Below are 121,051 nucleotides of genomic sequence, written 5' to 3' on the forward strand. Positions count from 1 at the left end.
TCCGTAATCGGCATTTCATCGCTACTCGTCATACGTCACGTTTTTGTGCTGGTGTGCTATGACGTCAATATTTTCGTTCCTCCTCTGTGACGTAGTAGCTGCCGCGGTAGCGATGGGTCTCGACTACGAGAAGGAGTTTTTAATGACTTTTTGGAGCTGAATTAAAATTATTTTGAAATGTTTGCAGCGTCCGAATCCTCGTTCTGGGTGTCCTTGCATACGGAAGCAGCCTACAACATGCTTTTTATAGCCTCAAAATTTGGTGTCCCAACCCCCTTAAGAGGAAAAAATGAAATGAGGAAAGAAACAAAGCTCATTACTTTTCAAAGCGAGATCGGGATGCCTTAGAAATCGTACGCAGCGATAAAGCGAGATATAAGAAGGAAGAAGCATGTGCTTGCTGAGGTAAAGTTAGGGAAACTATGCAGCATGTTTTATTAGAATATGAAGACGTCTGCCTAGCAGTCGATTTAGGCACCACTGGCCTTCTTGTAGCCCTTGGGTTCAGCGAGAGCAGTGGAAAAGTAAACATGTCCGCAATAAGGATTAGTAGGAGGAGATAGGAGGATTGGTGGAAGTAGGGAAACGACAAAAACGGAGACGTACAAATGAACAGTTGAACAAATGAGCAATAGGGGATGAGAAAATTTGATTGTGGGTGTTCATAGTGTTTTCTTTTTTTTATTGTTTAACCAAGTAGGACATTAGGCAGTATAATAGCAAGAGCTTGGTGGTGCAACCCACCGGCCCGTTCCCAAGGGGATGCTAACAAACAAACAAACAAACAAACAAACAAACAAACAAACAAACAAGCCCAGCCCAGCCCAGCCCAAGTCCATCCATCCATCCATCGCTGCCTGACCATTGCAGGGAGCCCATTAGACGGCAATACATGTTGTATATATCATAATTTTGTTTACATTTTTTGTTAGTAGATACAAGCGTGTCTTTACAAACGTTCAATTTTACCAGCAATCTTAAATTTTGCAATTTATATCTTTTTTATGACATATATCTCATTAATAAAGCTTTTATGCATGAAAAGAGAATTCATTCTGCTTTTTGTTTTTGTATTGCATAAAATATTGAGTGCAGTAGTTTGTCTAAAAAAAAAGTTGGCATAACCTACAGAAAAAAACTTTTTCCCATGGCAGGGAAAGAGTTAAGTCGACGCTGTATTTTGCAGATTTCATTGAAATCACACTCGCGAAAGTGCAAACTGCGAAATAGTGAGCAGTTAGCGCGGGAATTAATCCATTTCTCTCTAGGCATTTCTCTAGGAATAGCCTCAGCCATCTTTCACACAAACTTATGTCTACTGGTTTTCCATGAAACGATAAGCCGTGACATCGGCACTGAGTGCTTCACTTACATTGCGGCACGCAGCGATAAAGCATGATGACTGCAGTCTTTGTTGGACACCAAAAGTAGGATTCACATTTAGGAGGTCTTTAATTGACGCACAAATGACAGATAAAGGGCACAGGAACTGCAAGCGCAAAGAGCCGGCATTCAACTAAAGAAATCCTGCGACTAAGAACGTCTGTCAGCTAGAAATCCTTCATAAACTGATACAAAGCAACTGTTTGTCGCAATAATGGCAAAGCACATTAAAGAACTGTGTAAACAACTTTCCAAAATGTTAACACATGTTTCGCAACATTTCTTACCACAAATCCAGGTTTAGTTTCTTTATTCCGACATTCAAACAAAAAATGTCGCATAGCCTGTCGTCTGCCCGGCTCCGCGTAGCGCGCTTCCCGCAGCCGACGTCGTCTGCTCCGCAACTGCTCCGCTGCACGCCGCTCCTGCCGCTTCCGAGACTACTCCGAGAAGAAATTTTTGGCCATGGCAATCTCACAGGCCGCAGCACGTGGTCTAGGTTGCAGGCGCGAGCCCAGAAGCGGCGCTCGTTGCCTTTTCGCGATAAGGTCCCTTGATAAAACTAGCTTTAGACTTGCTTTATCAACGCGACCTTATTTCGCGGAGACGAGAAAAGGGAGAGGGCGTGGAACCGGGTGTATCGGACCACACGGCAGGCATCTATATACCGTAATGGAGGCATTGCTTCGACATGCAGCAGCAGTGCTTGCGCGCCGCCTACTGCTTCGCTTGCGATGGCAACAACTAAGAAAACTTATGCGCTAAGTGGGGTAGAAAGGCCACGACGTCGACGAAAGAATCTCGCTGGGGTCCGGCGAGACACGCCAGCGTGAATCCGAACGCGTTCGCAGTGCACGCTGTGAATTCTGCCACTCACATTCCTGAAGCTGAGAGCGTCGCAACTGATCTCGCTGCCCATGACACTATAGAGCTGAACCAATCATCCTAAATTATTATACACATAAGGCGGCAAAGGGGGGGGGGGGGGCAACGTTAAAAAAATGTTGTCGTACATCAGTCATGTGAGTTGTCACAGAAATTAAGCATTATTAATAAAGCTACGAGCCAGTAAATCACTCAATTAACAATAAATAAAATAAATCATAATACATACAATAAGCTCAGACACGTTGGATAGACATAATGGGTGGACAACATTCGATAAATGTTGACGTATATCAAACATGTTGAGTTGTTACAAGACCAACACTTTAATATAAAAGCTATGACACGGTAAATCATACAATTAGTAACAATTAAATGAATGTTAAGAAGGATACAGTGGCTAGTGCACGTGTTTCATTAAGACCTCTCAAATTGTGGGGGGGGATTTTGTTCGTTGACAATGAGATCAAGCAAACAACTCCATGATTCAATTACAGAGGGTAGGAATTATTGATTGAAAGCCTTAGAGGATTCATGCAAGCGTTGAATACTGAGATTGTTAAAAAGGAGGCGAGAAGACCGAGCAGGGAGCAATAGTAGTGTTCCTCGTAGACGAGGGAAACTATAATAGAGCTCGTGGAAAAGACATAGCTTGCTGATTTTTTGACACAAGAGCAGAATGGTAGGACTAAGGGCTGAGTTGACATGCGAGATACTGGTGCGACGATCATAATTAGAGGAAATGAAGCGAGCTGTATGATTTTGTATGGATTCCAGAGCATTAATTAGATAAGTTTGGTGGAGAGACCAGATGCTAGACGCATACTCGAGTTTTGTGCGCACGAAGATCTCCTAAGCAAGTTTGCAGACATACGGTGGACATAGTACAAAGGACCTCCACAAAAAGCCAAGTGTTTTTGCTGAGTATGCGGCTATTTTTAACACATGGTCACTCCAGTTAAGTGAGCTTATTATTTTGATGCCGAGATACTGACATGAAAACACTTGTTCAGTTGCTGATGAATTAAGATAATACTTATAGCTGAGGTTGGAGCGCTTCCGATACCTGCATGAACTTGCATTTTGACGAATTTAGTTCCATCTGCCAGCGAGACCACCATGTAGTCATTGCATTAAGGTCATTTTACAGTAAAGATCGGTCATATGTGCTAGCAATGCGCCGATAGACAATGCAGTCATCTGCAAGAAGCCAGGTACAAGAGGAAAGGCCGACTGGAAGATCACTAATGAAGATGATCAAAAAGAGGGGGCCAAAAACTGGCCCTTGCGGGACACCGGATATACCATAATGTTGGTTGTACTAGATACACGAGTGCCCAGTGCTGTGAATTGCCTGTGATCGAAAAGAAAGCTCTGAATCCAAGATAAAACTAAGGGGTTGAGAGAGAGACATGCAAGTTTATTCATTGAGCGATGATGAGGAACCCGATTAAATGCTTTGCAGAAGTTGAGATATATGCTCTTACCTTCGCTGAAGCAACTTGGCAGCAGGACGCTGCTTGGCAACAGGATGTCACATGCTAAGTAAACCTGCAACACTTTGCAAAGGTGCACGATTTGCAACACTGGTCGCCAGCCCGCAAATCGTGCACCTTTGGCAGCAGCGGACCGCGAGTTCACGAAGCAATCACACAACAGCTTTCGTGAAGGCATGTTTCATATTTGTGTTCTAGACTCCTATGACAGAGGGATCAACGACATTTATTTAATTGTGTCAGCTTCTGCTCAATTTCACCATGTTTCTTCCAGATTAGACAAGATTTTGGCAGACTAAGATTCAACAGGAAATAGTTATAGGTATGAGGTTTTGATAATAATTTGCTGCTATGGCAATCTATATAAGCCCCGTTACATATATAGGTTCTCTACCAAGTTGACATTTCCATATTGCCAGAGTTTTCCAGGTTTTCCCTGAGTGCCTTAGCGAAATTCCCTGAGTGACCCAGAACTTTGTTTTACGTCAAGATGGGCTGACACCATGTCACCTGGTGCTGTCACTCTAGCAAGCACGTTAAAAAATAGAAAAAAAACTACTTAATCCAGTTTGAATAGTAAGGAGTAGCGTTTATTTTACTCCAAAAGTAGACAGAAGGGAGGGGTTAGTAAAATGCACAGCGAATAAAATATCTTCGAAAAAGGTAAAAAATGGTAAAATCCATTGCGAATGGAGTCAAACATCATCAAATACGAATAAAAGGAGATGCATACAGAAACAAATATCTTCAACTATGAGCTATTTCTATCAACTGATAGCAAGCTCACGGTATAAGGCCTGAACTTTGTCGAAAGTGAGATTTTCTCTCAGAAGCTGGACAGTCAACTTCAATTGTCCTGACATACTCTCAGCCTACACACAATGCGTCAGTGTTGCAGTGCACTGCTTTTAAGGGTTTATTTTGGTTTGAATAAGGAACGCCTACATCTCGGCGACAGCCAACACTTTGTTTTTTGAGCTCAAGCCCCTTCCAAGAAGCGACGGCATGCTTCCGTTCCCGTATTCCTTGGTGCGTATGTCCTTTGTGTTCTCATCCTCCTTCCACCGCACGTTCGCCCCATGGACCGTTTGAAGCATCCTCTCGGTCAATTGTACAGTCAACGTTCGATTTTTCAGACTCCCTAGTAAGGGCCGCGAAATCATTAAAAAAATCGGGCATTTCGAAAAAAAATTAATGCATGTTTTTTATTGCCCTTGAGGGCTCAAATCGCCACAAGCACATCTGAAAGGCCTGCCAGTGCACTTATTGAAGGGACACTAAAGCGAAACAAGAAATCAGTTTAGACTAATAAAGTATTGTTTGAGAATGCTGCAGGCAATCATTTCAACATAATAGTTTGATTATTAGATGAGCAAATGAAGGTCGAAGTACCAGTACGTGAATTTCGTGCCGAAACCCTGACGCCGGTGCGTCAGTGTGATGTCAGGGATTCCAAAGCATGTTTTCGCATTTGGGCCAGGCTGGCTGAGTAATGGTGCCCGAAACTTGTCATGTTTAATATTTGGTTCCTTTAGAATTAACACAATGTAGTCATTCTGTACCACTATATAGTTAGGTAGGCCCTAGAAGATGCTATCAAAATCCATGACGTCACAGCGACCAGGAGCGGGAACTTCAAGGAGGCGTCGCCACCCGTCATTCATTCTTGTGCTTTTTTTAGTTTACCAAGTGTCTTATCGTGGTAAGAGTGGTGTTTTTGGTGTCATAGAAAGGTAATTTACTGAAGCAGAAGAAATTATTTTTCTCTTTAGTGTCGCTTTAAGCATATCGGTGTTTGTACTGCGACAGGAGATGACGGATGCACGCGTGTATAATTAAGGAATCCATACTGTGTCCTGTGACAATTGACCCTTCCATGCTTATTACGCTTCACCGCAATACTTTCGCATATGCTTCACAGCGTAACAATGCTGTATCGAGGCGAAGCTGACTTTCGGGAACCTGCATTGTGCAACGCACCGTGCTTTCCGAGCTTCGAAGCTAATCGCGAGGACCACAAAGGCGGAGTCGGTGCCATTGCTGACAGCGGCGAATTTTTCAACGAACAACACGGCACCCAACGGCAAGAAGCTTAATAGCGAACGTCAAAGCAACTAGGCCTACTGTTGCCGCAGTGGTGGCTACGGCTGCCAGCGGATCTGCGTGCGAAAGCGCCGGTTCGAGGCGGCGAGGTAATCAAAACGGCAGCGGTGTTGGCTTTGATTAATGCCATTTCGGACCTGCGATTACGGCAAAAATCCGGAAAATCGGGCGGCGAGAAGTTCTCGTGTCCGAAATTTCAGACATTCTTTCACATTGACCCGATGGGGGTACACGGTCGTGCCATGAAGTCATCAGAATTACCTGGCATCCGGAAAGTCGGCCGTTGACTGTACACCGACAACACCTCCAACCGACGAAACGGCGTCAAAGACAATTCGTTGTGATTCCTCTTTGTTACTCAATTGAGCCAGCATTACCGCGACCTTCGTTCCCTAAAATTATAGCTAATTTTCCCTGATAGAAGCACCAATTCCCCGAGTTTTCCTGAGTATTTCCAGGCTACTCAAGATCCCTGAGAATTCCCAGTTGGTAGACACCCTGATCGAGGGCAAGGTTTCTTACTTTAAATGTGGCCCTTACTACAAAAGTGCACATCAGCTGTGTCAGGCCTCAAGCTCAGAAATTCCTCTTCTTCACACCAACAATTATATCCTCTGCAGTCAACAGGCCAAAGCTCTTGATCATCTTCAGTGGCACCTGCGCGGAAAGAAAGCAGATAAGCAAATATTGATGATGGAAGTCCTAAAGAGCACTCCTTTTGCACAAATGATTATAACTACAAGGTATGGTGAAACGCCAAACAGGCAGCATAAATGAGGGTTTTCTTGTAGTTTTTCATCTACAAATACTAAATACAATATGCCAATGTAAAAAAAATGCAGATAATAAAGTATATTGAATAAATTTTCTGTAAGATTGTACTGAAAGTAAGTTCCGAGATGTCTCCATGTAAATAAGCGTTTTCTGTTAAAACCACAGCTCAGCTATCTTTGTTTCTTTATTCACTTGAAATAGTATTGTAACTGCATTTTTTTTCCATATACATACAGTGTCACTGCTGTCTGGTATTTTAGTTTTCGTACACCAAAAAGTTATGGCTTCAAATGCAGCTAATCATTGTCACGAGGTATGGACTATTCTTTTTGGTAACATGAAAACTCATTCAATGTCTTTTCTTTCTTGCATATCACAGCAATGTAACTACCTCCCTGCTGACGTTGTCTGAATAAAGGATAACCATGCCTTTAACCAAGCATCAGCTAACACTGCATAAATAGCCATTATCTGTACTATTAACCACTGCATATAACTTTGTTCATTGCTTTGTCATTTGCTTTCATCTTATATTTTTCATTACTGTAGCGATTAGCTAACATTGTAGTACTATTAACAGCCAAGCTTTTTGTATATACTTTAACCAGCTGTCGATTTTATTGTTTCGTGCTCATAACCACTCCCCTCTGTAATGCCTTTGGCCCTGAGGGTATAATAAATAAACATAAATCATAGGAAGACTACCCTAGATCACTGGTCAGTTTGTTGCAAAGAACTAGTTCAGCTATACAAGCTGACTTCATCACCTGCTTGTTTTCCTTGTCAGCCTAATCATGTCCACTGCAGGACAAGGGCCTCTCCCAGTGATGTCCATTCACCCGTCTTGCATTAGCTGATCCCATCTTATGACTGCAAATTTTCTGATTTCATCGCATCACTTAATCTTTTGCCGTCCTTGGCTAACCATTCTGTAACTCTAATAGGCCACCGGCTATCTGCTCTACACATTACATGACTTGCCCAGTTCCTTTTAAAAGTGTAGCTTTCTCTGGCACTTCACCGGGGTTTCATGTTTGTTGTTCTTTCCTTGCCTAGTAGGGCATTGCATCACTTTAGAAAGCCTCATTAGCATGGCTTGCAATGTGTCATGTTTTGAAATGGCAACAACAGTGTTCCCTTTCAGTGCCAAGATTTAAAATAAACGTCGATACAATGCCTCATCAATGAGAAACAAATTACTTAGACAACTTGTACACTCGTCCGTGTGTACCAACGTCAACAAGTGAATGCAGGTAAACTTATGCTCAAACGTTGCACAAAGCTTCGTTCCCATTGATTTCAACATGTGTGTTGGATCTGTATGATATTTTTTCCCCTCCTCATGCCAACTAATACGGGCTACTCCTGCCTGCTTTCTAAAACACGCCGGTGTCTTCCTGTTTCTTAACTTGCACCTAACATTTTTCGATCCCTGCTCATTGCACTGTCCTTAACTTCTTCTCAGGCTCTTTTGTTAACCTCCAAATTTCAATTTCTTTATGGACAGTGAAGAGCAGCATTACTAACTTGTGTGCTCTGCGTCTGCACCAGCTCCACACTGTGCACAACATGGAAGAGGCATGTCTTCACAACATGCAAGGCAAATCTCATCCCAATGCAGTTCCTCGGTCCAGCACCAAATGGCAGGTAGGAGTACGGTTGTATTGACCCAATATTCTCTTCATTGAACCTGCAATTTGACCAGAATCCAAACTCAAGCTGGTCAGTAAATAAGAAATGGCAACTATTTGCACAAACTGCACATAAACAATGTTGCAATAAACTGGCAAAGCAGCCAGGCAAGGACACAGTTCTCGTGATCTTTATTAACAATCCACTTACATGTGAGTTGATATTTTATTCAGAGGAGAGGCAAAAAAAGGTCGAACTGAGCTGGTGCCGTTCGGTCTGATCGGCTACTCTGCACTGGGGACGTTTGAAGAGAAGTACGCTGCACTCTGCGAGCACAGAATGGGTACGCTATTATCAACACCAGCTAAACTCGCCTTACTGGCACTGTTGAACCAGTGCATGGAAAAAAAACAATAACGCATTTGCATGGTTCAGAATTACAGGTGGACACAATGACATGCGTAAAATTAAAAATAAAAGTGTGTAATCATTCTGCAGATACGAAACAAATAAGAATTGAATTCTGCGGTTTTATGAGCCAGAACCACGATCTGATTATGAGGCATGCTGTAGCGGGGCACTCTGGATTATTCTGAACTACCTGGAGATTTTTAACATGCCCCTATCGAAATGCGGCTGCTGTGGCCTGTATTTGATCTCACGACCTCTTGCTTAGCAGTGCAACACCATAGCCACTGAGCAACAACGGCAGGTGAAACAAATAAGATTTGTTCAGTGGAATAAAAACAATGGGTGATGGGGCCCATCAAGCTGTTTTTATGCAGAATTTCTCCCATCATACCCAACCGCAAATGCACATTTATCATGTACCATGTGGTTAAATAAACTCAAATATGCTATCACAGAAAAATGCAACTGAAAGCAAACACCCTTTTCACACTAAAGGTGTCATTGTCAGATAATTTATCTTTTTGCGGATTGGGGTCCTTAGCTGCATAAGACCACAAGGATTGTCGAGCTGTTCCTTTTAATTAGTTTTGGAGACGACCTTTTATTGCAATAGCAATTACACGGACACTCCAGGTGCATTTCCGCCATCACCTTGAGGTTCCGTATGAAGTCCAAGGGCGATAAAATCATCGCCGTGCACCGTGTGCTATGTGTGCGAGTGAAAGTGTGTGAGGGTGAGCCAGCGATCGTGGCTAAATCTCACGCATGCAAGCGAGGAAAGCAAGGAGGAAGTGCCCCGTCTTCCATTGCGCTCAAGGATCTAGGGACTGGGCAGGGTGGGGGGAGTGCGTTCCACTCTGGGCCGCTGCAGCTTGAAAGCCATCTGTGACGGGGACAGAGTCTGCCGTGCATTGTTTTCACGGCTTAGTTCACATCGATGCGAGAAGCGCTCGCTGCTGCAGCCGCACCTGCTCACTCCAGTGAGATGTGTTCTTGTTCGCTTGTGTGGGCGTGACATTATGCTTGCTAATTTACTAAGTATGGCTTTGTTTAAGAGCACATACGGCCAATAAAACTACTATCCTTCCTTAGTATAGCTAGCTGTCCACTAATTTGCTATCGCAATTGACGCTTTGCCTTTCGGGCAAGACTGCGACTTTCTTTTTTTAAGTTCACTATTGACTAGATTTACTTACTTGCTGCCACTATCTATTACTCTCACTCATTCATGATTTTTCATTTAACAGGCTTCCTAAATTCAAAGGTGGTACCACCAAGTGTCTTCCACTAAGGCGTTGTTTTACTGCATGCCGAAGCTATGTGCAGCTATGAAAGTGTAATTGCCAAGCAGCCTCTTTTAACATGTTCCTTTTGTGTTGGTCAACACCTGCGTCATGATAAAGCACCTTACTAGAATGGATGTCGAACAAACTGAAAAAAATTTTCTGCACCCTAACCTACCCCTCATGTAAACCCCTTTATGCAGGTAGTGGAAGCACATAAATATTACCGTTCAGGATCAAACTTCTCAGGATCTGGAAAGTACTCGGGGTCATGATGCATCGCAAAAATCGGTATGGCCACAATGCACTCTTTTGGAAGCTCGAAACCAGAGTCACCCAAGGTGACATCTTCACAAGCCGTCCTCTCTATGCTTTGTGGAAAGTCAGGGGAAGGAAAAAGCACATTTCACATCAATCCCTTGCTCATACAACTATATTGATGTAAGACAATATGCATGACATTCAAGATATATTAAAAAAAAACACGCTTTTGTTCAAAAATAAAGTGCACAGCTAGTTTTGCACAATAACTATGTCAATTCAGAGTTATGTGAATGCTTTGGAAAATATGAATCCCATCAGTTAATAAGCAAAGCTTCCATGTGTGATAAGCACTGAGGAACAATGAAGAACTAAATGTGCCTTTGTCAAAACCACGCACACTCCCACACAGAGCATATGGCTGCATTTCAGTTACCAGCACCTGCTTACATCGAGAAGGCAAAGAAGAGTGATGCCACTTTTCTGATGGATAGCATATATAGGGTCTGTTCAATTGGCCTGCGCCATTGTAAACCAGTTCATGGTGGTTCACAAGAAGTTAAGAAATTGTGCAGCTTGATTTCTGAGGTGCAGGCTGAGCAAGACGCTCGAAACGAAAGCAAAGGGGCAGACGCAGTGCAGGCAGTATGTTATCTCAGACTAATGTGCATGAAGTGTGTAAGATTGAGAGGTCCTGAACTGCAGGTATGATCGGCTTCTGGGGCATAAATACACGCCACACTTGCGCAGACACATCAGATGAGTGTAAGTGGGGTTTTAACAGTGCTCGCTCCCGTGTGCTGCGTCGTCTGCTGCGCCGCCGCTTCGCACCTGTATGCCTGCACCAAGTCGGCACCGACAGTGGAGTGAGTGCCGCAATATCATGAATCAGCCCTGCACCTTTCCTGCACCTTTTGAAACAAACAGCGGGCACCACTGCTACACTACTGAAACGAATGGCAGAGTGCAGTTCAGGTGGTGCAGGCGAATCAAATGTACCCGTAGTATAATCATGTTGGACGCTCTAGAGGAAGTGTGGGTCACGGTACAAAGTGAGTTCAGCTGGCCCGGTGCTTGAAGCCAGGCATGTTCAACATTCCAGTGCGAAACTGTGATAGCCATTTTACTTTATAGAAGCATGTGCCTAAGCAGAGAAGTACACATGCTGAAGCACCTTTTGCTCAGCTCTGGGTTATGTAAACAGTGAGGAACTGCATAGCAGGTATTACCAGGAGTTCACTAGACTTCTCTTCATGCTGCTTACATGGTCAGAAAATGGTGGAATCTGCTTATACATATTACTGGTGCTTTTTTCCTTAATCCAGGCGGTGTTTTCTGGCACAGGTTGCTAGCATGTGGCTATCAAAGCACTGAGAGAAATGAAGCTTGCTGTGTTCTGTCGCTAAGGCAAGTATATTTAAAGTATCGGCAACTCTAAGAAAACTATTGTTTGAAATTTCGCAAATAATTTTATGTAGTTACACTTCATTTTCACTTTCTGGAGATGTAGATATCTAGGTGAACTTAAAAACAAGCTGCAGCAAAATAAAGCAGCTGTCGCAATTTTACAAAGGGAAATGGAGTGTCCATTGCCATTCATCCAACATGTTTGACCATGGAAGTAAAGTTTGGTGGAGCAAGGCAAAGTATGGCAAGCACAGCTTAGCACTTGTCTCACGCTTTGCTGTTCCTGGAGACTACAGCACCTTTACCAGAAAGCACAAGGTGACAGCAATACTGCACTTCCTGTGGCACATCCATTGTGGCTATGATACTTGCAATACTTGCAGCTGGTGACAGCATCCTCATTCTCTATATCCTCATCTCAAAAGAACTAGGCCAGAGATCACTAAGTACCATATGCCACACACACTTAGGTTGTGACACTTTGACAGATGTGTGCGCTTGCATCACAAGCGACCTTGCACACTCTCATTTATCAGTGACATTTAAATACAGCGTATCACTTTTTACGATTTCGTACCCACTGCAATGTGCTCGTGCGCGCTTAACAGACCTTGAGCTTTCTATTAAATACTTCCAAATTGGGCGAAGTCTACCTATAGAGGCTATAAAAAAAATGTGTCAACAATGATCGGATTGAGCCTCTGTCTTCCAGCAGAGCAGCTCAATGCTTTAACCATTAGGCTGCGATCGCATGCATGCTTTTCTCATGCTCTCTGAAATATATCTGGCATGTGCATAGTGTGCCAGTTTCTCACATTATTCCCTCGTGACAGCTAGCACTTTGAGACGCTGTGTTAGATTACGCTGCCTTTGAGATTAACCTGCATTTTTCATCAGGCAGGCACCTACGAAGTGTGTGAGATTTGCTTATGATGCTATCATATTAAAAGCACCATTGACACAAATGCTGCCAAGCTGAAGTTTGTGCTTACTCTGTACGAATGTGACATTGGAGAGCAGCATCAGTTCTCTTAAGTCCTTCAATCCCACCAGCAGTGCAAGACAGCACTTGGCCCATCATCGTTGTGTGTGGATTGTCAGGCTCTTGGTGACATTGAACATTACATACTGATGTCCCAAATTTGAAGCGCAATGTAAGGTGTAAAGAGATGAACTGAAGCGCACGATCGCACTTCATTCAAATGCATGTGATATTTTGTTCCCGCGTGGACATTGGATATTTAGGATAGAGGTGCCTCAGTTCCTCCTAAAGCTCCTCTGTTGGAGTCCAGGTAGGGAAAGTGAATGGTGAGCCGTGCGGGTCATCATGGTTTAAAAAACGCACAACACATTAGGCTCCATGTCAACTTTTCGATGCTTCGTGTTAGCTGGACTGCGACGTGTTTCAGACCGTATTGTGTTTGACAGGTGGTGTTCACACAGAGCGGTTGCCGCCAACTTTTGGAAGGCTAGGTTCGCCTGCACCAAGCAGCATCCTTTCTCCTCCTCACATACACTGCTACACAGCGCCTCCATCATCTGCTCTGGCCACAAGTGTGGCAGCCTGCATAGTTATGACGAAGTGTGTACTTTTGTGTTTGCTACTGTAGTTATAAACTGACTGTGATCCAGACAAAAATGAAGTGAAATTACTCATTTTCTGGTTAAGCCCAGCACAAGAGCACACAGCACAGTGTGAAAGAATACACTGAATGTTTACGCACTCATATAGATATAAAGTGTACAGTCATTACCGCAAAAGCTTTCTTTTGTTGTTGCTGTAATGTCTGTTCATGTAGGTAATATTTATGTACATGAAGATACTGTTATTTCACTAAAAGTAAATAATATGGTTCCACTTCAGACATTTTATACATGCTCTTGGGCACAACAATTCTCAATAAAAAACAAGAGCAAATAAGTTATAACATGGTGTGCTGGCTATAGATATTATGAGAACAATGGGTAATGTGTTTGCAAACAGTAATGTTATCAAAACCAATTAAAACAGAAGCTTAACCATTGTAGCCCATCCTAAAGAATTCTCATGAATTATTGCGTGCTACGGCATCGCCTGAATACCAAGCAAACAATCCTGCACTCACCGAACAGCTGGTGGGTACAGTCTCAAACATTCTGAGATAACACAGTTCAAATACTTAAGTTTAGAAATATCGTCAAATGAAGGCTCGCCACCCTGTAAAAAAAAGTAGGAAAACCAATTAATTTTTTTGGCGTTTACAACCATTGCTGCTCTGCTCTTGTAAAGGCACACAAAGCCACTGCTACACAACAGCAGAAGTCATTAAGAAATTTCTGAATCTGTGAAATGTGACCACGAGTTGTACATTTGTCACGTGAATGTGTGCCAGCATTGAGTCCAGTGCTGCACAGCAGCTTTCAGCCACAGCTTCACAATCTTCTCATTTATACACTGACTTTGGCATAACTGACAATCATGTGCATCAGTAAAACGTGAGGCACATAAGCCACAAGCAGATGAAACTGCCGTTGACAGGATTTGTGAGAAATCTGCTATGTTTACTTTCATAGTGACATATTTCAAGCAGAATGTGGTTCCCAGTCTTTACATGAAGATGTAAACGAAGTAGTAAACACGTATGATCAACCTTACACTCTGGGTACAAGCATCCTTGGTCTGCTTACTGCAGCAGTTGCTCCAGTAGAAAAGGAAAAAGGCCTTACACATCTCTTGAAGCAATCATCCACTTCCCCCTTCAGTCTCTGCTGGACTTCAGGGTGCAGAGCTAGGAGATATGCAGTGTGCGCAATGACTGAAGAGGTTGTGTCTTGTCCCGCAATGAAGAAAGTAACGCACTGTGCTAGGGCTTCATCTTCATTTAAAGCTGTAAGCAACGTTAAGAGATATATATATAGATTGCACAGCCAATGGAACAACATGAGGCTCTCTTTAATAGTCATCAAGTTATGATCATAATGTCACCTGATGGCACAAACAGCAAACACAGCAAAGCGCAACTTTAATAATGCAAGCAACAAACAATAATCTTTATAGCATTATGCCTGTAAACCATTCATTCATATCTATTTATTGTGTCGGCCAGTCTCCTCATCAGGGTATTAATCAGAACTGAACTGAAAACTGAAAACCTCAATGGGGTATCTCAATGTGGGATAGGCATGTTAGTATTACACTCATGAGTGTTTGAAATTGGTGACTCTTAAACAGTGCTCCGCTGGTCAGAGAACTATGTATGATTGTTAAAATAAAGAAGCACTTTCTAGCTAGGCGGTGGCTTTTGATCGCACTGGTATGTAAATTGAATTAGGTGCAATAGAAATGACACAGTGCTTCTGACATGCGCTTCCACAACGTGATCTTTAAATCAAAGCCTGCTATGCTCAGTTTGCTGAAAATGTTTTATTTATAATAACCAGGTAAGACCTGCCCTCTTGGTGATGACAATCTGAAGAGGAATGGAAGATAGGAGGGGAACTAGGAAAGGGGCAAGTTAAAATTGCACAGACAAAGACATCTCAGAGAAAGATTCTACAAGAGTCCAAAACCCCTTGTCTGTGCTACATGTATTGAACTCCTATTGACCTATCAACCCTCTTGACCTCTTGCATTGCTAGCAACTTGTGGGATGGAGGGCTGCGAGCAGCCTACTTATGATCTTGCGTCGGTGCTGGGTAAAGGCAGTGCAATCTTATAATCAAGGTGGAAGACATCGGCTCACTTTCCAATGTTGCACCTTAAACAGCAATCTGTACATATGTCCGGCCTGCTATGCCAAGAAGCCATGCCTTTAGAAAAGAGTGCCGGCCTCATAGGTGCCAGCACTGTGCCTGTCCTTACTCTCCTTCAGGCTTGTCTGCACTCCTAATCCTTCTGAATAGAATCTGAAGGCCGAATTCACAAAGCGTTTCATGAGTAAGTGTGCTCTTTGCCATTGGCTGGCCAGCTTCACTAATAATATGTCCAGCATCAGGATTGGCTGAAGTTTTATCTTACGAACAACTCTAATGCAAGAGCTTTTCGTGAATAAGAGCCCAGGGCCCGTATTCAGGCAGCATGCTTGTCGCCATGCCATTCTCAAGGCTAAATTATTTCCCACCAAGGTTATGCAAAAAGGGACACCAAGACACTGGGCACAAGAAAATTGCCACAAATGTCGAAGTGTAGCCTCTATCCAGATAAAACACTTAAGATGCTGTGTGCCATCCCAAGTAGCCACGCAATTCTCCTGCACAAACTAAGACTATATTTACATTGCATCCAACGAATGGACATTGACCTCTTTGTTAACGTCGATTAACAACAGGCTGTTGAGCAAGAAACATTGCAGGGCCCTCAGCCGGACATGATATCAACAAATCGAGCGATCAAGGCTCTCTTAGAATTTTTATTTAAAATCACCTTAAATTTAACACTGTGAATAGGCCCTTTGGAGAAGAACGTCATATCTATAGTCCTTCCTTACTGTCCACCCTCAGAATAAATCCTCATACCCCTAGCTTTTCTTTCTCTTTTCCTTACCTGTGCAAAGAAGAGTAACATGCCAGAGGACTTTCTTCATTTCCTCAATAAATCCTGCTCTCTCACTAAAACTTCACTTCACATGGATTCTGGAATTGGTGTTGCATCTGCCTAAATTCTTTTGCAACTACTAACAACATAAAGTAACATGCTGGAGGACTTTTTTCATTCCTTCAATAAATTCTCTCCTCTCTCTCTCTCACTAAACTTCACATGGGTTCCGGAATTGGTGTTGGATCTGCTTAAATGCTTTTGCAACTACATGTACTAACAATGTATGGCCTGAAGAACAACAAGCGTGATATTCCCGTGCAGCTTAGCAGCAGTGTCTACTTTTTGTAGGAAATAAATTTATGCTGTTTTTCTGTAATTATTCCTCAGTTATGCAAGTGAACTGGTAGTTTAATGACATGATAGCATAGATAACGATGGTCATTGTATGCATAATGGCAAGGATGGACATATGAAGAATGGGCACGCCGGCAAAAATCTCTGCCTTCTAATAAAGAGCTTTTCTCTCTCTCTGTGCCCAGTTTCAAGCTTTTAACTGCTGTTGCAGTTGGCCTATCACCAACTTTCCTCTCTAATAACAAGTAAAACATTAACTACACTTTGCCCCAGCTCTCCTTTCTTTTTATTACTGTTGTCCTCTTTGTTATTGTTTTACTTATGTGACGAGTATTCCCAGTTTTTCACAGCATAAAAATAATAAAGAAAGAATAAAACTTTTCAAGCTGGACAAGTTCACCTTTACTGAAGGGCAGCTCTGTCAAGCGAGTCAAGCAAGGCAGCTATACTGCCCAGTTAAGGTTAAACATTGCGAAGTATTCCAAGCCATGAAGTCCAATGGCAGTCACTAAACATACTCAAAATTTACAGTTAACACTTGTGATCAAGCAAGATATTTTAAAGAAACCACAATAAGTTATGAAATTTTTCAGTGAAACATGCTGCCGACCTTTTAAGTCGGCAGTCTGTTCAACAGCTCGCTCTGTGCCTAGGTTGTATAATTTGTCTTCAGCGTCCTGCGACACTTCGCTGCTGCCCCAAAGGCCACCACCTTGTGCATCAACCATTAACTGCAAGAAGTCATGGTGTTTCTGCACAGAAGAAGAGCAATATTTTTCCACATCAAAAACAACAGCTGCAAAAGAGGAGCACAAAAGATGAGTGAAAAACATAGTTCCACTGTGTATTCAAAGGAATCTTTTTAACATGCTAGTTTACATGTCTATACATCTCTACATTGTAGATGTATAAATAGGTCATAACATTACTCATACATTGTGAAAGAAAGCATCCACACAGTGCAATGTCACATAGATTTTAGCAGCACTGGCTAGTTTTCCTATTAACAACATTTTCACATTTCTAGACAATGCCAATGTGAAAGTAAACAAAGTCAATAAACACACAAGATACTCCATTTAATGTATAACAGGCAATGCTACGAAGGCTAGAGAGACCTCTCAGTGCTTACATTTGCGACCAAAATATAGCGCACTACATGTAACAGATATAGGTAGGCAGGCACGTACGCAGGATTTTTTTTCGGGGGGGGGGGGGGCCCAACCCAAGGTAATTTTTCTATGCAAATGAGGTGGAGGGTACTTTTACTAGTACAAATGTGAATAATGCCCACCATTTGCCATAAGGACGCGTAAAGCCGCAAAAGAGAATTGAAATAACGTGTATCTCACAGGTAAGCCTGTGAGACACACTTCTTCTTTATTTGGCAAACAAAGAACCACATCAAATGGACTCGCGAATGGAATGTGCGTGGGAAGAACCTTGCCAAGAACAAGTTAACAAGCGAGAGTGCAAAATAAAGATTTCTAGTAACGCTTTTTGAATTAGCCCTGGAAGAACTTCAGATAAATGTATATTTGCGCAACAGTCACAGTTCTTTTGCATCCCTCGTTTACTGCTCTACCAAGTAGCAAAACCGACTCGTGTCGTTATTCGGGAAGTTGTGTAACGATGCATGGTCACCAGTCCCGTACAACCGCGTAGAGCACAGGACGCTGCGATTCTAGACGTACTGCGCCCACCGCGGAAGGTTATAACCCCCCCCCCCTTTAGCACAGCAGGAAAGGGGCTACGTCAGTTGGCTCGATTGATAACTGTAGAAGCGTAATTCAAAACACACGGAATTATTCTCCAGTTCCAGTGGCGTTTTCTCTACTTCCTTTTTAAATAAGAAGATTTTGATCCATAAATATTTTCACAAACAATTTTCGCTTTTCCTCCCTGTTTGGCTGTTGCCTTGGCTTTCTCGCTTAGTAGATCGCTTAATTTCTCATCTCCTTGCGACTCTTGTTTCCAGTTGCCAATTTTGCCCACAACGTGCTGTACAAAAAGGGAAAAACCACACGGGGTAACGGGTGACAGTCATATTGCTTATGGGTTTAAGGGTTATATTGCAGGGTCTGATAATGAACGCTTTTTCGCAATATCTTATTTTCCACCTTATCTAACCCATATCGTGGATATATGGTTCCGAGGATCTGCCAGCGTCGCGGCGAGGTACTCGAGGAAATAATGAAGCAAAAGGAAAGGTTAAACGCAACTGGCGTTTTCTCCAGCCACGACTCGTTCCATGAGTATACAGACCATGCCAACTATGAACCAAATTCCTTTCCTGGCCCCTGGATTAGTATAAACAAAGAACATTGAATTAACGAAGCAACAGGGATGCGCGTGATCGTTGAATCGGTGGTGACATAAAAATTGTGTTGGGAATTATAAATAAATAAAAATATTATAATTAAGACAATAAATGGGTGGTGCAATAGATGCTGACAACTAAATTCATCTTGAGTTCATCATGCAGGCACCGAATCGATGACAAAACTGGCCTCCACACCCCAGGAGATGCCGATAACTACCGCCCTCCAAAAGGAGTGAAAAAATTGACAACTATTCCACTCCGTGAAGATTGAATGGCAGCGAAAGCTGATGACAGTCAAAGCTCTCAAACGAAAAGCAAAGTGTTTCACATCCGCTGCCGGTCGGCCTGAATATAATGTAATATCGGGCCGACCCGCGGCGGAGTGAAGCAGGCGTTAAGCACGCCGCATACGTGGGTCCATCCCGAAGGTAGTACAATGCCGGGCCGACCTGCGGTGGAGGTGAATCAGGCATTAAGAAGTCCCCTTACGTAGGCCGATCACGAAGATATTCAAATACCGGGCCCACCCGCGGCGGGGGTGAAGCAGGCGTTAAGCGCTCTCCTCACGTGGGTCCATCCCGAAGGTAGTTCAATGCGGGGCCGACCCGCGGTGCAGGTAAAGCAGGCATTAAGAACTCCCCATACGTATGCCGGTCCCGAATATATTGCAATACCGGGCCCACCCGCTGCGGGGGTGAAGCAGGCGTTTAAGCGCTCCCCACAGGTGGGTCCATCCCGAAGATAGTGCAATGCCGGGCCGACCCGCGGTGGAGGTGAAGCAGGCATTAAGAACTCCCCATACGTAGGCCGGTCCCGAGAGAGAGAGAGAGAGAGAAACTTTATTTTGGTTCCTTCAAGGATTTAGCGCCTCAAGGTCTCGGTCGTCTTGGGCGCCGGCGACTTGGAGCCTCTTCCAGCAAGGGTGGGCCCCTATTCCAGGGCTCCACTGAGCCTAGCTACCTCACTAGCGTGCTGCACTAAGGCCCTTTGGGCCGTGAGCTCGCAGCTGGTAAGCCGACTCTCCCATTGCTCCGCACTCGGGTTATTGTGTTGGTGGAATGATTTATTGTGTTTACATTCCCATGTGACATGGTATAGTGTGGGTGTGGCCCCGCACCATGGGCAGGTGTCTCTATATTGTGTTGGGTACATTTTGTTTAGGATGTATAAATTTGGGAAGGAGTTTGTCTGCAATCTGCGCCAACTCGTTGCTTCCTCCTGCGTTAGAGCTTTGTGCGGTGGGGGATATTTGGCTCTCGTCCCTCTGTATAAGTTTAAGATTTCTGTGTATCCTCCCTCACAAGCGTGTGGGTGATACTCCGGGGCGCGCGACTGCTCTGCTCGTAACGTGGTCTCTCGAGCTAGGCTGTCTGCCCTTTCGTTACCCTCTATGCCTGCGTGGGCCGGAATCCAAATTAACTTGTGCGTAACGTTCCTCTCGGCGAAGTCGGCTCCGCCAAGAATTCTGAGGGCGGCTTTGCTAATCCTGCCCCGCGTGTAATTTCTGCACGCTTCCTTCGAGTCTGTTAGGATGTTTAGAGGCCTGCCTGTCCTATATCCAAGATATTGCAATACTGGGCCCACCCGGGGCGGGGGTGAAGCAGGCGTTAAGCGCTCCCCACACGTGGGTCCATTCCGAAGTGCGATGCCTGGCCGACCCGCGGTAGAGGTAAAGCAGGCATTAAGAACTCCCCATACGTAGGCCAATCCCGAAGATATTACAATACCGGGCCCACCCGCGGCGGGGGTGAAGAAGGCATTTAAGCGCTCCCCACAGGTGGGTTCATCCCGAAGGTAGTGCAATGCCGGGCCGACCCGCGGTGGAGGTGAAGCAGGCATTAAGAACTCCCCATATGTGGGCCCATCCCGAAGATATCGAAGTCCACAGGGGTATGTGCCATTGATCTTGGACCCTTTTTGCACTATCACCAGGATCTGCCCAGATCATGATTTTTTCTGTTAACAGACGCCGAAAAAAACTACGGAACTTAGTCATACACTGCTTCCGCTGTAAAAGGCAGCAAAGTGTCGACCGCCGAGTAGATTGATTTGTGAAACCTTTAGGAAAGTGTGTGAGGAGTGGTGCCTTGGCCGGATGGGGGGGGGGGGGGTATGCTGCTTAATTTCGGGGGGGAGGGGGGGCCCAGGCCCCCCCGGGCCCCCCCCTTGGGTATGTGCCTGTAGGTAGGCATGTGTCCTGCATAGGTCGACAAAATAAACACGACTTATTCAGACTTGTCATAATTTAACTCAGCCAAGCTCAATCGGACTCAGAATTATGGGTTGGTCCAGGTCTGAGCAGGTCAACTCAAAAGTAAGTCAGCCAACCTATGGTGTCGTGTAATTTGATGTAACATTAAATGTTACACGTTTATGTCACAAATATGACATATTAAATATATGATAGACATCACAGATCTGAGGATATTTGCAATCGAACAAGCTGGAGTGGCACACAGCAACCACAGCGCACCACTAACGCTTGCAACTAAAATGTATTACATCGCACACTAAGCAGCACAAAGAGGCACAAATAATACATAACTTGATGTAACCTCATATTGAGAAGTTGTAATATATGAAGTATTTGTTCTGCAGAAGATGTTGCAAACCAAAAGCAACCACACGGGAAAAGACACTAAGCGAGATTCCTATGACCACTCTGCTCGTGCACCTTTCACAGCATTGCCTGCTAAGTAAGAAACAAAGTATGTAGCACGCATAAGACAAAAATGCACTGCGAGCACGGAACATGAAATTCCTGGCATAATTCTTATCCTTGATGGAGGCAGCGCGAACTAACATAGATGAAGGGAAAGAAAGCACAGCCTATAAACTGAGGATTTCCTTGAGAAACAGACAGATATCTGAAAGGGCATATGGTCCTACAATTCTGGCTATGCTAGAGTCTGACCTATAAATCGTACGGCTGCACTTATTTCTTTGTTTGACAAGGTGCCACCTATAATATGCACAATGCTAAAATCTTCCAGGCCAAAATGCCCTTAATTTTTAAGCAATGCAAGAATGCAGATCACATAGCAATGAAACTGCATCTGAACACAAGTTATTGCATGCAGTGACAACAAGGACTTACCTCTGAAGACAGTTTCCTTTTCTCAATAATATTCAAGCAGACATTTTTGAAGAACATAAATGCATCAGGGCCAAAGAAACGCAGCTTTAGCAGCTTCATAATGATTGGAAACAGTCCACAGATGTAAACTGCATAAGAAAAGAGTCATTTTGATTAAATTGTGCACCCTATGCTTCCACTTAAGTACCTACAGAATAAGATAACTGGCAGTGTAACCTTCACATTGAAGGCTGTCTTTGCTTTGGAAACAAACTCATTGGTTTGATCAGTGTGGGAATTGAGCTTCGTCCCAAAGGCACACCTTGCAATGACATCCAACGTATAATGTCCAAAGAACCTGCAAAAGCCCACCTCAGCATCTCCCTCAAAACTGTTTGCAAAACATTACTGCTCACTCCTTAGCGTTCAGCTCTTTTCCACCTTCAGCAACTTTCAGCAAGTGCTGCATCAAGGTTTCGGCGCAGTCTTGAATGAGTTCATTCATCTAGGGTGAAAGCACACACCATACAAGAATTAGGGCTTGGAAATTGGCCAAGCTGATGTCCCAATTAACTAATAGTCACTTAGTTTGCAATTTATTACAATGACAGTGCACTCAGGTTATGGCAGGCTACTAGATGTGTAGAAGGAGCTTAAGCAAGGAGAGTAATTAAATGTTTAGACTTGTGCGAGCACATACAGTTGAAGAGTAGTATAGTCTAATGAGTGACCTTTACTGAAATATAAATTTACACATCCATGGAATCATTGAGTTTTGTACTGAAATCTGTGACTTGCAGAATTTCCTTTATCTGGTGGTACTTCCAGCATTCACGTTAGGAAGAGCTAGGCATGGCGACACGGACACAAGTAAACACAGAACTTGTGCTCAGAAATGGCAGCGCCACTCGTCATTCAGCCACACTTGCGGGCCTACAAGAAAGATGTACGAAATGACATTTCATCTTACCTCAAGAAGGCCAAATCCCTAACCTTGGAACTTTTTTTTTGGCTAAGACACATAAACAGGGGATCTGTCTTCAAGCGACTGTTTCAGAGAGACTTGGCAGTATGCTGTTGCTAGTTACCTGCAAAGCTGCTTAGCACCACTAAGCTTTTCAGACCCATGCCCCATACCCAACTCCCAGGCAATAGTTTAGTTTTACAGCGAAGCTGTTTATGGCTAGGTTTTGGCGGATCTTGTCTCTATGGACATAGACCAACTATTTTTCATACGTGGGCCAATCCTGAAGATAGTGCAATGCTGGGCTGACCCGCGGCAGAGAAGTGGTTGTTAAGCGCTCCCCATACATGGGCCAATCTCAAAGAGCAAAGCCGGGCTGACCTGTGGCGGAGGTGAAGTGGGCATTAAGCAATCCCCATATGTGGGCCGATCCTGAACATAGTGCAATACCGGGCCGGCCGGCTGCGGAGGTGAAGCAGGTGTTAAGCACTCCCCATACATGAGCCAATCCCGAAGATATTGCAATGCTGGACTGATCAATGGCGGAGGTGAAGCAGGCATCAGGCACTTCCCATACACAGGTCGATACCAAAGATAGTACAATACAAGGCTGACTTGTGATGGAGGTGCAGTTCGACATTAAGGGGCCCACATACACAGCTTCGCTGGTCATTTTTTTTTTCACGGAGTGGAAGGGCACTGAATTTCTTTAAGCGAAGCTTTCTTTGCCTTTTCCTTTGACTTTCCCACTCCTGCTGCTACTACTGTAGTTGCTGCTATCCAGCACACTGCCTCGTGGGATGTTTCAGAATGTGTATATACATGGAAGAAGTGTGGCAGAGAAGAAAAGAGACGTGAGGAACTTCTTTGGACCGCACCTAGTCGAATTTGCACAATGCCCTCTAGAGCTCCCGGGCCGGCGCCACATTACCCTTTTGACAGCTGTAATTATCCGTGACCCCCCACAAGCGCTTACCTTTCTACCAACGTGCAGCTGACATTACGCAGGGTGTGCAGAAGCAGAGCCGCATTAATTAAAACGCACCACAGGGTCTAGGTGACACAACGGAAGCAGTTGCACGTCAAATGAAAACTGCTGTGCCCACCGCGATAGCTTTGCGGCTATGGCATTGCTCGAGGTCGCAGATTTGACCAAGGCAGCCACATTTCGAGGGGTGCAAAATAAAAACCGTTCGAGCACTTTCATTGAGGGACATGTTAAAGAACACTACGGAGCCAAAATTAATCTGGAGTGCACCACTATGGCCTGCCTCATAACTTGATTATGGTTTTCGTGCATACAGCCCCAGAATTCGATTAAAGTGTAATACTTCTGCCACGATGCAATGTGCCATGTGAGGCATTGAATATGCTCAACCCTCTCAGAGTTTATGAAGTATGGCACACAACAATGCTGAAAGCAAACCCCTCCCCCTGTGTGTTCTGTGTACTACGCAGACAAACAGCAGTCGTGCACGCAAGGTAACGTTTAACATCAACTCACCACTCTGGTGTCGGACAAAACATTGAAAAAATTAAATATTCACTGTCAACATCATTCCTAATTATCGTCGATCGAAGCAAACAGCACAGAAAGCTTCGCTTACATCGATTCCCACAGTGTATGGTATCTGCATAATATTTTGAAAGAGGAGAACTCAGCTAGATGTTTAGCTTTCTGTCACAGCTCGGCACCTCTGAAACATCCCTGCTGCATGATGAGTTGTGGCGATGTGTTATTGGAGTGACGATGACAGCATGATGATGTTAAAGTGATGATGGCATGATGTTTTTTTTTAACTTTTATTTCTTTGCTCACACCTCCTTATCTGTGCTGCTTTGTTTTTGGCAGCAGCAATGGTCATGTTAGCTGCGAGCTTAGCGTGTTGCTCCAAGGTCAGATTGCCCACCCAAGAAAACCATCTAAGGTTCCACAAGAAAGCCACTGCTTTAAAAGGAAAGTATGGGTCCGTGTATGTATGCAGGGCAGCACATAGGGGGAGCAGAAAGAGATCAGTGGAGGCAAACTACCAGATGGTGAATGTGATGTTTTGTAGCGCAAGGGCCAAATGTGGAACCAGACAGTGTTGGACAAAACTCCCTTGTAGATGCCACATTGTGTCACCCAACATTTTTGCTCGTCCTCTCTGGTGCAGCCAGAAATCACCATTATCATTATTAGCCTATTGATGCTCAGCGAAGAGCTAGGCCCAGGGAGATCCAATTACTGATGTCTACTGGCTCCATGCTATGCCTGCAAATTTTATCTCGCCACCCCGCCACGCAATCCTCTGGCAGTATCGACTCCCTTCTCTTGGCCCATTCTGCTGCTGCAACAGATCATCCCTGCAGCTGCTATCTTCCAGTTCTTCCTCTCAATGCAGCTTGCACGCATCCACTCCCTTGCCAAATGAGTCCGCACATAACCACCTTGCGGAGCCTCCCTGTGGCAAAGGCAGGGCTAGCAGCAGGTCGAATCTTCCTCCAACGGTCCACGGTGACCATGCTCATCATGTTGTCCAACATTGGGTCATTGAATTTCATATGCTGCAATTGAAAAGTCATCGGTCAGAGAAATGTGCATGAGTGAGAAATCACAACTCTGATGAGCGCAAAATAGAGTCACTCGGGTATTTTCAGGCCACACAGAACAAGTAGGCTCAATGCATTACCAATTGAAGGTAAAATAAATAAATAAATATGTTGCACAATGCTATATTGCTCAGTCGCACTCTGTAAAAATGTAGCTGCTGCAATCTAGTGTCACCTTATTTGCTCACATCTACCTCAGTTTCGTGGAAGAATGATGAGAGGGAATAGTTTACAACAAATAATCACATAAAACACTTGTTTGGTTACATATCTTATTTGCTTTCCAAACTCCCAGAAGATATTTGTGATTTTGTACATAATCAGATTCCTCAGTTTATAGGTGTAGTACCCATGCATTATCTGCTGGCAAGAGTATTGGACTAGTCTTTGCTTGAGATGAAACTTTGAACATCGTGCCAATGCAACATTCGCAACATTACATTGCAGTGCTATTTCCACGGCAAAAATGAGACAAATGAATAGACTAGGCATGACAGAGCGTCTACTATCAACTAATCTTTATTGTTTGATTCTGTAGAATATATATGCTGAAACCATACAAGTAAAGTCACACACTCAAATAAAAATTTATGAGGAAAAAGACAATCAAGTATTTTTAAGCACATAAACTAAAGTAAAATTTGTAAAGAAACAAAATTTGTATTGCTTCTTAAGGCATACAATTCTCTTAAGGGGTGCTACTCGCTTATCTAACAATACTTTTTCATCCACTTTAATTTCCATTAATTTATCATTTCTTTATTTCATTTACTAAGCACAAGTAATTTCCCTTATGTTGTCTTCGGTGTCAGTGTTTGTTGGCTTCTTATGATAACACTCGAAACCAGTGTCTTGCAAGTCTTTCTAGAAGTTTAAGCCAAAATAAGCTGACCAAAAATGCATCAGAAACACATACGATATTCTGCCCTATAAGCAAGTCACTATACCATCCATTTGTGTGACAACTGTCTCCTGATTATTAAAAGTAGGAGATTCACAACAAAATATTTATTATTGCTGACGAAGTTTCATAGCAATCGCAGATATCAAAGTCTGCACAATGATTACTAGTATGAGTGTTAGCTTTAACCTTTTCAGGTGCCAATTAAATCTGTCCATTAAAAATGTAGCTTGAGCACATTTCTTGCATTTTCAGTCATAAAGAGCATGCAGCTACAGAAAAGACAAAGAATATGCAAAGCTGCAGTGAGTTTTGTCAAGCTTAGAGAATATATAGTCCATACTACGACTCTCCATAGAACTGCCATACATGAATGTATCAGTCCTTTTACGTCTAGCTGTATGTGTACTTGGAAAGCACTTAAGCGGCATCTTGAAAAATGTGCCTGATGTAATACACTGTGAAAAGCAATGCAATCAGTGAAAACGCTAAAGGACGACATAAGGACATCAAGAACAGACACCCAGCCACCTACTTTCCAGCTAATTTTTCCAAACTTGGAGCACATGTCCAATCAGGAGTGTTTCAAGATGTATGCAACACATTTTAAATGTAGTTAGCTTCATCAGTGTTCTTTCTTTAGATACACTATTTTGGCACGCACAATTGTGCAGACCTCACTTGAAGGGGTTAAGAAAAAAATACTAATTAACTTTTATATAGTGATATTAAAGGGGCCCCGAACTACTTTTTATCGAAGTGGAGAAATGCATTCGAAGTGAAAATAGGCTATTTCAGGAATACTTTGCCACAAGAAGTAGTTCAATGCTTTCAGCAGAAGCGGAGTTATTGGCAATCAAAGACGGCCTCCTCAGCGCTTTCGCTCCTTTTTCAATGCCTTGCACTGCGAAGGCTATGGCGGAGCAGGGTGTGTCCACAATGGTCCACCTTCTAAATGTCACCATGGCGCACAGTTCAAGTTTGGTTTTGGATGTTAATGCCGACGCCACTTTTTTGGTGCCTATGACACACCAAACGTAACAAACGTGGTTGTACACAGTGAGCTTAGCCAGTGGACTCATCGTGGCAACCCGTAGCAGACTGCAGTCACATGCAACGGTAATGTGCATGCGCAGCATTTGCTTTGTGCACGACAAGGCTTGAGTGCCTGTGCTCATGTGCAGCAGTTTGACCATGCTACGTGGTGCGGACCAGCTTTGTCCTTCACCAGCTTGACCGACAGACAGTAGCCACATCCAACTTGCGCATTTTTGAAGCGCTACCAATTAGTCTGCCAAAGCATCTACCCAGAGCGGCCACAAGTGAGCACGCACTGGCAAGCGTGAGTATCGCCTGACCTTAGGTTTTGTGTGGATCAAGGCTAGTTGAGCATTCAAAACTAGTCAAAATTGGAGAGACCCGACAGCTACGACACCGATAAGCAGGGTGGCCAAAGTTTATTTCCTATGTGGGCTGCTGCAGCCCAGCGTGAGCAGGCGACGGTCCGCTTCTGGAAGTACATAATTATTCTTGAAATCTCGTTTACTTCAACCTGTTTATTTACCTTAATCAATAAATATACACAGTAACAGTAGGAAGAAGCAAACTGATCCAAACACCCTTTTTGATTGACGTCAGCTGTTGACAAAGTGTTGCTTGCTGGGCCAGTTGGTTCACACTGACACTTCAGAAAACCAGCGAAAAAATTGAGATGCAAGCACGACAGAAAGAAGAGACCACAACGCTGGTCTAGCAACTGACATATATCTGAAAACAGGGATCAACACTCAAACGTCAAACCACTGACGCATGTGCAATGCTCTTAGCAGGGTACATTATCTTTAATGATGAACACACCATTTTGCCCCAACAACTTCGTCTTTAAGTTCAGCCTTTTAGAAAAGCTATCTCTTTATCCCTCAGAGAGATAGACGGAAGACTGATGCATTTTCCTTCCTCTTGTATACTGATATAAAACGACTCAAGTATTTCTCCTTCGATTTTTTGAAAATGTGCCAAGAATCGTCACATTTTCAAAAGTTGGTGCACAGTCACGCTGACGACAGTGATGACAATGAAAGGCCAGTGCAAGCATGGTGCGTTGACCAACTCTCAAGGAGCTGGTTGCCTGGCCTTTCATTGTTGTTGTATGTTTGTTGAAACAGACATGTTACATTTATCAAGAATAAAGGCACTGAGCGCACACACACATTTACACTGCAGCAAATAACAATGTGTGACAATAACACACACACACACACACACACACACACACACACGTGCACACACACACACACACACACACACAACACACACACACACACAGGCACGAAAGGGGAAAGCAATATGGGAGGAAAATCGTGAGGTCCAGCTGCCTTAATTGTGTCCAAACCGTTACACATTTTTTTTTCTATTTTGATCAAATGCAATTCCTTGCATAGGCAGCACATTGTACATTTTGCCAAAATATAACATCAGGGCATCCCTAGCTTAATGACGAGCAAACAGTGAACCAAAAAGGTTGTTGAAACATTTTTTTTCTGCCACAGTTATCACTGACAACAGTGCCATCATGGTCAAGGGCAGGAACATATGCATGGTCCCTCTTGTTTATATTGATAGGCTGTGAAATTTTTTTGGCTGATCTTGAGTCACACATGGAAAGACAAAAAAATGCATGATTGGCTTGCTTTGCAATGGCCTTCAATTTTGTAATCATACATCATAAGGTTCAGAGGCTTTCATGAGGTGCTTTTAGTTTTTAGCCTCCACCTCTAGCAGGCTCCGTATAGAGACCGTCTGCTGAAATAAGAACTGAGAACAAGAAGAATATACTATGTTTAAAGCACAGGAAAGCAAAGTCAACAGTAACCATTATGCCACTTCATTGTTCTTTGGTGGAATAAGCTAGTGACAGTCTCCTCAGCATTATGCAGAAGTGCTGAAGAAAGGCATTAATATGTGGGAGTCTCTTAATACCTAGACCTCAAGCCACCTAGAGCCACTACATAGGCACTAGTTGACTATTAAAAGATTACCGGACATACTTACCCTTCTGTCTGGGAGAGACTGGAAACTCTTGACAAGCACAAGCTTCACCAAATTGGGATCCGAGACAATCAATGTTGGCTTAGGCCCCTCAAAGGCGCTGTGGTCAATGAGAAGAAAATAAGGTGATCACATACTGCTGTGCACACTTCTGTTATATACCTACCCAAAAATCTTTCCATATTTCTTCTGCCTATCCATGTCAATTTCGTGAATTGGCTGGAAAAGCCCAAAGAAATGTTTCAGGAATGGTGAAGAGCTGCTGTTTCTCTTCATAGGATTGCTCACACATAAGTGTTTCGAAACCACAGTGGGTCACATCATGTCACACTCTCGTGATCATTTACTTCCAGTTTCTCTCCATATTAAACAAAAGTCAAACAAATGTGCTACTTACAATTTGAACACATTTCACAACACACTGCTGACAAAGCAATTCTAGTCTACACATATGTTTGAGCTTTGAAACATTCTATGCAATGCTCCAGAGAAAGAACACCGACAACCTGTTGATGAGAAGCCTTCGTGGGCTCCATCCTAGAGCTTCGTATGGCGAACCAAGTAGTATGGCGAAACACTGCTGTCCTGTTATTCATAATGAAATAAGTAGCACCATACCTTTGCAAATAATGTTGGCTCATATGTATCTCCAAAGCACACAGACCTCTTAACCTTTTAAGAGGAAGCTTTAGCTCGAGCCCAACTTCGATGCGGCATATTAAAATACATGTAAAATGCAGAAACGTTTTTCTGAAATAATCTCTTGACTGATTTTAATGAAATATTTTGCATTTGTGATTGAAAGGTAAATTCTCGTGACTGTTGGAAGCAGAATTTTGATTTAGGGCCTGAATATTGTTAAAAAGATGTTCAAAAATTCGAAAATTTGAAAAGAAATAGAAGCACGAAGTTTACAAGTTAATAGCTCTGCATCAAGAACAGATATCATGGTTCTGTAAACAGCGTCTATTAGATCGTTCAAAACAGACAAATTGGAGATGTCAATTTATATCTTACGTGAACTAGTTACATTGTCTACAAGGGTTCTACAAAAGCTGCATTTAAGTATGAATAAACTTCTTTAGATTCATGCGTAACATATCAATTCTGTCCGCTTTAGATATACTATTAGATTCAATTAACATAATTGTGATATCATTTTTCATTGCTGAGTAACAGTGTTGCAGACTTGATAGTTTACATTTCCGAAAATTTTCTATTTTTGCCAATTTTTTATGAACAATTGACGACTTAAATAAAAAAAGAACATCCAAAACAACAGTAACTAGATTTCAAGTTCTTTTAAATGCAACATACCTCGCAAAATTTCCTGCAGTGGTTGCCGAGAAAAACGAATTCTTCTTTCACGTGTATTTAGATAGGAGCACCTGAGCTAAAGCTTCCTCTTAATTAACGATGGCACCTATCAGTAGCCCCCAAGATATTGTTACATCAAGGACGAGTCAGTAACATGAGCAACTGTTTACAGGTTATATTTACAACAGCGGTTGCAGCGCTGACCGGTTAGATTCACAGCGCAAGCCCAGTTCGTTCTTCCTCCCTTTTTTTCGAGTGATGGTGCCCGCGTGCCTCGTTCAAACAATCAAATACCACAGGCGTGTAGCATAATCCCCTGGCAGCAGAAGCGACATCCCGGAGCATTTAAATGGCATCACTCGGAGGGTGATACTGCTTCAGTCGTGTAACGTGCACGATATCACTGGACTGGGAAGCAGATGGGGCGTCAGGGGTGATCTCGTAGGTGAAGGGAGTCACGGCACAAAGCACTCAGTATGGGCCTGTGTAACGAGACAGCAGTTTCTCTGACAGGCCAACCTGACGTGATGGAGACCACAGAAGCACCAAAGAACCAGGCGGGAAGTGCACGTCTGGGTGTCACCGATTGTACAAATGCCTTTGACTCTCTTGGGATTTCAGAAGGTGGTCACGGGCAATTTCCCTTGCGTGGGCACAGTGGGCGATGACGTCAAGTGCATATTCACTGGTCGGTGCTGCGTGAACAGGGAGGGTTGTGTCAAGGGGCAGTGCTGGTTCTCGGCCGAACAGAAGGAAAAATGGGGAATAACCGACTGTGTTGTGGCGTGAGGAATTATAAGCAAATGTGACGAATGGTAGAGCAAGGTCCCAGTCAGTATGGTCTGAAGAAACATATTTCGCGAGCACGTCTGTGAGAGTGTGATTGAGACGCTCCGTGAGGCCATTTGTTTGTGGATGGTACGACGTGGATAGCTTGTGCATCGTGGCACAGGACTGCAGGATGTCCACGATAACTTTTGATAGGAATGTCCGGCCATGGTCTGTGAGAAATTGTCGCATAGAAGAAAATTGGCGGCATCTGTGGCGCAGCTTGTAGGAAGTGCTTGGGTGATGCCGTAGTGCATGGCGTAATCTGCGGCCACAGCGATCCACCTGTTCCCAGAGGTAGAAAGAGGAAAAGGGCCAAGTAAGTCCAAACTAACCATAAAGTATGGTTCTGCAGAAATGTTGAATGGTTGAAGGCACCCAGCAGGGAGCGTCGATGGTGCCTTGCGTTGCTGGCATTTCTTACATGCAGCTATGTATCTTCGAACAGAGCGAGCAAGCCCTGGCCAAAAGAAGCGTCGGCGGAACCAGTCGTAGGTACGTGACACACCCAGGTTACCGGCAGTGGGGAGGCCATAAAGTTCATGAAGAACAGCCGAGCGAATGTGTTTAGGGATCACAAGGAGTAATGCAGGGCCGTCGGGGTGAACGTTGTGGCAGTAGAGTACGCCATCTTGAAGTGTGAATAAGCGAAAGGAACTGTCGGCAAGTGACAATTCCAGGCGGTCAATGATGATACGCAAGGACAGGTCATGGTGCTGCTTGTCGGTGACATGCAGCAGTGGAAAAACAGAACACAGGTGTCGGTGTCAGTATCAGACGTAGAGGTTGCGTATTCGAATGGGTAGCAAGAGAAACAATCTGTGTCTTGCTGTTGGTGTCCCGACTTATAAGTCACTGTGTAGGGATATTCTTGTAGCTGGAGGGCCAAATGACCGAGCCAGCCAGTAGGATCCTTGAGCGACGAAAGCCAATAGAGCGCATGATGGTCTGTGATTACTGAGAAGGGCTTGCCGTATAAATATGTGCGGAACTTTGAAACAGCCCAGACGAGTGCAAGACATTCGCGCTCGGTGACCGAATAGTTACACTCTGCAGTTGTCAGGAACCAGCTAGCGTAGGCTACAATGTGGTCGTGTCCATGTTGGCGTTGTGATAAGATGGCGCCAATCCCATAACCACTGGCATCGGTTCGAAGTTCTGTAGGTGTGGACGAGTCAAAGTGGGTCAAGACCGGTGGTTTGGTGAGAATCATGATAAGGTGTTAAAATGCGGCAGCCTGAGGGGAACCCCGCGTAAAAGGCACGTCCGTCTTCAGAAGTTCAGTGAGTGGTCGAGCGATTGCTGCGAAATCTTTCATGAACCGTCAGAAATGAGAACAGAGCCCAAAAAAACTCCGGACGTCTTTGACAGACTGAGGTACAGGAAAAGCCGTTACTGCTCGAACCTTCTCCGGGTCAGACTGTGCTCTAGAAGCATCGACGAGATGGCCTGGTACTGTAATCTGTTGGCGCCCAAAGTGGCACTTCGATGAGTTTAATTGGAGCCCAGCCTTGCGGAAGACGTCAAAGGAAGCTGCGACGCACTCAAAGTGCGTCTCAAATGTAGGAGAAAACACACGGACGTCATCGAGATAACAAAAACGAGTTGACCATTTGAAACCTTGAAGCAGAGAGTAGATCATCCATTCGAAAGTGGCAGGGGCATTGCATAAACCAAACGGCATAAACTTGACATGGTAGAGGCCATCTGGAGTGACAAAAGCGGTCTTTTCTTTTCTTGGTCTTGCTCATAGACGGAAATCTACTAATAACCAGATCGAAGGTCGATAGATGAAAAGTATTTACACCGTGAAGACAATCAAGAGCTTCGTCGATTCGTGGTAAAGGGTTAACCTTCTCTTTAGTAATTCGGTTTAGGTGGTGGTAACCAACGCAGAAATGCCACATGCCATCTTTCTTTCTGACGAGCACGATTGGCGACGCCCAAGGTCTCGACGAGGGCTCAACAATGCCTCTGGCGAGCATCTTGTTTACTTTCTGCCGAATAACTTGCCGCTCTGTCGTGGACATGCGATACAGTCAGCGGTGAATGGGAACAGCATCACCAGTGTTGATCTGATGCTTAACAAGGGACATCTGACCAAATGATCGATTGGCAGTGTCAAAGATGTCGCGGTAGGAAAGCAAAAGGTGATATAGCGTGGCTGCTTGGTCAGGTGCGAGGTCCGGACCGACCATGGAACGTAACGGGCCACCGAGATTCAAGGCATCCTGTGGGTAATCGGGAGGATTACCCGCAGGACGTGGTCGTCTGTCACGGACGGGAGCATGGCCACCGCTATGCCTTCAGACAACACTTGCTTCATCAAGCCAAAATTTATAACGGGGAGACACATCCGATTAGTGGCAAGGGTTACGACGGAGTGCGGCACAGAGATGTCATGCGCCAGGAGGACGTCACGAACAGGTGCGACGACATAGTTGCCATCAGGCACGGTTGCCGTTGAGGTAGGGCTATTGGAGGTACGTTAGGGCTATTGGAGGTAAGTGAACAAATGCTGTTGTGCAGAGGGTGTACAGTTGTTCTGGCGAACGTCTGAAAGAAGAGGAAGCTCGAGGCATAGCGTACCGGTGGAACAGTCGATGAGGGCAGAATGCGTCTTCAGTAAGTCGAGCCCGAAGATTAGGTCATGAGGGCAACTGGTCAGCACAGTGAACAGGACTGGAACTTGGCAGCCAGCAATTCCTATGCGTGCAGTGCACATACCCCTGATGGTAACAGTGGTGCCATTGGCGATGCATACGGCTCGAGTGATGGCAGGCGTAAGAACTTTTTTGAGGCGACGACATAAGTTGGCGCTAATTATGGACACTTGGGCGCCAGTATCAATTAATGCCATCACCGAAACACCATCTACGTCTACTTCAATTAGGTTCACGTTGGTGAGGAGCGTCAATGGAGGATTTGGACAGGACGAATGTGATGCAGCACTACCTCCAAGAGCTGCATCGCCTAGTTTTTTGTCCGTTGGTTGGCGAGAAAAGTGGCGAGGCTGGGGTGATGGGGAGCGACGGCTGTCGGGGGCATCAAAAGTAGGGTACAGAGGGCGAGGTGAATAACATCAAGCATTGGCGTATGGATGAGGAGCAGGGAATGAGCTCTAGTACGGCAGCATCCAGGTGGTTTGGCAGTGGCGGGATACATGAGCAACACAGTGGCAACGAAAGCTGATCGGTTTGTCGTCTGGGGTTTGCCATTCAGCAGGATTGCACGGTCTGGGAGCGAAATACTGGTCATTACAGGTTGTGGACATGGGAAGGGGTGCCGAATCATACGGGAGACAGAGCAGGCGGTAGGAATGCTAAGTTTTGCAATTTCTTGTCGTACAACTGCTTGAATAACGGAAATAGTGGGGGACACTTGGTCAAAGGTACCGTCAGGGGGTCGTGGACGAAGGGGGGCCGGACTGGCCGCTTCAATGTCACAGCAAACGATACGTGTGATGTTCTCTTGAAATGGTTGCGTGGCGGTAAGAGCGGAGCAAGAGGACGTGGCAAGGGTGTTTGGGAGCCGGGAAAACTGTGGGACGACGCGGCGGCTGTTGGCTACCTCGAAGCGGTGGCATTCTTTGACGATGGCATCAACGGTAGAAACATTGTTATACACGAGCAAATTGAAGGCGTTGTCCATGATGCCTTTTAGGATATGGACTACCTTGTCAACCTCGGTCATGTGCTCGTTGACTTTCTGGCAAAGCGCAAGCACTTCCTGTATGTAGGAGACATGATTCAGTCGACGACTGAACACAGGTGGCAAGCTCCTTTCGCGCAGCCTGTTGGCAACCTGACAGCTCGCCGAATAGGTTACGAAGCCTCTTTGAATATGTCCCAGCTGGAGAGCTCGACCTCATAGGTGTGAAACCAGACACGCGGCGTCTTGTCCAGATAAAAGATCACATTGGGAAGCATGATGGTAAGGTCCCAGTGGTGGCTTTGGCTAACATGCTCATACATGCTGAGCCAGTCGCCGACGTCAACGTCATTTTGGGTGCAGAATGTCCCAGGATCATGGAGACTAGGAACCGTAACGTACATTGTGGTTGGCGCTGCAGGTGGCGATGGGGTGGTTCAATTAGAAGCCATGGCTGAGAAGACGACGGTGCCGCTGCTTTGGAGCTCCGTGGCGAAGTTGGGGAACGTTCCACCTCCACCACAATTTTACGTGAAGGATGAGTCAGTAAGACTTGCAACTATTTATAGGTTATATTTACAACAGCGGTCGCAGCGCTGACTGGTTTGATTCACAGTGCGAGCCTAGTTCGTTTTTCCTCCTCTTTTCTCGAGTGATGGCACCCACGCACCTCGTTCAAGCAGTCAAATACCAAACGCGTGTAGCATTATGGTTACTTTCTGTCCAAATGTGCAAAACACATTGCAAATAAACATAATCAAGAAAAAGAAAAAAAGTATTTTGCAGAGGTCTTTTTTTCAGCAATAGGGGGTACACCCCAGGCAGGAAACTAGAAGTGGGTTTCACCCCAAGCCACATATAGCTTTGGAATTCGTCCAAAGAGCTCTTTTCATATTTTACCCATAGGTGTACATTTCAATTGCGTTATATCACATGTGCAACACTACAGCAGCTAGATATCTGGCATCGGTCTGCCTTGTCCGACAGGGTATTCAGAAGATTGCGAGTTGCAAGCCGAACTTCTACCTCTTCCTATCTTCCTGCTTTAAACCAACGAATTATGCTTGCTGTCTGTCACTGAGTGTTGAACGAAGACATTTAGCCCGAAACTTAATACTCAATACCGAAAGTCAGCAAGCAAAAAATATTTTTCTGGTATGCTGCCTGTAGGAAACATCTGTAAATAAAGGGTTAATTGAACAGCACATGATATTCAATAGGTTCCTCGATTTTCTTGTATACCTTATATTTGGGCTACCTCATTCTTGGGGAACTGGGTATGTGCCCATTCTCGGCCAATCCTCTAGAATGGACCCAAGAACGGCAAAGTGAGTACAAACTCGCCTGCTAGTGTCAAGACGGGTATCATCCGGCGCGGTAAAATGCCTCCGCTTAAGAAAAATGATATCGAGATTATCATCAGGATCAGGGGAGGCCTGAATATTGGTTAAATCGGTGCGGCCATGGTGGTTGATGCAATCACGGCTGCTGCTTGCATAGACGAGGTGAAGCGAGAAATGGACACAATCTGCCCCAATTATCGGCAGAATATTGTGGTGGTTAGCACGCCGGAAAAAGAAAACGCTACAAAGTACGTGAGAATCAAGGATTTGTGCATTGCTGGGCACATGCATGAAGCTGTGGCATATCGTGCGGCGCTGCATGAAACATGCAAGGGAATCATAAGAAATGTTCCTCGCAGCGAGGGACCCAAAGCGCTCAGTCGCAAGATTGTTAACCCGCGTAATCCCTTGGCCCAGGCTTCAAAACGCATCAAGGAGTCGCGTATGGTAATCATCGCCTTTGATGGGTACAAGGTGCCCAACTACGTTTGGTATGGTAACGTGCTGGTTAGGTGCATGCTTTATCGCAAGTTGATTGATGCTTGTTATGCTTGCGGAAAGCTGGGGCATTGCGCTGACGTCTGCCCCTCGCCAGAAGAAGTTGTTTGCAGGGGCTGCGGTTCAACCAATCCCGGTGAGGCCTACCGGTGTACGCCCAAGTGTGAACTGTGTGGGGGAGAGCATATCACGGCTGCCAAGGAGTGCCAGCAGCAGTTTCATACCCCATATGTGGTCCGGCGCCGTCGTTTTGAGCGGGCTATGGCAAATATCAAGGCTGAGGATGAAGAGAAGGGAGGCTTCAGGTAGGCCGTAAGCCAGTTCCCGACGTTGGGGAAGATGCTGGAGGCTGGGCAAGGACAGAATCGTGAGTGTCGACGTTCAAGATCAAGATCAAGGAAACCAAGAAGAGCATCTCGCAACCGCTCCGGTGGCCAGTCTGGGTGCAGATCGGCGTATAAGGTGCACTTCAAACTGGACGGACAGTTGGGAACTGAGACTACACGTGGCCCCAATGGGACTGAGGAACAGGGTGTGCGCAAGAGTGGTGTGTTGCAGGGTCTACAAGGCAAGGGCCTTGGTGGAGCGCCAGTGGTACTACCTAGGCGGAGTGAGCAAGTGCTCGAATGGAGATGCCTAGTTTGGTGAGGCCAGAGCATAGCAAGAATGAGGTGAGATTCAAGAGGCTAGAGCAGGAAAGAGAAATGGTGAGGTTGCCTAGGGCAGAAATCTCGGCCCTTAAGGGTGTGGCAGGCCCTGCCCCGGCCGAGAGGGCAATGCCTGAGCCCACAGAGAACATGGATTTTGCTGATGTAGGTGAAGATAGTGGATCGCGCCCCTTAAAGAGGAAGGCGACGACCCATGAAGCGGAGCCTGCATCGAGGAAGCTGAGATATGAGATGAAGGAGATGTTGTCGAGTGTTGTGGATAGTGTTAAGCAGGTCAATGATGGTCTGGTGCAGCTGAATACGCGTCTCACAGAGTCGCTCGGCTCGATCGATGGGAAGTTCACGGAGCTGCAAAGTAGAATTAGAGGCGTTCGAAAACAAGTCCAGTCTGAGTGCCTCTCTCCTCCTTAGGTCAGGATCTCAGTCGGCTGGTTCCTCGACGGGGAAGTCTCAGGTTTAGCAAGATGGCTCGCAGCAACTGCTTCAACATGGCGTGACAAAATTAGACTTTTTGTGTGTGGCGATGGAACTGTAGGGGGTGTGCACGTAAACGGGCGCCTCTACAGCAGTATATTCGCGCGTGTATTCTACTGCAGGAGACAATGACGGAAGAAGTTTCTGTGATGGGCTACCAAACCGTCTTCGGGGGATCCAGAGCTTGGGGGACCTGCATTCTGACGCAGGTGGTCCATGACCTTAAGATACCTTTCAGTTTCCTGGAATATGTCATGATTGAGGTGATTCCTAACCAGGTGAACAAGAAAAGCATGTTTATTCTGAACGTGTACAGTGCCCCGAGGGACAAGGTGCAGAGATTCAAGCTGTTTCTGCAGAAGGCTTCTAAGCTTGCCGGGGACCATCTACTGATCATGGCCGGGGATTTTAATGGTCTGTATCACGTGTGGGGGTACAAGCATGACACTGTTAAAAGGAGAGACCTCTGCAGAACGCTGCGGAGTTTGACCTTACGCTGGTCACTGACCCTGCCTTTCCGACATGTATAGGGATGTCGTGTAGGGATACAACCCCTGACCTCTGCTTTGTAAAGAACGCGGCCAAGCCTAGTTGGTGTAATCTTGCGAAAGACCTGGGTAGTGATCACTATATCAACAAAGTCGTTTTTGAGGTTTAGACGCCCTAGGGCGTTAACGTTTATAGACTGGGATAAGTTTCGGATGATCCGGGAGGAGAGAGGAAAAAGGGGGAAGGAATTCGAAGGCCTGTACCGGCCGTCCCTGGAGGATTGGGTCACCCAGGTGAGGGAGGATGTAAACAAGGCTATGGAGAAGATCACTACGGATTTGGAGGTGGATAGCGCTGATAGCAGGCTGGCCCATCTGATTGAAGCCAAGCAGTCTGTGCTGGCTAGGTGGAAGGGGCAGCAGCTTAATCGCAGGCTGCGTAAGAAGATTTCCAAGCTGAATAAGCTGATTGAGGAGCACTGTAAGCTTTTGTCTAGGCAACAGTGGGATGAGGTATGCAACTCGATGAACGAGCAGGTGCGCAATGGGAGGTCGTGGGGCCTGCTTAAGCATTTGCTGAATGACTGCAATACGAGAGTTAGTCAGGGGCATGTCCTTGCTAGAGCTGTACACAAAGCAGTGGGGTCTGCATCAAAGGAAGAGCTGGTTGAGAAGCTGGCCAACAAATACCTGCCTGTTACGGACCCAGAAGCTTTTCTGACGGAGCAGGCCTACACAGGAGAGGCTAACTTTTCCTTAGATGAGAACTTTTCTGTGGAAGTGATATGCGCGGTTTTGCATAACCTTAACAGCAAGTCGGCTCCTGGACCGGACGTGATTTCAAACAAGCTTTTGAAGAACCTGGACGATAGGTCAATCAAGTAGCTTACCGGGGAGGTTAACGCTATGCGAAGAGATCGGGTGGATCCAGAGCAGTGGAAGACAGCTCTCACAGTGCTGATTCCCAAGGCTGGCAAAGTCCCGAGCATTGATAACTTAAGGCCTATTTCGCTCACTTCATGCGTGGGCAAGGTGGCTGAGCATGCGGTGCTTAACCGGCTTACATGGTACCTTGAGGAGAACGAGGTCTACCCCCACACTATGACTGGTTTTCGGGCCGGGCTGTCGATGCAAGATGCAATGAAGTTCATCAAGCATCAGATCATTGACGGAGATGGAAGGGGCGTTAAGGTCATCCTAGGGCTGGACCTGGAGAAGGCTTTTGACAACGTTCGGCACTCTTATATTCTTAAGTCCATTTCGGATCTTGGCCTTGACGCGCACTTTCATGACTATGTCAGGAGGCCCTTCCTGTCAAGCAGGAAGGCTACCCTGAGGGTTGTGGAGCTAGAGTCAAAGACGTTAAATCTTGGAGACAGGGGCACTCCTCAGGGGGCCGCCATCTTGCCCACATTGTTCAATCTGGGCATGGTCAGAATGGCCAAGAGGCTCTTGGAGATTGAGGGGATTAAGCACACCATGTATGCAGATGACGTGACCATATAGTGTCCCAGGGGTAGCGAGGGCTATATCGAGAGTGTTCTGCAGGAGGCAGTAGATGTAATCGAGACTTATTTGGACCCAACGGGGTTAAGGTGCTCCCGCCCCCCCCCAAGTCGGAGCTGTTGCTGTACAGTCCCACTAGAAGGGGGCCCAAGCCAAGAGGATGGATCCCCATTGACAAGCTGAACACTCAGCTTCACACAAGAAATGGCGATCTCATACCTAGGGTAGATAAGATCAGGGTTCTGGGGATGCTGATTGAGTCGAACAGCGCCAACACGCTGACGATCCAAAAGATCATTGCCACGACAGAAAATGCAGTATGCCTAATGAAGAGAGTGGCCGACAGGCAGACGGGTTGAAGATGGATAGTCTGATCAGGCTTATGCATGCATTTGTATTGTTTCACTTTACTTATCTGGCGGCCATGCACAAGTGGAAACCATCAGAGAAGGAGAAGCTTGACATGCGGATTAGAAAGGTCACCAAGAAAGTGTTGGGAGTGCCAATGTGCACCAGCAACAACCGACTTCTCCAGCTGGGCATTATTAATACTTTGGATGAGATAGCTGAGGCTCAGGAGAGGACGCAGATGGTGCGTTTCTTTACATCTAGCACAGGTCGGCAGATTCTGAGAGAGTTGGGTGCGCCTCAGGAGAAGATTTTGCAGCTTCACGTCGGTATTCCCTTGACGGTCCATAAGCAGTATCACGTCAAGCCTGTTCCCAGGAACATGCATCCAGAGCAAAATGTGGGTAGAAGGCCGGGGCGGGGGGGGGGGGGGGGGTGCGGGGAGAGGGGGGCTAGCCTGCTGAGACTCATTCGTGATGAGAATCAGAAGCTTGGCTTCGTCGATGCTTCTTTTAACAAGGAGAGGAAGGTGTGTACCGTAGTTGTCGTGGACAATGAGGGCAGTGTCGTTAAAGGGCCTGTGAAACGGTTCGGACAAATTTTGTAGACACGTAGGGTACAGCTTAAGTAGAAAATTCGCACCACAATTTAAGTGAAGCGTTACGTATTAATGGAGCTACAAGTGATTACAAGTTACCCTCCTCCCTAGCCATGCTTTTCCTCCTCAACTCATTCGCTGAGCAATCGGGGCTAAGCTCCGCCTTCACTGGTCCTGCGTCACGATGCGATGTCACATTGTTTATTTCCGGTTGTTTTGGAGCCCGCCCACGCCCGCGAGAAACCTCTCCGCTAGCCGTTTGGTCGTCGACTCCAAGCGAGAGCTATCGAAGCTGCGTGCGTTGCGAGCATTCTGTCGTAGCGCCGAACGTGTCTGGTATTACGGTAATCACACACTACCTGAATAGTTTGACGGAACGATGGAGGCATAAACTCAAGTTGATGAAGGAACTTTAGCGTAGACATACGTGAGCTGCCTGATCGGTCTCCACGGTCCAGCCACCCGCTGGCGCAGAGCTTAGCCAGCCAAAGAAAGAGCTAATATTGCTCTAACCAAGTGTCAAACATTTTAAACATTTACAAAAACAATGTGTTAACGATTACACTCCTGCGAAAAATTTACACCAGCAACCAAGATTACATTTTATTACTGCTACTGCGTGTGGTTCAGCTCCATGCCACCAGGTGGCTGCACCGTGCAGACCATTCACATTAGCGCTTCTGTTCATCCCCTGAAACCACATGCAAGGGGACACGGCCAGGCCCTGTCCCCTTGCACTTGCGTTTACCCTAATGCCGGACTCGCGAAACGCTATTGCGTTAGTAATCTTCCGGTGTAAAGTGACGGCCGCAATCGCACAAATCCTGCCGCCGATCGGATAGCGGCAGTCCGATGCGCTGCAGCCAGTCCGCTTGTCTACTGGCTTGCAGAGGGACAAGATGTTGCAGCTTGACATATTGCCAGTCGCTACGTTTGCAGTACACAATGCAACAAAGTCGAATCATAGCGCTCGCGAAAACACAAACCGACACTGACGACGGAGCTCTCGTCAAAGACAGAGCACGTTGTAACACAAGCAGACGACACTTGCTGCGTGCCGGAAGTGCTTAAGTGTACTGAAAAATTGTTCTTGGGCATTCTCTTTATGTTACTTTCTTATTATAAAAACAAATTAACTAACATTCTAACTATTATAAACATCATTTGTTTACCATAAAGTTGGAAAATTTATCTATCACGTGCCCTGGTCAGCCAATCGGATAGCTCACCCCACTGACATCATATGGGTGATTTCGGTCATATGGGTAGGGGCGGCTTAAAATTCTGCCGAGCAGTGTGCGGCGATCGGCAGCGATGTGCATTTTTAAAGCCTTATAATAAATTACATGCTTTACGCGGAGAGCTTAGATGTGTCAATGATCAGAGAGACCTACTCTAACGACTCAGTACGTTTGTAGAAAATCGTCAAAATCGTTTCAGGGTCCCTTTAACGCTGCTACCGTTCAGACTGATAGGCCAGAGGTCGCGGAGCAAGCGGCTATTGCGCTTGCCTTGGTTGACAGACGCAGGCCTTTTGTATATGGTGACTCAAAGTCGGCCGTTAGGGCCTTTGAGAAGGGCTTGGTGGCTAAGGTTGTTTTTAAAATTATGCTGCCCTGTGAGGTCTCTCAACACTACCTATGTTGGTTCCCTGCTCACCTTGGGATGATTGAGGGAGCCCCTCCGAATCTCATTGAGTCTGCTCATGACGCAGCATGAGATCTTACCCTCCGCTCTGCCCCGCGCCACGGCGTGGCAGTACTCCCCGAGAACAGAGACTCCCCTTCCACATACAATGAGATCACAAAGTATTACCTTCTTAATCACAGTGTTTATGGTTTGCCGCATCCTAAACTAAACAGGGCTCAGGCACTTACATTACGCTTACTACAGACTGGTACTTATTTTTGTCCATGGAGGCTGAACATGTTTTATCTTGAGACGTATACAGAGCCTTATTGCCAGGATTGTGGTGCTTTAGCCACACTCGAACACGTGCTCTGGTCTTGTGAAAGAATTGAAGACTCAGCGATCAAGTACGTGTCCAGGTGGGAGGCTGCACTTCGCAGCCCGGACCTGGATGAACAATTCTGGGCTGTCCAGCAGGCTCACGACGTGGCTGTGAGGTTCGGCCTTCCCGTCCCGATGTGGGAGCGGCCCGTTTAGTGGTTAATTACCACTACTTGCAGGACCAAATAAAGTTTTCCACCCATCCATCCAGAATGGGCATGTACCACTGTGACACAAATGCCTAAATATATTTAGATGTATGCGGCACACACCTCATTTATTACCCTTCTTCTCCCGACAAGCACCATAGCTAGCCTTTGTCCACATCCTACTGGTGCATCAATGTCTCATGCTGTGCATCCACCTGACTTCGTGTTTGTATCCTGGCATAGCTTGTGACTGGTGTACTGCACGGCACAGCCAGGAGAGAGAGAGAGAGAGAGAGAAATACTTTTATTGTCAAGGTTGAGCAGAGTTTTCTTTCCCAGCGGTGTGGGCTAGCGTGGCGTCTGCTTCGCCGCGATGCTATCAGCCTATTCCGCCAACTGTAGCTGGTCTTCCGGGTTGTAAGTTTTCGTCTTCATCTCCTACTCTTCGTGTGAAGGCGCTCACCTAAAGAGTTCTCTTCGGGGAGGGTTCTCGTAGCATCCCCACAAGATGTGATCTTGGTCTGCCAGGGGGCAGCTACAATGTTTGCAGTTTGGTGGATATTCACCACCGGTCATTGCAGCTAGTCTTTTTGGACTAAGTACAAACCTAGTCTGTACTCTCCTGAGTTTAGTGGCCTGTATTCTTGTCAGTGTCTCGTGTGAGGATCGATATATTCGCCTCGATTCGTGGTAATAAACGGTAATTTCGTTAAATGTGTGGGTACCTTCATGTCGGTCAACCCCGTTGGGCAAGCCAACCTCCCGGTTACTTGCTGCTCGGGCGGCTAGGTGGGCGGCCTCATTACCAGGGTTGCCCGCATGGGCGGGTACCCGCACCAACTTCAATTGATTGAGTTCTTTGTTGATGATTCTGAATGCTTGACGGGAAATGAAACCCGAGATGTAATTACGAATCGCTGTTTTCAAGTCAGATATAATAATCTTGGTGTCCAGGATGGAGGTGCCCATGGCGATGGAGGCCTCTTCCGCCTCCATAATGGAAGATGTGTTTACCGTCGCACAACTGATGGTGTGTTCGTCACCAGTAGTGATGGCTATGGTGTGCCGACCATCAATGGTGCGAGCAGCATCCACGTGTATGGCACGCTGGTTTTTGTAGCATTGACAGAATGCCGCCGCCCTAGCTTTGCATCTAACGCTGTTTTCAGTGCTCAAGCTTTTTGGAAGCGGGGGGATAATGATCTTGGTCCGGATAGTGTTAGGTATCTGGTGTGCTTGCAGGATGTCTAAGGCTGGGTGATACCCTAAAGTGTCCAGAATCCGCTGTCCCGCGTGTGTGCCGCATAATCGAACTGTTTGAGCCCATTTGTGGGCTTCTATGATTTCCTCAACATTGTCATGCACCCCTAGACTCAAGAGTGCTTTCGTATTAGTCCAATTTGGTAACCCAAGAGCCCGTTTGAATAATGTTCGGATTAGACCGTTAATCCGTTCCAAATCCCTTTTCCTGAGACGCAAGTAAGGGCAGACGTACGCCACTAGGCTCGGAAAAAAAAGCCTGGATTAGTCTGCAGGCATCTTTCTCCTTAACTCCGTGCCGTCGGTTGGAGACACTCCCGAGAAGGTTCTGTAATTTCCTAGCTGTAGTTTGGAATCGTGCTATGGCTTCTTGTTTGTGCATGTTTTGTTGGATCCACAATCCTAGCACTCTTATTTTAGGAAAGGGTTGGACCAGCTGTCCAGCTACCTGCACCTGAATGTGTGCGGGCATATTGGCAGCCGGATTGGCAAGATATTTCCGGACTATAAGTAGTTCTGATTTTTTCGGCGAACAGTTCAGGCCATTGTTGCGAGCGTGTTTCTGCCCTGCATCAGCCGCTGCCTGCAGCGTTTCTGAAATTTCTCCATACGACCCAGTGCACGTCCAGATTGTTACGTCATCGGCGTAGGTGGCGTGCCTGATATGAGGAATCTCTTTGAGCTGTCGGGATAAGCCACTCATGGTGGTATTAAAGATGAAAGGAGAAAGTAGTACTGCTCCCTGTGGCGCACCTCTGGTGCAGAGCTCTATGGTTTTGCTTTCAATATCTCCTATGTTTACGGTGGCAGTACGGCCCTTGAGGAATGTGGTAATTAGGTATATGTTCTCTTACCTACGTTCATGTTGGATATGTTTTCTAGAATGGCTTGATGTGAGACATTGTCAAACACAAGCTAGTAGACAGAAATTTTAGAATGTGTGGTTCCCCTTTCAGATACACCCCTAATATTGCATAAGCATTGCAGGAGATGAAAGTTCTGTCCTGTGCTGCACAGCACCAAAATGTTTCTTCCCTGGAGTACAGGAATTCGTCATGCCAATATTGTCAAATCGTCTCTGCCTTGCTGTTGTCACGCACATGCTTGTTTCGCTGTTACACTCATGTCACACCGCACTAGTTCATGTTATACAGACATGTTTGCCCATCCGGGGGTAACACTTTGCAGAAGCCAGAACGATGCTTTATAACTAAGTGTACAAGATCTGCAAAAATTTTGTTTCTTGTTTTAGTTAACTACAAAAGATGCACATGCATTTTAACTTTTATTTCAATCAATAAATTTTTACTGTTGCATATACAAATATATACCGTCAAATTTTCATTCAGGCAGAACCCCTTCAAGGTTTGTTAACATATATCACTAACAATGAACAACAAGAGAAATAAATACTGATAAGACAATAGCTTGTGTTACAAATGTGTAAAATATATTTTTTCTTCGCTAAGATAGGTATTACCAAATAAGTCAAATAGACGTTAAACATAGTTGAATATTTTTTCTACTTTAATTTATGAGCATACTGGAAGCCGTCTGGCGGAATGCGTGCTTATGTATTGAAATACAAAGCAGTCATAATAAATGACAGACAAGGAAACAGTAGGTGCAGTGGAGTCTACAAATTACTGTTTGAACATGTGCTATATGAGCCATATATTTGTACAGTACCATATGTGTTTTGTCGAGTTCGCGAGACTTAATGCACCCTTCCTGTACTACAGGTACTAACTACAACAAGCTCATCACACACCAGGTTTCGAAGCTATCAGTAAGGATGCGTCATCATTTTAAAGCATACGAAGTTGAAACATGTGGAAAGTTTACACATTAGCAATTAGACAATCAAATCTTTCGCAATCTGCTACATGTGTAGCGAAAACTGTTCATTGAATTGAGAAGGCGTTAGTGGTAGGTACCTACCAGATTCCTTTGTAAACACCAGATATCTCCACAACGACTGCCCCGAGATCCGGCAATGATTGAATTACAAGAGGGGCGTATTATGATTGTGGGAAATAGTGTTCCTGCAAACAGTCTCAAACTTTCAGTGCGAAAAAAGGATGCGGTGCTCAGTTGTCCTAACGCCCGTACGTCATGAGCAGTGGGTAGGATTGGTACTGTAAAATTCAAGAAACTTATTTGAACCAACCTTTTCGAGCAACCTTGATATGGGATGCCAGAAAAGCTGGAGCTCTTCGTGAACAACATTTTGTTTTTTCCAGTAACCATTATATCTGTGCAGGTGTTTACTGAAACCGAGAAGAGAGGAAAGAGAAGAGAAAGATGACATAATGCTCCCACGCTTAGCAACAAGAATGTAACTCACATGTAAAGAACAGTGACTAGGAACACAACACAGAACACTCCTTCTCGAAATCCAACGTAGTCAGTGATCGCTGAAGGGGTCATCTTGTTGGCGAAAACGTCCTTGACGAGGAACTATTGGCATCGCCCAAGGCCACTGAAATATACGTCGCCCAATGACGTTGAACAAAGTCGTTCCCGCTCATGACGCCAAAAAGTCCATTAACGGCCGACAAGCCGTAACGATTTCTGTTTTTTCCTGGTTGTTTCTTTTTAGTTTAGCCATTGGTTTAGCGTGGTGACGTCCTGACGTAACAGCACAGTTGACAGACTCAAGCCCACGACGTAGGTCGTGCTGCCTTGATCTCAGCCTGCGCAGTCTCGGACACGTGACGGAATTCTTCCACCGTGGTCTCGGAGGTCATATCAAAGAGGACAGCATGGTGAGGTGCGCGCGGGTGATTTGAATGATGAAAAACGCACCTGTATTCTAAATGCTAATCTTAAAGGCTATGCTTTTGCTGGCTGAATGCGGCGGAAGCGATTTTGGATGCCAGAACACGTCATAGACGTCGGAGCAGCGCTGAAAACTACTTGTTTCAGCGACCACTGCTGTGAACTGGTTTCACTGGTTCTAGTAGTATTGTTGATTCTAAAAACGTTACTCGGATGGGCGTCAGGTTGTAGCACGGCGGTTAAAGCAACAAGGAAAGAAAAAGGCGAAAAGCTGCTATCAAAAAACTAATCTCGAAGGCTATGCTTTGCGAACCGGAAACTTGTTCACCATAGAGCTATCCTAACCCGCCATGCCTTGTGGCTCCCGTAAACTGCCGAGTTTTTCTCTAGTAGTGTCAGTGTATGCTCGTCTGCTTGAAGACTCAGCGTGGCTTTTAAGTGCGTGTAGCCGTTTTTGAACCGTGGAGCCTTGAGCTCTTCAGCTTCAACAGCTGCACTGCAGTGGCTGCAATCAACCCCGTAGCGTTTACTTTTTAGTAGCGCGTAATCGACCTGTGACAAACTTCTCTTGTGAATAGCCCACTTGTGACTAGGCCGGCGAGATGTCAAGGGCTCGCCTCGCGGTAAGCTTGTGCAGTTTCTTTTCTACTACTTTTGGTTTGCAACTTCACTTTACAGTCTATCGGCGACTGGGACTGACTTACGATACGGCGACCGCACTGCTATTCCCTGCAGCCCACTCGTCCATCGTGAAGCACGCTCTTTCGGCACTGCTAGACTACTGCAGTGCGACGCACTTGAGAGCGCGGCTCTGAGCCCCGCACTCACATCCCCCCCCTCCCCCTTGTCACGTTAGTCCTGTCTTTCTCTCCTTCATCTTTTTCTTCCCATTCCCCCTTCCCCGTGCAGTGCTGTTGTGGTGTCCTCCTGTGAGAGACAATTACGGCGCTGCGCTCATCTCTTCCGTTTCCTTTCCAAAAATCACTTCACGCACACACACACACACACACACTTCACTTTACGTGATGTGAAGCGCTCGCTGCCCGCACAGAAATTTGGTGTCCTCGCTTTTATTACTTTTTAAAATCCTACTTGCAGAGTCCTAGGCGCAGCCGGGCTTTGACGAAGTGTGGCCATTGCTGCCCGTACGCCGTTTCATGTATTTCAAACTGCTTGCAACTTGTCGTGTCTTGTTTTCTGGCTTGTAGCTTCGTATTATCGTGATCTCACGCATGACGTACTAGCTAGCTCGCATCTTTAGATCATTTAACTATGACAATATTTAAAGCGAAGATTTCCTTGCCTCTTCCCCCCGCCTTATGGGTTGCTGTCTTGCCTAGTACACATGTCCATTACGCACTGTCACGGAAGGAGGAGGTGATGAACTACTACGCTAATCGCAACTTTTACTGGCTAGTTTGCTCACTATGAACGAGATGGCCCTTCCGCCTGGCCCAGCCATACGTTGCCTCAAGACTTGTACGCCGCGTTACCTCCGCTGCAGTTGGTTTCGCGTTCGCGGCGGCCGCATTACGATAGGACTGGAAGGCGAAAACGCTGCTGCGCTTAGATTTAGATGTATGCTAAATGACACCAGTGGTCGAAATGAATCCGGAACTCCTACACTACGGCGTCTCACGTATCCCAATGTACTATTCCATGATGCTTAACCCCACATTTTTGAACATCTGCTAAATAGGGTATATGTGAGCATACTTGGACAAGGCTGTTTCCTCGTTAGTAAACTGACAGCTATGCCATACTGACATGATCTCTGAACTAAAAGCTGATCAGCTTGCAGTGGAGAATCATCTAAAGAAAATGTACCATATTTATTAATGACATTTTGCTAACTCTGTTTTACTGTAGCTTCTGCCCTCCTAGGTTTTCTTTGCCCTTGTTTTTTTTGCACCACAACCACGGAATGAAATGTCAAACGACCATCTAACTAAATCGTTTTGCTGTAGCCGAACAATTTTGCAGTTATTTTTGATCAAAGGCAAAGTTCCCAGAAAATAATTATGGTAATTAAGATAGCACCACAAGCTTAATTAGATGCTCACTTGTGCTTATAATTGTTTTTCTTGTCTATACTAACATCCAGCACCATTCACTGAAGCTCACTTAGACTCACAGACACGTATTAGAAATGAGTGCACTCATCTGCAACTATGCCGACCAATGATTTGTTTGAATATGTTAATGAATACTGATAGGCTAGTTGGTAAGCCATGATATTGATGAAGCAGTGCACTAAAGACACGTTAACGCACCCATGAAAAAGCTTATACACAGGCACTGAACTGCAGCTACTGCTTTATTGCTTAAAGACCCGCCTTTTTGTAGTCGCAAGCACTATGACAGAAGTGAGGCATGAACAAGAACCAGAACAACAAATAGACAAAGATTACATTTTTCTGGATTCCCACTCTAGAAATAAAGTTCAAGGTAGTGGTGCACTTTTTCAGAGAATGATGCCAAGGGGCCACTGATACACCTGTCCCTCCATTTGTCAATTTCTATAGCTTCAAGAATCTCCCTTCTTTGTTTTTTGTAATCCCTCCATGTTAGTTTTGTTCCTGTCAGGGCGGGTGAGCAGCCACAATCCCTGCAATGAAAAGCTAAATGACCTGAATCATTAGCCGTGGAGTGATAATTGTGCTCAGTTAGCCTTGTATTCAGGCTCCATCTGCCCAATGTATGCTTTGTCACAGGACAGAGGGATCATATAAACCACTCATTCTGTACAATTATTTGTACTTACTAATTGAAATAAAGAAATTATAAATTAATGGAATTGAAAGTGGACGAAGAAACTACTTGCTGCAGGTGGGGAATGATCCCACGTCTTTGCCAAGGTTTGTGAGCGATGGCGCTGGCTAACACTCCCAGGGTTAGTTATATAGTAACACACAAATACCCCCAGAAAGTGGATGGTAAAACGGCGCTGCAGTAGCTCAATTGGTCGACCATCGTACGCGTAATGCGAAGACATGGGATCGTTCCCCACCTGCGGCAAGTTGTTTTTTCATCCACTTTCAATTTCATTAATTTATGATTTCTTTATTTCAATTAGTAAGCACAAGTAATTTCCCGTGTTGTTTTTGGTGTCTTTGTTTGTTGGCTTCTTATGATATGATTAATCAAAATCGGGCCTCTTGGTTAACCCTGTTTCTTCTCGTTCATTCTCTACAAGTGATGTAGGGGTTTCGGGGCTTGATTATGCAGAGATACCATTCGTTTTTTGTGCCATTCACCTTTTTGCACAGGCCTGATAATTGCACAGGTGCCGAAAACACCACATCAATGCGGGCGTTTTGGACTGTCTTTCGCAGATTGTGGGAAATAGTGTGCACAACACGTATGACTACCTTGTCTTGACAATCCTTGAGACAGCGAGTGGCCCAGCAACAATTGCCTTTTTTTGTTCTTTTTTAGTAAGCATTCTGCAACTGATGCCAAGAGTTTTGAGGGGTACACAGAGCTCTTGAGCTGTGTTACCTGGTTTGTGAGGCTTATTTCACATTTGTGATAACACAATTTTTGCAGTGTGTTGAGGAAGCAAGAGCGAACAATTGCCCTCTTCACAGTTTTGAATGTGCTGGTTGGTAGGGGAGGACAGGTTTGTACCAATCATCGCATTCAAAACTTTTGAGGAGAGAGATTGTCCGCTTTAGCTCAGGAGCTCTTATCTAAATACATGGAAACGCAGAAATTGTCTTTTTCAGCAACCACCGTGCCAAATTAACAAGGCTTGAAGCACTTAAAAGAAGTGAAAATATAGTGACTGTAGGAAGTAGATTTTTGTTATTAGGCCGTCAATATTCAACAAGAAATCTTGAAAATGAAAAAGACAACTATGAAGTTTACAATGCTCTAACTTCGCAATGAAAAATAATGTCAAATTATGTTAGCTGCATCTAATAATATATCTAAAGCGGACAAAATTGATAAATGATGCACAGCTCTGAAATACACTACTAATTTGTGAGTGGGATTTTTCCAAAACCCTTGTAAGCTTTGTAGCAAATTTGCATAAGTTGTAAATTCTTATACTAAATGTGCCTTCTTTAGATGCTCTGACGGATGCAGCTTACAGAAATGTAGCATCTGTTTTTGATGCCTAGTGACAGATTTGTAAACTTCCTGCTTCTAGTTTTTTTTTCAACCTTACCAATTTTATGAAATTTTTGTGAAATATTCCAGGCTATAAATTGAAGTTCTGCTTCCTGCAGTCACTAGAATTTCACTGTATCTTTTATATGCTACAAATTTAATTCAAATCGGTTAAGCAGCTTTTCCATAAAAGTGTTTCTGCATTTTACATGTATTTGAATAGGTGGCATCAAAGTCGCCTGTGAGCTAAGACTTCTCTTGAATTCCATAATTTATTACAACGTGCTAACAAAAGTAGCTCAGTAGCTTCTGCACTGTGTCCGCATACCATGCACTGATATCTGTGGCCTGCATTCGCACACAACCGGGCCTGACTTCAAACAGCAGTGCACTGCTGCTTGGCTTATCATAAAATCTTTCTCTTTTGATTTTTATTCTCTGCTGTTCTATCAAGCTCCTACGTGGCTTTTAAATGCGAAGCATTTCTTGGTGAACATTTGCCACTTTGACAGTATCTATCTATCTAGCCACCTACGTCTTGGTACTCTGATGGTCATTTTGTTAACTTGGTATGTACCAAAACTGGCATACCTAGTATGACAAGAGTGTATGACGAACATATATGATAGGTCATGACATGTGTGCCATGTAGCTCATGAAACAGCTGCCTAGGTCTTGATATGTACCAAAATTGGCATAGTGATACAATCTTGACCAGGTGAGATGGGCCTTCACCGCAAGAATCTGGGAATGACGATGAATCCGGGCATCGTGATAATGAAAAAAAAAATTTGAAAATAATGTATTCACTTATTGGTACATGGTTGTGACTCTTATCCGAGTCTCAAGTGGTTCTGATCTGATACGAAGGCCAGGACGGCCTTAAATAGCCCCCCTTTCCTTTGTTGAGGGAATCCACTGGCCACTCACAAACGCCGAATTGTTCACCACCTCTATCGCCCTTCACTGGTCCTCAGCCTGCAGTCAGGGTGCTCATGTCTTCAACAACCTGCTCGTGGTGCTCATGTCTTGAACAAGCTACTCGTGTATGTGGTGCACCTGTCTCCAAAGTGTCACAATGGGAGGCAACCACCTGCCGTCGATGCTTTCCCCTGGGAGGTTCTTGACAAGGACCCTTTCATCGATAATTGGCCACTTCATGACGGTCAGGAGGGTGACACGGCTGTCTTGAGGTAAAGTGAATGATGAGGCGTAAACATCAACCGTGACAGCTGCATGTTGCTGGGGGGTATCCCCCCCGTCTCCAGATGTGGTAGTTGATGGCTCTTTGGAAAACTTAGGTCGATCATAACAATAGTGTGACAAGAGTGTATGTTCATGACGAACATAAATGATCGGTCATGACATGAATATCATGACATGTGTGTCATCTAGGTCACGAAACTGCCGCCTATGTCTTGGTGCCCTCAGGGTCGTTTCATTAACTTGGTATGAACCAAAATTGGCATAGTATGACAAGAGTGTATGACAAACATAAATGTTATGACATGCATGTCATGTAGGTGATAAAACAGCCCCCTACGTCTTGGTATGTACTAAAATGGGCATAATATGACGAGTGTATGACAAACGTAAATGATAGGTCATGACATGAATGTTGTGACATGCGTGTCATGTAGGTCATGAAACAGCCACCTCATCTTGATACTATCATGGTCGTTTTGTTAACCTGGGATGTACCAACATTGGCATAGTATATGAGAAGAGTGTATGAGGAACATAAATGATAGGTGATGACATGAATATCGTGACATGTGTGTCATGCAGATCACGAAACAGCCGCCTACATCTTGGTGCTCTCATGGTCGTTTTGTTAACTTGGTATGTACCACAATTGGCACAGTATGGCAAGAGTGTATGATGAACATAAATTATAGATCATGACATGAGTTTCATGACATGTGTGCCATGTAGGTCATGAAACAGCTGCCTAGGTCTTGATATGTACCAAAATCTGCATAGTATGACAAGAGTGTATGATAAACATAAATGATAGGTTATGAAACAGCCGCCTATGTCTTCATGCTCTCATGGTCATATCATTAACTTGGTAGGCTCCCTGCACACTCCTTCGCATAACGTTGACTCTCACCGGGAATGGGATTTGCCGGCTTTTTTCTTCATTGCACCTATCCAGTATGCTGTCCTTGCATCTTTTGCTTTACATTTAACACCCTACCCTACTGAAAATTCCAGTAGAAAAACTGGTAAGCCCGTAATATTATCAACAACTTACAGCCTATTAGCATAAGTTTTTATAAGGAGAACCAATATTCATTTGCTCGTATACTGCCAACGTCAAATAAAACACTGGGATTTCTAATTTTACCAATTCGTTTTCTTAACACAGTTGGCCCCAATCAGTAGAACAAATTGCCAATGATTGGAACAAGTGTTTAACACTCAATTTGAGAAGCTTACCTATATATTCACGAAAACGCAGAATGACAATTCACTTCAAGGACTTGCTCATAATTTCACTATATGAAATCTCTCTCAATCTATATATATGTTCAAACAAAATTTGAGCGTCAAAGTATGTAGTGCCAGTACTAATTAAAGAAAAACATCTAAAATTTTATTTCAGGTATTTAACTTAATGAAACATACAAATGCTGCTGTTCTCTGGTAAAATGATGCTATTCACTGGTCATACGAAAGGAGGAGGAATAAACTTTATTTGTGCACGGCGGGTTTGAGACCTAGGCCTCTCTGCCTAGACGACGGCCTCGATCGAGCCTTTGGGCCCAGGCGGCATCTTCGGCCTGATGGATTGCCTTGAGTTGCTGTGCACCGGAATATCATACGAAAGTATAAAAATCTATTTGAGGGGGGAAGTTATAATTATGCTACAATTAATAACTATTTAACTATTAACTATAAATAATGCATTACAGGGGTAATTGGAGATCAGAGAGAGAGGCCTTCATCCTGCAGTGGACATAAAATAGGCTGATGACGATGATTAACTATTTCATTGTTTCACTGTACTACCATTATCAAAATTCCAATGAAACTAATTTTATTGTCCATTAGTCTGATAATTTCTTATATTGAGACCCAATAGTGTATTAGGCTATTTGCTTGCTGCCAACCAATAGCCCATTCAAGCCCGTAAGGTTATCAATAACTTACAGCCTATTAGCATAAGTTATTATAAGAACCAATATTCATTCGTCCGTTTCCTGCCATTGTCAAATAAAACACTGGAATTTCTAATTTTGCCAATTGGTTTTCTTAACACAGTTCGCCCCAATCGGTACAGCAAATTGCCAGTGATTGAAACAAATGTTTAACACTCAATTTGAGAAGCTTGCCTATATATGCACAAAAACACAGAATGACAATGCGCTTCAAGGACTTGCTCATGATTTCACTATGTGCAATCTCTCTCAATCTGTGTAGTATGTATATTCAAACAAAATTTGGGTGTTTGGGCGATGGTATGTAGTGCCAGTGCTAGTTCAAGACAAACATCTAACATTTTATTTCAGGTATTTAACTTAATGAAACATCTAAATGCTGCTACTCACTGGTCATACGAAAGTACAAAAATTTATTTGTGGGCTCAAGTTATAATTATGCTACAATTAGTAACTATTTAACTATTAAGTATAAATAATGCAGGACAGGGGTAATTGGAGATCGCAGGGGACACCGCTTCGTCTTGCAGTAGACATAACATAGGGTGATGATGATGATGAACTATTTCATTGTTTCACCGTACTACCATTGTCAAAATTCCAGTGAAACTAATTTCATTGCCCATTAGTTTGATACTTTCTTATGTTGAGACCCAATAATGTATTAGACTATTTTCTTGCTGCCAACCGATAGCCCAGACAAAAAGCATTGGGGTTTCTAGTTTTACCAATTGGTCCAGCACTACTGGCTCCAGTTGGTCCAACAATACAAAATTCCTTGATGCTAGCAATACTCACTGGATCACAAAACACATTTGACACTCTAATGCACAAACACACAATGGCAATTCACCATTTCACTAGTATGTGCATTTTCTGTAACATACCGTATATAGTACAAGCAAAATTTAGGTCCCTAAGATATGTCAGTTCAAGACAAATAGGTATAATTTGTGAGCTTTTGTAGCTTAACAAAAGGCTAAATGTTGCTTACACTAATTATACTAAACTACGATAAAATATTATTTGAGGTCTGATGTAATTATGTTAGTATTAAATTATGAATTATTGCTCATTCACGGCATCACTTATCCAGTGACTTCAAATTGTGACCAGTTGGCATTTTAGTACGAATATAAATTCCAAGATAAATTCCAGCACCAATATGCATGGCCTTATTAGTCTCTATTACCACTTACCAGGCCAGAAAACTTTGTGGAATACTAGCTTTAATGTATTGACGCTGGACTTAATGTATTCCTATTAGCTTATCAGCAAGCACTGTCACACTATATGCACAAATACAATTAACATAGAAATTGGTGTGTAGCTAATATAAGTTGCATATATACTAATGTACCCAATGCAAATTTCTGGTTGACTGACAAGAAACTAATAAACAATTGTACTAGGCCCATATAAATTCCTATCCAACAAATATTTCATGCATAAAATTTAGGCTAACACAATTTGTATTTAATTTTTTGCAGGGATTTATACTCGTCCACATGTTTCAATTGGGACCTATTGGGACCAATCGACATATTCAGCCCCATCAGAACTAGTTGGCATTCAGTTATCCATTGCAGTACAACTATGCATGACCTTAGTCTGCTACTAGAATTTACAAGGCCAGAAAGTTTTTCTGTATATGGTATAATAGTGGTAATACATAGACAGTAGGTCTAGTATGTATTTCTATTAGCCTATCAGAAAGCAATATTACATTGTATATGCACAAGTACAAATTACTTATAGCCTAATATGTGCCCAATGTGAATTCCTAACGGAATGACAAGGAACTAACAAACAATGTTTAGACAAATATCCACTTTTATCAGGCTAATAGATTTCTTATACGTACAACAAAAACAGACTAGTTAGACTAATACAAAGGTGTATGTGTTCACCGACACTGTCCATGCCATTGCTGAGCATTTACTCCCTTTACTACTATAAGCTACAGCTTTGTTTGTGTCAATTTTGTGTCAATTTTTGTAGCATAGTTTAAACACTTCTACCAGACCCATTTAGATACTTGTGTAGAATGGAAATTTTAAAGGGACACTAAAGCCAAATACCAACTCTATGTGGACTGTTTAAATACCATTTGCATCCCACAAAATCACCTGGAAGTTGAATACTCTGCTACTTGTAGTTTGTGCGAGTTTCGCGAGCCAGCAAAACCTGCGTAGCAGCACGTGCTAATGAAACTAATAAAACGTGAAAATGTGAGTGGTGCAGGGTCGAGCGAAAATGAAACCTTTCGACCGCCCTCGTCATTGTCAAGGGAAGCTTCAATGAGTTCTTTTTTCTAAAAAAGAAATTGAACTGAAGAAGCAGCATTTTATTTCATCTTAGAATACAATACAAGGATGTTTCTTGCAAAGAGTGGTTGAGTACCAGTGACAGAATTTAACAGAGGAGTGCTTTCGTCATTGGGTAAGTAGTTGAATGTTTCGGGGGAGCCTCCAATCATGACCTGCATTTAACTCAATTTCTCAATTATTAAGGTTCTGTTTGCGATAATATTGATGCCTTAGAGATTCTCGACCACCTATCTATCACTTTAGCTTGACCTGATATTTGCCTTTAGTGTCCCTTTATGGGATGATAAACGAGAAGAAAGGGGGTTAACCGAGGGGCCCGATTTTAACCCCCTTAACCCCCTTTCTTCTCGTTAACTTAACTTAACTTAACCCCCTTTCTTCTTGTTTCTTTTCGATGTTAACCCCCTTTCTTCTCGTTTATTACATAACGAGGGTCTCGAATCCGGGAACATTGATGCCTTCAGGTAGCATATGTGGGTTTATTGACCAGTTGCCTTCACCCAAAAAGATCACGTTCTCGTGATGCCTGCGCCAAAAAAGATGTTCCACGTCCGCCGCCAAGGTCTGTGGGTGGTGGCGCTGGCTAACACTACCAGGGTTCTACTAGGACACATAAATACCCAAGAAAGTGGATGGGAAAACAGCGCCGCGGTAGCTCAATTGGTAGAGCATCGTACGCGAAATGCGAAGGATGTGGGTTCGGTTCCCACCTGCGGCAAGTCGTTCTTTCATCCACTTTAATTTCCATTTACGTATTGTTTCTTTATTTCATTAATTAAGCACAAGTAATTTCCCCTATGTTGTCCTTGGTGTCAGTGTTTGTTGGCTTTTTATGGGATGATGTAATTAGAACCTTTACGTGCACATAGAAAAACATGCTACTTGTCAACCCGCCGTGGTTGCTCAGTGGCTATGGTGTTCGGCTGCTGAGCACGAGGTCGCGGGATCGAATCCCGGCCATGGCGGCCGCATTTCGATGGGGGCGAAATGCGAAAACACCCGTGTACTTAGATTTAGGTGCACGTTAAAGAACTCCAGGTGGTCGAAATTTCCGGAGTCCTCCACTACGGCGTGCCTCATAATCAGAAAGTGGTTTTGGCACGTAAAACTCCAAATATTATTATTATGTTACTTGTCTTTCAAGTGTCCAAACTGGACAATCACTGATTAGGATTTGGACAGATGGGCACCTGTATGCGTTTGTTGTTTTGTCATTGGAGCACTCCATTTTCTCAACAGACAATCAATCATGGCCCATTTTTGTTAGCATGGAGGTGGCCTCTTCCACAAGCACATTTGATATTCTTTGGTGCTAGCAGAATGTCCAAGTTCGTACTGCATATTTTTTGTCATGAGGTTTACTGACTGCATCCATGTTCTTTCATTTAAAAAAACAAAAACAAATGCAGTATTCTAATCTGCCTTTAGACTCGTGATTTTAGGCTCAGGATTTGTGATCTCCGTGTTCTGATAGGAATGCATTTGCTGAGTGCCTATGCAAGTCTAGTCTCAAACCGGAGGAGATTCAGCTTCAGTGCAAGTGAGCCTTTTGTTAGTATCCTTGGTAATTTGTGGTTTTCAGACTGCTTGGTAAGAATAAACTTCACCTCATTCAGTAAGGACAGCAGCCCAAGGTGAATTTCAATTAGTATTGACATTATTGCTTCAAGCATGGCATAGTGCTAGAACAAGTGTTTGGGCTGGAGTTTTCTTTAATATCACCAGCTAGCAATAATAAACTGATAATATTGCTAGCACAGTCATACAAAATGGCAGCACAACAACCTGAGCTTGGCAACTACCAAAACATCTTATACAGAAAGCAAAGGAGCAGGAGCAATTATTTTTCTGTCAAGCTCACTGGAAGATCATTGAAGTGCAAGTGCTAAAAGCTGGCATATGGGTTGCACGACACTGCACGAGACAGTCCTAAAGGTGCGGTAGAAGGGAATAGCCTGAAGAAGGTGATTGACCTTCGGCATACCTGCTTCAACAATCAAGGTCAGTTCAATGTCATAGATACATCATCACTTCATATCCATAAATCAATTGCCACATATCTGTCAAGTTCAAGAATCAAGAATCAAGAAGTCTTTATTGAGTAACACAAACAAAATGTATACACAGATATTTGGACCGATAGCCAATGAGGCTAGTAAGCGGTCCAATACAAAATAACATATAGGACAGCAATCACAAACACATTGAAGAAAAACTAACTTTGTAGCCTTGCTTCCATTCCCAAAAAATGTTTCTTGCATGTCAGTTTGAAATTCCTAGCTTGCTTTACTTCAATTGGCAACGAGTTCCAAATTTTCGCTCCTGTAAATTCTATTCGTCTTTCTCCGTACGCATTATGGCAAATAGGAAGGTTAAAATTGCCATTGCTGGCTTGTCTAGTGTTGCGGACGGGAATACTGAATGCACCAAGAGGTAAGGGGTAGTTGGTATTTATAATATTATTAACCATAAGAGCTATTTTGTAATCGCGTAAGGTTGTGAATGACATGATTTGCATTGCGTCAAAAATGTTATTGTTAGAACTATTCGAAGAAGGTAATCCCATGGTTTTCAAGGCACGTTTTTGTAGTCTTAGCAATGGTGTTAAATACGTTTTGTATGTGATTCCCCATGATTCACTGCAATAACTGAGATGACTGTGACATAATGAAAAATACAGTGATCTAAGAATAGCAGGTGGAAAGTGCTGCCGTGCCTTAGACAAGGTAAAACAACCGTACGCAACCTTTTTACACACACTGTGCACCTGTTCCTTCCAAGACAAGTGGCAGTCGAACATGACCCCTAAATATTTAAAAGAAGACACACTATCAATAACGTTGTTGTCAACACATATAGAAAAATCACTTAATTCAATACACTTTTGTTTTGAACGAAAAATAACATATTTAGTTTTTTCAGTGTTTAAAGTGAGATGATTATTACGAAACCAGGTCGAGATACGTTGGAGTTCATTGTTAATAGGATTTTCTATTGATTCAAGTGAGTTGCCAGTAAAGATAAATGCAGTGTCATCCGCATACATCAAAATTTGAGAACACTGTATTGCATTGGGGAGGTCATTAATAAAGAGCGAAAATAAAAGCGGTCCCAGAACTGACCCCTGGGGTACACCACACGTAACAGTTTGGTATGCAGACTTGAACTGTTTGAGGACAACTTGCTGCTGTCGTGAAGAAAGATAACTTTTAAAGAATTCAAGGGCCCCGCTCCCAACTTTCACAACTTTCAGTGACTGTCACTGCAGTCTATGGCATAGCAACTGTTCACTATTTATGATTTGTAACTTGTGAAAATTAGCAGTGTGTTAATGGGGCTGGTTGGTTCATCTTAGAATAAAAACAGGAACAGTGCAACACAGGACGAGTGAGTAAAAACCACAGGACGGCACTCTGTCCTGTGCTCTTTACTCGCTTGTCTTGTGTTGGGCTGTTCCTGTTTTTATCGTGAAAATTGTTATCTCCTCCCACCTTTCTTTTTTCACACGTTTCATCTTGGCTGACAGCATTATATATAAGATTTGTAGGACAGGGCAGGAGGTAGAAAAGGAGTGAGTGCCACGTGTATCGCATGCAGCACAAGTTGAAATCGATGGCTGCCATTGTGGGTGGGGCCTCCCTGAGCTTTGTGGGCGTGGCAACCATGTGCGGACAGGCAGACTTCTACAGCCACTTCCTGATGCCCGCCGTGCATACTGTGCTGGACCCAGAGCGTGCACACCTGCTGGGTGTCCAGGTGGCGCGGCTGCAGCTGCTGCGTCCCCAGCGGGAGCCCGACCCTGATGTTTTGGTGAGCACACTTCAGTGCCGGTAAAGGCTGCAGAGTGCTTTATTGGGACATTCTTGACTAGTGGTCCAGTGTAGGCTTATCTTCTCAGGCTTACAAGTAATGGCATGCTCCTCTAAAACTGTTTTTATATACTAAGAGGTTGTCACATATTGCTTGTTTATTTATTTATTTACCCTCAGCGCCAAAGCATTACAGAGAGGAGTAGGTATACAATAAAGCATGGTGTACAGTAATATAACAAAACATAGTAAGCCATGGTAACTCCCAATTATACGTTAGCTAAAGCAGATTTAATCCTATCATAATTGGAAGCAATGCCGGAAGGAAGGCGATTCCAGTCTAGTGAAGGGTGAGCTAAAAAAGAGTTAAGAAAGGTTTTACTATGACATGGCTCGATACCAACCTTAAAGCGATGGTCGACACGATCCAATATATAATGTGGCTGAAGAATGAATTCGTCACGAAAAGTTGGGTGATGAAAGGAGTCTATGAAAAAAGTTAAAGTGACAATTTTTTTCTGGTGGGATGCTAATGACGGAAGAGAGATAACCGATTTCATGGACATTATATTGGCAGTACGGTTAAAACAGGTACAGATGAAGTGAGTAGAACGATTCTGTACCATTTCTAGTGAAGTAACCAAATTTTTTGGGCTTGGACTCCGACTGGATTGGTGTATCCTAATTTAGATCGAATGAGTGTTTTATATAACAAGAGTTTTAACTATGAAGGAGCTGCTGAAAAGTTACGGTATAAGTAACCTAACATGTGATGAGCGTTGTTAATTATCTTCTCAACATGCAAAGACCAACTTAGATTAGATGTGATATGAACATATTTATAGGAGGAAACCATGGCTAAGGGAGAGTTGTTCAGTTAATATGTAAAAGGACTACTAGATATACAAGAGACAGGCATCATTTGTTAACATTTAGTTCCATTAGACAAGTATTGCACCAGTTAGGTATATAGAATTTAGGTCTGACTGAAGAATGTTAGCATCATTATCAGTAACTATTTCACAAAAAATTATGCAGTCGTCAGCAAAAAGATGAATACTAGACTAAACTAGAGAAGGAAAGTTGTTAATGTAGGTGAGAAAAAGAAGGGGGCCTATTACGGAGCCTTTGGGAGCTCCAGATTGAACAGGACATTGGTTAGAGGAATGTTCATTGGCTACAACAAATTGGGAACGATTTGAAAGGAAATCTGTGATCCATACACACACACAAAAAAAAGACTATGATCAGTATTAAGCTGTCTAAGTTTATGAAATAGAAGTACGTGGCAGACCTTGTCGAACACTTTGGAAAAATCTAAGTAATTACAGTCGGCTAAAGAAGAACAATCAAGAATGCGGTGTAGTTTATGAGTAAATGATACGAGCTGTGTTTTGCATGAAAATGGTTTCCGAAAGCCATGTTGAGCTGGTGAGAAAAAGGAGTCAGGTTCAAGAAAGGTGAGAAGGTTCGAGAATATTAAGTGTTTTCAGAGTTTGCAGCATGCGCTAGTAATGGAAATGGGCCAATAATTAAATGGTGAACTTTATTGCCCGATTGGAAGATTGGAATCACCGTCACAATTTTTTTATTGAGCTGGAAGAGTTGATGTGTCAAGTGGTTGCTCAAATATTTTTGTTAGTGTGATTGAACTGTAAACACAAGTATTTCTCAAAAATTTGCAATCAATGGAATCATAACCAGGGGACTTACAGTACTCTAAGTTGTTGATGAGTTTCGTAGTTCCAGCCATGTTAACAATAATGGGAGGCGAGTGTTACCCAATCTAATGAAAAATGTCTGGAAGATGAGTATTTGTAACCACGGAGAAATTTCTCGAAAGCTGTCATTTAGAATAGTAGCACACTGGCTAGGTGGAACAGAGTTGCCAGCAGCAGTGGAGTTATCAAGACTGGAGGTAATCATACGCCAACATTTTTTAACATTAGATGTCAAAAGGGACGGTTAGGTACTCGACATGAAATTATCTTCAGCTTCCTTTAATGCTGTGATGTATCAGATGCAGATTTATAGGTTGTCTAGTGCAAGTTTGAGGATGATAATTTGGCTAACCGATATAGAATCTTATTTTTTTTCTGTTAGAAAGTCACTTGATATGGGTGTTATACCATGGTGCTTGAGGATTTGATGTGATAACACGAACAGGGACATATTTTTCAATTAATTGGTTTACTTTAGTTGAAAACATGTCCCAGTTATGTGGAATAAGATGCTCATCAAAGTTAATCAGAATGTGTTAGTGAAATCAGCTAATTCATTGTTGATTGCCTTGAACTTAGCTCTAGCATAGCTGTGAATTGTTTAGCATATTTTGCTGGTTTTTGAAACTTGCACACTAAAAAAAAAAAAAGAAGAGTAAGGAATGATCACTTATACTGGCAAATAAAAAATTATAGAAACAAGGTTAGGTCTAGTTGCAAGGATTAGATCATGGATGCTGGCCGAGACAAGCGTGAGTGGTTAACTGCGATAAAGAAAATGTAGAGCATAGTTCTAAAAAATTGTGAGCGTGCGAGGCAAATGATGACATAACAGCTGGTTCCGTGTTCCACATTATCTTAGGAAAGTTAGAGCCACCAAATAAGAATATGAGGGATAAAGGAAAACGTGAGACATCATTAATACTCTCATGAAGTTCCGGGGCAAACATATTATTGTATGTGGGTAGATAATAACAAATGCCAATGACAATTTTTGGTGGCAAATTATTAAAGATACCATGATGATTTCTGGACATGCCGCCATTGGAATCTGAACCTGGCAACGTTTAACACTAGAACGTTATCTAGTTAGGTGAGTCTAGCAGTGTTATTGGAGGAATTAGAGGGCCGTAATGAGATATAATAGGGCTCAGTGAAGTTAGGAGGACAAATGAAGCATATGCAGTGCTAAAAACCGGGCACGTCCTGTGCTGCCGTGGCTTAGTGGAGAGACGAGAACTAGGATTCGGATTCCTGATTAATAAGGATATAGCTGGTAAGATACAGGAATTCTATAGCAATAACGAGAGGGTGGCAGGTCTTGTTGTGAAACTTAAGAGGTACAGATTGAAGGTCGTACAGGTCTACGCCCCTACATCCAGTCATGGTGACCAGGAAGTCGAAAGCTTCTATGAAGACGTGGAATCGGGGATGGGTAAAGTCAAAACAAAATACACTATACTGATGGGCGACTTCGATGCCAAGGTAGGCAAGAAGCAGGCTGGAAACAAGGCGGTGGGGGAATATGGCATAGGCACTAGGAATAGCAGGGGAGAGTTATTAGTAGACTTTGCAGAACAGAATAATATGTGGACAATGAATATCTTCTTCCACAAGCGGGATAGCCGAAAGTTGACATGGAGGATCCGGAATGACGAGACTAGAAATGAAATAGACTTTATACTCTGCGCTAACTCTGGCATCATACAAGATGTGGACGTGCTCGGCAAGGTGCGCTGCAGTGACCATAGGATGGTAAGAACTCGAATTAGCCTAGACTTGAGGAGGGAACGGAAGAAACTGGTAAATAAGAAGCTGATCAATGAGTTAGCGGTAAGAGGGAAAATAGAGGAATTCCGGATCAAGCTGCAGAACTGGTATTCGGCTTTAACTCAGGAAGAGGACCTTAGTGTTGAAACAATGAACGACAATCTTATGGGCATCATTAAGGAGTGTGCAATGGAAATCGGTGGTAACTCCGTTAGACAGGATACCAGTAAGCTATCGCAGGAGACGAAAGATCTGGTCAAGAAACGCCAATGGATGAAGCTCTCTAACCCTACAGCTAGAATAGAAATGGCAGAACTTTCAAAGTTAATCAACAAGCGTAAGACAGCTTACATAAGGAAGTATAATATGGATAGAATTGAACATGCTCTTAGGAACCGAGGAAGCCTAAAAGCAGTGAAGAAGAAATTAGGAATTGCGAAGAATCAGATGTATGCATTAAGAGACAAAGCCGGCAATATCATTACTAATATGGATGAGATAGTTCAAGTGGCTGAGGAGCTCTATAGAGATTCATACAGTACCAGTGGCACCCACGACAATAATGGAAGAGAGTGTAGTCAAGAGGAATTTGAAATCCCACAAATAACGCCAGAAGAAGTAAAGAAATCCGTGGGGGAAGGAGGCTGGGGAGGATCAGGTAACAGCAGATTTGTTGAAGGATGGTGGGCAGATTGTTCTAGAAAAACTGGCCACCCTTTATACGCAATGCTTCAAGACCTCGGGCATACTGGAATCTTGGAAGAACGCTAATATAATCCTAATCCATAAGAAAGGGGACGCCAAAGACTTGAAAAATTATAGACCGATCAGCTTACTGTCCGCTGCCGGCAAAGTATTTACTAAGGCAATCGCAAATAGAATCGGGAACACCTTAGACTTCTATCAACCAAAGGACCAGGCAGCATTCCGTAAAGGCTACTCAACAATATACAATATTCACAGTATCAATCAAGTGATAGACAAATGTGCGGAATATAACCAACCCTTATATATAGCTTTCATCGACTACGAGAAAGCGTTTGATTCAGTCGAAACCTGAGCAGTCATGGAGGCATTACGGAATCAGGGTGTAGACGAGCCGTATGTAAAAATACTGAAAGATTTCTATAGCAGCTCCACAGCCACCATAGTCCTCCATAAAGGAAGCAACAAAATCCCAATAAAGAAAGGCGCCAGGCAGGGAGATACAATCTGTCCAATACCATTCACAGAGTGTTTACAGGAGGTATTCAGAGACCTGGATTGAGAAGAATTGAGGATAAGAGTTAATGGAGAATACCTTAGTAAGTTGCGATTCGCTGATGGTATTGCCTTGCTTAGTAACTCAGGGGACCAATTGCAATGCATGCTCACTGACCTGGAGAGGCAAAGCAGAAAGGTGGGTCTAAAAATTAATCTGCAGAAAACTAAAGTAATGTTTAACAGTCTCGGAAGAGAACAGCAGTTTACGATAAGTAGCGAGGCACTGGAAGTGGTAAAGGAATACATCTACTTAGGGCAGGTAGTGACTGTGGATCTGGATCATGAGACTGAGATGTAATCAGAAGAGTAAGAATGGTCTGGAGTGCGTTTGGCAGGCATTCCCAGATTATGAACAGCAGGTTGCCATTATCGCTCAAGAGAAAAGTGTATAACAGCTGTGTCTTACCAGTACTCACGTACGGGGCAGAAACCTGGAGGCTTACGAAAAGGGTTCTACTTAAATTGATGACGATGCAACAAGCTATAGAAAGAAGAATGATGGGTGTAACATTAAGGGATAAGAAAAGAGCAGATTGGGTTAGGGAACAAACGCGAGGTAATGACATCTTAGTTGAAATCAAGAAAAAGAAATGGGCATGGGCAGGACATGTAATGAGGAGGGAAGATAACCGATGGTCATTAAGGGTTACAGACTGGATTCTAAGGGAAGGAAAACATAGCAGGGGGTGGCAGAAAGTCAAGTGGGTGGATGAGATTAAAAAGTTTGCAGGGACGACATGGCTACAATTAGTACATGATCAGGGTAGTTGGAGAAGTATGGGAGAGGCCTTTGCCCTGCAGTGGGCGTAACCATGCTGCTGCTGCTGCTGCTGCTGCTGCCGATCATGATTTCTACGTTAGTGTTGACGTCAATGCGCGATGATAGAAAATCTTTAGAGATAGCGAGGAGAACGCTGCCACCTTGGCGCGCATCTCTGTCACAACAATAAATTTAAAAAATGCAATGCATCTTGGAAGATTTTCATGTCTTGAATGTTTTCATGAACCCATGTCTCAGTCAGTGTGATGATATGGGCAGAAAATGCATCTATTGCGGATGATAAGGAGTTTTATTTGTTTAATGTGCTTTTTGCTTTGGTAAAGAGGATGGCCGCACAAGAACAGCTTGAGTGCTCATCACCCCTTGAGCTTATCACCCCCCTTCCCATCATCAGCCCATCGCCCCCTTGCTATAGGAGCATCAGGTATACTACACGATTCTTCTTGATAAACTGCTGGCTTGTTCACGTTCAGTGTTTTGCACTGGGATAGCATGTTGAAGTGAGTTTAGTTAAGTACTATGAGCTCGCATTTGTGAGCATTACGTACCAGTTTTGTTCACAAATCTGAAATAGGTGTTTATGGCAGCATCACCACTCAAAAGTTTTCTATTTAGCTGCAACAAAATGGTGATGCCATATGTCATGGCTACGATGAAAACACAGTGTTTACCATAGCTGTGACAGATGGTGCCACTGTGTTACTGCAGCAGAATCAATATGCTCAAAGTAGCATAGCCATTCTGGACAAAACTGGCAATTAATGCTTGCAAATGTGATAATGAACTAAAATTTTATTGCGAACAAGCCTACATTTTAGCACAAATGGTCACCTATACCTGGTGCTTCTATTTATGTAACACTCTGTACACACACATACATGCACATGCAAGCACACATACTTTTCATTGTTCTTCCTCCATTACTTGAAACATGTGCATGCTTGCTATGCATAAATTCCTGTGCACATTGCTTTGTGTACAGGCCCCAGAGCTTCCTCAAGCTGCCTCTAGCCACCTTTTGCCTAGTTCTCCTTTAACTATCTTGTTGAAATAAAATAATTTCAACCAGTTTAGATTTTGGATAGCATCAAGAGATTTCTATGACTGCACCTTCCTCAACAGGTGATAGTTGCCGGTGTCACGAATGAACATGCTGATCAGGCTACTGTTTAGCCACACTGTGCTGTCAAAAGCGGAGTGCATATAATCCCCATGAATAATTTTGTGCAAAACGCTGACTTAGTCTGCATATCGTTGGATGTAGCTTGTGCCAGCCTGTTGTCTCCTGGTTTCCTTGGTTGCATTTATTTTTATTCGAAACTGCCCTGTGGCATCAGGGCAGTTTCAAGAGATTTCAGGGCATCAAGAGATTTCTATGACTGCACCTTCCTCAACAGGTGATAGTTGCCGGTGTCACGAATGAACATGCTGATCAGGCTACTGTTTAGCCACACTGTGCTGTCAAAAGAGAAGTGCATATAATCCCCATGAATAATTATGTGCAAAACGCTGACTTAGTCTGCATACCGTTGGATGTAGCTTGTGCCAGCCTGTTGTCTCCTGGTTTCCTTGGTTGCATTTATTTTTATTCGAAACTGCCCTGTGGCATAAAACATTTTGTACATGCAATTTATATATAACACAACGGGGGTGTTTGCCTAGCAGCACTAGTTCTAGGTTGTAGCGCTAGGCTTAAACAGGTCGGTACTATGGCGAAACGGGGAAGCCAGCCATTCTCGTCGTCTTCTCTTTCACAAGCACTATGCCCACTGCCCAGTGCCTTCAGTACAATATGTGTATAGTTGGTTATATCCGATGGCATGTAAGGATCTAAGGTGCGGACCATAGATCCATAGCTGACAGTCATGTGGACAGCTTTGGTGTAGCCCCTTTTTTTACAGGTAGTGGCACCTTGAGTACAGTCTGGGGCAATTCCATAAGAGGTGCGCTAGATCTGCAAGGGCAGCTGAACAAGGGCAGATGGGACAGGTTGTGCCAAAGACAGGCCTACTTTCCGGAGCCTATACATAGGTTGCAGCTGGCGTCAATGCTTTACATGCATATAAATATCACTTGTGATATTACTTGCCATATATCACAAAAGCGTTTATATGTCACAGGCCTTCATTCACACGTGTTGGTAGCTGAGTTTATTGCAAAAGCATTATATGCCTCATTACATGCAAATTTGGTGTTGTCAGTGGCAGCTGACCGAAAAATGGCCGACGGTTCAACTGATAAAAACACATAAAAAATGCTCGGATTGACATCAGATTTGTCCGGGAGATTTCTGTAAACAAAGTCAATTAATATAATTGAAAAGAAAATTTGGTACATTTCGGTCTGGATAGGAATAGAACCCGTGCCTCCAGGATGCGAGACGAGCACGCTTCCTTGGCGCTACGGTGGCTCTACAATTATGGTTGACTAAAGTTGTGCCTAGTGCGTGTGTCATTGCACACGTCACATCACTGCCTCCCGCGCGTCACTTGCTCTTCGGATTTCATCGGTGCTGTGTCTACTGCAATGCACTTTGAAGCATCTACCTGAGAGGCAGCTGTGAAATATGGTCGCCCACAGAAGCATGCCTGGGAGGACGAAGCCAAGGAACACAAAAAAAGACGACATAGTTGCGACAGACCTACCATCAGGCATAAACGAAAATTCATCGTTCTGCAGCAAAATAGACCGAATGTTTCCAGCCTGTGGCCAATGTATACGCAAACACACACACCGATTCAGCAGAAAGAACTTTAATGCATGTCGAAAACTTCATTCGAAAACATTTCACCTAAGCGATTATAATGGTTTCGCATTCCCACATGTAAGCAGTCTTAAGTGTCGCTGCTGAATTGTTTTAGGCCACCCACTTGCATGGTGTTTAATACAATGTTAATAATTGTTTGAACTTTTGTTTACCATAAATGTTCATGAATGTCAAAGATATCCATGTGTACGGAAGAACCTGAATGACGCAGGTAGTGCAGCTGTCAAGTTTTGTTTTTGCTGAATCTATGCATAAAGCCATTTTGTTATTTGCTGCTCTTGTGATGAAGTGTTTCTGTGTTCATGAACACATCTTTCGTATGAAAGGATTAGAGTTTGTTTTTAACAAAGACAAGTTGTGAGTTAATTTCACAAGGAAAATTCTTTTATGTCCACGGGAAAATGTAATCACCAGCATTGACCAAAAGGTATTGCTAAATATAATCCACTTAGAAAAAAAGACTGATTATTATTTGTATTTTAGTATATATGCTTTCATAGCTAATTGGTTATGCAAAGTACTGGATGCTGAGTGAAGAAACCCTGAATGTGAAGTGTTGCCTTGAGGCAGTGCTGCTGCACATTCCTTGCAGCACACAGAGCTCTTTGGCCTGCAGTTCTCCAACCCAATAGGTCTGGCAGCAGGCTTTGACAAGCATGCAGAAGGTGTGCCTGGTGCCCATGACTGGGGCTTTGGCTTTGTTGAGGTTGGCTCAGTGACCCCACTGCCACAGCCTGGAAACCCCCGGCCACGTGTGTTTCGGCTCACTGAAGATCTTGCGGTGGTCAACAGGTATGCCAGCCCTTTGAATAAACCAGTGTTTGCCAGAGCTAGGCACACAGAGAAGTGATGGGATAGCTGCACCATTCTGCTCGAAATTGGCATTTTAGCAGAAAATTGTGCTGTGCCTGTGCCAAAGGAAGCACAAGAGTGGAAACCTTATGCATTAATTCTGTTGATGCTGTCTGTCCATTCAAACAGAAAAACCTACAGCACATCAGCATCATCCTCGTCATCTTTGAAAATCATATACCATATTTTCCAGTGTATGTTTCACGGTGTTTTTCAGAATCTTTTTTTTGTCGCTGAATTTTATAGAATGGTGCGACTTATATACTTCTTTTTCTCTGAAAAAAATGCCATCAAAACTGCATTGGATGCTATGGCCACACAAAGCGCACTGGGTTGACCTCCTCTGGCATTTCTTACGGGTTGTGTGTGCACTATAGAGAAACCGTGGTCTTCTCGTGATTGAGTTTCCGAGAGCTGCGCAAGCATGAAGCAGCAACGCAAGCGGTGGCATGCCGACCACGAATCGACCAATACCAAAGTCGTCGCATCTGCAGATCGCTTTCAAGATGCGGTATGCGATGCTGCGCAAACTAAAAAGTTGCTGCCAGAATACAAGCCTCCCGTGCTGCCTTCCCGCTTTCCTCCCTTGTGCGTGATTTGGCTCACTGTCGCACACTTTCACTTGCACATGACAGCATATGGCGTGCAAGGACGATGTTAATGCCCTTGGACTTTATACGGAACATCATGGCGACCACGACGGCAGAAATGCGCCTGGAGTGTCCATATCACTGCTGTCGCAGTTCTGTAGTAATGGCACCAACACACTTGTGCATGGCCCACGTTCACGAAGTGAAATTTCACTGTATAGTATTTTTTAAATGGCTTACCGAATAAACTCGTGTCTTATACACTGGTGCGACTTATATACATTTCATTTTTTGGAAGAACTGCTGTTTTGAGGCAGGTGCAACTTATACAAATGTGCGACTTATAGAACGGAAAATATGGTACTTGATTTTTTGATCAAATACAAGTCATAAAAACATAATATTCGACTGGTATTTAGAATTTTCGAATATTCACGCAAGCCTGCAAATGACATTATGTCCAGCTTCTCCCACATGCGAACGTGCGTCTTTAAACTTTAGCATGTGTACATCAATTGTCTCAATAAAGCAGTTATTATTTGTGGATTCTTGGCCAGAAAGGGAACAGAATGCGGCAAAGAGCACAGGTCAGGCACCAGTCATTATTTTCTAGAGTCTGTGAATGACACCAATATGCAAGGAAAAGTCCAGAAGCTGGAGCAGCCTGTGCTTTTCTTGTGTTCCTTGTTGGGGGAGCCCTTATGATGTCAGGTGTAGTAATTGTGTGGTTGGAAATGTCACACAAGGGTGAGTGGCATTTAGAGAATGACCTGTATGAAGTCATAAGTGTCTAGTAGCAAAGGCTTCTAATTGAGACCATCTCAAATGTGAAACAGTTATAAACTGGCAATGCGGCAGTCAAAGGAAACTAGAATCTGCTATTAAGCGTGTGCTTTGCAATCATGATAAGTAAAAATGAACATTAGCACTTAGTGAAGGAGCTTGATGTGCAGAAATTTTATCCCGTTTCTGCCCAGGTACGGCTTCAACAGTGTGGGCCATGAGCAGGTGTGGTCTTCCCTGCATAGCAGCCGTGCTGCGTGGCGCGGCCCAGTGGGTGTCAACCTGGGTCGCAACAAGGAAAGTTCAAACGCAGCTGCCGACTACGTGGCAGGTGTTCACCGCTTTGCTGACCTGGCTGATTACCTGGTGGTGAACGTGTCAAGCCCAAATACTCCAGGGCTGCGCACACTGCAGGGGCGGCACCACCTTGAGAATCTGCTGCGCAAGGTGAAGGCTGATACAGCACTCGTGCAAACTGTAGTAATTTCATGCCACTGCTTTGTGCTTCTTTGTTGGCTGTGCAAGAAAAGTTAGCATCATTTTGTTCCAGCTATTCCAATATCACAGTATGCCAAGGTGTAAACAACTTACCTTGGTGAAAACTATAAAACAGTTTTACCTGGTAATAGGCCTTCAATCAATTTGAGGCCTGTCATCATTACAGCACATAATGAAATAAATAATGGTGTACAGTACCACCATCCAAAATAATGGCATTAAGCAATGTTGTACACTAGAAAACCAGTTGCAATTTTTGTGCTCACTTGACAGGGTTATAAATTGGACAAAGTTATGCATGAAAGAGAATGTCATTTAACAAGAATCACATCTGAAAACATCACACTATATTTGCATCAAGTGACATAAATATTGAGGTGTCTTTGTGCCTTTTTATCCATTGCTCCACAGTGTTGGTGAAGTAGATCATCTACGCAATGCCAAGTTTTTTTGTTCATCAGATCTCAAGATGGGGTACTGGCAACTACAAGTTGATGAACACGATAGAAAAACAGCCTTTGTAACACTGGACAAGCTTAAGGTCCTCCCCCTTGGCCTCTGTTCTGTACCTGCCACCTTTCAGTAGTTGATGGATGCTGCCTTTTTTCTTCTTCTTTCCTTATTTTTTTTTTACATAAATGGCTAACCCGCCTGTCTCCCGGCCTGATTCGGCACCCATTCCCATGTCCACAACCTGTAATGACCAGTATTTCACTCCCAGACCATGCGGTCCTGCTGAATGGTAAACCCCAGACGACAAACCGATCTGCTTCTACTGCTACTGCGTTGGTCATGTATCCTGCCACTGCCACACCATCTGGATGCCGCCATACTGGAGCTCATTTCCTGCTCCTTCCGCAGACGCTTGCCGTTATTCACCTCACCCTCTGTACCCTACTTCTGATGCCCCTGACAGCCGCTCCTCCTTGCGATCGCCGTCGCCTCACTGCCCTCGCTCCCCGTCAACCCAGCCTCGCTGCTTTTCTCGCCAAACCAATGAACGTAAAACCAGGCCACGCAGCTCTTGGAGGTAGTGCGGCATCACGTTCGTCCTGTCCGAATCCTCCATTGACACTCCTCACCAACACGAACCTAATTGAAGTAGACGTAGATGGTGTTCCGTTGACGGCATTAATTGATACTGGAGCCCAAGTGTCCATAATGAGCGCTAACTTATGTTGTCGCCTCAAAAAAGTTCTTATGCCTGCCATCACTCGAGCCGTATGCATCGCCAATGGCACCACTGTTGCCATCAGGGGTATGTGCACTGCACGCATAGGAATTGCTGGCCGCCAAGTTCCAGTCCTGTTCACCATGCGGACCAGTTGCCCTCATGACCTAATCTTCGGGATCGACTTACTGACGACACATTCTGCCCTCATTGACTGTTCCACCGGTACGCTGTGCCTCGAGCTTCCTCTTCTTTCAGACCTTCGCCCCAAACAACCGTACACCCTCTGCACTACAGCATTCGTTTGCTTACCCCCAATAGCCCTAACCTTCGTCGAATTGGCCTCAACGCAAACTGTGCCTGATGGCGACTATGTTGTCGTACCTGTTCGTGACGTCTTCCTGGCGCGCGACATCTCTGCCACACTTCGTTGTAACCCTTGCCGCTAATCGGGTGTGTCTCCCCGTTATAAATTTTGGCTTGATGAAGCAAGTGCTACCCAAAGGCATAGTGGTGGCCATGCTCCGGTCAGTGACAGATGACCACGTCACTTCTTTTGCAGCCGACACGTCTCCAGATCCTCCTGATTACCTGTAGGATACCTTGAACCTCAATGGCCCATTACGTCCCATGGTCGCTCCGACCTTGCATCTGACCAAGCAGCCACCCTGTATCGCCTTTTGCTTTCCTACCGCGACATCTTTGACACTGCCAATTGACCACTTGGTCAGACGTCCCTTGTTAAGCATCGGGTCAATATTGGTGATGCTGTTCCCATTCACCGCCGACCGTATCGCATGTCCACGACAGAGCGGCAAGTTATTCAGCAGGAAGTAAACAAGATGCTCGCCAGAGGCATTGTTGAGCCCTCGTCGAGTCCTTGGGTGTCGCCGATCGTGCTCGTCAGAAAGAAAGGTGGCATGTGGCGTTTCTGTGTTGATTACCGCCACTTAAACCGAATTACTAAAGAGGAGGTTAACCCTTTACCACGAATCGACGACGCTCTTGATTGTCTTCACGGTGTGAATACTTTTCATCTATCGACCTTCGATCTGGTTATTGGCAGATTTCCGTCTGTGAGCAAGACCAAGAAAAGACCGCTTTCGTCACTCCAAATTGCCTCTACCAATTCAAGTTTATGCCGTTCGGTTTATGCAATGCCCCTGCCACTTTCGAACGGATGATAGACTCTTTGCTTTAAGGTTTCAAATAGCAACTTGCCTTTGTTATCTCGACGACGTCCTTGTGTTTTCTCCTACATTTGAGACGCACCTTGAGCGCGTCGCAGCTATCCTTGACGTCTTCCCAAGGCTGGGCACCAATTAAACTCATCGAAGTGCCACTTCGGGCGCCGAAAGATTACAGTGGTAGCCCATCTCGTCGATGCTTCCGGACTACAACCCGACCCGGAGAAGGTTCGAGCAGTAATGGCTGTTCCTGTACCTTAGTCTGTCAAAGACGTCCGGTGTATTGTGAGGCTCTGTTCTTATTTCCAACAGTTCGTGAAAGATTTCGCAGCAATCGCTCAACCACTCACTGAACTTCTGAAGAAGGACATGCATTTTACGTGGGGTTCCCCTCATGCTGCCGCATTTTCACGCGTTATCACGGTTCTCACCAATCCACCGGTCTTGGCCCACTTTGACCCGTCCGCACTTACAGAGGTCAGGACTGATGTAAGTGGTTATGGGATTGGTGCGGTCTTATCGCAACGCCAACTGGCACATGAGCGCGTTATAGCCTACACTAGCCGGCTCCTGACAACTACCGAGCGCAACTATTCGATTACCAAGTGCAAATGTCTTGCTCTTGTCTGGGCTGTCTTAAAATTCCGCCCATATTGATATGGCAAGCCCTTCTCAGTAATCACAGACCATCATGCGCTCTGTTGACTTTCGTCGCTCAAGGATCCTATTGGCCGGCTCGGTCATTGGGCCCTCCGACTACAAGAATATCCCTACAAAGTGGCTTACAAGTCACGACGCAAACACCAGGATGCAGATTGCCTCTCTTGCTACCCAGTATAAGACGCGACCTCTACGTCTGATACTGACACCGCCGGCTGTGTTCTCTCCGTTTTTCCACTGCTCCATGTCGCTGACGAGCAACACTGTGACCTGTCCTTGCATATCGTCATTGACCACCTGGAATCGTCACTTCCCAGCAGTTCCCTTAGCTTATTCACACTTCAAGATGGCATACTCTACCGCCACAACGTTCACCCCGACGGGCCTGCATTACTCCTTGTGATCCCTAAACACCTTTGCTCGGCTGTTCTCCATGAACTTCATGACCTCCCCACTGCCGATAACCTGGGTGTGTCACGAACCAACGACTGGATCCGCTGACACTTCTTTTGGCCAGGGCTTGCTCGCTCTGTTAGAAGGTACGTAGCTGCATGTGAGAAATGCCAGCGATGCAAGATACCATCGACGCTCCCTACTGGGTGCCTTCAACCACTTGACATTCCTGCAGAACCATTCTTTCGGGTTGGTTTTGACTTACTTGGCCCTTTTCCTCTTTCTACCTCTGGGAACAGGTGGATCGCTGTGGCCGTGGATTACGCCATGCACTACGCCATCACCCAAGCGCTTCCTACAAGCCGCGCCACAGATGCCGCCAATTTTCTTCTATGTGACAACTTCTCACAGACCGTGGCCGGACATTCCTATCAAAAGTTATCGTGGACATCCTGCGGTCCTGTGCCACGAGGCACAAGCTATCCACGTCTTACCATCCACAAACGAATAGCCTCACGGAGCGTCTCAATCACACTCTCACAGACATGCTCGAGAAATATGTTTCTTCAGACCACACTGACTGGGACCTCGCTCTACTATTTGTCACATTTGCTTATAATTCCTCACGCCACAACACAGTCGGTTATTCCCCATTTTTCCTTCTGTTCAGCCGAGAACCAGCACTGCCCCTTGACACAACCCTCCCTGTTCACGCAGCACCGACCAGTGAATATGCACTTGACGCCATCGCCCACTGTGCCCACGCAAGGGAAATTGCCGGTGACCACCTTCTGAAATCCCAAGAGAGTCAAAGGCATTTGTACAACCGGCGACACCCAGACGTGCACTTCTGGCCTGGTTCTTTGGTGCTTCTATGGTCTCTGTCGTGTCAGGTCGGCCTGTCCGAAAAACTGCTGTCTCGTTACACAGGCCCATACCGAGTGCTTCGTGCCGTGACTCCCTTCACCTACGAGATTGCCCCTGAAGCCCCATCTCCTTCCCAGTCCAGTGATATCATGCACGTTACACGACTGAAGCAATATCACTTTCCCAGTGATGACATTTAGACGCTCCGGGAAGCCCCATCTCCTTCCCAGTCCAGTGATATCATGCACGTTACACGACTGAAGCAGTATCGCTTTCCCAGTGATGACATTTAGACGCTCCGGGAAGCCCCATCTCCTTCCCAGTCCAGTGATATCATGCACGTTACACGACTGAAGCAGTATCGCTTTCCCAGTGATGACATTTAGACGCTCCGGGAAGCCCCATCTCCTTCCCAGTCCAGTGATATCATGCACGTTACACGACTGAAGCAATATCACTTTCCCAGTGATGACATTTAGACGCTCCGGGAAGCCCCATCTCCTTCCCAGTCCAGTGATATCATGCACGTTACACGACTGAAGCAGTATCGCTTTCCCAGTGATGACATTTAGACGCTCCGGGAAGCCCCATCTCCTTCCCAGTCCAGTGATATCATGCACGTTACACGACTGAAGCAGTATCGCTTTCCCAGTGATGACATTTAGACGCTCCGGGAAGCCCCATCTCCTTCCCAGTCCAGTGATATCATGCACGTTACACGACTGAAGCAGTATCGCTTTCCCAGTGATGACATTTAGACGCTCCGGGAAGCCCCATCTCCTTCCCAGTCCAATGATATCATGCACGTTACACGACTGAAGCAATATCACTTTCCCAGTGATGACATTTAGACGCTCCGGGAAGCCCCATCTCCTTCCCAGTCCAGTGATATCATGCACGTTACACGACTGAAGCAGTATCGCTTTCCCAGTGATGACATTTAGACGCTCCGGGAAGCCCCATCTCCTTCCCAGTCCAGTGATATCATGCACGTTACACGACTGAAGCAGTATCGCTTTCCCAGTGATGACATTTAGACGCTCCGGGAAGCCCCATCTCCTTCCCAGTCCAGTGATATCATGCACGTTACACGACTGAAGCAATATCACTTTCCCAGTGATGACATTTAGACGCTCCGGGAAGCCCCATCTCCTTCCCAGTCCAGTGATATCATGCACGTTACACGACTGAAGCAGTATCGCTTTCCCAGTGATGACATTTAGACGCTCCGGGACATCGTTGCTGCCGCCAGGGGATTATGCTACACGTGTGTGGTACAGTAAAAGCTCGTTAATTCGAACCGCAAGGGGAAGCTGCTTCAGTTCGAATTAACGAAAGTTCGAACTAACGAAAGTGAAGGAGAGCAACAGTACACTGCAATTTGGAAGCAGTAGGGCATGTCAGAAATTTGGCGTGTCAGAAAGTGATCAAGTCGAAGCTCTGGGTCCGATTGTGCCACACCACCGATGTCCACCGAAACGAACGTTAGCCGAGGCTTAACACCATCACAATGAATCGCGACGGCCGATACCTCCTAAGCTGAAAACAGAGGTGCACAGCTGATGAAGACAGCCGAGACAAAGACGCTGAACATGTGCATATGGCGAAGGCCCTGATTCGTTGGTTCTTGATTGCAAGCGCAGCTGCGACGTACTTGTTTCGCTGTGTTTTGGCGCTTGCCGTGCCACCTCCGCACATTATCAGCTGTACAAGATTTGCAAAGCCTCCGAGATTCGCAACGGGCTAGAAGTCTCGGAGGTTGCGTAGAATGGAGAGGCGGCAGCCGCCGCTGCCTTCTGGCCGACCCCGCGTCAGTTAGATTTTTTTCCGATTTTGCCTTCTCTCGCCGTTCTCTCCATTTCGGCGGCAATACAGCCTTGTGTGTAGGCAGTAGGCGCGTTTGTATGGCCGTGTGCCAGGCGAGCGTAGTTCGAATTATCCGTGAGGGAACCTTCTCGCGTTCGAATTAACAAACTTTTTTATACATAGACTTCTGTGGAGCTTGGCCGGACCAAATCGTACAGTTCGAATTATCCATAAATTCGAATTATTGAAGTTCGAATTAATGAGCTTTCGCTGTATATGTTTGTTTGAACGAGGCGTGTGGGTGCCATCATTTCAGAAAAGAGGAGGAAGAACGAACTGGGCTCGCGCTGTGAATCTAACTGGTCAGCGCTGCAACCATTGTTGTAAATATAACCTGTAAATAGTTGCTCATCTTACTGACTCGTCCTTCACGTAACGATATGTATGCTGCATCATGTCAACAGTGGAAACTGTGCTATGTGTGCCCTACGATATCCCAACCCAAGAGCGTGTTGAAGAGTTTCTTCAAATACCTGAAGAAGGGCTTTAGGTTACTTGGCACCACATCCTGAGTCAACACCACACAGAAAGTTTTTGTTACAGTTAGGGTCGGTGTGATGTATACTGCGATCCCTGCAAGTGTGTGGGTCTGGACAGCCAGTTTCCTACGAAGTGCTGCTCCAGGGACATAGTCGTGCTGCTCTCTGTCATCGCTGAAGTTTTGCAAGCTTGCAAATTTGACCTACATTGCTTACCTTGCTTTTCATTGATTGCATTTCTTGCTGTCATTGTCTTGACTGGGATGGTCGCTTTTTACAGGGCACCTTCGTTACTGCAGGGGAACCTGCAATAAAGTGCGCAGTCCACACATTTTCATCAAATAAAGATTTGTTAATGCAATTGGCATTCTTAACATTCTTCACGCATTTTGCAGGGACTGTTTCTAACTGCTTTCGCACTAACTTGGGTCACTGAGTAGTCTATGGTATAATGGGTAGAGTACCAGGTTGCAGTGCTGAGGGAACTAGGTTTGAACCCAACCGTTAACCAACTTGCGCCACTGCTCGAAGAACGTCTTTCGTGCCAACTCAACTCGCTGGGTTTGTGCCACCGGGCATGTGGCCCTCTTCAGTAAACATCTTTCATGCCAACTTGGGTCGGTGCGCATTGGTAAGTATGTGCCATTGGGTGGGGGCCACTGTTCAGTAATGAAGCCCTTGCAGGCAAGCGAGTGCGTTGAGACACTTGGCACATTTTGCTTTGGCTTTACCAAGGCGCACTTAGAACACAGGCAAAAGCTTGCACGGACAAGGAACACGTGAATAACACAGGCTTCTGAGAGCGAAGGTGACACGATCTTGCAGTGATGCCCTCTCCCCTCGCGAAAATCCATGCAAGCATGTGTTCCCTTTCGCCTGCTATGCTCCATGGAGGCCTGAGTCAGCAAGCATGAGCCAGGGCGACGAGCGCGCCTCACATGCATGTGACGTGGCTTCGCTGCTAATGGGAAGTTTTGTTGCTACTGAGGCCATTGGCTTTTTCACTCAATGGGCCCTTTGACACTTTTGCGTGAGAAATAATTTTAAAAGCCACCGAGTCTGGGCAGAATATAACCTACATAATATATTCAGGCAATCTTGTCTGAATATACAGTCGATTCCGGATATATTAAACTTAGATTTACAGAATTATTGCTTTAATTAATTTGTTGTACTATCCCCTTGGAAATCCTATGTAAAAGTATAGCACCATGCTATGCATTTATATCGAACTCCCATTCACTGTCACATTCAATACATCGAGCTCTGTGCCATGCTGCTCCCCTGCAAGTGCATTTCTCTTAACAGACTCACAATCACTTCTCGCTTCATCAGAAATATCCATGTTGACGAAACGGTGCTGTTTTGACAGATGCTGTGAAAGAAGACACTGAATCTCAAGGATAGCAATAAAAATGAGCAAGGTGTGCCTTGAAATATGGATGGTTCGTACAGCAATTGGGTCTTACTTGCACTCTATAACGGGTGGATTTGCCTTAGTAAGCTCCACTGTTATACAGATCTGCAATGCGGTGAAGCATGTTGATAGCAGAAAGAGTGTCGTCTGTGTGAATAATACCTGCGGCCATTTGTTATCACAAAGTGGATCACTACACTGTTTCAAGACCGCAAAAGGCCTTCCCATCTGACAAGTGGATTCCACAAGAAAGCGTGGATGGCACTTAGTGGTTCTGGGCATGGGATGCCAAACTGGAGATGTTGGCACCACTGGATTTGTCTTGTACAGATTTCACGAACAGCATTTTAGAGTTCTGCGAGTGGCCAAAATGAACCTGATCCCCACCCCCACTTGGACAGATATTTACATTACAGTTTGCAGTTAATAAGACCACTGCACAACCACATCCACCCTTCGTGAAAAGACTATCGCAAAGCGAGTGCAAGACTCTCTGCAATCCACGTGCCCACAGTCTGCGCTGAACGCATTTCATTCTTTTTCGCAGGGATATGTCAGCGTGAATAGACTTGTGTCAGCAAGAATAGAACAGTGTTCTGAAGGCTGAAATCCACTTTCGAATCTAACAGCGTCTACCTGGTTGACTTGTTCCTGAGGCATGATGATCAGCCGTTTGAACAGCTTATTGTTATGGACATGCAGCCAGGCACGCTCACGCACGATTTGCAGTAAATGTGCGCAGATGATGGCATGGCACATATGGACTGGTTTGATTCTGTGCTGCATACATTTCTACCATATTCTAAATAAGAATGCACAACAAACACTTACCTAGACGTGTGCAAGGTTCACTGCAGTCTTGCGTCCGGGCAACACGGGCTTTTAGGGTTAGCGTTGCAATCAGTTTATCAAAGAAAAATCTGCAGCGCGAGTGACACTTGCAACATTCGTCTGCAAAAAACACAAATAAAGGAAGTTCTCTTTTGTGCTTCAATGTGGTCTTGGAGAAACAGATTGGTAAATTGCTGCTCTTCATGATCTTAGGAGACTGTTCGTGATGAATGAAATTTTCAGATAAGCTTTGTATAGGCATATTTTACATTTGAAATTGTCGATATATCGAACTGTTTACCGATCCTCTTCGAGTTTGATATAGCTGGGTTCAATTGTATATTCAAACATGCACCTTACGTGAACTTTACCATGGCTCTACTAGATGGTGCAGCGTGTACAGAGGGAAGCACGAGAAAAGAGCCTGGCTACAGTGCACCATAACAACTGTACACTCTAATCTAGAACACTGTAGCCTGGCTGCATACATGCATTGTACACAACTCGTTGCAGTGGTGGTAATACGGTATGCCACTACTGTTTCAATGCGAATTGCAGTAATGTTGACACTCAATTGGGAGATGGGTTCTGCTGGAATTTTTCGTTCAACCTTCCCCCCACTTCTGTACTTAAACAATATCGGAAAAAACAATACTTGTCACACATAGAGGCTGAAAGCCCCTGGGGAGTGGCAGTGTGCATGCCTGAGGAGTGGTGTACATACCAAAGGAACTTCAGGTAAGATATTATGGAGGATATCTTCATCACTTTGTATATATGCTATTTCCTATAATGAGACCTCGAGCAGTTGTCATTTCGTACTTAAATTCGGATGTGGTTTGTATATCCCACAGATTATGTGTTTTCACTGTCAACCAAGTCAAATAGTGACTTGCATTAAGCAAAGTTAGGTAAGTAGTATCAGCCCCATAAGGCTGGTTACACACACTCAAACTCTCCAGAAGGTACAGCATAGTTAATTCCCGCTTGGGACATCATGCTTAGATGAGACCTACAGCCGTGTGTCACAGCTGGTAAACGGATGCTGTATTTCTTTGTCTTCCAAGCTGACTGCCATCGACAAAAAAGTGCTGTCACATATGTATTCCACTTCAATTCATCATCATCATCATCAGCCTATTTTATGTCCACTGCAGGACAAAGGCCTCTCCTTGCAATCTCCATTACCCCTGTCTTGTGCCAACCGATTACAGCGAGCACCTGCGAATTTCTAATTTCATCACCCCACCTTGTCTTCTGCTGTCCTCGACTGCACTTCCATTCTCTTGGCACCCATTCTGTAACCCTAATGGTCTACCGGTTATCGAACCTGTGCATTACATGACCTGCCCAGCTACATTCCTTTCTTTTAATGTCAATTAGAATATCGGCTATCCCTGTTTGCTCTCTGATCCACATCGCTATCTTCCTGTCTCATAACGTTATGCCTAACATTCTTTGTTCCATCGCTCTTTGCGCAGTCCTTAACTTGTTTTCCAGCTCCTTCGTCAGTTTCCAATTTCTGCCCCATATGTCAGCACTGGTAGAATGCATTGATTGTACACCTTTCTTTTTAATGATAATGGTAAGGTTCCAGTCAGGATCTGACAATGTCTGCCGAATGCACTGCAACCTATTTTTATTCTTCTGTAAATTTCCTTCTCATGATCAGGGTCTCCTGTGAGTACTTGACATAGGTAGACATACTCCTTCACAGACTCTAGAGGCTGACTGGCGATCCTGAACACTTGCTCCCTTGCCTGGCTATTGATCATTATCTTTGTCTTCTGCATGTTAATCTTCAACCCCACTCTTATACTCTGTCTGTTAAGGTCCTCAATTATATGTTGTAACTCAACCCCAGTGTTGCTGAACAGGACAATGTCATCTCCAAATCGAAGGTTGCTGAGATATTCGCCGTTGATCCTTACTCCTAAGCCTTCCCAGTTTAATAGCTTAAATACTGCTTTCAAGCGCACAGTGAATAGGATTGGAGAGATTGTGTCTCCTCGTCTGACCCTTTTCTTTATAGGTATTTTTCTACTTTTCTTGTGGAGAATTAAGGTAGCTGTGGAATCTGTAGATACTTTCGAAAATATTTACGTAAGCGTCCTGTACACCTTCATTACTAAATACCTCTATGACTGCTGATGTCTCTACTGAATCAAATGCCTTTTCGTAATCTATGAAACCTATAGAGAGAGGCTGATTGTGCTCTGCAGATTTCTTGATTGCCTGGTCAATGACATGGATGTGATCCATTGTAGAGTATCCCTTCCTGAAACCTGCCTGTTCCCTTGGTTGACTGAAGCAAGATTATCTTGGAGATTATCTTGGTGAATGTTTTATATAATGCTGGAAGTAAGCTAATGGACCTATAATTTTTCAATTCTTTAACGTCTCCCTTTTTGTGGATTAGTATAATGTTCGCATTCTTCCAGTTTTCTGTGACCCTTGCAGTCGATAGACACTTGTGTAAAGAGCCGCCAGTTTTCCAAGCATTATGTCTCCTCCATCTTTGATTAAATTGACTGGTAGTCCATCTTCTCCTGCCGCTTTCCCCCGTTTCATGTCTTGCAAGGCCCTTCTAACTTCATCACTAGTTATAGAAGGAGCCTCTGTAACCTGTTCATTAGTACTACAAATGGAGGTATTGTGGCTGCTTTGGGTACTGTACAGGTCAGTATAGAATTCTTCCGCTCTTTTTACTGTATCTTTGAGATTGCTGATGATATTACCCTGCTTATCTTTCGGTGCATACATCTCAGTTTATCCAATGCCTAGTTTCCTTCTCACTGTTTTCAGGCTGCGTCCATTTTTTTACTGCTTCCTCAGTCTTTTTCACGTTATAATTTCGAATATCTCTTATTTTCTCCTTGTTGATTAGTTTTGAAAGTTCCGCAAATTCCATGATTCATGTCCAAATCTGAAGCTAATTAAGACACAAAACATTGCCAAATGGTTGCCGGTGGCCGCTAATGGCGCACCGCGACAGAGAGAACAAAGAACAAAGAACCCAGCATTGAGAGGTTGCCTATCCTTCAGTCAGTGCCTGCCATCGTGCTCCCCACAGCAGAAAAAGTGGAAATAGAAGGAAACGACAGACGAACAGACGGGGGCACAATCGGAAGATGCTGCCTCAGGACATCGAGATGACGAAAGAGTGCGCGCACCAACCGAGGCCGGTAGCCCACCGAGCCGAAGTAACCATCGGCCGGCAGCGAACAAAGGGGGCCGCCGCTGGCAGAGAGGAACATGTACGCACTTCAGACGCCGCCCCGTCTGAAGTATACGGAGTGCATGCAAGCAGGCCCCGGATCCTGCCAAAATGTCGGCCAACGGGGAAAGCCTGTTGACTGTCCCATAGGCGGGATGACAGCAGAGCGAAAGTGTTTTATGACCCGCCGCCACCCCTTCCAGGCAAGGAGGAGAGGGATATAGAGCCCCAGGCAACAGAACACAACAGCCCCACACAACCACCGCAAGAGCAAGAAGCCCCACATCTTTCAGCTTAGTTGCCAAAAGATCAGTTACTGATTTAAACAGCTGACCAGTGCTTTTGGTGGGCAGTTCAGGAAGACCATAAATTACTAAGTTGTTACATCACAATCGATTTTCCAGATCTTCATCTTTTAGGGCAATTCTACGCACAGTTTCCTGAAGTTTAGTGACTGTGTGCTCGAGATCTTGCACGTGCTGGTTTACGTCAGAGACGGCAGTTGCCATCAATTCTTATTTACTTAAACATTCGTCGAATGTGGTGAATCTGGAATTCAGGGTTGCCACTTCAGTGCTAATTGTACTCTGGCCGGCAAGAAGGTCAGCTAGCATTTGTTTTGTATCCGTGGGACCTGGATTACTCTCCGTGTCCCCACATAATTGTAACAATATCTTTAAGCAATGCGTAATATTGCACATGAGACACTCAAAATGCATAGAAGACGCTGGGTCTGGCAGCAGCAACAAAAGCGATCATTACTTCTATAACACTTATGGTCGTATTTAAAGCCTACCTATAAGGTTAAAATAAGACATTTTATGGTACTGAACGACATGCCGCTGTTGATTGAATTCACACACAATATTGCCTCATCACTTAACAACCATGAACAGGTCGACACTATTTTTATTGATTACTCCAAAGCTTTCAATAAAGTATGCCAGAGGAAACTTCTCCTTAAACTTTGCACCTATCTTACTGGCTCCTATGCTGATAAATTACTTGGCTGCATTACAGATTATTTGTGCCTTAGGACTCAGTTTGTTAGCTACAATCGCCAGCAGTCATTACCAGTTCACATTTCCTCGGGCGTCCCACAGGGTTCCGTTTTGGGACCGCTGTTATTTATAAGTTATATGGTGTCGTCCAAGTTGTTACTAACACTCCAGTTAAGCTTCGTCTATAGGCTGATGACTACGTATTGTATTCTAATGTATGTAGTGCCACTGATCAGGTTTTACTAAATGATGTGTTTTCATCTTTTTAGGACTTGAGCAGACGTTGGCAAATGGAGATTAACTTCAAGAAAATGATGATAATGACATCACTAATAAGCAACAACCCTTGCAATTTAAGTATGGCAATGCGGAACACACACTAGAAAAAGTCCAGGAATTTAAGTATCTTGGTGTTGTATTCTCTTCTAACTTAAAGTGGCACTAACATATTGACCTTATTTGCACAAAATTGTTTAAGAAAATAGGTTACTTAAGAACAAGGTGCAACTAAAGAATGCAAGCTAACAGCCTATAAATCGCTGGTCAGGCCTCTTCCTGAATGTGCGTCAGTTGTGTGGTCACTTCATCTTGTACATAACAAAGATAAACTCGAGTCTTCCGGCGGAAAGCTATCAGATTCATTTTTAACCGTTACAACCGCAACTTTTTCCCTTCAGAGCATTACCACGTCTTATCACTGAATTGCTTAGAACATTGACGAACGTGCAATTGGCTTATCATGTTACATGATATTGTGCATAAATCCGTTTGTATTGCTGCTCCTATTTCTTTAACTGGTCATTCTACACCTGTGGCCCACCTGTCCGATCCTTTGAACATTGTGCCAGTCCAGTCTTTTCTTGATTGTCATAAATATTATTTTTCTCTGTGCACAACTTACACTTGGAATAACAATAAAAGTTTGGTTGGAGCTAGTTGATACGTGGTATTTTGAAGGTGAAAAATTCAGTGCAAAACCCAGGGCAACCCACAAAGAAGAGACGAGACAGTGCCAGTGCTTGTCTCGTCTCTTCTTTGTGGATTGTCCTGGGTTTGCACTGAATTTTTCGCCTTCAAAATACTAGGAATAAACTTGGTAGTTCGTTGCGACAACTTTCACATGCACAGTTTGTAAAGCAAGTGTCTAATTCTGTGTTTTGATGTTTCCTTCTTTTTTATGTAACCACTCCTGCAACATCTCAAACCTGAGAACGCAGTATCCGTAAACAAAATAATTTTTTTTGGATGGCAGCTACCTGAACATCATAACTACGTAGAACATGGGCCAAGCCCTCGTTCTCACCGAGCATGCACGGTATGGTGGCACGTTTTCTTGGGAGCACAAGGTCAGGTCTTGGGGGCTCAGACAGATGACATTACACCGAATTTAGAAACGACATCACACAAGCCGAGGGATTTTGGTGCATGTCTTGTCGGTCAGCAGCCAGGCTTAGTGGCGTTGTGCAGAAGCGGTTGGTTCTGCTGACAACGGAGGCACCCTGCGGTCTCTTCTGGTTCATCGAATGCACTGTGTGTGTGCCTCCCTGTGTGTGTGCTCTTTGTGTAGATGGAAAATGCCAGATTATGCCAGTCATGTTTCACAAGAACGTCCAGATAGGGTAGCTCTCCGTCTTTTTCTTCTTCGACTGTGAATTGTATAGATGCCTCAATACTATTCAAATGCGACAGGAATGAAGACATTTTCTCTCGCTGAACAGCGATAGACGACATACACAGCGCTGTGTATGTCGTCTATCGCTGTCCTTGTCTTTTGCGCTGTACGTTATTTTTGATCATGAATTACCAACTAGCCCAAGCAACCACCCTAGTTCACTTCATTTCTAGTACAATGGGCCCTTTCCCTTCATCTTTCCCCTGTTCCTCAGCAAGTCCTAGTGTTTTGGTACAGCGCTGTGTATGTCGTCTACCGCTGTCCTTGTCTTTTGCGCTGTACGTTATTTTTGATCATGAATTACCAACTAGCCCAAGCAACCGCCCTAGTTCACTTCATTTCTAGTACAATGGGCCCTTTCCCTTCATCTTTCCCCTGTTCCTCAGCAAGTCCTAGTGTTTTGGTACAGCGCTGTGTATGTCGTCTATCGCTGTCCTTGTCTTTTGCGCTGTACGTTATTTTTGATCATGAATTGCCAACTAGCCCAAGCAACCACCCTAGCATGCAGAACACATTGTCTACATAACGTAGGAAGACCCTGGGCAGCAAGTTGAAAGAGGCAAGTGCTCGACGCTCAAGTGATTCCATTGTCAGATTTGAAGCAGTTATTGAAACAGATGCACCCATCGGTGTCTTGTGCACTTGCCTGTAGAAGGTGCCTTCAAAAGTGAAGTAAGTGTTCTCCAGGCAGAACAGAAGGAGCCTCTTCAAGCCAGGGAAGTCAATGGGTGTCCTTTCTGGCAGGGTATGGTCGTCTTCAAGAGCAGCGGTGCACATTTCTGCGGCGAGTCGAATAGGAACGCTTGTAAAAAGCGACACGATGTCTAATGAGACAACTGCATCCTGATTGTTGGGAGTAAAATGACAAACCTTGCTTATAAAGTCTTCACAATGGTAAACATGGATGGCATTTCTTCCAACAAGAGGGGAAAAAACCTTATGAAGGTACTTGGATAGCTTATGAAGTGGAGAGTGAGTAAAGTCAACAATTGGCCGCATCAGGATGTTAGGTTTATAGATTTTTGGCAAACCGTACAGTGCTGGCGCCAAACCATTAGTGCACAGAAGGGAGAAGTACAACCCTTTGTTCCTTGGGTCATCAAAACGAAACATATCTGTAAGAAGCCTCTGGAGCTCATGCTGTACCTTGAGCGTAGGATCCTTCTTCAAACAACTGTACGGCACCTTGTCTACAAGCAAAGGCAACATCTTGTCACGGTAGTCAGTCTTGTTGAGTAGCCCAGTGGTGTTGCCCTTGTCTGCTGGGAGGATGACGAGGTTTTGGTTTGAGCAAAGGTCTTTGCTAGCCTCCTTTTTTTCTGTTGAAAGCGGGGAGACAGAGTAGTGTACGCAAAGCCGTAAGAGAATGCCTATAGCGTGGGTTCGTGCCTCCTCCTGCATAGAAGGTTCTATTTGGTTGATAACATTTTCTACAGCACAGACCAATCTTGTTTCATCTTTCTGCAGTCCCAGGTTGTAGTTCAAGCCCAGGCTCAGGACACCAAGTTCAGCCAAGTTAGGCTTGTGTGACGAGAGGTTATGCACAGAGGACATGGAAACCTTTCTGTGCAGGACCTTAATGGGTGACAACAATCTAGCAAGTTTGCTTTTGTGCATCTCCTTCGTACGACGGGAGTGTAGCCTGGTCTTAAATTTGCATGGAGCTGAATGCTTGCGAACTTCTCTGGGACCCAGTGCTCAAGGCAGCAGTGCTCGAAGAAAGCTTCATTTTCTGGGTTCTTCATGGAGTGTCTGCATTCCAAGATCCTGGCTCGTAATAGAAGTTTTTCCGCCTTGGCAACCACGCTGAAACCGAAATTTGAGTGCACAGGCCTGCTGAGATGTAAAATGTGTGTGACATCTACCTCAGCCCCCAAGACCTGACCTTGTGCTCCCAAGCAAACGCGCTGCCATACTGTATGTGCCCGGCGTGAGCGAGGGCTTGGCCCACATTCTATGCGGCAATAACAGTCCAGGTAGCTCATGTGCCATCCCAAAAATTACACCATCGGCTGGTAAACATGAAAGACAAGCTTCCGAAGTGCTGGCATCATCTACAGGATTCCACGTGAAGACTGTGACTGCGTATATATCGGCAAAACAGGCAATTTGAACAGTGGTTCAAGCAGCATATCAAGAATCTAAACAAGAAAAAAGTTGCGTCAAACGCCTTGGTAGAAGACTTGGGCCGCAGAATTGATTGGGCTAACGCCAGATATTAGAAAAGGAAAGAAATCTGACTTCGAGACAGTACTTGGAATCCCTTCTCATCCAAATGACAGATAGCACCCTCAACTGGAATGATGGATCCCTTCCCCCCATCTACACGCATCGCTTACGTCATATTTCAAAGCCATATAAATCGCACGTCCTTGATTACATTGAATAATTCTAAACAAGCCTCTTGTCATGGGAGCTGAAATGTATTTTGGTGTATTATTTCAGGAGTCGATGCCCTTCATTTTACCCTTCTTGATGATGCCTCCCGACCAGATGGGCTTCCATCAAAACCTCGACTTCAATAGCAGCTATGCATGTCGTTTTGTTTGATACTTTGTTCATATGTGTCTATACAAAGTTGCCAAGCACTCGTGCTTGCCTCCTTCCTGTGTTGTGCCCATGACAATGGCATGCTAACATTTTACATCAGCACAGTGAGCAGAAAGGGACAATCCTTCCTTTTCTGCACTGATACACAATCAAAATACACTACACCGGCTCCCCCAAATTGCCAAATTGTTGCTAAGGGTTGGAGGTGGCATCTTGTTTCTCTCTTCGTGATAAACAAAGGCTTTCATGCCATTACTAACTGCTATGGCATCAATGGCAAATGGGGCCACTGCTACAGCTCACTGTGTCCATTCTACCCAGGTGCTGGAGGCAAGGGACAGCTTACCCAGGAGACTGCCCGTGCTGGTCAAGATTGCCCCCGACCTGAGTGATGAGGAGAAAGCAGACATTGCAGCTGCTGTCACAAACACCAAGGTGCGTTTATTTGCTTTGTCATACAAGGAGCCTCAACTTCAGAGATTACTCTAGCTGTGGACAAAACAAGATGTGACGTCTATCTTGATACCTAAATGGCCGTTCGTACGAAGATGAGCCAAAACCCAGAGAGGTTTGCAGAGTGCTCTGATAGTGTGCATTGGGTCACAAAGCCAAACTAAGGGGGGCTTCTGTGTGCACTTCCTAGGTGGCAGCGACCCCATCTGCACTTTAAAACTCCTCAATCTCCCAAAGTAGCGCCATTCGCTTCCCTCCTCCTGCGCTCGGCGCGACCTCGACGGTGGCGCCGCCGGTGGTGGGCCTGCCGTAGCAGACAACGGCTAACACGCTACGGGAGGAAATCCGCAGACAAGTTCGTTCGAGCCCTGCGGAGCAGTTTTTTCAATCGAGATCTTTCTTCGTCAATCGGTAACTGGCCTTTAGAATTTCGTGTTGGAACTGCGGAAGAAATAGAGAAAATGACCATTATTCAAGGCGTATTTAAGGCGTAAAGCGCGCGACGTTGCGAGTTCATGTTGCTGAAACACGACGCCAGCATGCGGTGTACTCAAACATGCACGTAGTTACCAAAGTTTCAGGTGTTGACAGCGTGAAAGTATGTGTACGTGGTTTCGTAGGTTCATTCACGTACCTGCAGGGCACTTTTGTTCGGTCGGCGCGTGAGAGATTCCGGCTGTGTGCGGTCAGCAATGCCTGGCAACAGGGCCGTTTTTTTTCATTGCGGGGTGCTTTGGTAAACGTGACGATATATTGTTTTTTTTTTTACAAGTACTGCTCCAGGAGGGCACATGTAATGGCTAACGGAGGCCTCTGAAGAGCACGTAACATTACACTAATGCAGGCGTCGCAGGGAGTGTTCGCATACAAAATTGGCTGTCCACGATCTTATACCCCCTTGGCATGCACAGGCTTCGGCAAGCCCCATCCAGCCCTGGTTCTAGCTTTGGTGTTCCCGTTGCCGCTTTGATGCCCTGGAGGCGCCGCCAATAATACGAAATGATGACAGGTTGTTACAACTAGTAAATAAAATTTATTGAAGAAATACAATCGCGCCGAGGCGCCAACTTCTAAAGCAGCGCTAGCGCACGAGTATTATGAAACGCCAACGAGGAATTTACCGGCCCACGTACGACTCTACGATCAAAGTGCACGTTAAACATCATCATCATCATCATTTATTGACCCTTAAGGACCCTTTTCAGGGTATTACATAAGGGGGGGCAAAAGCATCAAGAAACATTATGGTCACCATTATACAATGGTTAACTCATTATTACAACGGCAAACAAAACTTAGTATGCATGCTAGTAGACGACGGGCAAGAAAAAAAAAAAAGGTAAGGTACGAACCGGAAATAGAAATGGCAACACAACCGGCAATATAACAGAAAAGTTGAAAAAAAAAAAGAACTTAGACGTTAGAGTAACAGCATAGTACTGGTAGGTTAAGGGTTTAGAAAACATGACAAGAGGTGTCTAAATTTATCTGGATTACTTTCATTTACTATGCTGTTGGGTAGCGTGTTCCACAACTCAATAGCACTGGGTAAGAAAGAGTTGTTGAAGGCATTTGAGGAACCATGGAGACGTTGTAGACTCAGGTTGTTAAAGAGACGCTTAGAAGAGCGGTTGGGCGGAAGTAAGAGAGTGTTCCTGAGGTGTGGGAAATTGTAATAGAGTTTGTGGAAAAGGGAAAGTTGTGAAATCTTCCTACGAAGTGCTAGACTAGGCATGCTGAGGGATGATTTAATGTCGCTTATACTTGTATGCCAGTCATATTTTGAAGCGATAAAACGATGGCCGATCCCCAGGCGAGCTAGATTTAAAGTTATGCGGAGCCATCCACTACGACCTCCATCGTAGCTTTAGTCGCTTCGGAACATTAAAAACGTTAATCACCACAAACCAAATCAATACATGCGGGCGTACATTTGAAGCTAAAAGACTGCATCGTAAGTCATAGTGAGCCTTGCAAAAGCGTTGAGAATGTACTAACTTCTGGTGGAGCTCAAAACACACCCTGAATAAAGTCGCTTTTATGTCACAGGCCAGCTGCAGAAGCGTGCATTTCACCGCACGACGAAACTACATGAAACAAAGAGAGCACATTCTAAAAACAAAAGTCAAATATGTGCCATTAACCCCAACTCAACTCAACTCAAACAACGCACTAAAAACCACGCAGTGCATGAACACACACATTTTCGAAGCGGAAGGCGTGAACTAGGCTCAAATTGAGACGTTGTGAGTAGCTGTGGCCCTTACTTCACTAAGCCGTGCGTTCTTTGCCACTTCCTCGAAGTCAGCCCGCCCGATCCTGCGAATCCACACTTCTTTTTGCGTTGCGCCCGCCGGACGGCAAAGAAAAAAGCTTTTTGACCTCGCTGTGTCTGTTGCGGCAACCGAAGGCGCAGCAGCATGGCATCGCAATTAAGTTCTCGGCCCTGCACATTCTATTACGCTAACGCGCTCCGTCAGTCCGCCTGCCGTGCTTTCGTCGCGCAGGCCCAACAATGGAGGTCGGCGCGCGCTGGAAAGAAAAAAATATACAAAAGCGCGGCGCCTGCTTCCACGTGACACAAGAGAGTTTCAGTATAGGGGACCCAAGCGGCTTGCGTACGCAAGAATTAGGGGCGATGGCACTGCGCATGCGCAGACCACTACGTCTACTTGCGTCCTTGGGTTGTTTGGCCGGCCGAAAACATCGCTGCCCCTAAGTGGTCACGTTACCCACGTGACTCTTGCGGTGTAGGAGAACTCACGAGTAGCTAGTGGGTAGATAATCTAATAAATCTTTCGCCAAGTGTCGACAGACGTCGTTTTTATATGTATTAGAGAGGTTTAGCGTGTCTGGTATTCGGATAAACGCAGTCGGGGTGTTAGGGCGGAGCCATAAACGGGAGCGTCCTAGAGCGTCCTGCATGGTGCATTCACCTGGCGGCGCAAAGCTCAAATTGACAAAAGCAGCTAATATTGCTGTAACCAAGTCTATTCTACTTCGCTGCTGGTGTAAATTTTCGGCACTGGCGTAATTGTGTTGCTGCCAAAAATTTATACCCGCAGCAATGTAAAATACACTTGGTTACTGCAATATTAGCTGTTTTTGTATGTTTGAGCTTTGCACCACCAGGTGGCAGCACCATGCAGGCCGCTCTAGTTCATGGCTCCGCCCCAACGCCCCAGCCTGCGTTTACCCGATTACCGGACACTGTAAACCTCTCTATTAACTGCTTTTAATAAGAATAGTTTTAATGTGCTTTGCTTCATATGCTTGATTTCATGTTTTAAAAAATGATAATGCAGCAAAGATCAGACGTTGATGGCGCTGCGAGCGCATGCGACCTCACTGCGGCTTGCGTTTGGGGCCGCTAACCTATAACGTGTTTCTGCTTGCGTACGCAAACGCAAATGCACCCAAGCACTAGGGGCCCCAACGCCTTGCGTCCCCTACACTAAAACTCTACAGATTGGCCAATGGGGGAGCGGAGGAGGCTGGGGTGACAGGAGGCGTGGAGGAGGAGGTGCCAGGGTGAGCGGGGTGGCGGAAAGATCTAAGAATGGTGCTACTTTTGAAAAATTGAGGGTCTTTACTGCACTTTTGTTCACTTCACTCAGGTGTGCCTGACCCCTGCCCCACCTGAATTACACAGCTGTAAGGCATCACCCAGAAAGGACCCGTTAGCATTAGGGCTAGGTATCAACTAAAAGACAGACTAATCAGAACCTTTTCATTCATCTATTAATTGGATTTCTTGATTTACCTACATGCAGTAAATGAAATAGAAATTGTGAGCTAATTGGTAATTACATAAACTTTGAAGCAAAAGTAAACCACACTAAAAATTAACGGTTGCCTTAGAGGGACACTAGAGCCAAATACTAACTTGATGTGGACTGTTTAAATACCATTCTAGAAACTTCCTAATGCTTGTTTTGTGCCAAGAAAATACTTAGTTTTGGAGAAAATCGCATCTGAAGGGTCCGAATGCCTTTTTCAAAATTCAAATCTCCCACCCCCAACCGGGGGAGTAGTGACATTGCATACATCATCACCACCCTTTGCTGCCGTTGGTGAGTAAAATGGCGCCCGATAGACGGCAGCACCGAGCCAACACAGAGCGGTGGGTTTGCTGCTGCAGCCGCTTTTCAGTCGAGTGGTGTAGACCTTTCGGGCATCCCGCAAAATCACATGGAAGTTGAAGTCTCTGCTACTTGTAGTTTGTGCAAGTTTTGTGAGCCAGTAAAACCTGCGCAGCACCATGCGATGACGAAACCAATGGAACGCGAAAGCAGGAGTGGTGCAGAGTCGAGCGAAAATAAAACCTTTCAACCGCCTGGATCGTTGTCAAGAGAAATTTCAATGAGTTCTTTTTTCTAAACATGAAATAGAACTGAAGAAGCATTATTTATTTCATCTTAGAATACAATACAAGGATGTTTCTTGCAACGAGTGGTTGAGTACCAGTGACAGAATTTAACTAAGGAGGGCTTTCGTCATCGGGTAAGTGCTTGAATGTTCCGGGGGAGTCTCTGATCATGTCCTGTATTTACCTCAATTTATCAATTATTAAGGCTCTGTTTGCGATAATATTGGCGCCTTAAGGCGCGCTCACACTAGCGGGAAAGCGTGCAACGCAGAACGTTTCCCGCACGCCGCTTCCCGCACAAACCGGTTTTTCTCCCGCAGACAGGCTGCTCTGCCGTCCTGCAGAGCGATGGGTCGGGTACTATTTTTGCCGTGCCGCTGACGAGAACAGCCAATGGGGGCCGACCGTGAACCGTGACATCGGTCCCAGTTCAGTGACCCCGTCGGCGGAGGCAGGAGGCTGCGCGCGTGCTGCGGGACACTCACTCGGCTGTTGCTCGGCGCGCTGTCCTGTGTGTTCCTGCCTCGTTAGGGTACTCCCTCAACGCCTCCTCTCTCTACATTCCAAGAACCGCAGCGAGAAAACGCGCGCAGTGTGATCGTCATTCCGAGCAGCTGCGACGCAGCGGCGTCGTTTACGCTGTGCCGCTGCGGGAAGTCTCCCGCTAGTGTGAGCGCAGCTTTAGAGATTCTCGACCACTTATCTCTCACTTTAGCTTGACCTAATATTTGCCTTTAGTGTTCCTTTAAGCGTTGTGTCAGCAAAAAAGTGCGAGGGGACACGTTGAGCATGTGAAATCTCGTGTAGTGTGCACCCTAAGAGGAAGCTTTAGATGGGGGCCAACTCCAATGCTGCTTATCCAAATATGTGTGAAACACGGGAACGCTTTTATGAAACTACTGTTAGACCAATTCGAAAAAAATATGTTGCATTTGAGAGACAAAGATGAGTTTTAGTGGCTGTTAGAAGCAGAATTTTTATTTAGGGCCTCGAATTTTAAGGAAAATTCTCCAAAATTGCTGTTTGAATAAAAACAAAATCACAAAATTCACAAATGCATAACTGTGCTTCAAAAACAGATATTGCTGTTCTGTAAATTGCATCTGCTACAACATCTGAAGCGGACAAACTACATATATAAATTTACAGCTTACGTGAATTTGTTACAATGTTTGGAGTGTTTTGAAAAGTCCTAGTCACATAATAATGGTATATTTCATAGCATCTTATATTACATATATCCTGCAATTGGCCGCCACGCAAGCTGCGGGAATGTTCACCATGGCTTATTGATGGCATGTATGCCGGACAGTGGGCTGCCCTGCCAGTACTAAGGAAACTCGGTTCCCTGTGCAGCGGTGGGTCGGGTCGCTTGAAATCCAAACACCATAATTGGGACCCGATGGCAGTCGCACACAAATTCATCAATCGGTCATAGCTGGCTAACTGGTCGCAAAGATGCCACCATTTTCACGAGGCATTCTCAGAAGGCATGCGCAGATGCCAAACATTGATACTCAAACCAGATGGGCAGTGTCGCGTCGCGCACTTTCCCTGACCGAGACGGTCGATGGGACATGTGGGAGGCACATGGGCATTAGTGGTGGCGGTGACCTCAAGTACCCCCTAGCTTTTATCTTCACGCCCGTCTCCCCGAACGCTTCCCTCCAGCTCGAACCGCCTTCCCTTTTATTTCGAGCGAAGGTGCAGATCTGGCACCTCTTCTAAAGTGCAACCACTAATCCGATTTCTTTCCACGCGTAGGTGTCTCCCACTTCCCCTCTTCGCAGAACCTGCCCACTTCCTTCGTTTCGGGTTATTGGCCGATACAGCAGAGTGTGAAATCATCCTGCGCTTTGCTGTAGTCGCATAGACTTGGCCACACAGCAACAGCAAGACCAACTGCCTAACCTCAAACTAACTGTCGACATTTAGAATACCAGTAGAAGCATCATGAAAAGCTTGCAAAGATTGCCATATTTTGATACTGAAGCTTGAAGCTTGCCATTATTGCTTGCGGTAAGTGACACATGACCTAGCGCGTGGCTCCTCTGCATGACTTCCGAGATTGCAGCAGCAGACCCTTGCAATTTTGCAGGCCACACTGCCATGCAGTGTAGATGTCACTGCCACCACAAGGTGCCACGACAAGTCCTCTCGCCATCTGACTATCACATGCACTGACTGGTGGTCCCTTTGGTTCTCCAGGCTTGGCGACACAAGCCAGCCCTAGCGCCCGGCACACACGGCGCACTGAGAAATCTTGGACAAACATGCTGGGACTTACGTCATAGCGACACCACCAGGTGGGCGCATTGTCTGCTTAGGTGCTGTGTAAAGGCTGCTAAAAAAAATCTATACAATTACCAGATCTGTGGTTTGCCAAGATTGGTTCAGTGGCATATACTACTCATTTATACAGAATTTTGCCAAAGTGAAATTTTGTTGCAGTTGACTTTTAAATAAGGGTCTTTCATGTAATAGACAAATACAAGACGAGCTGCGAAGGCAAAGAAGCTTGGCAACGTTTTTGAGGCAGTCTGATCATGATACGTGCGCACCTTAGCACATCGCTGGCACCTCTTAGGTGCTGCAGAGACTGGCCTCCACTAGTGTAGCATGCATGGGGTTACCCTACCGTCTTAGAGCAGTTTAGCTTAATCTCTTGAACAAGCGAAGCTGGGACATTTGGACAGATGCTTGCATGACGTGACCGCAAGCAATTAATAAGAAAAGTGCAATTGATGTATTAAAGTGACTAATTGCAAGGTTCAGTCAATTGCCCAGCCCTAGTTAGCACTGTACCGGTCTGTTGCTGGCTTTTGGTACATGGCAACTGTTGATGTGGAGCAAGTGCTAGCTTGTGCCAGGAGTAGTGACAGTGCAGCCACATTTGGTGGTCGCACTCGTACATGCTTGTGGCTAGAGTGCAGTAGCATTTGATGCTTTGAGCGCAGTGTTATCTTATTGGTACCAACATGGTACGGAACCATGATACTATATAGGAGGCTGTGCTGAGACATATAGTTCATGAGATAGAGGAAGAGTGGCATTGAGGTAGGTCGAATGCCTTACAGTTGTTCCACATGAGCACTGTTGCAAGGACAGGAGCAAATGCCTTCCCTGTCGCAGTGAAAGGGCCACCCGTCATCAGAGCAAAACTGCTTCTCTATGTAGTGGACAGTCTTGTCGCCATTTCATCAAGTAGTGCAGTGGTGGCAAGCACAGAAGCTGCGAACCAGTCTTTCTGCCGGTGCCTGAAGAAAGCATTTTCTTTGTGCAAAGAAGTTTGCACAGAGTCCACTGACCAATTTTGTGCCTTCTGATCTGCGGTGTAGCAGGGTGTAATCCTTCTGAAGCATGTGGGGTCTTTCACTTAAAATGTCCAGTTGCTTTTGGTGCACTCTCTGGCATAATCTTGTCATAGATCTTGTCTCGTCAGTTCAGCACGAAAAAAGCCTAAGGAGACTGTCAGCGGCGATGTTCCTGGATGTTAAAGGCGCTTATAACAACGTAACATGTCAAGCCATCCTGGACGCCTTGGGTGATGTCGGCCTGGGTGGCCTCGTGTTTCGATGGATATCCAGCTACTTGAAGGACAGGTCATTCTTTGTTCAAACAGAGGATGGTGCATCATCACAACACAACATCTACAGTGGAGTACCACAAGGCGGAGTCTTGAGCCCCACTCGATTTAACCTCGTGCTCATCAACCTGGTTCATACACTTCCAAAATCCGTCCACGTGTCGATATATGCAGATGATATATGCATTTGGTCATCAGGAGCAACCCGTCCAAAGGTGCGCGCCAGACTCCAAAAAGCGGCCGCATTAACATCAAGCTATCTTTGAGCACGAGGTTTTGAGGTGTCCTCTGTGAAGTGCTGTATGGTCGCTTTCCCGCACAATGCATTGAGACTACGTATACGTTGTTAGAATTAATGGACAGCCTATTGCCTACGAGAAGACGCACGCACCGTTTTCTAGGAGTGATAATAGATCGAGACCTCTCCTCGAGCCCTCACATCTATTACCTAAAACGGAAACTAGTGATGATAACAGACGTGCTCAGATTTCTTGCAGGAAAGTCATGGGGTGCATCTGTGAATGCGATGCTCCAACTCTATAACGCACTGTTCCTCAATCTCCTACGCTACAGCTTACCTGTACTAGGTGGGACCAGTAAAACCAACCTCCGAACCCTCCAGTCTGTATAAGCTCAAGCTCTGCGAATTTGTCTAGGCCTTCCCAGGTGTGCATCCACGGCAGCAACAATAGCCATTGCTCATGACCACCCCATCAATACGTATATTCATGTCGACTCTTTAAGGATGCACATCAGGCACATTGCCCGACTTCCATCGCATCATCTCGCCTCCCTTCCTGCTACTCGACCTCGTTCAGCGTTTAGCAGAATCATTGCCGCCAACCACGGAAGTTTACCGTCAAACTTCACACCTGCAGCACGACCATCTCTACCGCTGTGGTGCCTGCATCCACTCCAGGCTCTTCTTGACATTCCCAGCATCAAAAGGAAAACGGAGATGTCATCTTTCGCCCTCAAACAAACCGTGCTTTCATTCCTACATGACAAACACAACGAATCCACCCACGTTTACATGGACAGTTCTGTCTCCTCTAAAAGTTCAGCTGGAGCAGTGGTACTTCCGACTCAATCTGTCACCATCAAATTCAATACGGCTCACGTTACATCATCGATGGCTGCAGAACTCGCAGCTATCTGTGCTGCTCTGGAGTTTATTGGTCCTTAATCACCACATTCATGGTCCATATTTTGTGATTCAAAGGCAGCTCTCCAGTGTTTGCTGTTCCCTTTCAACCACGGACCTAATGTGCAATTAGTCGCAGACATCTGACTACTCCACCATAACGCAATCAACAAAGGACACAACATCATCTACCAGTGGAGACCAGGTCACTGCAGAATTTTGGGAAATCACAGTGCAGATGGCGCTGCCCGGTCAGCCCGTGATGGTGCCCAGATTATACTCATACCGCTGTCAAGAACAGATGCAGCCACAAGTCTTCGCTCCCTCGCACGTGAGCTTACGTGAATTCTGTGGAACACCAGTGAATTCACGAACGCGCGTCTTCACAGATTGGATCCAAGTTTGCAACTTCGTCTTCCACCAGGGTTGCCATGGGCGGAAGTAACACTTCTGTGCCGCCTATGGCTCGGCGTGGCATTCATAAACTCCTATTCCTCCCGCATTGGAATGGCCGACAGCCCTGCTTGCGACACGTGTGGCTGCGAAGAGGTGATCACGCAACTCCTCTGTGACTGTCCACAGAAAAGTGCTCGTGACCACGCTTGAAAAACTGGACAATTGCCCCTTCACAGAAGAGAAAGTTCTAGGACACTGGTCCAGACGGGTTTCGGCACTCAAGGCCTTAAGGGCTTTGCTGAAGCTTTTAAGGGCCTGTGAATTGTGCGACCACCTTTGACTGTTGTTGCGCATAACATCACATTACTGTGTGAATTTTTCGCATTTTTTTTCTCTTCTTTCTCCTTTTATTCCCGTTACCCCTTTCCTCAGCACAGGGTAGCCAGCCGGTGTTTACACTGGCTAACCTCCCTGTCTTTCCTTCCCTTTTAACTCTCTCTCTCTGGCATAATCTTGTTTTGCACATACAGTGATCTGCGCACCAGACTTCTTTATCCAAACATGGTTAGGGGCCTGTTAAGCTCAGCGCCAACTCCCTAATCGAATATAGTACACCCATTAAAAACCCAAAAAAAAGTTGTGATAAGGGGAGTTTCGACATAAGCGAAATCACAAAAAATAGAAGCCCTCTGGCCTCCCACAGACCACATGGAGCCTTTCCAAAATACCGCTGGTACCATATTTGCATGATTCTAACGCGCACTTTTTTTGAATAAAAAGTGCATTCAAATTTGCATGCGCATTGCAGTCATAACCAATTCTACTCAATATCAAAAATGAAACCGATTCTTATTAAGAAAAAGCTCAATGCAAGGTAGCTAGCCACACTGCCATCGAACAGACATTGTTTTTTTATGGCTTGGCTCGCGGTTGCCATTTTCCAGTTTGCTGTGAGGGTGGCATTTCTAATGCATTAGATAGGACAGAAGACTACTTTCTGTGGTCGGCAGACAGCAAAAAAGAGGTGTCATCGGACTCCAATAGTGACTAGTCGCTAAGATTCAGTTGTGTGTGTGTGTCTATGTGCCTTTGTATGTTCCATAAAGTTATTTCAGTACGGTATGCGTCGACTCAGGTTTCTCTACTTGATGTGTGCGATAGAATTGGCACCAAGTTATTATTATTTTTTCAAATATTTGGGCGGTAATATAACGGCACGCTACAATTGGGGGTGTGGTAGAATCATGTAAATATGGTAATATCTTACAGCAGAGCTGTATATGGCTAGGGCACCATAGAATTTTTGTGTCGCAACACAAAAACTATCATCATCAATGGCTCATCCCCCGTAAGCAAACAAAAAATGCAATGGCTCGTAGCCCTGTAAGGCAGAGGCTACAAGCACTCAGCAAACTGAAGCGAACAGTCCTTACATTCTTTCTAATCAGGCATACAATATACAGACCAGCATGCCAAAAACTGTGATCATGAATGGCTCATACCCCTATGTGCAAGCAAAAAAAAATGCAATGGCTCATAGCCCTGTAAGGTTCGTGGCTACTCACTTTGTGTAGCATCCACCTGATCTAGGCCCCAAGCCATGCAGGTCTTACCGAAAATAAAGCCGCGCACACCGCCACCCGAACAAGTGTCCACCAGGCACGTCACTCCTATTCGGGCCAGCAGTTTTCCAGACGGCTTCACCATCTATGAGCCCCCAAGCATGGGGCTGTAGCCTCCTGGCGCAGCCACGCATGCGAGCGTATGATCACCAAAGGCGAGATCCTCACATACTACCGCAAAGCCCGCCTCAAATAACTCCAGTCCCGACAACACTCTCAACAAACATCCATGAACCACATGGTGGCTCTTACAGATGCGCACCTCCCCTACACCCTCCCTTTATCATCACACTGACCCAGATGCCTTCCCATCGAGCTGCAAAATGTGCCACATGCCATGCGCAGATCTCAACCACATTACCTGGGCATGCCCTGCAGCACCACACACCATCAAACACAGCACCAATCCTCCATTCAGAATCACCATGCCCGAGGTGTGGGACGCCATGCTGCTCAGCGAATGTCTGGAGGATCAAATCTGGGTAGTCTGGCTGGCCGCTGCCAAGACTCCTGGTCTGGCTTCCACCTGAGGAAGGGAGGCTCCTCCGGTGGTGCTACTCTTTTGGCCCCCCTACCTCCCTCGAGCCCACCAAGGATTTTTAATAAAAATCTCTCTCTCTCTCTCTTGTGTGGCTTAGTGGTGATGAAAACCACCTGTTGTCAGTGATTTCAATGTGGATGTGTCGGGACCGAAAAGGGAGTGGTTTACGCATTTGGTGTTGCAGTCATTGTTTGCAATGCCATCCCGATCTGGCCCAACCAACCACCCAGTGGTGTACGTGCATCAATTTGACATTACCAAAGAATGTGTTTGCAGTTGCGAGTATGCCAATGAGTGTATATCATAGCGACCACAAAGCCATTGTGACCATCATTACTAAGTAACAATGAGTGTTGCCAATAAAGTCTTTAGCACAAGTTTTCTTATCACTATGTTCGTAGCTCCTCTGGTCGTCCACCTTTGCAGGGTGGAATGGCCTCGAATTTTTGGGAGGTTACTATCATGTGTATCGGCACCGTAGACATCGGCGTCTACAGGAAACGGCGTTACTGGCACTGTGCAACCACTGCATGCTTGGCACAGAGTCGAGATGATTGATCCTAATGATATATTTGACGCCAGTCATCCTAGCATAACCGTTTCCAGACATTCAAAAAGCTGACGCTGCTACATTCTGCATCATAATGAATTCTGGACATTTTAACCTTGAACACAAACTATGGAAGAGTGCAATGGTCATGCTTTAGTGATGTTCCGTTTACTTTTCCCTGTCAGGTGGGCATTAAGCAGGCGTCCTTATCAAGCCGCAATCTCACTGAAACACTGTGGGCTCGCATGCTGGCCTTATTCGGGCACAGCGCATAGGCTGCTGAGAAGTACCGTTCATCTTGCCCAAGGTCACGATTAATAACTCTGCGAGCACATTAATGTGTCACCAACAGTGTCCTAAATGAGAGGGACAAAAAAACAAAAGACAACAAAGTGGCAGCAAGCAGCCAAGCAAGTGCGCCCGAGTGGTAATAGAAAGAAAGAAGAGAAAAAGATAAGTGGAGTACGAGGCCTGGCGTGGTGTCTGGCTGGGCTAGTGAGCTACCACAAGGTAAAAAGAGTGCAAGCATCGCTGCCCCATGGCCTTTTTTGTAATATTTTCGAGGTCAATATTTCGAGATGTCCGGAGTCCTGCACCAAAACTGCTTGAGGTAAGAGGTAAAAAACAAATGGGTTGAAACAATGGCTGGAAAAACGTTTTGACTTAACCAATATTTTCAGATATCAGAGTTCGATTTAACAACGGTTCACTGTACATGTGAAGTACCCTCATTAAATAAAGGTGAACCAGCTGTAATGAAATATCTTGCATTTATAAGAGAAAGCTTCTTGCTACCGACTGTTACAAACAGAATTTCTTTTATGGCCTCAAATTTGTTGCAAAAAGAAATTGATGGAAATGAATAAATGAAAAAAATAATCGAAGTGCAGTATTTGCCACTTTGTGGCTTTGCTACACCAAAAGCAGGTTGGCGGCCCTTCATCTAGATGCTTGTTTCAATTAAGTGTCCTTGCAGGTAGATGGCCTGGTAGTGTGCAACACGACCGTCTCACGGCCCAGCAGTCTGCGCAGTGAGCACCGGGCTCAGCCGGGGGGCCTCAGTGGCAGGCCACTCAGGGACCTCTCCACACAGACCATTGCAGACCTCTACCGCCTCACAAAAGGCGAGTACAGAAAAGGATGGTGGAACAGCACCCTAGCCGAAAAGGCCACAGCCGTACAAGCATAAAAAATATATTTTTGGAGAGCATTTTTAGTGCTGATAGACAAAAGGGAGACACCAAAGTGAGCACTAACTGGACCGGTTTATTCTTGGGAAAACTGCAACACGCCACCGGTGGATAATTCCAACATGAGAATCGGAGGATGAAGGGTTTCTGCGAAAACCTTTCTGCATCTCCAGCTTTGCTTGTTTGACCAGCATGTATGTTATATTTCTCACCTTTTTTATTTTTATTTATTTTATTCATACTGTCGATCCCATCAGGGATCATAACAGGAAGAGCATACATAGTTATCTTGCAGTGTAACAATAATAATTAGCGCAATAATAAGATTAGACATATTAGACATGCAGTTAGCAGAGGCAGACAATGTAGTAGGTAGAAAAGTAACGTTATACACTGTAATAATGTTACGAAAAAAAAATAACAAGTAATCAAAGGTAGAAAATTTACAAAAGTGAACAAAATGGTAGGCATAAATTATAGAATAATATATAGCATTAAATTTAAGAGTAACAAGGGGTAATGAGGTAGTCTGTCAAATATCAATGGCGGTAAGCAATAATTACAACAGGAAAAGAAGTAAACAATTTGCATAAATAAGCAATAGTACTCAGTAATGGCAAGTAATACAAGTTATAAAAGTGAGGTATACACAAGAGGTAGTAATCCATAACATACTTGGTGTAATCAGTGTCATTCTGATAAGCATTGCCCGGAATTAACACTGCGCGCTCATTCGAGCAGATGTTTGCATAGAAGAGTCGTAAGTGTACCGAAAACACAGAGGGTATAATTCATACATTGTGTAGTGTACAAAATTTTGGTTATTATACGTTGTGCTAGGGGCAGGTCTTGATGGTGCTCCAGCAAGAATTGTGCAAGTCCAAAGAATCGGGCGTCTGAAAAACCAGTCGGCAACTCTACTTGACATTTCGCTACCAGGGTATTATATATTTTGAGGCACATGCAAATGACAATTTGCTTTGCTATAACTGATACCGTGTTGGGTCTCACATTTTCGATTTTATTATAGCAGCAGAACACTCCATTAAAATAAAGCATTACCAATCAAAGTTTATGTTTACTTCATACATTGAATAATTGGTTATGTCTGTGATCGTTAAATTGAGGTTTGACTGTAATATGTACAAGGGTACAGAAAAGGGTTGGTAGCGTGGGCTGATGGCAGCAGTGGTGGCACGCTGCTCCTTTTGCCTTCCTCAGTGCTCACTGAATGATGTCTCTGTTCCTCACAACCACCAGTGACCCTTGTAAGAACTAGGTTCACTGGCAGTCTAAAGCTTGATGGTTTCAGACTTGTGCTTTTGCAGCTTATTCTGTCTGTCCAAACAATACCTCCTGCATGGCTTGTGGAAAACATGGGTGGCAAAAGAACTGTGTCATGCCGTATGTCAGTTCATAGAAAAGGCAGGGAAATGGCACAACCTTAGATTAATTGCGTAAAGTTGCCAGAAAGTTTTGATGCGGAGCCATGAACAGTGCCTTCGTGAAAAGCACTCATTGTGATGTGCTTCCTTTACATCACTCAAACAGGATCCATACCGATTGTGGGTGTTGGAGGTGTGTTCTCTGGTGAGGATGCGTACGCCAAGATCCGCGCGGGGGCATCTGCTGTGCAGCTGTACTCTGCCCTCATCTACAACGGTCCACCTGTGGTGCGCACGGTCAAGACACAGCTGGCCGAGCTGCTCAGGTGCGTTACGAATGTTGCAGCACCTCCGCATGTGCAGCCGCTCATCACGGAGCACTGTAGTAACTCTCACATTACACCCTTTAATAGATACTTAGTTGGCGTACAGGAAAACAGTGTCAGCTGAGAGCAAACACCCAAAGGCCTGCAAAGATTCCCAAGTGCTATCTTTAGCTGATTGAGTCTACGAAAATTACCCAAGTCAGCACTTTGCCACTTCTGTTTCTTGCAGAGACTTGGCACCAGAGAACTGTTGTAATTGGTATATCAATCTAGATCCTCTATGTGCACATTCATATCTCCTACTAATATCACTAGGCCAAATTTTCTCAGCTCATTTACGTCTAATACAGTCAACCAATTTGTTATTTTGCTCTCTGCTGTCACTGCTCATCCATAGGTAAGCTATTTCTAGCAACATATATTTCCCTTCCCATATATGCCACTCATTCATAAATGCTCCGTACATGTCCTTGACTCTCTGCCACTTCATCACTTGCAAATGAGCATGCCTTCATCTCGCCTTAACCCAATCATTCTATTATACGATTTTCATATGAAGTTGTCAATAATGGGCAGTTGATAGGTAGACGAGTTTCAAGAAAGGCTTTAGTGGCTTCGTCGTTCAGCTGCGCTTGGATTTACAGCCATTTATCCTGCTTGTGACAGATCTCTCAGTGTGTTTATGTAACATATCATACATTCTATATACTTATTCTTTGTGCAGAGTTTCTTGCCTCCTTTTGTTTTATTTCTGCTCCCTTGCTGGTCTGTCACTACATTCATTGCATAGTCCATTTTTCTGAGTGCTTGGGACCCTCCTAGAAAGCCCATGTCTTGAGTCAGTGTCCTACTGGCACAGCTAAGCACTCGCCAAAATGTAGCCCTTCAGCCGTACAGGTGCGGCATCACAGCTGTGCTCAGTGCACTCTTCAGCCAGTATCGGCTCACTCCTTGTTCGCTGCAAGCATTGTGACCACCTTGGCCTTTCAACCTTGGGCAGTGTGCACTCTGCTGTGTGTACATCCTTGAAAACAAGTTTGCTGACCTCTTGGGTTGTTTGCTTCACAATCCCTTGTCCCCATCCCTGCAGTACATCAATTGCGCGCCCAATTAAAACTGCTAGGTTCTGTTCCTCCATCCTGTATGTGTGTTCTTTGGCCTTCGCTACCATTGGCCTGACAATTTTCTCTGGAAATACGCTAATCTGGGCTCACTTATCTGCCTCTAGTCTCTCTTATCATCAGTTCAGCTTTTGTGTATTTGAATTTTCAACAAAGACAACTTGAGGCCGTTTCTGTTTTTTGCCTTTGGAAACTGTTTATGACTCCACAACACCCTCCCCCCAATGCCCTACCATCACCGTTTTCTGCTTTTTGGCCAGCTTTCCCTGCCACCTCACGAGTGGTGTTCCCGGCCTTGCTGCAATCACGGACACATCTGTCACTGTGTTGTAGCATGGCAGTCCTAGCTTCCTACCCTTCTCCCACTTCAGGGCCAGCTCTGTTTGCAGAGTGTTCATCGTTGGTTAGTGAAATGGTAGTCTTCAACTTATTTTCCACTGTGGCTAGCTTCTCTCCTATCGCTTCCCTCTGCTTCTTTCTTGTGCTCTGTGCAAGTAGTTGCAACCCTGGTACACAAGTCGTACAGACAAAGTCCACCCCACCTGCCATCTCAAATTGCTTTTTTTCCCAGAGGGTAGAAACAATCTCACTCTGTATAACGAAAGCTATAGGGGCTCCTCTTTACCATGTTCCTGTATAAAAATGGCAGTACTTGTAGAAAAAGGAAAAGAGTGCTGTTAGCCACTTCTAATTAACAAAAAGGGAAGCCAGAAATCATTAACAAAAACCAGACTGCTCGTTTAACCTAGCACATCAGAGAACCAAATGCCCCAACAATAAGCTATTAAAATTCTGAACACTTCAGTGCGCTGCTCCATCTCCAATGAAAAGGCACGTTCACTTCTGTCAGCATCACTTTAATTGCAGGATGGTACGAGCATCCTCTTTGATATGTTCCGGTGATTTAATGAGGGTCTTGAAAACTTTTTTTTTATTTCGTAACATATCTTCCTGAAAATTGGCATGCAGATATATCTTTGAATGCTGATCCCAAATATATATTCAGATTTTATATATCTCATCTATAAATGAAGATATTGCAAAATAATTCATCCCACATAGGTCTTTTCTTACGGGCCGTTATGATAATTTCTTAATTAGAAAAACTAGTTTCAAAGAATGGCTGTCATTTCCAAGGGCCCATTGCACATCCTAAAGCTAAAGAAATTTTTAAAAAGTGATCATATAGGTCATGAATGAATAACAAAGTAGGAAGAAAAAAACAATGCGGGAGTAATTAGCTTACATCTGACCTAATTGCTAGTCTAATGGGTTTAATGAAAAATGGAAAGCTTTAGGATGTAGTTGAGGTTTTACTGAAAAAAATGATACCTAATTCAATAAAATCAGTTGATGCAAACATTACGAAAAGTTCCGTAAGGCAAAGGCATTTGATCGAAAAAGCAAAGCTGAGAAAATTGCATTCAAAGTTTTGCTTACTCTGCCACTTTTGTTTACCTATCACATGGAAAAATTTAATGCTTTAGCATGCAGCCCAGTCATTACTGAACACAATAACACCAAACTCAAAGAAATCTGTTCATGTAAAGATTGTGAAAACCTCTGTATTGCATTGGTACTTGGCAAAAAAAAAAAAAAAACTCAGAAAGTCGTCTTTACTTGCTGCGCCGACGTTCATTAGCTCGAACTTGCGGGAAGTCGCGGACTTCTTCGCCAATGAAGTTTTATTGTCTGCGTACTTTTCACGCCCCGCGCACTCCGCGCAAAACACCGCGTCGAAGCGTTGAGCACGCGAGCTCGGTTCAGCCGCGTCCGTCGGCACCGAAGCGGCGTTCGGAAACGCCGAAGTCGACGTTAGGCTTAGGTCAGCCGGCTCGGCCGCTTCCGACGACACGGAATCCGAAGCGACTTGCAGCGTTTCAAAAGTTAGCATTTTCGACGGGCTTAGTCCAGGCGCATCCACCGGCACTGCAGAGACTTGCGGTAACACCGAAGTTGACACCGATCGGGACTGTCCGGCCGCGTCCACCGGCGAAGCTGTTGTTGGCGAGCTCACTCCAGCCGCATCCACCAAGGCCACAGCCATATCTCTATGCCACAGCAGCTTGCGGCATCACCGAAGCTGTAGTTCTCGACGATGTAGCGCTCTTATTCCATGCGCGCCTCTTTTTGCTGACTGCTTTTCGCGTGCTTGCTTTCAAGCGCGCGTCTCGCCCCATCGTGACACGCGGAACAAAGACACCAGGCACGCAAAAGCAAGAAATTCGTGGTTAAAAGAGGCGACTCAATAGCCAAAATATCTACAAGAACGATAAAGAAAAAGGCAGAACGAAAAATACAAGAGGAATGCGAAAAATGACGTGCGCGCCGGCGAAAGCAGACGACGCGAAGGAGTCGAACAACGCGGCCGCGGGGCCGCGGCAGGCGAAGCATGCGTCACGGCCAATCAGAGGGCTGCGCCTCGGGGAGGCGCCCGCTTCACCCAATCAGCGGCTGTCTCGCGACGATTTCGCTCTTGAGAACGGGTGCTTGGGGTGCCGATCGCTCCGCTGCACGAGGGTCTACAGCGTGCCGAGGGGCGCCAGAATAGAGAGCGGGAAACCAGCTTTCAAACGAGACCAAGATGGCGCCGATCGGTTCGCGTCGCGCGGAGCTACGGCAGCTTGAAAATGAAGCAAATCTTCGCGCTTGGCGTTCAATTTCGGCTCACCGACGTTTCTAAATTGCCGTTTTTTTTATACTTCGAGTAGGAATTGAGCCATAATATTTTGTAGAGGCATAGTTGGGACATTAAAGACTTCAAAAACGCAATTTTTGAAAATTGCCATTTTTGACCATTTTTCGCGATTTCAAGACCCGCGTCCCCCCTTAACTTTTAAAATATCTTTATATGTAGTGCTCTAAGCTACATTGTCCACTGTAGACAGTTGGTTGTATTGCACATTATCCCTTCCTTCACACAAGCTTCCGGCAGTTTTCTTTTACTAGTCCCCTCACCAATTTATGTTCCTTCTACTGTCCCTGAAGCCTTAAGCTTTGGTTGTGCCTACAACTGTCACACTTATTGCTAGAATACAAAGGCGCTGCCATCAAAACACAAAGACATGCAAGGCGGGGAGCCACGAAGCGGCTGCATGGGTTCCTCGAGATGCAGGTCAAGAACTGATATTTCCTTCAACTTGGCGTATGTAGTTGTTAATTCATATTTAAAACAGTGCCAAAAAAAACACGGACAAGGGAGGACACAGGACGAGCGCTGACTGCCAACAACACCTTTATTGTCATTGTCAATGTCATTGACGCATGCGCAGCAGTAGTTGACCGATGATGACTCACCTTCCCCTCCCCTTATTTCACTCTCTTTATGCCTCTTGCAAATTGTATATAATTGCGCAGGCTCCAATAAAGGTGTTGTTGGCAGTCAGCGCTCGTCCTGTGTCCTCCCTTGTCCGTGTTTTTTTTTGGCGCTGTTTTAAATATGAATGATCCGTACCAACTAGCTCGCACCCAAACCCTTCTGAGTATGTAGTTGGCTATATTGGCAAGCTGATTAGTTCAGTGTGATGCTTCTGTCATGCTTGTGAGGATGAACAAGAAAAGCAATACCTTGTACAACTTTCTGCATGGGTAAAGGATGTGTGAATTATACAAAGCCTAACTTTCTAGTGCAGTTGGAAATTATTTTAAGGTTTCTTGAAAATGCAGTGAAATATCTCCAACGAACAAAAATCCTCGAAGCCTTAGAGCTAATCATCAAGCCATATCTGAATGTTCACCTCTTGTAAACTCCTCAGATGATATCGGCACACCAAGAGTCGCACCAAACTTTTCTGCACATATCATCTCTGAAGAGTTTCTCTAAATTCTTCTAATCAACTATGCAAGAAAATTAATAGAGTAAGGACCTATGGTTTCATTCAGAAGCCAGTGCAAAAGCATTTCAGGCTGTATGTGATACTCCTGGTGCGGCTGCTTCTACAAAAAGCCTTCCAAGTTTATTGCTAGCACTGTCTCTTTCTTTCTTAGTTTACGTGCAGTGTTATTGGAGCTCCAAAGGTCAAAGACTGATCCAGCAGTGAGACAGGTTGAAGGGATCGTAATAATGTTGTAAATACAGAAATGCAGTTTTATTTTGAAGTACCACCACCAGTTCTAGAAAGTCTGCAGAAAGTTTCGAGTACCACCACAGTTGCCCCATTTGAAGTTGCAGAAAATGCAAAGATGCATAGCTTTGCTCTTTTATAGCTGGAACTATGCAAGACAGGGCTGTTAAATTTTCAATAAGCCTTACGAGTAGGGTTCAGCAACATGTGCCAGGTGTTTAAATCACTGCTTCGAGGCTCTCTCAGACAAACAGGTCAGTGGCTCATGTCAACCGCACTTAGAGCACTTTTAATCACAGAACCAGAGTTAGTGCATTTATTATGTAAATTTGAATGCTTCCCTTTCAGTGCACACATCTGTAGTCTGTTCCGCATAAGATTTGTTGATGCTGCAACTGGCACATTTTCTGTATTTCTAATTTTGCATTATTGGAGTGCTATCATAGGCAGTGTAGTTCTTGGCTTGTTTTCATTTCTTTTTCAGACAAGATGGATATATAAGAGTTCAAGACGCCGTTGGAGCTGACCACAAAAAATGAAGAAGGCAAAGATATCTGTGCCACAGACCTTTTATTTTTCTGCACCGAAAGAATACGCTTTACATTGAAAATTGTTTGAAGACTTGTCTTAGTTTTAAAGCTGCAGAGTGCTTGGTACAATATAAAAGGATGGAAAGTTAGGCGGGTTCGTGCGGTAACATATTTTTAGTTTATAGTGTGAAGGGACACAGACTAAGACTAGAAGCAGACAGGACGAGCGCTCATTCTGTCTGCTTCTAGTCTTCATCTGTGTCCCTTCGCTCTATAAACTAAAGAATTGGTACAATAGTAGGGCTGCGAATGTTGTGCAGTAGTTTTTTATGCAGCACCACAGAAGCAAGTGACCAGCTGCAGTTGATGAGTGGGAGCATAAAGCTCCGAGGTTACGCCATAGCAGAGTGCTTAGTGAAGATGACCAGTGAAGATGACTGTCAAAGTAAGCCAAGCCTATAATGTTTTGAACTATCCTTTCTAGTTAAACTTCTTGTCTGTTTGAAGAGTTGTCATTTACTGGAGCTGTTCAATGGCTGCGTGACACCATCTAGCACATGCATGACAGCAACACACGCCGCTATGTGTGTGCCTGGTGACAAACACACGACTTCCTTTTGTCGTAAACATGTGAAGCAGCATGTAACCTTAGACAGAACAAAAAAGACAGCAGACTTAGGCAGTTCATTCTGCTCTGAACTCATTTACTGCAACAGTAGCATTCTCCTGCCTTGAAGATGACCAGTAAATTATTTTCCAGCGAACATGCGGCTCATACTGACTATGCACTATTAAAAAAAGTTGGACCCTTTGATGCTTATCTCGACCTACAACAATAATTGTCATCCACCTTGCTTGCATTTCCTTTTTTGAAAACTAGGAGCTCGCTACATTCCTGGCGAGAATGTTGTGTCACACTGATAATGCACAAGCTCTTTATGACTTGGAAGTATTGGAAGTAAGTACTATAGAGAAAATGCTGTTGAAAGGTGAAATTACATGCCTAAATGAGAGCAATAAGTTGCTGACAGATTATTCGGACACCGATATTTGGACATGCCTAATTATTCAGACAGCTCCGTGGCACTGCCACAGGGCCAATAAGCATAATGTATAAGAACGAGCTAAATTTCTAACAGCGTACAGAACGCCGTGCAATAATTCAGACTCCAACTGTCCGGTCGTGTGCTAATTTGGCCACCAAGTTGAGCAGAAATAGCAATATTTTTGTTCTGATATGTCGCCAGTCATGTCCTCAAAACCAAAACTAGCCAAGCCCATTTGCAGTTTATGAAAACAAGCACGTATGCTGGATCCAAAGTTACTAGACTCCGTTCAGTCGTTGAACTCTCCGAAGGCACCATATATCATGGGCATCTCCATACCTTGGCTTGCCACCGGATGGTGGGGGCGCCACAGGTAGAGCTCTATGCATGTGCAGCTCTGCGCTGGCGAAGGCGCTCGGGCCCTCCGACTCGGCAACTTACGTACGTAACAAGTGTTTTCACCGATGCCTTTTTAATGTTTGTACATAGCCTCACATTTAGCAGATTGATTGAAAAACTTTACTGAGCTGTAGAAATACTACTACGCTCCCCTTTGGTGTGCTGTTCGAATCCTTAGTCCGGGCCCAGGAAGCACACAGCTCGCTAGTAGATGTCTACCTTTTAGCTTGACCTAGCTAAGGCCACAGCTAGTCGCCATGTAGCTGTGCTCTAGACCTAGCCCTCTACAAGCCAGCTGGTAGCTCAACTAATGCTCCCTCCACTTACGGCTAGTAGCCACCTTGGGAAGCACTGCTGTAGCTGCAGTGTAGACATTCAATGTCCAGGCTTGTTTCAGTTTGGAGGTGCTATAGTTAGCTTTGCTTTCTTTGTGTATGATTCTGGAAGGTTGAATTCTTATTGTGCATGTCACTACAAAAGCACAAGAAAGGCAATGACCACAGTAAAATTTTCACCTTGACTGTGGTCAGCGTCTTTCTTGTGCCAAGTTAATTACCAACCAGATGAGCAAGCCCTTGATTTCATGCCACTGTAGTATTGTACAAATATCAAATTGATAATCATTTAAAGAAGTAAGAAATACAGTACAACAGAATACTTTTTGTCCATACATAGCACTAGTACCAAAACAGTTATGCCAACGTTCACAGATGTAATTGTGCTCGATGTATTATTCTCCCCCTTCTTGAAAACTGCAAGACAACAGTTTTTGCCTAAGCTCGTGTGAGTATATGCATTTCTAGCTATATAATCGCGTCAGCACTAGCCAACTTTAAAGAGACACTAAAAGCAAATATTAAGTAAAGCTAAAGTGATAGATTTGTGTTCAAGAATCCCTACAGCGTCAATATTATCGCGAACAGAGCCTTAATAATAGAGAAATTGAGGTAAATGCATACCCGCCCTGGTTGCTCAGTGGCTATGGTGTTGGGCTGCTGAGCACGAGGTCGCGGGATCGAATCCCGGCCACGGCGGCCGCATTTCGATGGAGGCGAAATGCGAAAACACCCGTATGCTTAGATTTAGGTGCACGTTAAAGAACCCCAGGTGGTCAAAATTTCCGGAGTCCTCCACTACGGCGTGCCTCATAAACAGAAAGTGGTTTTGGCACGTAAAACCCCAAATATTATTATTATTAGGTAAATGCACAATATTCATTCATTCAGTCTTTATTTTCTCTTAGACAGAGAAGGAGACAGGACTAAAAGCTGGCAAGCTTGACAGAGGTCCTGCCCCCATGTAATTAGACTCCCCTGGGACATTCAAGGTACTTGGCTGATGACGAAAGCACTCAAGTTAAATTCTGTCCCTGGTACTCAACTACTCTTTGGAAAAACATCCTAATGTTGCATTATAAGATGAAATAAGGTGCCACTTGTCCAGTTCCATTTCATGATTAGAAAAAAGAACTCATTGAAATTACCCTTGACAGTGACACAGGCGGTTTAATGGTTTCGTTTTCGCTCGACTCGGCGCCGCCCATGCTTTGGCGTTACAGTAGTTTTGTTATCACGTAGTGCTGCTCTTGTTTTGCTGGCTGGCAAAACTTGCACAAACTGCAGGTAGCAGATAATTCAACTTCCATGTGATATCGTGGGATACCCGAATGGTCTACTCCACTTGACCAAAAAGCAGCTGCAGCGGCGAATTCACCGCTCTGTCTTCTCTGTCTTGGCTCAGTACCACCGTCTGTCAGGCGCCATTTTACTCACCGACAGCAGTAAACGATGGTGATGGCATATGGAACGTCACCACTCCCACGGTTGGATGGCGGTAGATTTGAATTACAAAAAAAAAAAAGAACTGGCTGTGGCTTAGCTAAGGTTAAGCCCACGATACGAAGCATACTAGCCTTTATTTTAACGCGACAGCGTTAAGGAGCTCGTGTCGCAGAAAAGCCGGTGTCGTCGGCGTCGGCTCAGGCGTGCGGCGCTTGCTCAGGCGCACATTTCGTTGTCGCGCCGAACGCTGCGTTGCTCGACGCTCACCGCGTCCTATGCGGGGCGCGTAGTCGCTGCGCCGTAGCAAAGCCACCTAGAAACAGTCTCTGTAGCACGCCGCAACCTTCGCTTCTCATTCCAACGAGCAGCTCTGTCTCCAGGAGGCATCTCACCTCGTGAGTGTCTAGCAGAGGCAAGCGCAGCTGCTTATATTGGCCTCGAGCTCCACCACTGGAAAAGCTGGCGCCACCGTCGGCGTGACGTGCTAGGAGGGATCACGTGGACATAGCAGCCGCGTCGGCTGCTTCGGGCGCGCCGAAGCGAGCTGAAAACGAGTTTAAATTCCCTCGTACGCTGCGGTTTTCATTTAGTGGCGAAATTTTCCCGCTTCGAGTGTCTCCTTTACAACGCTTGAAAGCACTACAATAGGTAGTGGCTGCCTTTGAAGGCGCGCAACATGGTAGGCTACTGCTCGGTGCCGCAGGACCGGACGCACGTGACGGAGTCCGGTGTCGGCCTTATTCACACGTAGCCGCAGGACAAGAAGCTGTGTGAAGCTTGGCTCGCGAAACATAAAACCGGCAGTCATCGGCTACAACTCGGGTATGCAGCAAGCACAGACGCGAGGAAGATTTCTGCTACGGCGCCCGGTCTGCGATGTTCTGAAAACGCGCACTGAGACGCTCGCCTGAGTCCGCTGCCTGACGGTCATGACGGTTTGGTCTATGAACTTGTCGATACTATAGAGACTGCCAAGTTCAGTGGAGTGGAAAGGCAGCGGTGAGAAGCACATTTAAAGAATGCATAGCATATAGTCATGTTTGTGTTATGAATCAATGCACTGGATTACAAAAAAGGAGCAGCGGGAAATTGCACGCTGAGAACGCCGATAAACATACAGTGCGACGCAACTCGAAAAATAGTATTGAAAGGTCAAAGAATTTAGAAGAAAAAAAAAGATTGCATCGTCGCGACGGCACATCACAGTCCCCGTAGGCGTCGAAGTCTCTACAATGAAATTATTTTTGAACAGCTCTGATAGCGCCCACGCAACAATGGTTGCCTGTATACTGTCAAATGCTCATATTCTGCGGCCTAAAGCTCATGGCACGGTGCGAAAACGCGCGCGCGGAGAAAGCGAAACAGTGCGCGGACAAGCATGCAGACGCGCAGTCGGTCGCTGCGAATCTGCGCGATCGCTGCATTGAGGCTTCATTCTATTACGCTCCATTTAGTTATACAAACACTATAAGAACATATTTCACATAGTTTGCTCTCGGCGTTTACCTACCTTTCACGCAAGAAGCCGGTTCGGGAGACTCCATCGCGGCGACCGCGCGCAGTGGCGTTCACTGTACGTATTCGGTAAAGAGATAGCGACTGTAAACGATTGTGTGCTTTCAGCTTGCCCAAGATTATTATTTAGACAGTAAGAAACTTCTCTCGTTTCGAAAGTACTTACAGAAATGTCCGGGATAGCTCGCGCGTGGTGTTTTCAGTGAGCGCTGACAGCAAAACCTATGAGGAGCGCGTCACGTGATCCCTCATACTACGGCATCGAGGCGCTTCCGATAGAGGGCGACTCCGTAACTCCTCGCCGCCAATACCGCCGCGACGCCGCGAGCGACGGCGCGAGTTGGAGCCCCGTTTCTCTGTCGTGACGTCACGGTGTCACGTGGTATTAAAGGCGACACCGCCGCGCCTGAGGAGCTGGGTTGAGCTCTAGTAATATGGTTCGCATAAAAATGTATTCGGACCTCTCAGACGCAATTTTCTCGTACACCAAGTCTTTTCTTGGCACGAAAGAAGTGTTGGGAGGTTTTTGGAATGGTACTTAAATTGTCCACGTCGACTTAGTATTTGCCTTTAGTGTCCCTTTAATGTGTACCAAAGTTGGCAATGAAGCATTATTGGAGCTTTTCATACAAAGCATGACATCTGCTGCTATGCATGTGCAGCAGAGCAAGAGACTTTGCATTATGCCCCTTTATTTTTAAAGCGTCCCTCACCAGGTCTGGCCATCTTGAGCTGACAAGCGTAGAGCATACAATGCACGCTAACGATCATGTTTGTAAAGAAATACATCGCCACGCGCCGCAGAAAGGTCTGAAATTTAAATCCGAACGCCGTTTTCTCTTACCCACGTGGCGACCGCGTTCCAAGCTGGACGTTGACGTACTCGTGTCCCTGCGCCTACGTCACGGAGCAAGAAATATTTAGGAGTGGAAACTCCGCTGTTTGCGGCGACCAGAAAAAGTCGCAAGCCCGCAGAGCCGTTATCGTGCTGGCGGCCTGGAAAGAAATTACCGCCGTTGAGAGCGCGCCGGAGCAGCCTGCCGGGGCACTGCATTTTTTTTTTCGCTGCGGCTTCTACGACGCGCCGCATGGCGCCGACACTGTATACGGCCCCGTCGGCGCGTACAATTGTGACCTTATCTGGTCGCCCGCGCTCGCTTGCGCTGACGGGAGTTTCACCTCCTATATGTCTTACTCCGTGGCCTACGTACTCGTGTCCGCAGTGCGACATCGCTCGTGGTGAAACGTGACTTCGAGAATTATTCAAGGCAGCATCTGTTATTTGCATGATCTGTTGCTTGAATTGAAGTTTAGAGAAGTAACAAAACACGTAAACGGAATCTCTGCGGGTTTTTTCTTTTGTTTTACTTCGCACCAAAGCAAGAGAGATGTACTTCCGCTTCGTCTGCTTGTTTCTACAGTCGTGCAGTCACGTGTGTAGGTAACGAAACTATGCAATTTTCTGCCGTGTTCCAGCGCCGTAGTCATGCTCTGCGATCTCGTTCTGGCTCAGTATTTGTGTAGCACTGAATTATACCACTAGTTCTGTGTCCTTGTGCACAGCGCACAAAAATCATGCCTCACGTGCAACGCCGTCAGCGGAAGTGCGCAGCACAGAAAAAAAGTGAAGGCGGGGCAGGGCCCATAACGTTAGCGTTCCGCGATCCTCGAGGTCCGGTACGGGAAAACGCAGGGAAGGAATTTCGCTTGCGAAGGCTAGACTGGGCGAGTGGAGCGAGTGTCTCGCTTGACAGTGGAGCTCGTCTGCGGCTTTGAAATATTTCTATCTCGACTATTGATGAGCCAATTTGAAAAATTCTGCGGCAGAACGCTCCCTAGCGGACACGTAACAACTTTCAGTGTACAATCAAAATTTGCCATGGAGCCTGGTGAGGGGGCCTTTAATAATTTAAGACACAGCTTAAACGAATGCAGAAGTTCTGCCTAAGCGCACACTGAGTGCATATAATGCATTGTAGTCCACTCAATTTGTTCAGCCATCCTCAATATTCGAGCACCATGCCTGTAAATAGTTCTACATTTTCAGAGTCAGAAAGGACCATTGCTTTGCAATACTAAAGGATCAGTATTAGCATACTATACCATGCATGCCAGCTATAGCAGTGTAAATAAGCATGTCTGTCTGACATAGTACAACAAATGTACGATCCTATTTTCCTTGTTCCACAGGCCCTGATTAGGTTCCGCTGCATGAGCATTTTATGTGCCACTAGACTTGCACTGGTGTGAAAATTTATGGATCCATATGCAAGAACCACATATACCATTTCCACAACCGAGTACAGCCAATACATACCACTGCCACCTCAGTTAATCTGCACTCGGTACTAATGGCAGCAGAACTGAGTGCAAGTGTGCCTTTAAGGAAGATAAAACAGCATGCAGAAAGGCTGTGTCCTGTCCCTACACAGACATAACCTTGCATAATTGCTTATAGATGCTTAAGGGAGCAGTAAAAAAAATGCAGTTTATTCCATAAATACAATCTTAATTCAGTATGGTTGCTATGAATATGATTAATAGTGTGGGTCCTTAGCACGGTGTAAGAATAGGATAGGTGGCTGAACGAAGGCCGTCCCGGCGGAAAAAAGTCGTGCATGTATCGCTTTGCCCTCGGCAGATGGCGCCACAGACACAAGGGCCTTGGTTTTGAACCAGAGAAGCAGGACGAGAGTCATTGCGGATGTGAAAAGCGTCAATAAAACGTTCGAATTCGCTTCTTACGGTAAACTAGATGCGTATGTTATTCGAGCTTGAGACGGAAACTTGTTTGCGATGAACGAAGCATACGTTTCACGACATTAAGCGTTCTCCGGGAGCTATGTAGTGCACGCGCTCATCCATGCCGGTATAGGAGCATGGCACAATGAGTCCAGCGCAACGGTAGTTGGCAATACTGATCAGGCTCCTTGACGCTGCAGCGAACTTTGTGAAATATTAGTGGCTACGATACATGACCCAACCACAGACCTTACCATGATGAAATGCCAAAACGTCCGCACGAAAACTAGTTTTACGTGTACTGTAACCTATATAAGCTCGCAGTTAAATTGTAATGGACTGCAAAACAACTTTCCAATGTGGCTATTCGAAGGCCGCATTTTTTAATAACTGAAGTTGAATGTTCTGGTAGAGGTTGTTGTGATGTTAGTGTGCAGGATGGCCTAGCCTTGGTTTGACGGCATTTCCTCCGCGTGAGTCAATCATATGGACGACTGTCATCTAAAAACCACGGACGCAAAAGCAGTAAAGTTTTGAGCAGATTGACATTTATTTGACATGTACAGAGAACATGCCATAAACTGAATTATTCGTACAAGCGTTAATGTTCCATAAACAAACCGGACACTGGCACACATGTCGCGCACACGGGTAAGTTCATGACGCCCATCATTTAATTCAGCACATTAAACGTAGAGTTTTCACCTACTGAAGCTTCGACAGCTTTCGCAGCTCCTTCGACTTATTTTTTGCCTCAGATTTCTGTTGTTTGCAGAACTGCCTCATTCTCATGGCTACATAACTGTGTAGCACGCCAGCCATAACTTCTTCTTTATGGTCGGCACAGGAGAACTGAAACTTGTACTTATCAAGCATGTTTTCCAATGTTAATTCATAGGCATTTCTGAGAGCCGCATGCTTGTGGAATTCCATCTCCGTTGCATGAAGCAACTGAAAAAGACTTCGCTTTGGGTGCAAAAGACCTCCCCTGGTTTTACACAGAACAAGGCTGCTTTCCGGCTGATGATGAAGTGCGCTTTCTTCCAATAACCCTTCACGGCATTTTGCACACGTTGTGCTTTTCAAGTACTTGCGGCATATAAAACCAGCTAAATAATAAATTATGCAATCTGCAGCTGCCGGTGCTTCATGCAAGTTGTCGAACACATGGTCAACTTCCTCTTCAGCAGCAACTAGGCCATCTAGCTTCTCTTTGAGTTGCTTAAGGTGTCCTTCTGACTTGACACTGTCGTCAAAAGCAAGTTTCAAATCTTTGAGCGTGAGTACAGGTGCACCTTGCCGAGATTCATTTTCAACTTGACAGTTTCCGAATTTAGGGGGTTTAATCAAACTGTAAACTGATAACATGTTGTAAAGCTGCAGAAATGTGGGCATAGATGGGTGGTCATTTTGGCCACCAGCCTGTCGGATAATGCCAAAAAAGCGTTCCAACACGTCTTGGTTAAGTTTTCCTGTTAAAACATATCTGAAACCGCACTCCTTTAGCAGGTATCTTGATAGTTCCAGTGCGGACAAAATAGTCACACGAAGGCCCTCAGCGGTTTGCTCGGTTAGGAAACTTGCTCTTGAGATTTTTCCTGATACGACTTCTTTTTCCCATTTATTTAACCAATGCAACGATGAGGCCAGGACCCTCAAATCTCGGCTGCCAACAGTGATGCTTTCCTTTGGATGGTTTCGGTTAAGAGCATCAAAAAGATCATTAAACCTTAGTGTGAATTCTACTGTTGCCTTGACATTTTCGAGCCCTTTTGTGCCTCTCTTCGAGTAGAATTCCAAGCCTTTCGATACACTCAAGCTGAACAATTGAGTGGCCAACTTCACCCGCATTTTTTCGGTCGTTGAAGGGTTGATGTGGGACAGAGTCAATTTGGGGCAAACACGCAAATTTCCCGGCTGTTTAGAATCCTCCATAAACAGCCTGTCAAAATGTGCCCAGTGAACACGATCGCCATTTACGCACAACACTTTCTGTGAAAGCAAACGGTTCCGAACGCATTTCAAAAGATGGGGTGCGTCAGAAAACACATATACGTTGCGTTTTTCATCAACGGGGTGGATGAAGTAGTTCCGGGTATGTTGCAATGCTCCAGTGACGCCGAATTCCTTCCACATCGCACGGTTCGTACTTGCGCCATCACAGACGACTGCGTCGACTAAGGCTCCCGCATCTTCAAGCAAAAATATTGCTTTTAAGACGAGCTGAGCGAGTACAGCTCCCTTTGTGGGGCCCTTGCTTGCAAACACAGCTATCGGCTGAGAGTACTTGTCGCCAAATGACCGAAAGGTAAATACAAGCCCGTGGTCAGCAAGGTCGTCGGGGGCCTCTGAAGAGTCTCCATAATCAGTGAAGCCACTGTATGTCATCGTCTTCGAATGAACTCGAATTTCCTTTCGGACGCGCATTTCGTCGAAAACAAGTATCCCGTGGCGTTGAAAATCGTCTTTAGTGGTCATCTTCTTCTTAAAGGCCGTGAAAAACCTCTTGTCAAAGCCACACCTGACTCTTATCATGCTCAGGTACTTGCGCACCGTCGTAACGCAAGGAAGGGGGAGCACCTCATTATCTCGCAGGAACGAGTATGCAGATGGGCTGCGTATGTGCAACAGCAAGCACATCAGAAGCCAATCCTCTGTGTACCGTCTGCTTTTTTTGTTCGTGAACCTCGCTGCTGCTACGCACTCCTTTACCACAGTCAGCTGAGCACTAGGGAGATCTATTCTGCGTAGTTTCTCACCCAGTTCTTCTTCTGACATTTTTTGCATGTGGATACGAGCTTCTGCAAGCTCCGCCGACATTTTTTTAAAGCGGTTGAGCAGACGATTTTTCGACCTTTTCAGAGCATAATTTGCCCGACGCAGTGCTGCAACTTTGTCCTTGCTCTGGTATGAAGTCAACGGACGCGTACCTGAAGGCCTAAGCCTGCGCTTTCTTTCTTCTGTTCTTTTCTGGTGCATTCGCAGGACGTTTGAAAGGCCAGAACATTTGTGACATACTAATAAGTTCGAGTCACTAGGGTCAAGAACAATAGAGCATCTCTTGTGCCGCCATCTCTGGTTGTTGTCCAGATATGCGCATTTTGTTTCAGCGTGCGGGTACTCCAGAGTGCTCGGTCCACCACTGCACAGTTTTGTCTTATCAACGTGCTCTAAGAAAGCCTTAACGTCATCCATAGTTGTTAAAGTA

The 121,051-nt window shown here is 45.0% G+C and overlaps 2 protein-coding genes across 12 annotated transcripts; one reads left to right on the top strand and one right to left on the bottom strand.

Annotated features, from left to right (window-relative positions):
* Positions 1–4,327: 4,327 nt before the first annotated feature.
* LOC135908626 (cytochrome P450 3A8-like) lies at positions 4,328–47,035 on the bottom strand. 3 transcript variants are annotated; one of them, XM_065440461.1, is made up of 14 exons: positions 46,895–47,035; positions 46,718–46,817; positions 29,576–29,628; positions 29,413–29,509; positions 25,299–25,415; positions 22,321–22,409; positions 22,117–22,262; positions 21,926–22,053; positions 17,116–17,257; positions 14,342–14,502; positions 13,741–13,832; positions 10,195–10,338; positions 8,169–8,331; positions 4,328–6,524 (listed from the first exon to the last, which is right to left on the bottom strand). In XM_065440461.1, the coding sequence occupies exons 1-14, from the start codon at positions 46,975–46,977 to the stop codon at positions 6,444–6,446; spliced, it is 1,596 nt and encodes a 531-aa protein (XP_065296533.1). In that variant the 5' UTR covers positions 46,978–47,035; the 3' UTR covers positions 4,328–6,443. The 3 variants fall into 3 exon arrangements, with proteins under 3 accessions (XP_065296533.1, XP_065296535.1, XP_065296534.1); XM_065440462.2 differs by lacking the exon at positions 4,328–6,524 and adding an exon at positions 8,484–8,599 and having other exon boundaries at positions 8,194–8,331; XM_065440463.1 differs by lacking the exon at positions 46,718–46,817.
* Positions 47,036–47,181: 146 nt separating this feature from the next.
* Dhod (dihydroorotate dehydrogenase 2) lies at positions 47,182–111,180 on the top strand. 9 transcript variants are annotated; one of them, XM_065440468.1, is made up of 8 exons: positions 47,182–47,315; positions 60,536–60,748; positions 69,642–69,841; positions 71,469–71,721; positions 89,405–89,518; positions 102,721–102,868; positions 104,486–104,645; positions 110,315–111,180. In XM_065440468.1, the coding sequence occupies exons 1-8, from the start codon at positions 47,313–47,315 to the stop codon at positions 110,367–110,369; spliced, it is 1,146 nt and encodes a 381-aa protein (XP_065296540.1). In that variant the 5' UTR covers positions 47,182–47,312; the 3' UTR covers positions 110,370–111,180. The 9 variants fall into 9 exon arrangements, 8 of the variants coding, with proteins under 8 accessions (XP_065296540.1, XP_065296544.1, XP_065296542.1 ...); XM_065440467.1 differs by lacking the exon at positions 47,182–47,315 and adding an exon at positions 47,549–47,951; XM_065440469.1 differs by lacking the exon at positions 47,182–47,315 and adding an exon at positions 48,344–48,473.
* The last annotated feature ends 9,871 nt before the right edge of the window (positions 111,181–121,051 follow it).

The sequence above is a fragment of the Dermacentor albipictus genome, chromosome 4 (genome assembly GCF_038994185.2).
Source record: "Dermacentor albipictus isolate Rhodes 1998 colony chromosome 4, USDA_Dalb.pri_finalv2, whole genome shotgun sequence".
NCBI classification, from domain to species: Eukaryota; Metazoa; Arthropoda; class Arachnida; order Ixodida; family Ixodidae; genus Dermacentor; species Dermacentor albipictus.

Excerpts from the sequence above, each read along its gene's own strand:
- LOC135908626 (XM_065440461.1), bottom strand. The coding sequence starts at position 46,977 with ATGACCCCTTCAGCGATCACTGACTACGTTGGATTTCGAGAAGGAGTG. Across the intron at positions 22,263-22,320 it reads AAAGAGCTGAACGCTAAGGA|GTTCTTTGGACATTATACGT; the intron begins GTGAGCAGTAAT and ends GGGCTTTTGCAG. Across the intron at positions 13,833-14,341 it reads ATGATTGCTTCAAGAGATGT|GGTGGCGAGCCTTCATTTGA; the intron begins GTAAGGCCTTTT and ends TTTTTTTTACAG.
- Dhod (XM_065440464.1), top strand. The coding sequence starts at position 53,218 with ATGTGTGTCATGCAGATCACGAAACAGCCGCCTACATCTTGGTGCTCT. Across the intron at positions 69,842-71,468 it reads GATCTTGCGGTGGTCAACAG|GTACGGCTTCAACAGTGTGG; the intron begins GTATGCCAGCCC and ends GTTTCTGCCCAG. Across the intron at positions 89,519-102,720 it reads CTGCTGTCACAAACACCAAG|GTAGATGGCCTGGTAGTGTG; the intron begins GTGCGTTTATTT and ends GTGTCCTTGCAG.